This window comes from Mustelus asterias, chromosome 18, assembly GCF_964213995.1.
Source record: "Mustelus asterias chromosome 18, sMusAst1.hap1.1, whole genome shotgun sequence".
Classification (NCBI taxonomy): Eukaryota; Metazoa; Chordata; class Chondrichthyes; order Carcharhiniformes; family Triakidae; genus Mustelus; species Mustelus asterias.
The window spans coordinates 49,572,054-49,716,232 of NC_135818.1; the positions used below are offsets into that span (position 1 = coordinate 49,572,054).

Consider the following 144,179-nt stretch of genomic DNA (forward strand, 5'->3'; position numbering starts at 1 on the left):
CCAGAGGAACCACCCCCATGTGTGAGAACAAAGGAGCAGGGCTATGTAGCTCCTTCTGCAGAACCAGGTAAGGTGTATGAATAAGCAACATCATGAGATCTGGACACGATGGCACTGCAGCACTTGTCAAGGCTGAGTTCATTCTGGTATCTTTCGTAATACTTATCATATTTCTTAAGTCTGCAGCAGAAGGCCTTTCTATCTGTTCTGCTTAACGTCTTCAGCGACTGAATCTTTGAGACTCTCTTCTTGCCACAGAGCACCAAGTATGCTGACTACTTTTGCAACTTACATTTTTGCCTCACTTCCGTAACTTTATGTTTTCAAAAAAGTATTTGTCTATACAAGGTACAAGTAATTGCATTTTTTTCCCCATGGACCACCGGCAGTACCCTCGCGGACCACAAGTTGGGAACCACTGCTCTATAACATTTGCTTCCTACAGCATTGCATGCTTTCCTTAAATCAATACTACTGCCCTTCCTCTTTTATTTCCTTCCCTCAACATCTTGTATCCCAGAATATTTAGTACCTAGTCCTGCCCTTTGTTGAGCTAGGTCTCCATTATCACCACAACATCATATTTCATAGCTGTCTGTGCCTGCAGCTCACCAATCTTATTTACCACACTCTTGCACATTCACATACATGCACAGTCAATCTAATTTAGACCTTACTACATTCCCTCTCATTCTGACTTCAATTAAAACCTCCTCATTTCCTACTCTACTGCCATCTGCCACTCCCAATTCTCCCAAAACCTTGGTTTTGCTCTCTAATATTACCTCCTGGTCCCCAGACCCCTGCCAAATCAGTTTAAGCCCTCCCCAATAGCACTAGAAAATTGCCTGCAAGAACATTGGTCCTGGCTCTGTTCAAGTGCAACATGTCCAGCCTATACATGCCCTTCTCCCCCAGAACCAGTCCCAAAATCTGAGGAATTTAAAAACCTTCCTCCAGCCAGGCATTTATCTGATTTATTCTTCTATTTCAATACTCACCAGCACAGAGTACTGGGATGATCCAGAGGTTACTACTTTTGTGTTCCTGCTTGCTAGTTTCTTCCAACAGCTCCCTAAAATCTTGACCCTGGCACCAGGGGGGCGATGTAGCGTCCTGGATACACATGTGTAGCCTCAGAAACACTTTCTGCTCCCCTAACTATAGAATCCCCTATCACTATTGCTTTTCCAATCTTTCACCCATCCCTCTGTACAGCCAATTCCATGTACAAGGTTGCGGCTACACACACAGAGGAATTACCACTTTCATCATTATTCAAAACAGAGTACCAGCAAGATGCACTCAGTGGACTCCTGCACTATCTGACTGGTCCTTCTGACAGTCCAGTGGTCGCCCATTCACTCTCTGCCTCTTAAGCTGTGGGGTGACCATATCTAGAAATGTGCTATCCATGAAACTCTGATTCTTGCAGAAGTCCTGCAATGCTGCCAGCTGTTGCTCAAGCTCCAAAACCTGCAGCTAGAGCTCCTCCAACTGACGACATGTCCTGCACACGTGGTTGCCCAGGACACGAGATGTGTCCTGGAGTTCCTACATGGACAGGGTGCGCACTCACAAGTCTAAGCTGCTCTGCCATGCTTCCATTTACTAGACTCTTAAACTTACTACCTAAATAAATAAAGATGTACCATCAATCAGTTGCTTCCCCCAAGTTGATTTTATATTGTAACTGAAATATTTTTGTTTAACTCCTACTACCCAAAAGCCTCAGATTTTAATTGACTAAAATTGCAGTCATCTCCTTCGTTAATCTAATTGATTAAATGAGCACTGATTTTAATTATATGGTAAATTATCAAATGGGTTTTAGTTTTTATTCTAATTAATCAATCAACTCTAACTTTATAGTTGATTCATTTAGATGAAATTAAAAGCTTTCCAGTGTATTCAGACCAAGTGAATCCTTGTCCTTAGAAACTTCTAAAATTCTAACAGGATTAGACAGGGTAGATTCAGAAAGAATGTTCCCAATGGTGGGGCAGTCCAGAACTAGGGGGTCATAGTTTGAGGATAAGGGGTAAACCTTTTAAAAATGAGCTGAGGAGAAATTTCTTCACCCAGAGGGTGGTGAATGTGTGGAATTCACTACCGCTGAATGTATTTAAGGCCAAAACATTGTCTGATTTCAAGAAGAAATTAGATGTCACTCTTAGTGCTAAAGGGATCAAGGGGGAATCAGGATTTATGAATTTGATGATCAGCAATGATCAAAATGAATGGCAGAGCAGGCTTGAAGAGCTAAATGGCCTACTCCTGCTTCTAGTTTCTATGTTTGTCTTGCGATGTTACTTTGCGATTATGTTTCTTTTCTCTCCTCTCCTGTTCAGCTCAGACTCACAGATCACAGCCTGATTTACAGTGCTCCCGGTCTGCTTCAGTGCACTACATGTCAAGAGGGCTGGAATACAAAGAGGTAGAAGTTGTACTTGCAACTGAGCAGAGTTCCGATTCTATCACATTTAACGTAGTGTTCAGTCTCGGCACCACACCTGAAGAAATTTAAATTGGCTTTGCAGGATACAGTGCAGATTCACCAGAATGATATTGGGGTAACAGCAACAAGTTATGAAGATGCATAGAGGTGGTTAAGATGATGAAAGGAGTAGGTCCAGTAGATAGAGGGGAATTATTTTCTCCTATCGGGTAGTTGAAAGCAAAGGAATATAGCTGTAAAAATAGGGCTAGGCTTTTCAGATGTGATGCTAGCACTTCTTCAAAGAAAAACATAGTGGAAATCTAGAACTCCATCCCCCAATGGGTAATGGCTAATCCATCTAATTTAGACATCTTGGGACATTAAGGGGCAATTTAACATGGCCAATCCACCTAACTTGCACATCTCTGGATTGTGCGAGGAAACCGGAGCACCCAGAGGAAACCCACACAGACACGGGGAGAACGTGCAAACTCCACATTGACAGTCACCCAAAGCCGGAATTGAATCCGGGTCCGTGGTGCTGTGAGGCAGCTGTGCTAACCACTGTGCCTTCATGCCGCCCCAGGGTGGCCACACATGTGCCAACATATCAATTTTAAAATTCTCATCCTGTTTTCAAATCTCTTCCTGCTCCCACACCATTGCCTCTGATAAGCCCCAGGATTGACTCTTGGCTCCCTCCCATTTCTAAGCTAGATGCTGCCCCTTGGCAACATCATCCAAAAGTGCAACATTAGTTCACACACATTCAGAACATCCAGCTCTGCCCCACCACCATCTCTCTTGACTCCTCCACTGTTGCTAAATTATCAGACTGCTTATTTGACATCCAGTACTGGATGAGCAGAAATTACCTCCAATTAAATATTGAGCAAACTGGTGCCATAGTTTCCAGTTCCAACTCCAAACTCTGTTCCCAGCTCCCGACTCCATCCTTCCCCATGACAGCATTCTAAAACTAAAGAGCATTCGCAATATTGGTGTTGTACTGGATTTCAAGATGAGCTTCTGACTACATATCCAAAGACAGTCTGCTTCCACCTCAGTAACTGCCCAGGCTCTGCCCTTCCCTTAGCTTACCCACTATTGAAACACCCATCCTAATTTTTGTTACCTCTATACCCGACTACTCCAGTGCTCAGCAAGCCATCCTCCCATCTTCTACATTTCATTAACTTAGTGTCATCCAGAACTCGGTTGCTGGATCCTAACAAGCACAAAATCTCATTCATCCGGTCACCCCTGGACTTGCTAACTGACATTGTAGAATAGATAGAATCCTACAGTGCAGAAGGAGGCCATTTGGCCCATCGAGCCTGCACCAACTCTTTGACAGAGTATCTTACCCAGGCCTCTGCCCACCCCCCTCCCCTAACCCCACACATTTACCATGGCTAATCCATCTAATTTAGACATCTTGGGACACTAAACAGCAATTTAGCATGGCCAATCCACCTAACTTGCATATCTCTGGATTGTGCAAGGAAACCGGAGCACCCGGAGGAAACCCACGCAGACACGGGAGAATGTGCAAACTCCACATAAACAGTCACCCAAAGCTGGAATTGAACCCGGGTCCCTAGCGCTGTGAGGCAGCTGTGCTATCCACTGTGCCTCCGCCCCAATGCAGCCACAAGTGTGGCAACACATCAATTTTAAAATTCTCATCCTGTTTTCAAATCCCTCTATGGCCATTTTCCTCCCTATCTCTGTAACCTCCTTTGGCCCCATAACCCTTCATGGTCTCTAGACTCCTTAAATTCTGGCCTCTTGCGTATCCCCAATTTTAATATTGCACCAAAGCTGCTGTGCTTTCAGCTATCTAGGTTCCAAGCTCTGGAATTCCCACCTAAACCTCCCTTCCTCTCCTGTGTCTCCTTCATTACAACAACACTCTTTAAAACCTACCTTTCTGCATACCTCTCGTTCAGAGACTATTTCCTCGGGTGGATGTAGCTGTTACTAGGGGGCATAACTATAAGATTCATGGTGGGAGATATAGGAGGGATGTCCGAGTTAGGTTCTTTACTCAGAGAGTGGTTGGGGTGTGGAATGGACTGCCTGCTGTGATAGTGGAGTCGGACACTTTAGGACCTTTCAAACGGTTATTGGATAGGCACATGGAGCACACCAGAATGATAGCGAGTGGGATAGCTTGATCTTGGTTTCGGACTAAGCTCGGCACAACATCGAGGGCCGAAGTGCCTGTACTGTGCTGTACTGTTCTATGTTCTATAAGCCTTTGGTCACCTGTCCTAATATCTCCTATGTGGCTCAGGGTCAGTTTTAATGCTGAGAATGCTTTGGGACATTTTGGTACAGAAATGCAAGTTGCTGTGTCATTCAAAGTATTTAATTAGAATACATAATTTTAAACTCACAGGATTTGTGAATTTTGGCAATTGCTTGTATTGTTCTCTGTTGATATTCAACAAACTCCAATGCCCGCACCTAAAAAACAAACACATTTATGTAAACTAAAATCAAACTCTCATTCAGAGAGAGGCTGCCTGCTCCTTCCTTTGCTTTTTAGCTGTATGGTGCTCTTTTTTCTCCCTAATCTGTCTTCCACTGATGCTCTACATTTTCTGGCAAAATAAATAAACCTATGACAAATGTCAGGCTGAACATTGGTAAATTAATCTCGGTCTTCATAAGGTAATTAAATAAGCTGCATGCAATGCATTACTAAACAAACTTCACTAACCCACACACCTCCAATAAACCCATCTTTCTTACTTAAGGACCTTCTCAAAAAGACAGTAACGTCCTCATGTTTTCCAGTTCCAGCCATAACCTGTTCCAGAACAATCAGAAAAAAGAAATAGATGCTTTGCCTATGTATGTCATCCAAGTCCATCCCTATCCATATACAAATATACTGTCAATTCACATTTATTCAATCCAAGGACATATAATAGAAGTCTAGCACATCCATCATACATTGAAGTAGCACATATGCCAAATATGTGTTATACGTCCACCTTGTGCACTCAATTAAAAAAAGTTTATTTAATAGTCACAAGTAGGCTGACATTCACACTGCAATGAAGTTACTGTGAAAATCCCCTAGTCGCTACACTTCGGCACCTGTTTGAATGCACTGAGGGAGAATTTAGCATGGCCAATTCACCTAACCTGCACATCTTTGGAGTGTGGGAGGAAACCGGAGCACCCGGAGGAAACCCAGGCAAACACGGGGAGAACATGCAGACTCTGCACAGACAGTGACCCAAGCCGGAATTAAACCCAGGTCTTTGGCGCTGTGAGGCAGCAGTGCTAACCACTGTGCCACCAATAATCATATTCAGAAAATCATGATCAGACAGTCTTTTAAAAAGAAATAATTGTTTTCTGCTAAACTTGGGATGTCCCCAAAGGGAGTAAACAAGTGCCAATTTAAGAGCATCAATAAGCCAATTCCCCTCTCCTCCTCAGGAAGCAGGATAGTATTGCTGCCTAAGACTACTTTATTGTGTCAAAATAAATTTCTTAAATATTGCTCTATACATTAAAAAAAACACATTTGTTGTAATTCAATTTACCTTTAATTGACCATGCAGCACACCCGTTAGGACTCCAAATACAGTTCAGAAGTAACAGAGTGATTCAATATTTATAATTTCAAAGAGACAGGTTAGTTTACGTTCCTCTCCATTTGGGATGAAATTGAATTTGGATCCTTGGATATAGAATTTGATGAAGTATTTCACCCACTTTCATTTTTCAGTGCTGAGGAAACCTCTTGGCTTCATCTGGCTAATTGTCCTTTTCTCATCAATAGAGAGTACAGATATACAATTGTCATTTTTAAGTCGTAATTTGTATTAGACTTGTGTTGCAACGTGCTTCTTCGCACTGCCCAAAACTTTAAAAAAATACATTTTCCTTGCCATTCTGTACCCATAATGAAACCCCATTTTCGAGCTATACCCGAGGCTGCAATTCCCATTGCTCTACCAGAGGGAGCTGCTACTCGGCTTTTGACTGCGTTTTCTCCCACATTTGATTTTTAATCACTCATTGCATAAAGTAAATAGACTAGAGGACCTGCTGATCGATATAAATTGTGAATATGATTAGAAAGGGGGCGCATTAACTCTTGCGCACAATCAGTTACTAGTTTATATCAGGGTGGCTATGAATTGCCACAACACAATATCCAGTGATCTGACCCTCTGCCATTATTAACTTTGAAATGATCATTTAAGTGATGCGCATTTAAATAGCAGGCACATCATTGTATTGAACAGACCGCCCTTTTTATGCTTCCCCACCCAGATTAATGATCGCCTTGTCCAGGAGAACAGTATAATGTCCCTCACATTATTGAACTGAATTGAGCCAAACCAGTACTCACAATTATGCAATCAATCCTTAGCGTCGGGAAAATATATATTTCGACCCACGTATGCCCAAGACAGGCCAAAAAAGATTGATACACCAAAGACATGGAAAGCAAGATGAAACTGCGAAGATTAAAGAGACGTGAATCGAATATTGCGAGGAAGAAAGGGACTAGTGCCCAGATTTGATTATAACGATGTTTAATTGTCAATTACTTGCTTGTAGGGGAAGAAATTGTATATTCCAGCTTTGAGTGCGCTGTATTTAATGGATACTTATTTACTTGGAAATAGTATTTGATTTAAACAATATAAATACCAAGTCGCTATAACTCAAAAGCTAACCTTTATAGACGATGACAATATATGAGATCCAAATGTCTGTAAACTGCAATTTAAATGTTTTATGTGTAATTGAGGACCACGTGGGGATTGGGATGAACAGCTTCTGGAATTGCCAAGGCGCAACCGCGGATAGAAACGTTGCTTCTTACCTACCGCACTTATTTAAACACCAGTATGGAATCATCACTGGAAAGTTATTTTGACCAATCTATTGAAAATGTAAGTGTAACTTCTCCTTTAGGAATAAAAATAATAGTTGTAAGAAAGTGTGTCAAGTGAGGGAGAAACTTAAGTTGTTTTGTTACAGTTCTGAATGTAAATGTTGGTGAAGCTACACCGAGTTTTTCAAAGCCAGTTGATGTGACTAATATAGGGAAGATGGATTACTAAAAGTAAGATATTTAACTTGTACTTGTTGGGTTAGCAAAGAGATTGAGCACTTTATTGTATGATATTTAGGTCATGGCCTTACTACACCCTCTTTAAAGTAGGTGGTTCAAATATATCCGCACTTACAAAAAGTAAATCTGCTCCATGTATTTCTGTTTAACTCTGTTTATTAAATAGTAACTGAAACACACCTTTGACCACATGGCTATCAAGCAGTGGTCAGCACGTAATGTCCTTGAGGCCCTGAGAGAAAAGGAGACGGCAGATCCTGTCGGATGGTTCCCTGAACGGACTGTCAATGTCATTTGGCAGAATGCCTCATCACCAGAACTCACAAACAAGCACCAAGACCTGGCTTGGCTGGTGGTGAGAAGGGCACTCCCCGTCAGATCCTTTATGCACGCCCGAGGTCTCAACACCACCGCACGCTGCCCTCGAAGCGGCTGCGGGGCTGATGAGACGGTCGCACACCTCCTTGTGGAATGTGCCTTTGCAAAGAAGGTCTGGAACGAGATGCAGTGGTATTTGTCGCGGTTCGTCCCGGGCAGCTCGGTGACGCAGGACTCTGTGCTCTACGGGCTGTTTCCGGGGACGCACACCGAGACAAATATCAACTGCTGCTGGAGGGTCATCAACTCGGTGAAGGACGTGCTTTGGTCCGCCCAAAACTTGCTGATCTTCCAGCTGAAAGAATTGTCCTCGACCGAGTGTTGCAGACTGGCACATTCCAAGGTCCAGGACTACGTGCTCAGGGACGTGCTCAAGCTTGGGGCAGCCGCCGCCAAGGCACAATGGGGAAAGGCCACCATGTAAAGCGTCTCAACCGAGGCAGACCGAGGGCTGGGTAACTGCAGAATACCCTCGGCCTGCGTAACTGTGTGCCAACCTGAAAAATAACGGCACACAGTAAACTCTGACACATGTATATAGTTTTAAGAAATGAAATGTAATGTTTTTTGTAAATAAACACTGTATTGTACTGTAAAAATGATTCTTTTTTTGCACTGTTTATGACTTTTGGATCTGTCATTTTGCACTGTTTTATTGGAGAGTTTTGTTTTGTGAATAAAGTATATTTTTGAAATTAAAAAAAAAACTGCAATTGTATAGAATGTAGCAACTGGAGGAGTTTCGTAAATCAAATGCAGCAATGTAACAAGAGTATATGAAAATAATGTTGTGGCCTTTGATCACAACTTGAGTTCCCAGAATACTTAATTTCCAAGGTATGTTTAGTATGCCAGGTCTACACTGGAATAAAAACAAACTGTTGGGAAAAAAATTCAGTAGGCCAGCCAGCATTTGTGGCAAGAGGAACAGTTAACATTTTGGGTCAATACGACTTCATCAGAACTAAGGAAAGATAGAAATTAGATTTTTGAGCAACTGAGAAGATAACAGAGGTAAAGGGAGGGTGTATGATAGGGTGATGGGCAGGAAAGATGAAACATTGTCATTCAATAGTACAAAAGGAGTTATAATCAGAATCCCTACAGTGCAGAAGGAGGCCACTCAGCCCATTGAGTCTGCACCGACTCTCTGACAAAGCATTTTGTCCATCCCACGCATTTACCCTGCTAATTTCCTGAGCCTACACATCTTGGGACAAAGGGAGAATTTAGCATGGTCAGTCCATCAAACCTGCACGTCTTTGGACTGTGGGAGGAAACTCCTGCACCTGGAGGTGGAGGACATGTCATCAAGATAGCTGTGGGAATCCATGTATTAGTAGTGAATGTTAATTGATGACCTATCCCTAGAAATGGAGACAGATGTTAAAGAAGGGAAGTGTTAAACCAGGTGAAAGGGAGGGAAATATGGGAATTGGAAGCGCAGAGTCAATTAAATTTTTCTTGCGCTCAAAATAGCCTATAAGGTGGTTCTTTGCAATAGCTGTACCTCCATAGTTGGAAGGGTGGTGTTGGGAGTATTAGATTAGATGCTTGGATCTCCTCATGATTGGTTTGAGTAAGTTTTCATGTTCATATTATAATAAATGCCTTGTATTTGAATTTTTAAACCTCTGTAGCTTACACTGATGTGTGGTATAATTGAGATTAATTCCCAGCTGTTCTGATGGATATCTTCAACTGTAACAAACCTTGTCAAGAAGCATTCATTTTATTTAAAGGTCTTTGCTCTGTTCAGTGCGTACTGAGATACTGCCAACGGGTTTTTTTAAATGTTTCAATGCAAAAGGATGTTAACTATTTTCCATGTCTGTTATATCCTTTCAATGAGGCTGACTCTAGTATTAGGAAAGCAGTCTGCAGCCAGGAGTAAGCATGAGGCTATCTGGAATGGCAGTGTTAATGTGTGCGGAGTCTTTCACGACTGGACAGCCTGGAGTGTCCCTATATTTCAAAAGAGTAAACATCACCCAGTACTGGAATTCCATGAAGACTTCATGCTCACTTCAGGGAGATTTATCAGTAATTGTATTAAAAGACTCACCTGAGTGATTAGTAACAATGAACACACATTATTCTCTGCGTAGTCAAACTCATTCTTTGACATTACAAACTTTACAAGGAAGGCCTTTTGTATCCACTGAAATAAGACATAGGAGCAGAATTAGGCCACTCGGCCCATCAAGTTTGCTCCGCCATTCAATCATGGTTGATATTTTTCTCATCCCCATTTTCCTGTCTTTTCCCCATAACCCCTGATTCCCCCTTATTAATCAAGAACCTATCTATCTCTGTCTTAAAGACACTCAATACCTGGTCTCCACAGCCTTCTGCAGCAAAGAGATTCACCACTCTCTGGTTGAAGAAATACCTCATCTCTGTTTTAAAGGATTGTCCCTTTAGCCTGAGGTTGTGCCCTCTGGTTCTAGTTTTTCCTACTAGTGGAAACATCCCCTCCACATCCACTCTATCCAGGCCTCGCAGTATCCTGTAAGTTTTTCAATAGGATCTCCCCTCATCCTTCTAAACTCCGAGTATAGACCCAGAGTCCTCAGCAGTTCCTCATACGACAAGCTCTTCTTTCCAGGGATCATTCTTGTGAATCTCCTCTGGACCTTTTCCAAAGCCAGCAATGGGGCCCAAAACTGTTCACAAAACTCCAAATGGGGTCTGACCAGAGCCTCAGAAGTACATCCCTGCTCTTGTATTCTAGCCCTCTCGACATGAATGCTAACATTGCATTTGCCTTCCTAACTGCCGACTGAGCCTGCACATTAACCTTAAGAGAATCTTGAACAATGACTCCCAAGACCGTTGTGTTTCTGATTTCCTGAGCATTTTCCCCATGTAGAAAATAGTCTATGGATTTTAGTAAGGCGTTTGATAAGGTCCCCCATGGTCGGCTTATGATGAAAGTGAGGAGGTGTGGGATAGAGGGAAAGTTGGCCGATTGGATAGGTAACTGGCTGTCTGACCGAAGACAGAGGGTGGTGGTCGATGGAAAATTTTCGGATTGGAGGCAGGTTGCTAGCGGTGTGCCGCAGGGATCAGTGCTTGGTCCTCTGCTCTTTGTGATTTTTATTAATGACTTAGAGGAGGGGGCTGAAGGGTGGATCAGTAAATTTGCTGATGACACCAAGATTGGTGGAGTAGTGGATGAGGTGGAGGGCTGTTGTAGGCTGCAAAGAGACATAGATAGGATGCAAAGCTGGGCTGAAAAATGGCAAATGGAGTTTAACCCTGATAAATGGGAGGTGATTCATTTTGGTAGGACAAATTTAAATGTGGATTACAGGGTCAAAGGTAGGGTTCTGAAGACTGTGGAGGAACAGAGAGATCTTGGGGTCCATATCCACAGATCTCTAAAGGTTGCCAGTCAAGTGGATAGAGCTGTGAAGAAGGCCTATAGTGTGTTAGCTTTTATTAACAGGGGGTTGGAGTTTAAGAGCCGTGGGGTTATGCTGCAACTGTACAGGACCTTGGTGAGACCACATTTGGAATATTGTGTGCAGTTCTGGTCACCTCACTATAAGAAGGATGTGGAAGCGCTGGAAAGAGTGCAGAGGAGATTTACCAGGATGCTGCCTGGTTTGGAGGGTAGGTCATATGAGGAAAGGTTGAGGGAGCTAGGGCTGTTCTCTCTGGAGCGGAGGAGGCTGAGGGGAGACTTAATAGAGGTGTATAAAATGATAAAGGGGATAGATAGAGTGAACGTTCAAAGACTATTTCCTCGGGTGGATGGAGCTATTACAAGGGGGCATAACTATAGGGTTCGTGGTGGGAGATACAGGACGGATATCAGAGGTAGGTTCTTTACGCAGAGAGTGGTTGGGGTGTGGAATGGACTGCCTGCAGTGATAGTGGAGTCAGACACTTTAGAAACATTTAAGCGGTTATTGGATAGGCACATGGAGCACACCAGGATGATAGGGAGTGGGATAGCTTGATCTTGGTTTCAGATAAAGCTCGGCACAACATCGTGGGCCGAAGGGCCTGTTCTGTGCTGTACTGTTCTATGTTCTATGCCTCCATTCCTCCTTCCAAAGTGCATAACCTCACACTTTTCCACATTGTATTCCACGTGTCATTTCTTCGCCCACTCTCCTAACCTGTCCAAGTCCTTCTGCAGCTCCCCGCTTCCTCAATACTACCTGTCCCTCTACATATCTTTATATATAGAACATGCCACATGGAAATAGTGTGTTCTCCCCATTATAACAAAATCGTTGTAATCATGTTTGTGCTCATTATTTCTCCACCTCTCCAATCTGATGTTCAGTGTTGACATTGTTTCTGTTTCCATCACAAACCCTGAAGGTGAATTCCACAGCCACACCTTTTGTATGAAAAAGTTACCACTGCTTTGTTTTTTTTTAACTATCACCTGTTGTATTTGATGCTTAACTATCAAAAACAGTCTATTTTTATCCACCCTGCCCCATCTTTCCATTATTTAAACAATTCCTTCATACTGTTCTTATTGGACAAGATGCATCTTAAATATTTTTTTCTTCACACCTACCTGATGCAGGAAATCTAGCAGCTTGGCACTATCTTTGGGATGTCATATCTACTTTGAAACTGGTATCTCCATACCAATGCCTTCTCACACTTGATCGTCTTGAAGGATACCACTTGACCAGCCTATTGAGTGCCACGTGCTACAGATATCTAGGCACAATGATGGATCTAGACCCTCCAACCAAATGCTATTATCTTCTTTGCTGAACTCTGCCCTTTCGCAGTCAAAGTGCATCCTACATTTGAGTGTTACTAGCAACACCAGCTTTTGTTACTTGTTCCTAATTGTCCTCGAGAGTGGTGGTGCATTGCTTTCTCATACTGTTGCAGTCCATCTTCAAGTTGGGGCCAAATTTTCACTTGGGAGCTGGGACTTTTTTCAGGACTGCATTCTACCTGTGAGGGGGAAATGATCACTGAGCTGGGATTTTCACATGGAGGTTCACTTAAGGGTGACAGCCAGAGGGCCAACCAAAAACACCAGCTTGAGCAGAGAAACGAGTAAAGGGTAAGTAAATGAGAAGGTACTTCAATTCACCAACTTTTTTAAATGCTTAAGAGAGAAAAAAACAGACCAATGCAGACAGGCCTTCGCTGGGGGAGGGTAGGTGGTGGGAATCCTTCATGCAGGCAGCCTTTGGCTGCATCTGCACAGAGGCAGGGAAGGCCAAAGGCCTGCATGGAATACAAGGACCCAGCCTGCTGCTGAAGGACCCCTTTCAGGCAGTTAAACTGCACCGCCCCCCCCCGCCCCCAACACAATGGGAAATGGAGGCTGACTGAGTTGGCCTTCATTAATTGCTTTTACAGAGCCTTGCTGGCTGCCTACCTTAAAATTAGACCACAAATTACCACAGCATAAATGGCCAGGAATGGGTCAGGAAATTGGAACACCAGCTGGTGCCAGTATTTTCAGACCCTGTCTGTCTCTATTCCTGATCTTGGTGCAGCCAGAAAATTCTGCCCTTGGTCTCTAAATTTCATCTTTCAAACAAGAAGAAAAATTCTTCTTTACGATCTCACTCTCGGAGTAGATATTCTTCCCACCATGCAAGTGTAAAATGTGTTTTAACTATCTGTGGTTAAGGATTCAGTAGTTTTTTTTCTTGTACAAAATCTTCAGTCACTTGAGAGATTGGGTCATGGAATGGATTTTCGCATACTTGTTTTGTGTGGAGGAGCTATGAACCTTTGTCATTGATAAGTGTCTTTAAGTCTGAATGCTATGGGTACAAGCACCACTTCAGGACTTTAGCATGTAATCCAGAATGATACTTCAGTGTCTTACTGTGGAGTGCTGCTTTGTGGAAGTGTAATCCTTCAGTCAAGATGTTAAATCAAGATGTTCGATCTCATTGCAGATAATGTTGAAGTTCCCTTGTACTGTTTGAAGAATAATACCAGGTTCTCCTACTCTGTTCTTCCCTCAACTCGACAACAACAAAAATAGTCTTGTCTTATTGCTGGTTATTAGTATCTGCAGTGTGAAATGGTGATCCTGTTAATCCTCGCAACAGTCTGTGTACTGATTTAAAATAATACAGAATGGGCATTTTGTTTTTTCCCCCAGCGAACTTCCCACAGCCTAAGGATGCTGATGCCTTCATTAGTACAAGAGCAAAGTAATTCAGATGCTGGCATTCTGAAATAAAACCTGACAATGCTCTGCTAGTCTGGCAGCATCTCTGGAGAAAGAAACCGATAAATGATCTTTTATCAGGACACTGTTAATTCCTTGTTGGGATGTCGGTTGCCTTCTGGTACTTCAACAGTATCGATCTGCAAAATTTCTGAGTCTTGCAAGACCTTTTAACGCAGCCAATACAAGACATAAATCCACTCTTATCCTTGCCCGCTAGCCATGTCACAAACTTTTTGTATGGATAACCAAACCGGGTTGAACCAGAACCATTGTGAACTTGTCCCTCTCCTGAACCTTGGGTACTGAGGGAAAACTCCCATACATCTACCACCATCCCAGCTAGTCACTGAAATCTGGAATACAATGATCAGTATTGTTTAGCAGCCAGCTCAATGATCAGGGGATTCACAGGCAAGCACTTGTACTTGGTGGAAAGGGATGAATTTTAAGAAATGTTATGATACTTTTGACCACTCGTTCATGCTCCGTGTTGTGCACAGGATGTGGTGTGAATTATGACTTGTGTCCTTTTTTTTTCAGGATGATCTCTCAGCGAATGATTCCCATGTCTACAATCCTATGATTCCTTATGACTCGGACTTAATAATTGACGACTCCTGCTACGCTCCTCAGCTTCTTCAACCTCCAGAACCTACTACAGAGCTTACTTCAGCAGATCTTAGTTTTCTCAGTGACCAAGAGGAAAATGATGATACAAGTCAAGAACCAAAAGTGGAGCAGAGCCAACTGCTGTCAGAAACCCAGAGGAACAGTGGTGTTGCTACACCTGGAAATGCTACCCAGTTGTACCAGTCAACAAATGACCCAATTAACAATGAATCACCTTCAATTTTGCCAATGACACCTATGACTCCAGTAACACCAATGACCCCAGTAGAAAGTTCTGGAATATGCCCTCAGTTACAGTAAGTACATTTATTGCCATAGTTATTTCCTTTCAAGATAATACCCCTGTAATGTATTAAACATTTTTGAATATGTGAATTACCTGTAACAGCCATTTGTCATGCTGTTGCCAGTATGCTTTTCTGTCATGGTTGAACTTGCCCATTTAATTTTTCTTACCTTGACTTGAGCCATCCAGCTTTTGTTTCCAAGGTAGATAATTCTGTATACAGTTATCCTAATCCATGTCTCCAAGCTAAATGATGTTGTGGTGAGGCTGGTTCCACTTTGGAGCCCCTGTCAGCAGGAAATGGGTACAAATTCAAGTAGCTTAAATCCTAACGAGCAGTTTTAAATTAATTTTAAAATCATAAGTTCCTGCTGTCACTGGGTTTGTACGTGGAGGGGCAGGATTCCCTATTTGAGGATCGAATAGTTTTGTGAAAGTACTATTACCGTACAAAAACCTACATTCTCATTGGTCTGAGTCTGGATTCGTGTGTCCCACAACGTAAAACATGGTTCCTGCTGTAAACAAAAACATTTGTTACTTGAGCTGTTTTTAAAGCACTTAATTACATGAAAGGTATATTACCTAAGGCGGGGATCCATTTTAGTACTTGGATTTTCCGCATGTAAAATCATGGGGCTATTTTTGCTGTTTAAATAAAGTAGAACTTGCAGATTTTTTAGCAAGCCATTTTCCCTTGCCATGCTCAATTCTGAACCCTCAACTATAAAATCTTGCTGCTCCCATCCTAAGCATGAGTATCTTCTCCATCTCCTCCTCCAGTTTTACTCACTGGAAATACACCCACAATTTAATTCGATGCTAATGGCCCTCCACCCCCCAGTGGAGTTTTACTTTCCTTTTCCAGGATTCTCCAGCATTTCTTCTAAGCCGATTGATCACAACCCTTCTCCAATTATGTGACAAAACCTAATGCTACAACAGTCCATGATCCCCATCCTCCTGATGTACTCCCAGAGCTGCATATTGCCCTTGCTATAGCATGCTGGAACTATATTCCACTGGGGCCACCACAATTTTCATACCCCACAGCTCAGCTTGGTCTTCCAGCACCTCAGGATTTCATTCCTTATCAAACACTAACAGACAAGTCAAGAAGCCTGAAATAATTGAGGCTCTACAATGACTTGGCAGATAAAAATAATTGAATCACTTATTCAAAGCAAACTATATACAAAGGAAGTCAACTAAGACCTCCATACTCTCCAACTCCCAATAGCCAACTGTCAGAGCTCAACTGCTGTCCTTTAACCACTGCAACATGAGCTTGGACTTGCGCTGCAGGTCCACAGAACATTAACTGCCGCCCCATCCTCAGCCACATGTTCCACTGCTCCCAAACTTATGCTTGACTGTCATACTCCCTCCCCCTTTAAATTCTTTGCAAACTAATTTGTGAACGGATAACTATTTACAGGAATGGACAAAATTATTTTTTTTAAAGTTTGGGTCATAGACAAACTTTGAGACTATCAGGAGATTTCCCAATTCTCTGAGAACGTCTCTGCTTTTTGGCCAACACTGCCTCCGTTGAAGTAGCTGTTGAAGGGGTGGCATGGTAGCACAGTGGTTAGCACTTCACAGCTCCAGGGACCTGGGTTCAATTCTGGGCTTGGATCACTCTGATGTCTGCATGTTCTCCGTGTCCTCGTGGGTTTCCTCCCACATTCTGAAAGATGTGTTGGTTAGGTGCATTGACCTGAACAGGCGCCGGACCATGGCGACTAGGGGAATTTCACAGTAACTTCATTGCGGTGTTAATGTAAGCCTTACTTGTGACTAAACGTTATAACTTTTTAGAAATGTCTTTAGTGGTCGGTTACTTTGCAATTTCAGTTCCAATTCCCATGGGAACAACCCTAGTGTCTTCCACTGAACTTAGCACTATTGAAGGAATGTTGATGGATGCTTCTGTATTATCCTGCTCTATTTTAATTCGCTAGCTTTTTTTCCTTGCCATGTGAATCCGATAGGACACCAGGCCTTTCTTTAGGATTTTTACCAGGGACCCAGGCTGGACCAAATTGAAAGTTCTTAACGAATACATTTAGCTCAAATGACCTTTCACTCTTAACAGGATCTTGATTTATACCTTGTTTCATTTCCACCTTCCCAGCTAAATGTGGAAACACCAGGGTCAAGTCTAATCCAGATGCACCTCCTCTTCAATCGTAATGGTGTGCCCTTTTTTTAAAATTGCTGCCTTAAGTCCGGACAACTCTTTCTGCTAAGGCTGGGTAATAAGGTGCCATGCACACGTGTTTTATTCCGTTATTTTTCATAAACTGCTGAAACTCTGTTCATATAAAGGCAGTGCCATTATCAGAGGAGAAAACTTGTGGCAGGCCATGGGTAGCAAAGGTTTGTCGCAGTTTTCCGATCGTTGTGGATGATGTTGTGTATTTGAGGCTAGGATTACACTGATGTCTTCCACAGTTAAATAGTCTGGCAGGGCTAGCACTCATGCAATTGGCCCATCCTGCCTGTTAGCAACATTGTGCTGGATGAGTTCAGCACATGATGAGTAAAGTACAAGGATATTTATTTTTTTAAATGGAAAAGAGTCTTGCAAGACACTTGATACCATAACTTATTATACTTGTCTGCCATATTGGAAGCTTTGGTGGCCATTCAGTGCCAGATCCTGCTCTTCGTATCTATAAATATACTAAAAATGAATAACCTTCCAAATGTGTTCTTGACTATCAAGTATATCTATTAAAACTGGTGATGCACATGACATTTCCTTTTCCAGAAATATTGTTTCCACTGTTAATTTGGCCTGCAGATTGGACCTGAAGAGAATAGCTTTATGTGCAAGAAATGCAGAATATAATCCAAAGGTAATTCTTTTAAACAAGATATACTTGTATAATAAAGTGAGTTGATTTTTCTATCACAGTTTCAATCTTGCAACCGTTTTACTTGGGGAAATAGTGGAATTTATGTAAAAGGTTTTTTTTTCTGGTCCACTGAGCTGACGATACACAATTTCTCCTGCAGCACTTTATTTTTTTACTATAAAGCTTACAGATATGTAGTTGTGAATGTTTGTCTGATTATGCAAATTAGTGGTCTTGGCTGGGTCATTGAAGGTGGAGGCTTCTTAGCGTGGAGAAACTGGTCCCTTTCATGTGGCCATCTTGTATGTCGTTTACAGCAATTTGGGTTCATTCTTCTGTTCATCAGACAAATAGGTATGATACAAGGAATATCAGACATTGAAATAAAGTAATTAAGTGAAAAAATTAAATGTGAAGTTAATACTCTCCATTTCTATTTAAACATAAGATCATAAGATATAGGAACAGAATTAGGCCATTCAGTCTGCTCTGCCATTTGATCATGGCTGATATGCTCCTTCTCCCCATAACCCTTCAACCCATTACCAATTTAAAAATCTGTCTAACTCAAATTTACTCACTGTCCCAGCATCCACTGCACTTTGGGGTAGCGAATTCCACAGATTCACAACACTTTGGGAGAAGTAGTTTCTCCTCAACTGTTTTAAATTTGCTACCCCTTATCCTAAGACTATCACCTCCCATCCTAGAATGCCCCACAAGAGGAAGCATCCGCTCCACCTCTACTTTTATCCATACCTTCTATCATCTTGTATACCTCAATTTGATCTTCCCTCATTTTTCTAAATTCCAGACAGTATAGGCCTAAACTGTTCAATCTCTCTTCTTACGGCAAACCCCTCATCTCTGGGATCAATCTAGTGAACCTCCTCTGAATTGCCTCCAATGCCACTACATCTTTCTTCAAATAAGGGGACCAAAACTGTGCACAATACTCCAGGTGCGGTCTCACTAATGCCTTGTATAGTTGCAAACATTACAGTTAATCTCCCATGATGGAGTTGTGGTCCTTTGTGATTAGAAGGCAAAGGATCAGTAGGACATTGTTCTTTATTTCTATACTTCCATATATTCCTATGTCTATATTTAAAATGAAAACTGTCAATGGAATTGCACCCTACTTCTAGTGATGGCACTAGTGTCTTTGGTATAAAAAAATATATAATTGATATGATTAGTTTCCATGAGAAATTTCCATTTATAGTGAAAAAATGACTGGGCATTGTTTTTATGTAATATTTTTTTTACTGGAGCTTTCAGAAGAGGCTATTTTGCACCAAATCAATACGTAAAGGCTTGGTAAAATCTCACTTCGAGGCAGACAGAAACAAAAGGTCCCAGATCATGATTTACTTAACCCAAAGAGGAAATGGGTAGATGGGAGGAAGGGTTATCACAGGAACTCCCCACCTCCAGAACATAGGAAAAGAAAATATTAGTCAGAGTTCCCACCCAAATCATAGTAAACAGCTTTATTGAATGAGAAAATATCCACATTATTTGAGGCTAGGATTGCTCTGATGTCTTTCACAGTTAAGTAGCCTGGCAGGACTAGCAGTCAGGACTCTCAAATAATGGTAACTTGGATGTGCTGTGAAATGGCAAGTGTTGCCCATGGAATTGCCCTAGTGAAGGAATTTGGGAATAGAGAGAAAACATTGGAACAGAAGATTTGGATTTTTTTCACCTCATAGAAATTTGGTGCCAGTGGAGGAGTGTATAGTTATATAATGCACAGCAATGATGTTGAACCAAAATTGTGTGTGTGCAGCATTTGCAACTTACTTTACACAATATTGCTATTCGACTAGATTTTTATGACTTTGACCCCAGGTTTTTTTCTGACTTGTGCTTAATAGCGGTTTGCTGCAGTGATAATGCGAATAAGAGAACCCAGAACTACGGCACTGATCTTCAGTTCGGGCAAGATGGTTTGCACTGGAGCCAAAAGGTATAATATCCTATTTCTATTTTGAAATCATTAAAAAATATAACAAATTTGGGAAGATTACTCATTCATGTACAGGATTTTAATTAACGTGGATTTTTTTTCAACTTGACAGTGAGGAACAGTCTCGATTAGCAGCTAGGAAATATGCACGTGTTGTTCAGAAACTTGGATTTCCAGCAAAGTTTCTTGATTTTAAAATCCAGAACATGGTTGGAAGTTGTGATGTGAAATTTCCCATCAGATTAGAGGGTTTGGTTCTTACGCACCAACAGTTCAGCAGGTACAGAACCCTCCAGGACTGGCTTTCTTGTAAATCATCTTGGGCCTAAATTGATTTGTTTTGCATCATTTTAACTTATTTTTTGTTTTGCACAAGATATTATGATGGACGTGTCGCTGTTGTAATGTTCTGTAAGTCTAAAGTTTAAAATGGCCAAAGAATGTATCGATTTGAAAAAATAGGCTACAGACCTTTGGGTGATTCCGGCATGCTTTAACAACTTGCAGTTATAGTGCTTTTTTACTGCAATAAAATGTCCTAGTGTACTGCTTGAAAGGGGTAGGTAGGAACTAGACATGAAGCAGAGGAGAGTAGATGTTGGGAAGATTGTAAACATGATCAAAGGTAAATTTTGAAGAAGAAATAGCAAGGCTGAAGAATGGAAGCCTTTCGTCAAAAGGTTTATGCTCTGGCGCTTTTAGTTTTACTGTTTAAATATATTGCTGTGCAAATTCTGTTACTGTGGTGTTAGCCTCTTGGCCAGCTCATTTTGTAAATGAGAACTGGTTCTCAATTGACTTATCTGGCAAAATAAAAGTTCAACCAAATAAATTTGAGATAGTATGGAGTCGTGTTGACTACTGAAGACCAATTCAAATTGAGGATGCAAGAGTGAAGGGTGCAGGGGATGGAGGGTAGTTTTAGAAATGGGAGGATGATCCCTTAAATTACATAAAGAATTTTGATGGACTGGGGGAAATAGGACTAATGAAGGTTAGCAAGATGATAGTGGTAGGAAAGTTGGATTTACTCAGAATTTTGACATTTCATACAATCTCGATTTATAATTGGATTTTATTTCATCTATACACCTTAAAATGTCATGCATGAATATCCCAATTCAGCTGGATTGACAATCTCATTAGATAATTAACATTTAATGAGAGTTGATCGGAAAGTAATTTACAAATTAAAAATCCATGTGTATCACTTGTCTATTTTTCCTCCTCGCGCCTTCTTGTCATACAATCTCCACATTCCAAAAACAAAAATGTATGTTCGATACAACTCCATCCTTGTTTGTTTTGAACAACGAATTGTTCTGTTTTGGTGAGGGAAAAAAAAATCTATTCTGGATTGTCACAAGTATTAATTTCCATGCCAAGTTGTTTCTTCTGCTTAAAAGAAGTTGATCAGAAGGTGACCTAGCTATTCTGCTGGGTGTTTGGGGGGGGGGGGGGGGGGGTGCTTTAAATTGGTATTTCAAATTAACTTGATACTTCTATATAATTTCTGAGCAGCAAACTTAGAATCTGGATTATACCACCCAAGTATGATTTAGGAATCTTGAAGCTCCTTTTTATGCTCCATCCTATGCATTTATAACCAAGACTACATATTGTTGCCTTCACCTTTTTTGGGTACATGAGTTTCTGTGGTCGAAGGATCCTGAAGTCTTCAGATTTCTGTTTTTGATAGACTTGTTATAGCTCCCCTCCTTTGGATCATTAGTGTCTTTCTGTAACAACAGTTTGTTAAGCTATTCCTAATTAGTGAATCAATTTTTGTAAGGCCTTTCCCTATCTATCAATACACGTATCCAAGATTCACAACTGTATATAAATCTTAGAATAGTGATGTGAGCATATATGTCTTGGAACAATTGATGCTACATTTTTTGATCCTCCCCTAACTTCTGAATAGTCTCTGCCTTTGGCTTGGTAGAGCTGAAAATATCTCCACGAAACGCTCCAATAATTCCAATGCACATCATGAAATTGCTGAATTTATAAAGTTAGATGAGATTAATTTGTTCCAAGTCTGCCCTGCCATTCAGTGAGATCATAGCTGAATTTCTACATAAACGGCACTAATCTCCATATTTCTTGATTCCCTTAGTAACCAAAAATCTACTGACTTTCTGTCTTGAAGTATATTTGTCTCCTGAACATCCACAATCTTCTTGGGTGAAGGATTCCAAAGGTTCACAACCCTTTGACTAAAGAAATTTCTCTCCATCTTGGTCCTAAATGACCAACCCCTTATTTTAAATCTCTAACTCGCCAGGTAGGGAAACAGCCTCCCAGCATTTATCCTGTCAAACCCTTAGAATTGACCTTTTTTGTTTTGCTAAACTTTGGGGAATCTGGACCTAGTGTACTCTACCACTCCTTTAGAACAATCCCTTCATGCCAGGAATCCATCGAGTGAACCATTGTTGCCTATCTATCCCTACACTCAAAGTGTATCTTTCCTCTGTAAGGAAATGAAAGCTACACAGTATTCCAAATGTGGACTCTACAAGCCCCAATGTAGTTGCACAAAACTGTTTTACTCTTGAGACAACAATCCTTTTGTAATAAAGACTAACATACCATTTGCTTTCATAATTGCTTGCTGTACCTGCATGTCCACTTTGATTCATATAGGACACCTGGATCCCTCTAAATACCAATACTTTTGTGGCCTCACATCATAATTCTCCATCTTGTATACTGGTCATGTTTATGCACACTCACTTAACTTGCCAACATTCCTTTGTCTCTGAGTCCTCTGTACAACTTACTGTCCTACCTGTGTATCATTGGCTAACTTGGACACCGTCCCTCATCCAAGTCATTGATATATACATTGGTTCTTGAGTCATTCTGTAAATGGCCTGTCTATCCCAACTCTCTGAATTCTGTGTAAGGAATCATCATTCCATGCTAATGACCATAATCTTATTTAATAACCTCTGTATGACACCTTTTATGGAGTGCCTTTTGAAAATCCAAGGGCACAACATCCACTGGCTCCCCCTATCTAAGCTGCTACTTACAACCTTAAGTCTAAGATTTATTGAGCATGATTTCCATTTCATAAACCCATACTGACTCTGCCCAGTCAGAGCCCCCTGCTGTCCTGTTCATAATAATAGATCCTATCAGTTTCTCTGCTTATGATGTCCAGATACCTGGCCTATAGTTTGGTGTTTTTCACTCTCCTTTCTTGAAAATCCAGGTTATAATTTCAATCTGGAGACCGTTTGAAACTGAAGAAATCTGGAAGATCAAGATTCACTATTTCTAACCACCTATTTTAAAACCCCAAAGATCTAGGTTGTCAGCTTTTAGGCCTCTTCCTGGTACTACTCTTGCGTTTCTCATTCTCGGACCCATAGTTCTTCACTATTTCCAGAAGGTTTCTTGAAGTGTTTGTTTAATGTACCTGCCATTTCTATAGTATAATTTCTCCTGTTTCTGCCTCCCACATTTATTTTCATCAATTTCTTGTAATCATTAAATGTATCATGCTAAGTTTGCTAATTCAGGGATGGTAATCAGTGTGGTTAGTACCCTGTTTAGGATCCTAATGTGGCGTGCAAGATTGGAGGCCCAAATATGAATCCGTGAAGCTCTGGAGTCTAATTGCAGTCACTTTACTGAAAAGAAAAGCATGTTATCAAAGCTTTTCAACTTGCACTCATCAGGACAAACACTCTGCCAAATTTCAAATTATCACAGTTTGTACTACAGGAGAAAAGGATTATGATTGGCTGAGATACTGCCATGGGATTGTCTATGGAAAGTGTTATGATCCCGGTTGGTGTTATAACTGGATGGCAAAATCCCTGAATAGAACCCTGGCTCAAAGACCATAATGTTTTAAAAAATCAAACCTGGGAAGAGTCACAGGACTGCTAATTAGTTTTTACCAAGAAAAGAAAACATTTCTAAACATGAACAGATTATAATACAATAATCCTTTACTCTCCCCTTGGTTTAGCAAGGACACAGGTTTTAAGATTAACATGGGTGACCAAGTACATTAGAAGCTACAATGGTCTCATTAGCGCACAAGTTTGTGATTGAACATAGAACATAGAACATAGAACATTACAGCGCAGAACAGGCCCTTCGGCCCACGATGTTGCACCGACCAGTTAAAAAAAAACTGTGACCCTCCAACCTAAACCAATTTCTTTTCGTCCATGAACCTATCTACGGATCTCTTAAACGCCCCCAAACTAGGCGCATTTACTACTGATGCTGGCAGGGCATTCCAATCCCTCACCACCCTCTGGGTAAAGAACCTACCCCTGACATCGGTTCTATAACTACCCCCCCTCAATTTAAAGCCATGCCCCCTCGTGCTGGATTTCTCCATCAGAGGAAAAAGGCTATCACTATCCACCCTATCTAAACCTCTAATCATCTTATATGTTTCAATAAGATCCCCTCTTAGCCGCCGCCTTTCCAGCGAAAACAATCCCAAATCCCTCAGCCTCTCCTCATAGGATCTCCCCTCCATACCAGGCAACATCCTGGTAAACCTCCTCTGCACCCTCTCCAAAGCCTCCACATCCTTCCTGTAATGTGGGGACCAGAACTGCACACAGTACTCCAAGTGCGGCCGCACCAGAGTTGTGTACAGTTGCAACATAACGCTACGACTCCTAAATTCAATCCCCCTACCAATAAACGCCAAGACACCATATGCCTTCTTAACAACCTTATCTACTTGATTCCCAACTTTCAGGGATCTATGCACACATACACCTAGATCCCTCTGCTCCTCCACACTATTCAAAGTCCTCCCGTTAGCCCTATACTCAACACATCTGTTATTCCTACCAAAGTGAATTACCTCACACTTCTCCGCATTAAACTCCATCCGCCACCTCTCGGCCCAACTTTGCAACCTGTCTAAGTCTTCCTGCAAACTACGACACCCTTCCTCACTGTCTACCACACCACCGACTTTGGTGTCATCAGCAAATTTGCTAATCCACCCAACTATACCCTCATCCAGATCATTAATAAATATTACAAACAGCAGTGGCCCCAAAACAGATCCCTGAGGTACACCACTTGTAACCGCACTCCATGATGAATATTTACTATCAACCACCACCCTCTGTTTCCTATCCGCTAGCCAATTCCTGATCCAATTTCCTAGATCACCCCCAATCCCATACATCTGCATTTTCTGCAGAAGCCTACCATGGTGAACCTTATCAAACGCCTTACTAAAATCCATATATACCACGTCCACTGCCTTGCCCCCATCCACCTCCTTGGTCACTTTCTCAAAAAACTCAATAAGGTTAGTAAGGCACGACCTACCTGCCACAAAACCATGCTGACTATCACCTATCAATTCATTACTCTCCAAATAACTATAAATCCTATCCCTTATAATTTTTTCCAACATCTTGCCGACAACAGAAGTGAGACTCACCGGTCTATAATTCCCGGGGAAGTCTCTGTTCCCCTTCTTAAACAATGGGACAACATTCGCTAACCTCCAATCTTCTGGTACTATACCAGAGGCCAACGACGACCTGAAGATCAGAGCCAGAGGCTCTGCAATCACTTCTCTTGCCTCCCAGAGAATCCTTGGATAAATCCCATCCGGACCAGGGGATTTATCTATTTTCAGACCCTCCAGAATATCCTGCACATCCTCCTTATCAACTGTAATACTGTCTATTCTACTCCCTTGCAACCCAGTGTCCTCCTCAGCTATATTCATGTCCCCTTGCGTGAACACCGAAGAGAAATATTGGTTCAATGCTTCACCAATCTCCTCCGGTTCCACACATAACTTCCCTCTGCCATCTATAACTGGCCCTAAACTTGCCCTAACCAACCTTCTGTTCTTGACATACCTATAGAACGCCTTAGGATTCTCTTTAACCCTATCCGCCAAAGTCTTCTCATGTCCCCTTTTAGCCCTTCTAAGCTCGCTCTTCAACTCCCTCTTAGCCAATCTAAAGCTTTCTAGTGCACTACCCGAGTGCTCACGTCTCATCCGAACATAAGCCTCCTTTTTCTTTTTAACCAACAAAGAAACTTTTTTGGTGCACCACGGTTCCCTAGCCCTACCAATTCCTCCTTGCCTGACAGGGACATACCTATCACAGACTCGCAGTAGCTGCTCCTTGAAAAAACTCCACATGTCGGACGTTCCCAGTCCCTGTAATCTCCTAGTCCAACCTATGTTTCCTAATTCTCTCCTAATAGCCTCATAATTACCCTTCCCCCAGCTAAAACCACTGGCCCGAGGTTCATGCCTATCCCTTTCCATCACTAAGGTGAACGTAACCGAATTGTGGTCACTATCACCAAAATGCACACCAACTTCCAAGTCTAGCACCTGGTCTGGCTCATTTCCCAGCACCAGATCCAATATAGCCTCACCTCTAGTTGGCCTGTCTACATACTGAGTCAAAAAACCTTCCTGCACGCTTTGAACAAAAACTGACCCCTCTAACGAGCTAGAGCTATAACAATTCCAGTCAATATTAGTCAAGTTAAAATCCCCCATAACAATTGCCCTATTACTTTCACTCCTAAGCAGGATTGACTCCGCAATCCTTTCCTCAACCTCTCTAGAACTTTTAGGAGGTCTATAAAAGACTCCCAACAGGGTGACCTCTCCTCTCTTTCTAATCTCCGCCCATACTACCTCAACAGATAAGTCCTCATCAAACCTCCTCTCTGACACTGTGATACAATCTCTGACCAATAATGCTACCCCTCCCCCTCTTCTACCTCCTTCCCTACTTCGACTAAAACATTCTTCCTCAGAATTTCCCCAAATAATTTTCATAGGTGAGTTTTCACTTCACTTTTTAGCAGTAATTCCTGTCAGGATTTTGAACCAACCCTTTTCAGTTTTCCCTGCCTCAGTTGACTTACTGTTTCCTCTCTCAGTCAATTGCTTTAACTTGAGTCCCAGCTTCTTTGTCAAATGACTTCAAAACTTCAGTTGCGTCTGAAAGTCTTCTAACTATAAATTGAATGACTTCTTTAACTCTGCTCTTGTTTCTCTTCCTTGATTTCTTCTGCAGCATGCCTTATTCTCTATCCATCTAGCTTCGGTATTCTGAAGTCTATTTTTCTGTCACTACCTCTGTTGAACTACCACATTTAGCTTCAGTTTACTCCATTGTTACAGCTTTTCTCAACCATGAGCAGAACTGAGACCCCGACCTTTTTCCCCCAGCTCCTTTATCAACTCTTGACACACACTTGCTACACATGGTGCTCCGGCCCTACCCCTTCTCTCTCATTTCTAAACTTGTTGCTGGGGCAGATCCTGTTGGATTTAGTTAACCCCTAAATAGCCAAATGTATTTTTCAACATGAAATCTATCTGCAGCTCCTTTCCAGGCACAGAAATATTAAATTAAACCTACTTAAATCTTTACCTTCTAACATTTTACCCATCAAAATATAAATCCCCTAAATCCATCATTTGGTTTCTTAACTAAAGAAAGGATGATATATAAACAAACAGTTTCTATAGTTTGTGTGGATATGTTTAGTCATTGCCAGAGGGCACCAGGTACTTGTTTCTGTCATTCACCACCAGTCCATTCCATTGAACATGGTCTTTCCAGGGTAATTTGAGATAGACACGCACTTTTCGGGTCCAAGATGGTGGTCTTTATCCCATTTGTGTGAAACACAGTGAACAATAAGGTTAGCCTTTATCCTGCAGAATAGCTTTGTACTCTTTCTCTGTCGAGCTTGAATTGTGAGCAAATAGCTAGGGCCCTATTTATAAGATTGCTGATAAGGTCAATGTTCTAACACAGCTATACAAATCCCAACACATTTTGACCATGGAAGGTAGATTTGTGGGAGACAAGAGTGGAGAAACTATTATTGCATTTCTCAACTAGCATGTTGAGCAAAGGAAGCAAGTTAGATTGCTCCAAGGTGAATTTTGGCGTGGAGGAAAGCGCATAAGTGTGTAAGCAAATCCTTGCAGCTACAGATTCAAAGGTGGATTATCAGCATATAAAAATATGCATGGAGTAGGAATGAACCTTAATCTCCATCAGAAACCAGCTTCTCTCCAAACAGACAGTTAGTGAGCACTTCATCAAGAGGGAATCACATGGCTACTTGTTTTTTTTGAATACTTGGATGCATGGGGACCTATCGTGCCCTGTGGCTTTCCTTGTCCCAGTGCCTCAGCCATGCCGAGTCAACTTGCACTTCCTCCTGTAGTATAAATTGTGATTGTTTGAAATTTTGGCATTCTTGTATTTGTCATGTTTTTGAATGCAAGACAAAAGCTTCAGCAATATTCAAGGTAGTAAATGATTCCTGGAGGTTTTTGAAATGTTTTTTTTTAACACCAGTGGTGTCATCCATACTCGTGCCATAATGCAAAATTTTTAACATTCCAAATTGGTCATGACAGTAAGTGTAGTATAGAAGCAAAAATGTGACTTATGGACCTAGCTCCTGCTCTCTTTCCCCCCCCCCCCCCCCCCCCCCAAAAGGTTTTCCTCATCTCTACATTTGTTGTACAATAATTAGCCATTAATTGACATTAACTCTATTATCATTGTATCTTGTGTGTTCCAGGATGGTAGGTGAACTAGATGGACCCCATTTTTTAAGTTCTATGATACGTCATGGGTCATAGTCCTAGTAGTTTATAGCATGGAAACAGGCACTTCGGCCCAATTTGTCCATGCTGTCTTTTTTATACCCCTAAGCTAGTCCCAATTACCCACATTTGGCCCATATCCCTCTATACCCATCTTACCCATGTAACTGTCTAAATACTTTTTAAAAGATAAAATTGTACCCGCCTCTACTACTACCTCTGGCAGTTCATTCCAGACACTCGCCACGCTCTGTGTGGGGGGGGGGGGAGAAAACTTCCCCTCTGGACACTTTTTTGTATCTCTCCCCTCACCTTAAACCTATGCGCTCTAGTTTTAGACTCCCCTACCTTTAGAAAAAGATATTGACTATCTAGCTGGTCTATGCCCCTCACTATTTTATAGACCTCTAAGATCACCCCACAGCCTCCTACGCTCCAGAGAAAAGAATTCCAGCCTCTCCTTAACTCAATCCATCAAGTCCCGGTAGCATCCTAGTAAATCTTTTCTGCACTCTTTCTAGTTTAATAATATCCTTTCTATAATAGTGACCAGAATTGCACACAGTATTCCAAGTGTGGCCTTACCAATGTCTTGTACAACTTCAACAAGACGTCCCAACTCCTGTATTCAATGTTCTGACCAATGAAACCAAGCATGCTGAATGCCACCTTCACCACTCTGTCCACTTGTGACTCCACTTCAAGGAGCTATGAACCTGTACCCCTAGATCTCTTTGCTCTGTAACTCTCCCCAACGCTCTACCATTAACTGAGTAAGTCCTGCCCTGGTTCAATCTACCAAAATACATCACCTCACATTTATTGAAGAAAGTTTGCACACCATTCAGTCATTAACTTCTCCAGGATCCATGCAACAATCCCCAAACACAATGGGGTCACAATGTTATCTTTCTTAACCTTTCAGAGTAAACTTTAATTCTATTACCATCTGCTGGTGAGCTTTTTCCCACAATTCGCTGTGTTCTACGGAGGCGGCTCACTATTGGCCAGTAGTGGGATCTTCTGGTCCTGCCATTGTCAACAGGGTTTCCCATTGAATGTCCTTTCACCACTGGGAATCCTATGGTGGGAGTGTGGCGTCAACAGGATCAGAAGATCCCACTGGTGTGAACAGCCGGAAAATTCTGGCTATTGATTGCTCTTCAGAAATAAAGGTTAGGCATGATGTTTGAGATCTAAAATGTAATATTTGCATCACTGCACTTGCTGTTTCAGCAATTTGTGGCATTTGTATGAGGCAAAATCCAACTAACGTTGCTCACTGCACAATGCATCATTGTAAAAAAAAATCTTTGGCCTACCAATGCACAAAAATAAATCACAATTGAAAACCTCCAGTTAAACTGACTGCCAAGCTGAAGTAATCATTGTTCCCTCCCAAGGGGGCAAATGATTTGACTGTTGTTATCCAAAGTTTGTCTATTTTAAAATACCTCCCAACTTCTGTTGTGGCCAAGAACTGAATTGAAGCAAATTTTACAATCATCATTCCATGTAAAATATAACAAACCCTTTTTTTGTATGAATCAGAACTTTTAACTAGTTGAGCTAGAAATTAAATTTAGAAACCTTTGAAAGCTTTTACATTTTAAGGGATTCTTGTTTTAATTTGCACAGGCCCAATAACTTCAGCTTTGATCATAACAAAGGAACTTCCCTTCTATTTCCATAACTGGACTAATTGTCTCTCTACTTCTGTGACAGATTTGTTTCCCTAATTTTTGATTACATTAGTGAGTTATATTTTTAATATATTCCTTGAAACATGCTCCTTGGGCTTGTGTAGTGCATTTGACAAAATATCCTAAGGCACTTTACAAAGCATAATTGGACACATCAACACTGACTCAGAAATATTAGGAAGTGTGACTAAAAGCTTGTCAGTAGTTTGGGTTTTATGGAGGGAAATGGAAAGAGAGAGACCTTGGGGAATAGGTGGCTGAGAACATGATTGTCAGTGATATGAAGAGAATGGAGCTTGGTGAGTTGGAGAAATGCAGAAGCTTGAGAAGACTGGGCTAGAGGAGGCTATCATAGGTAGGGTCAAGGCCACAGTGAATTTGAGCATAAAAATGAGTAGGCTCCTGGTACCTCTGTAAATCTTGCATTCCTAAGGCTTATTTCCAATGTGTCAAATTTGATGTTTCTTGTGTGTTTTGAGGGTAGATGCAACATTGCTTAATGTGAAAAATGCACCTTGCTCATGTCTCCTCAAATTCTCCTTTTTATAATGCAGAGCTAGAAAATATGCTGTTGCATCCATCAAACCACCAAGCATCTGAATTTTGAACATGCTGATGGGAAAACATCCAAAGATGAGAGAAAATTGAGAACCAGGCAGGAAGTAACCAAAATAACTAGGTTATTCAGTCAAAATTTTGTTTGCCCAGGTAACAACTGAAATCTTTCAGTATAACGGGGAATTTAGGGCTGAAAAGGGGGCCATTTTGCCTCCTGTGTCTAATTTTTCAATTAAAGATATCAAACTTCTTACACTTTCCAATGTCTTTTTGTTTGAAATATGTATAACTATATCCACTATTGACTATATCTATAGTCGTCCGCTACGACTCTCCAACTTTTATAGATGCCCCATAGAAAGCATTCTTTCTGGTTGTATCATAGTTTGGTATGGCTCCTGCTCTGCCCAAGGCCACAAGGAGCTACAAAAGGTCGTGAACATAGCCTAATCCATCACGTAAACCAGCCTCCCATCCATTGACTCTGTCTACACTTCCCACTCCCTCAGCAAAGCAGCCAGCATAATTAAAGACTCCACGCACCCCGGCCATTCTCTCTTCCACCTTCTTCCATCGGAAAAAAGATACAGAAGTCTGAGGTCACATACCAACCGACTCGAGAACAGCTTCTTCTCTGCTGCTGTCAGACTTTTGAATGGACCTACCTTGCATTAAGTTGATCGTTCTCTACACTCTAGCTATAACTGTAACACATTCTGCACTCTCTGCTTTCCTTCTTTATGAACGGTATGCTTTGTCCATATAGCACGCAAGAAACAACACTTTTCACTGTATGCTAATACATGTGACAATAAATCAAGTCACTTTTTACTTCATAAGGCTTGGAACCATGGTGAGAATAGTGTAAGTCATGGTGTTTAAATTGACCTGGCCTTATTCTGACCCAAAAATAATGTTCTATAGGTATACTTGGCATGCAAGTCGATCTTTTCGACCATGACATGTTACACTCGCACTAGTAGTCAACCTTAATTTTTCACCCCTCAAATGCATGTTTTATTTGCTGTTGCCTTATCTGGTGGAGGAGGGATCAAATGGGCAATACAAGCTGCATTGCGAAGAAGCATGGGGGTTTAAGATGTCCACCACTTTCATTGGATGCTGATGAGATTGCAAAATAGTGACTGCCTACAACAGTCGTTCACTTTTTTTATATTTTGCTTATGTTGCCCCTGTTTTCTGGGGGGAAAAAAATTTGAGGCTTCAAAAGTTGGCTTGTTGATATCTATGGTAGGTAATATAATTTTATGCTTACTACTGAGCAAATTGTATTCTGTGTTTGCCCTCTGCCCCCTTGGTGCTGTTTTGATGGATCATAGCCGCTTCAGTCCTCAAAGCTCGGCCCGTGTCCCAGAAATTATTGTTCAACTCATTTTTACTCCACAATGATTCACCAATGTGGGTACATCTGTATTCATGTGAAATCAACAGGGAAATTTTTGCTATCTTCCTTGTTTGACCAATATAAGCATTGTGAGTCCAATATTTAGTTCCTGTTAGTACATTGTTTAAAGCCATTGTGTAGTATCAGAAATGTCTGTGTGCACTCACATGTGGGATTGGTTAGTGCTGTTTAATGAAAGAAGGGTGTCTATATTTCAACTAAATCAAGCTACTGAAAGGCTTTGCGGCAGTTGGCAACAGGATGAGCTTTAAAAGCCCCAAATGGCTGTTGGAATAGTACTGCATTTCAAGCGGATAAAACTGCAATTTACCAAATAATTTTGACACTAGTTCAACTGGAACCTCCTACACAGGACACTCTTTTTTTGGGGGGGCGGGGGGATGAAATCTGGAGCTATGTAAAAAGAAACCAGATCCTACACCTCAGTCTTTTGAGCCAGGCAGGTCAATTGCAGCAATGCCAGTGAACCAGTCTGGGTTAGCTTGTTGGTTTACAGTACTTAGTACAGGTAGTTGATTTGGTTCCAACTTTGCACTACACTGGCATCTCATCTGAATGACGTCAAGAGACATCTCTCCTCCTGTGGACAAAATGTGTCTGCCATAAGGCTGACTCCTGTCCAGGATGCTGAGTGACAGACTAGCATAGGCCACAGTTGTTGTCATGTTTTCAATTTCTGTATGATGAACTTATTTTAGATAAAGGACCAAAGCTGAACTTGACATTTGTTGTTTGGTAGAAATTATTTACCTTGCAACAAATGAGAATTTAAATTTGCATTGTGTTCTACAGAATCCCTGCAGTGCAAAAGGAGGCCATTCAGCCTATCAAGCATGCATCGATGATAATCCCATCCAGGCCCTATACCTGTAACCGCACACATTTACCCCACTGATCCCCCTGACCCTAAGGAGCAATTTAGCATGGCCAATCCACCTAACCTGCACATCTTTGGACTGTATACTTTTGGACTGTATATTCTTTGTCTGTATAATTTTGAATTTGGTGAATGGTTTGAACATAATTCTACCATTACCTTTGACTGAAAATATAGGCAAAACCTGATTTTTTTTACATAGAATCCCTACAGTGCAGAAGGAGGCCATTGAGCCTGCACTGACGACTGCTCCACTCGGGCCCTATCCCTGTAACCCCATGTATTTATCCTGCTAATCCACCTAACCTGCACATCTCTGGACTGTGCGTAGAAACTGGAGCACCCGGAGGAAACCCACACAGACACTGGGAGAATGTGCAGACTCCACACAGACAGTGACCCAAGCTATGAATCGAACCTGGGTCCCTGACAGAGGCAGCAGTGCCAACCACTGTGCCATAGTGCCATCATGAGAACCCTCAAGTGTTAATGTTCTATACAACCACAGCATAAAGTTTATTTTTGATATGTTCATGTTTGTGCTTCCCTAAATACAATTACGTGTTTGTCTTCTCTCAAACAAGCAACCATCTGCTGGAGGAGCAGAGGGATCTAGGTGTATGTGTGCATAGATCCCTGAAAGTTGGGAATCAAGTAGATAAGGTTGTTAAGAAGGCATATGGTGTCTTGGCGTTTATTGGTAGGGGGATTGAATTTAGGAGTCGTAGCGTTATGTTGCAACTGTACACAACTCTGGTGCGGCCGCACTTGGAGTACTGTGTGCAGTTCTGGTCCCCACATTACAGGAAGGATGTGGAGGCTTTGGAGAGGGTGCAGAGGAGGTTTACCAGGATGTTGCCTGGTATGGAGGGGAGATCCTATGAGGAGAGGCTGAGGGATTTGGGATTGTTTTCGCTGGAAAGGCGGCGGCTAAGAGGGGATCTTATTGAAACATATAAGATGATTAGAGGTTTAGATAGGGTGGATAGTGATAGCCTTTTTCCTCTGATGGAGAAATCCAGCACGAGGGGGCATGGCTTTAAATTGAGGGGGGGTAGTTATAGAACCGATGTCAGGGGTAGGTTCTTTACCCAGAGGGTGGTGAGGGATTGGAATGCCCTGCCAGCATCAGTAGTAAATGCGCCTAGTTTGGGGGCGTTTAAGAGATCCGTAGATAGGTTCATGGACGAAAAGAAATTGGTTTAGGTTGGAGGGTCACATTTTTTTTTTTTAACTAGTCGGTGCAACATCGTGGGCCGAAGGGCCTGTTCTGCGCTGTAATGTTCTATGTTCTATGAAACAGCCATTTTCTCATCATAATGATTGCGGCTTCATTCAGATTTAGTTTACATAATCCAGAGTTTTTGAAAGTCTCTTGAGCTGTTTACTTGCACGATCTGGATGAAGCAAACTGCAATTAAATGCTCATCATATTTTATAAGAATCTTGAACAAAACCAATTTGTCTGGATCCCCAACAGACAATAAGCCACTCTTACACTCTGAATTATTAATTTTGAACTGTGTTTTAAGTATCTATGATAATGGCTACCAATCAATCTCTCTGGTTCAAAACAATTTTAAACTGGAGTTTCATTCCTTCAGAATGAATTGTTGGAGATTTTTAAATTGTCATTTTCAAGGTTTACATTTTCTAGTTTTTCTCTCAACCCAATCTTTCTTCCCCCTTTCTGTCCATGATAACTCTAATGACAAGGGGTGCTGAATGACTAACTGTGTTTCACAGTCCTTTAAATCTCATCAGTTAAGGAGATGCACTATTGATCTCCCCATTCATCTGCTTACAGTTCAGCAAATGTGGGAACAAACATTTTTTTGAGATGAAAGGAAAAAATATAACAGTACGCTGTTCCAGCAATTTATGGTCCAAATATTTCAGACCACTGGAATATGAATTACACCTTTTACTTCAGCTAGTCTGAAGGTTCTCTTGTATGAAATAATGAATTCATTTGACTTCTAATTCAGACCAACCAAATCAACTGCTTATTATGTAAATCAACAATCCCCCATGATGTTTCAAGTCTCTCTCAACTAGTAATAGCTGATTTTGTATTAACCTTGCATTGCTGTCAATTGAATAGAGCATCTGTATTCCTTGGTATATTTCTACATAAATTATTGAAGGTGGCAGGATGGGTTAAGAGTATGGTTTAATAGGAGCATAGTATACAAAAGCTAGGATGTCTTAGAATCTTAGAAACCCTACAGCACAGAGAGAGGCCATTCAGCCCATCGAGTCTGCACCGACCACAATCCCACCCAGGCCCTATCCCCATATTCCTACATATTTACCCATTAATCCCTCTAACCTACGCATCCCAGGACATTAAGGGCAATTTTTTAGCATAGCCAATCAACCTAACCCACACATCTTTGGACTGTGGGAGGAAACCGGAGCACCCGGAGGAAACCCATGCAGACACGAGGAGAATGTGCAAACTCCACACAGACAGTGACCCAAGCCGGGAATCGAACCCAGGTCCCTGGAGCTGTGAAGCAGCAGTGCTAACCACTGTGCTACCGTGCCGCGATGTGTTATATAACACTGGTTTGGCCTCAACTAGAGTATTGTGCACAGTTCTTCGTATCAACTTCAGTAAATCCAAGTAAATTCCACTTCAGTTCAAAAAAATTATTTTGAATTAAGCAAGCAAAGTGGAAATTTTAGTGCTTTTCTGCATTAGTAACTTGGAATTAAGAGTTGACTGGTGTCATTCTTGTTTTCAGCAGTTTCTCCCTTTTCTAATTAGTTATCAGAAAATCTAGCATGGATTTGTTGAGGACAATTGGTGTTTATCAAAACACTCCAGCAGGTTAGTTAAGAGGGTTGATGAGGGTACATGGACTTTCCAAAAGGTGTTTGATAAAGTACTACACCAAAGACTTGAGTAAAGTTTGAGCTAATGATAGCAAACTTGGTGATGTGGCAAATAGTGAAGATGTTGAAGTTGGTTGGTAACGATGCAGACTATCAGAATGGGCAAATGAGTAGCAGATAGAATTTAATGTCCTTGATTAGAAAGGGAGAGGCAATACAGATGCTATGGCACGGTTCTAAAATGTGCAGAGACAGAAAAATATTGGGGTTTAGTTCCATAGAGGATATCTCAATCTTGGACTTTACAGAGATATTGAGCATAAAAGCATGGGAGATGTGTTGAATCTTTTTTATAAAGCTTTAGTTGTGCCACAAGTAGAATGTTACACCCAGTTCTGGTCACCACAGAAGGATATAAGGCCCTTGCAAGGGTGAAGAGAATTTACCTGAATGGAACCAAAGTGGGAAAAGCTGGAGTAGTTCTCCTTTTGACAAAGGAATCAAGAGGAAATTTGATAAGTGTGTGATTATGACTGATTTTTGATAAGGTTGACAAAGAAAAACTGTTCCCATAGCTTATCATACAGGGGCTAGCTGGATTGCTCAACAGAGCAGTTTGGAGTCAATGGACTGAATAGATGCTGTAAAGACTAATTTGTGTCCGGTTTTCCCACAACTTTGCTATATTAGCAATGACTTTTTTTAAAAAAAATGTTAGAAATCTTCTTTTGGTGTTTTAGACACTTTGAACTAGCAAGAGCAGCAGCAAATAGTCTAATGGTCAGTATTAATCAAGACATTTAAAATGTTACTAATCTTATTAAATAGCTATTTTGGTGGTCTTCGGTTGAATTAAACCTCCAGGTTGTTTATTTAAACAAAAATGACAGGCACTTTAGTTTCACTTGCACTATTGCTTAATTTCAACTTGTGTGGTTCTGGCTTTATTGAATTCTGTGGTCGCCTTGGCTCATGATGTGGTGCTATTACTATGGAGTCTAGAAGAATGTGGGTTCAAATTTCATGCAAGAAACTTTGCATAATCTAAGTTGGATGTACTTCTGTTTAGTTCTAAGGAAGTGATTAAACCCAGGTATGCCCAGGTAAATATAGCATTAATTGCTGATTGGGTATCCTCTCCTTGTCTCTGGTCAACATTTGTCCCACAACAAGCATGACCTAAATAATATAACTCATTTTGTTTCATTACTCCCTGTGGGCAATGTAGTTCAAATCAAATATTAGTTATGAAGCATTTTGGGGTATCCTAAGGATGTATAAGGCACTATATAAATGCCAGTTTGTTCCTTGTCAGCATTCACCTTGTCACATACAGAAAATACGTATTTGAATGCTGGGTCATTATCAGTGAGATGGGAAGTAGAAGTATGTTTAAATAGCTTTTCTCCAGTTGTATTTAAATCTCCATTAAATACCTAAATATCTCAGTTATAACTGTACAAGTGCATATGTATCATTTAATCCATTCTGGACTCTTGCATGCTCATTATTCTTGTAAAATCAAGCCAATCCTAATTTTGTTTTATTTGGGAGCAGAGTCAACTAACAGCATAACCATTGGTTGTATAGCAATATACAGGTTTGTTGGCATTCGTGCTGGCCTCGACAAATTGCATGCATGAATACAAATGTAGGTCAAAGTGTTTTTACAAAGCATTTGATTGTTCTGGCAATGTGCATATGAACTTGTGTTCAAAGTATTAATGATTGCAATCTTACATGGGTCATTCTGGTCAGTTAATGGACTGTGGTTACTTATTTCGATCCACTTATACTGTTAAATCAATGATTTTTGTTCCTTTTTTATTATTTTTGCCATATTTTCTTCCAATTGGCCACTAACTTTTGGGACATGGACTACATTTAACTACTTAGTTTCAGGTCGTCTGTCCCACATTCTTTACAACTGAAGGTTTTCTCACATCTGTTAACAACCATGAATTTCTTCATCCCAATTTTAAACATTGTTTCTTAAGACAATGTATGTTATTCACCGCTTGGTCAACTGAATGAACACTCTGAGCTCAAGAACTCATGATGTGGAGATGCTGGCGTTGGACTGGGGTAAACACAGTAAGAAGTCTAACAACACCAGGTTAAAGTCCAACAGGTTTATTTGATAGCAAAAGCCACGAGCTTTCGGAACAGGCTGTCCCTTTGTCAGGTGGGTGGGAGCGAACGTGGGTGGGGGCGTTCGCTCCCACCCACCTGACAAAGGGACAGCCTGTTCCGAAAGCTCGTGGCTTTTGCTATCAAATAAACCTGTTGGACTTTAACCTGGTGTTGTTAGACTTCTTACTCAAGGACTCAGCCAGAAGTAGTCAACAAGCATTGTATAAATGTGACAAGGTTTGTCCTTCAATTTTTTTGATAAGGTCACAGTTGTTATGCATCCCACTGATAGGTGCAAGGGCATCCCAAATCCCAGAACAGAAACCTGGAACACCGGTTCCTAACTTTTCTTTTGCAAAAATGTGAGGAAAGGGGTCAGTCTTGATGTAAATTATTCAAATTATACATTTTATTAAACTTTAAAACACAAGGCAACAGTAAAGAACAATATTTGCAATTAACCATAATAATGGTTACTCAGATAGTATACTTACAAGCCCCCCCCCCCCCATCTAAATCTGTCTACTAACCTCCTGAGAATACAACATCCCATAGGTTTTAACACTCGGAGCCAAATCCAGAAAATAATTACCACACAGGATCTGTAGCTTTCTTTTGGGAACATTTCTTCTAGTTTAAGGAAGAATTTATGGGAGGTCTGACACAGACTAAGACCAAAAGCTATGAGAAGAATTAGGTCATTCAGCCCATCAAGTCTGCTCTGTCATTCAACCATGGCTGATAGGATTCTCATCCCCATTCTCCTGCCTGCTCCCCATAATCCTTACTCCCCATAATCCTTACTCCCCTGATTGATCAAGAACCTATTTATCTGTCTTAAAGACACTCAATGACCTGACTTCCTCTGTGGCAATGGGTTCCACAGATTCACTACCCTCTGGCTGAAGAAATTCCTCCTCAGTTTTAAAGGAGAGTCCCTTCACTCTGAGGTTGTGCCCTCGAGTTCTAGTCTCTCCCACTAGTGGAAACATCCTCTCCACGTCCACTCTATCTAGACCCCTCCATATTCTGTAAGTTTCAATTAAATCCTCCCTCATCCTTAACTCCGAGTATAGACCCCAGACTCATCAACCACTCATGTGACAAGCCCTTCATTTCGCGATCATTCTTGTGAACCTCCTGGACTCCCTCCAAGGTCAACACATCCTTCCTTGGGTATGAGGCCCAAAACTGCTTACAATATTCCAAATGGGGTCTGACCAGAGCCTTATACAGCCTCAGCAGTACATCCGTGCTCTTGTATTCTAGCCCTCCAGAAATGAATGCGAACATTGAATTTGCCTTTCTAATTGCCAAATGAATCTGCATGTTCGTCCTGAACCATGACTCCCAAGTCCCTCTGTGCTTCAGATTTCCAAAGCCTTTCCCCATTTTAGAAAACAGTCTATGCCTTTTCTTCCTATCAAAGTGCATAACCTCTCACTTTCCCACATTGTATTCCATCTGCCACCTCTTTGCCCACTCTCCTAGTCTGTCTGTCATTCTGCAGCCTTCCCACTTCCTCAACACCACCTGTCCCTTTACGTATCTTTGTATCATCTGCAAATTTACCATGCCCTCCATTCCATCTTCTAGTTCATTAATGTATATAGTGAAAAGTTGTGGTCCCAATACTGACCCCTGTGGAACACTACTAGTCACAGGTTGCCACCCTGAAAAGGATGCCCTTATCCCCCATTCTCTGCCTTCTGTCTGTCAGCCAATCTTCTATCCATGCTAGTACCCTGCCTCTAACACCATTGGCTCTTAGCTTATTTAGCAGCCTGCTGTAAGCCACCTTGTCAAAGGCTTTCTGGAAATCCAAATAAATCATGTCCACTGGCTCTCCTTTCGTCTAACTTTGTTACCACCTCAAAGAATTCTAACACATTTGTCAGACATGATGTCCCTTTGATGAAGCTGTACTGACTCGGCCCTATTTTACCATGCATTTCCAAGTACTCCGCAATTTCAATCTTACCCACTACCGAGGTCAGGCTAACTGGCCTATAGTTTCCCATCTTCTGCCTCCCTCCGTCCCTTAAACATTCTTTTTCCAGTCCTCTGGGACCTTCCCTGACTCCAGTGATTCCTGAAAGATCACCACCAATGCCTCCGCTATTTCCTTCTGAACCCTGGGGTGTAGTCCATCCGGTCTGGGTGATTTATCCACCTTCAGACCTTTCAGCTTCCCTGGCACTATCTCCTTAGCGATAGCCACTACATTTAGCTCTGCCCCCTCACTCTCGAAGTTCTGGCATGTTACTGATGTCTTCCACCGTGAAGACTGATACAAAGTACCCATTCAGTTCCTCTGCTATTTCTTTGTCCCCCATTACTACTCCTCCAGCCTCATTTTCCAGCGGTCCAATATCCATTCTTGCCTCATCTTTTAATATATCTTTTAAAAATCTCTTGCAATCTTTCCTTATTGCTAGCTTACTTTCATGTTTCATCTTTTTTTTTTAGTTATCCTCTACTTTTAAAGGATTTCCAATTCTCTGGCTTTCCACTATTCCTCTCCTCACGGTATGCTCTTTCCTTGCTTTTATGCTATCCCTGACTTCCCTTGTCAACCATGATTGCCTTGTCCTCCCCTTTACATGATTTCTTTTCCATGAATTTGTGTGCCTTCTGAATTATCCCCAAAAATTCCTGCCACTGTTGTTCCACAGTTTTTCCTGCTAGGCTCCCTTTCTAATCAAATCTGGCCAGCTCCTCCCTCATGGCCTTGTTTCCTTTAACTCAATTGTAGCATTGTTGTATCCAATTCCAACATCTCCCCCTCAAACTGCAAGGTGAATTCTATCATATTGTGGTCACTGCCCCCAGGGGTTCCTTCACCTTAAGTTCTCTGATCAAGTCCGCCTCATTATACATCAGATCAGAAGTGCCTGTTCCCTAGTGGGCTCTAGCGCAAGCTGCCCCAAAAAAACCATCCTATAGACATTCCACAAATTCTTATCTTGGGGTCTGCTCCAACTTGATTTTCCCAGTCCACCTGCATATTGAAATCTCCCCATGGTTACTGTAATATTGCCTTCCTTACATGCCTTTGTATCTCCTGATTTATTTTCTGTCTGACATCCTGACTACTGCTAGGGGGCCTGTACATAACTCCCACCACGGTCTTTTTCTCTGCGATTCCTCAGCTCTACCCACACAGATTCTACATCATCCAACCCTATATCACTTCTTGCTAATGATTTAATTTCATTTCTTACCAACAAGGCAACCCCGCCTCCTACCTGACCTTTCAATAGGACACATCATTGGATATTCAGATCCCACCTCTGATCCCCTTGCAGCCACATCTGTGATGCACACATGGTACCCTCCAATTACAATGTGTGCTTCCAGCTCACTTACCTTGTTCTGTATACTTCATGCATTTGGGTGCAGCACTCAGTTCTGCGTTGCCCCCCCCCCCGTTGTCTCTATCTGCTGTGCCTGAAGTTTTATTCCTGCCAATTTCCATAATCTCTACTGACTAGTTTTGGAAAATTTACTAACTTCTTCTGAGCCCTACCCCCTATTAATGAACTAGTTTAATGTCCTTGTGATGACTTCCCTATTTAGGGACTAACCTCTTCTGCTTTTTTCTGCACAACAGCTTGATTCTAAGAGCTCTGCTTTGCAACTGGGTATGGCTATGATCTAGGTCCCTAGACTGTTGCTCTCCACTTAGCTTAATAAAGTAGCTAAAAGAGTTAATCATACAATAAGCTGCTATGAGAAAATTCTGAGGTCTTTATAAAAGTCGACACAGATAAAGCATCAAGGCATTTAATCTGAGAATTCATTAAATCAAACATCTGGACGTGGGAGGACGGTGTGATATCCACAAATTGGGACATCAATGATGAATTAGGTCAGCTAATATGATTAAGTCTTCATGCTAATTGGATATTATAATTAAGCATATGTACAATGATTGTGATTTGGTTTTAATATCTGCATCTTATCCATGATGTAGCCTTAATTGCTATGAATGGATAAAAACTCTTATGTATTAATTACTTGTAATCAAATTTGAAACTATAACTGCTCGTGTATTCCTGAATTCTGTGACTTTGCAGGGTCTTCATTATAGTTCGAAATTAAAACAGCTAAGAGAACTAAAAAACACAACATGCTGGAAAATCTCAGCAGATATGATAGCATCTCTGGGAAGAGGATAGAGCCAGCATTTTCTGTTTTTGTTTGATTCCAGCATCTGCATATTTTGCTTTTATCTTTGTTTGAGAACTCCGTGACTTGGTCTGGTTACTTAAAGGAAAAAAAGTTGTGCTCAATTAAAAAGCTGAACATCAAAACCCACAACACTATCCATTTCACCCAGTTACTAGGTTGATCTACATCTCCAGTCCTCTGTGCAGCTAACTCCCTATCAGTTTATTTATCCAATTCTTTACTTTTCATTCCAACTTTCTAACATAGTACAAAATTCATATTTTTATTCCCAATATGTTTGAGAATAAAACCATAGTAAGATGATCAAATTACCATGTATCAATGCTGGAATGTGTTCAAACTATTAACTTGAATGTATGGGTCTCAGTTTGGACCCAAGAAGTGTTAAATTTAAGATCTCCCTATATTTACAATTTTTATTAACACAGCTACTTTTCACTTCCAGTTATGAACCAGAACTGTTCCCAGGTCTTATTTACAGAATGGTCAAACCAAGAATTGTTCTGCTTATATTTGTTTCTGGCAAGGTGGTTTTGACAGGTAAAACAAATCTGGTTCATTTTCATATTGATCTATTGCATTGTTGGGACACTCTAATTGAATTTCGGTGCTAATTATCAAAATATTTTTGATCAAACTCATTTGCTCTCTAATGTGGCTAAGACTTTAAATAGCTGTAACCAAATAATACACGTACCTTTTATGGCCTTGTACTTGCTAACAATGGTCAATGATTTTTTATTTTTTATTGATCCATTTCAATTTATATCAATCAATCAATTTCATTTTAAGTTCTGTAATTTTTTTTGTTACTCTATTCCTTGCTGATTAAATCAGTGTATAAAAATCAGTTTTACATTAATTTGTATTGAGCTATTGTAGACCTCGTGTTCTAAATTCTATATAATGGTGATTGAGAGAGAAAATACAAGACTAATTTAGGATTATAGGAGATCATTCATTTTACACTAATTTGGTGAATAATTATGCAGTTATGAAATGACTATAATATTTCAGTAGCATTTTCAGTAATTTATACAAAGAAAAGAATCTCCCCACATCTAATTTGAGCTCTGTAAATGTTTAATTCCTAAGCAGACCACTTCAATGAACTGAAATACTATTTTAAAAGTAATAATGAGACAACCAAATCATACGTATAATGAAAAGTAGCTGATATTTATGTATTTTGTTTGAGTCAATGTTTCCACGTATCCCTTTGCTGTGACTGCCACACAGTCTGTACAAAGTATTGAGAGTAGACTTCTTGTTAGTACAACAATATTTATTTGAGAACACCATCAATAATCACCCAACCAACCAACAATAAGTTACCTTACAGAAATACTAAAGTTAAAGTCCAATACGAGACCTTGACTTGATTTTTGCATGACTGGCAAGTTCCCAGGCAGATATTGGCCTTTATCTGTGTGCTGGTCTCTGTAGTCCTCTGCGTAGTCTGGTCTGACACTCTGGCTCTGGTCTTCCTTCCTTCTTGGGTATGGTGGCTTTCCTCGTGCTGGTCATTGCTGGTGGTGGTCACCATTGTTGTAGCTCGTTCATGGGGTCAGAGAGAGAGAGCTTCTTCTGTTGTGCAGCACCTTTTTATACCCCGTTAGTTTTTGCGCCTCTTGGCCATTGCCAATCAATCGATCAGGACTTGATCACCCTGATCGATAAAGTCCAATCGGGTGCTGCCACACCAATCTCTGGTTGTGTTCCCAACAGCCATGTCTGTAGGTGCTGGGGTTAAGGCATCCCTACGTCTAGTAAACAACCCAGTTTGACCAGAAAGTCCTCTTTGTCCTGGAGATGACCCATATCCTGTGTATTCAGTCGTCTGAGCTGCAGCCTGTTTGTCTTTTAGGCTGCAGCCTGCTGTTTTAGTTCTTGCCCAATTGTCCCAGAGTGCTTTATAATTTGCCATTTTAGGTGGCCTGTTTGGCCACACCTTTCCCTCTTTTTACATACAAATTAGGAGTAGGCTGCTCAACCATTCAATCAGACCATGACTGACCTGATTGTAACTACAACACCGCATTCCTGCTTGTCCCCAATTTTAACCTTTCACCATCATTTATGATGATCTACGTTTTAGTTATAATACACTTAATTTCACTTAATAACACTTTGCACAAAAGATGCAAACTGAAGGATCAGTTTTTGGAACCAGGACAGAAATGAATAGAAACATGCCTGTAAAGATGGTATTTTACTGTCATGGATTCAAGTTGTTGTTTTAACATTTGATACCTAACATAACTTTGTAGCACTCAAAAAAAACATTCGTTTATCCTGTAGGTGCCAAAGTCCGTGCAGAGATCTATGAAGCATTTGAGAACATCTATCCCATTTTGAAGGGCTTTAAGAAGGCATAATGGCAAAGCAAGAATGCCTCTACAGCTATTCATATACCTCTACATAAGAACCGATTACAATGTGGATGAGCACATAAGAAAGGAATCATTCCTTGGGACTACACCTGATGTTGCAATTTACAAAATAAATATTGAAGAGGATGGGTCTTTTGGGCAATTTTAATTCATCCAACCAAACTACTCTGCGGTTCTCCCCACCCTAAGTAATTCAATTCCATGTGTTAATCACTCCTTGTTAGAAAAACTTATTGGTGTCAATCTTAGAATTTCTCTTTACTAATTTGAACTTGTCCCCAGCTTTACTCATGTAGTTTAATTTGAATTAACCTTCTAATTGTTACCCTGTATACCTACAATCAGATCAGTGTTCAGTTGCCTCCGTTTGAGTCTGAAAAATCCTAAGTTTCTGCTTTTTCTTTCTCGTATTTCATTTTACCCACTTGTATTCCCTAGGTTTATTTGAGTTGCCCTTCCTCATCAGGTGCCATCTTCAAATGTCAATAATAAGCAGTGAGATTCAACTAACGTAAATCAGAAACAGTAATGATTCCAATATCATTCTCTGAAGCAGCACATAACAGCTTAAACAGACATAAAATGTTCTTGTGAATTGAAAAATCTAATTATGAATCAATGCAATTTTTTGATTTCAATGTGTGGGAAAGTGTATTGTTTTGAATGTGTATTGTACAGTATATGTATGGCTGAGAATTAAGGATAATGTTTGTAATTTGAAAGGGCTCTGCTGCAGAAAATGAGTAAATATTCTAGAATATTTATTTTGTTTCAATTTTTAAAAAATTAATTTAAATTTTTGATGCAGTATTTCCTAGGCCAAATTGCTTGCAAAGTAAGACTTGTTCAATTTTCCAATTAAATAAGTGGAAATTTCTTCTACCTACCTTGTATGCCCTCCCAGTTTACTCTGTCCAGACAAATCCTACTTGCAGCCCAGTCATTTATAAACAATACCTCTATCACTTTATGCAAAGCATGCAGTCTTGTGACTTCAAAAACATGAGCTAAAGAATTTCCCTGATAGCTTTCTGTTGACAGTGAATAACTGAAGTATACTAAACTATAAAGTTCTCAAATTCAATCCCCAGTCTGTGGCAAGTTAAATATCCAAATCGCAACAATTCTCACCTGTCCTAAAAGGGCACCTTATTTTAAAACTGTGCTCCTAGGCCAGGACTTGTCCACAAGAGGAAACATCCATTCCACATCCACCTTAAGACCGCTCAGAATCTTGTACTTCAATCAAGTTGTCCCTTACTCTTCTAAACTCCATTGGAAACGAGCCATCTGAACTTACCTGGAAGCAGTCTTTTTTAAATGAGGAATCAATCTAGTGAACCTCCTCTGAACTGCCTCTAATGCATTTACATCCTATGTGGATTATAATTTAATGCAACACTACTGTCAGTGGAATATCCTATTGACACTTTCTAGCATATGCCCTTTAAGAAGGGCAAGGGAGAAGATCAATAATGAAATGTAAGTGATCACTGCTTTGTTGTGAACTGTATTTTGATTGTATGCCTAGTTCAAATGAGATCTGCTGTACACCCTATGTAACAGACAGGTTAGAATGAGTAATGTTTATAATTGGTAAAAGTGACGAGCTTGCTTTGCCTGCCATTTGCAAGCTTGGAGTTATTGTGAAAGAATAGAAAAAATAAAATGTAATTACATGGAGAGAGGTACGAACCACCTTGAATCATATTCTTTCGGACATCAATCTACCTCGTGTACTTGCAGCATGATGTTTACTTCGACTTCAATTTTAACTTGGCTTTACACTTGCTATGTGCACCCTTCCAAAGTTTTAAATGTCAAAAGCTCCTTCAGTTGGCAGTGTCATCCTTGAGGAGGGGGGGGGAGAGAAGGAGATTATAAACCTATGGTAGAGTGCATTAACTTGTTTGTGCTACAGCAGTACAGGAGCCCACATTGGACTTTGTTGGAGTGTTTGTTGGTATGTGAGGTAGTACTTGTTGGTACCTTGCGGGTGAAAGTCTCCTCTCGCGCTTTGCGCACCCGGGTGGACGATCGCGGAGAGAGGCACGTGACACCAACCGACTGCGCCCACAATGCACCCGAATTAAAACAAAACCCACGTGACGGGGCTCCGCGCGCTGAGCATGGCGTCTCCCACGGAGCGGAGGAGGGCAGCGCGAGCCGGGGTCGGCAAGGCGCGCGATCAACCGCCACCGTCGCTGCTCCCGTTGCCGCTGCTCGATTCGGTGGACGATGCCGAGGGGCTGTACGTGGCCGTGGAGCGCTGCCCGCTCTGCAACACCGCCAGACGGCGCCTCACCTGCGCTAAATGTATCCTGGCCGGAGATTTCGTTTACTTCGACAGCAGGAACTCGGAGAGGTATTGTTTACCAGGAATGAAACGCTGTTTATTGTCAGCGCTGCGAAAGAGCAGGGCGGCCCGCGGCTTAAAGGCCCCACACACCAGCCTCCCCTTCAGCAAAGTTGTCACCGAGTCCGAGAGGCACTGTCTAAACGCAACATTAAGCCACTCACGCTCATGTTTCCTAGGGTTGAGAAAGACTCTCTTATTAAACAGGTATTACACAAATGTTCAACGGGATAAATATTGGCTGACCTTATTAACCAGCGGGATAAATATTGGCTGGTCACCTCTATTAGGCAGTAGCTGTGGGAAAATAGTAGCCATAAAGCCTTCTTTCTCCACTTTTCGCCCTTCCTAATTCCGCCAGTAGCCTGACTGAAGAAAGAATACGACTTTGCTGTTGGGAAATTCCTTGACGCTCCAAGTTGTACAGTCCTCTTACACAACAAAAACAGAAAAATGCTGGAAAATCTCAGCATCTATGGAGAAAGGGTAGAGCCAACGTTTTGAGCCTAGATGTCCCTTGGTCAGAGCTCTCTCAGTCTTCTGATGTGTACATAATTGGGCACGTTTCGGGTCTCTTGTGGGAGAGAAAAAGACTGAAGTACGAAGCATTCTGTGAATCCATGGAACTCATGTTATGCTTTTGGTTTAACGCTGTTCCAATTTGGATACCATGAAATCAAAAGCAGAATTATTGGAGATTGAAACATACTTAAACTGCTGGAAATGAGAGAGGGCCAATTAGTAGAATCACTTTGACCACCCGCCACTGCTCTGTTTAGATATATAGCCACGTTGAGCATTTAGCATACGGCAGGCTATCCTTTTTCATCATGATTATGCTGGGTTGCTGCAGGATTCATAAAAAATACCTTTTAAGTAATGTAACATTACACTAAAAAATTAAATTTACAGTGGAGCCACAGTTAGCATTTTATTATGGCTATCTGGAACATCCTTCAGCACTTGCTCACAATTGAAAGATAATCATTCTGTAGGCAAATGGTGATCATCTTTGATTGAAATTCTTACCTATGCATCAGAACTACTTCAGAGACTTGAGCACATTATTTAGCTTCAGTGCAGTACTAAAGAAGTACAGTACTGTTGGAGGTGCCATCTTTCAGTTAAAATATTAAACCAAAGAGCAGGAATATTCCCTCCATAGTCTGGACTATGTTTGTCCCATTAGCACTAAAAGAGATTATCTCGATGTTCATCTCAGTGCTGTTTGTGGGACTAGAGATGTTATATAAAGAAGGACCATTTCCTTTTGGGGAATCAAGTGGAGAAGAGGAACCATGACTGGTTGAGATCAAGACAATTTGCATTTTTAAGGGACAATTCGTGAATATACTTACAGGGATATAATGAACAATGTTCTTAATTTGGAATTGCTGTGTCAGATTTGGCACAAACTAAATTACTTTCAACTATGATCAATGCTTGAAATTGTCACGAGATGGCCAAAATAACAAACTGTTCCAACAACTAATACCAACAATTCTTATACTTTGATACCTATCATTTGCCAATATATACATATAAATTGGATACATGCAAATTATCATCATCCTAGCATCAGCTGAAGTGATCAGTCTGCACATAAAGTAACAGGTTAAAAATAACATTTCTTAATTTTAATGGTTTCAGCTCTCATATCTTTAGGGTTTGTTCTGGAACCAGACTTAATTTTTGTCTTCTCTATATAGAAATATAATAGGTTTTGGACAATTGAAAAGAGGAGTGTGATGAGAACTACAAAAGAGAAGTTGGTGATGGGGTGGAGGTCAGGAGAGATTAAATGACAAAATGTTTCATTGTAGGGTGAGACAATTGAGTACAATCTGTGCAATACACAGAGTGCTCCAGTTGGCCCTGAAATTTAAACATTTAGTCGTATGTAGCGCAAAACACCATAGACACTAACTATCCCACTCAGGCATATAATCTTCTGGGAGAGATGATAAACCAGATTTTAAAAAAACAACGTAGTGCTTTTAACATATTTAGATGCCGCCAGTTCGATCCAGTTATTTTGTTATCTTTTATCAGTTATAAGGACATTATTACAGTAGCTTTACAGTGCGGTGACTGGATCAGCCACAGCTGGATATTTAGCTAGAAGCAATTATAATTTATGAAAGATAGTTTATTTATTTAGGCTATAGAAAACAGTTATGCATAATTACTTTTAAACAGCTGTGTTCCTTTGCTCTCTCAATTTCAATTATTTGCAAAAATGATAGGGAACCAACTGGTTGTTCTTTGTTTCATGTTTCTGCATGTTCTTTATATTTGTGATATACATCTATCACAACATAGACACAAATACAAAAACAATACTGCTGGAAATTGAAATAAAAAATAAAATGCTGAACTGGCAGCACCTGTGTAAAGAAAGCAAGTTAATGTTTCAGGTCTGTAACCTTTCATCAGAACTGTGAAAAGTTAGAAATATAACAGGTTTTGGGCAAATGAAAAAGGAGAGTGATGAGAACCACAAAAGAGAGGTTGGTGATGAGATGGAGGTCAGGAGAGATTAAATGACAAAATGTTTCATTGTAGGGTGAGACAATTGAGTACAATCTGTGCAATACAGTGTGCCCTAGTTGGCCCTGAAATTTAAACATTTAGTCATATGTAGAGCAAAACACCATAGACACTACCTATGCCACTCGGGCATTTAATCTGGGAGAGATGATAAACCAGATAAAAACAACAACTTAGTGCTTTTAACATATTTAGATGTCTCCAGCACTTCACAAATCTAGACCTACTGGTTGGTTGGTTGGGGGGAGGGGAGGGGAGGGGGGGGGGAGAGAATTAAACATTGATAGCTTCTCTCTGACTCCATTATGCAATTAAAACTGTTCTAGATCATATTGGCCCTGATGTATGTTATGGGAGATCAATTTCTTGGCGGAGTAATCTCTACCTTAACCAGAAACAAGTCCCTTTTATTTTGAAGGAAGATAGCAAATCAGTGTTCTCCATGATAACCCGTTCCATGGATTTTCTATTTGATTGATAAAGAAAAAGTGCCTAATATTCAACCCGGTTCTACCCTTAAATAACCTACCAGCATGATCCCAGTTTTCCTTAGGCTATTCAGTTGAAATAATTAGTCAACTTGAAGATGATCTTGTCCCTTCATTGCATTAGAAACCTCGATCAAATTACCACTGATTTTGCACATTCATTTGATCCTATCTGGGTGACCTCCATATGCTTTGAAATCCCTTTACACCTATTGTCAATGATTTCGACTGTTTAGAACAAGAGACAATTACATAGATAGAAACTAGAAGCAGGAGTAGGCCACTCGGCCCTTCGAGCCTGCTCCGCCATTCATTTTGATCATGGCTGATCATCGAATTCAATATTCTGATCCCCTTCCCCCCCACCCCCCCCACATACCTTGATCCCTTTACTCCTAAAGCTATATCTAATTTCTTCTTAAAATCAGACAATATTTTGGCCTCATTCTGTGGTAGTGAATTCCACACATTCACCATCTTCTGGTCTCCTCACCACCATTCCAAAAGGTTTACCCCTGATCCTCAAACTATGATCCTTAGTTCTGGACTCTCCCATCATTGGAAACATTCTTTCTGAATCTACCCTGTCTAATCCTGCTAGAATTTTATACATTTTTATGAGATCCCTTCTCTAAACTCCAGTGAATATAATCCTAACCGACTTAGTCTGTCCTCATATGACAGATCTGCCATTCCCAGGAATCAGCCTGGTAAATCTTTGTTGTACTCCCTCTATAGCAAGGACATCTTCCTCAGATAAGGACATCAAAACTGCACATAATACTCCAGGCGTGGCCTCACCACCCTATACAATTGCAGCATAACATCCCTATTCCTGTACTCAAATCCTCTCGCTATGAAGGTCAACATACCATTTGCCTTCTTTACTGCCTGCTGTACCTGTGCGTTTACTTTCAGCGACTGATGCACAAGGGCACCAAGGTCTCGCTGAGTATCCACCTCTTTCAATTTACACCCATTCAAGTAATAATCTGTCTGCCTATTATTGCTACCAAAGTGGATAAGCTCACATTTATCCACATTATACTGCATCTGCCATGCACATGCCCATACACACAGCCTGTCCAAATCACACTGAAGCATCTCTGCATCCTCCTCACAGCTCATCCACCCAAGTTGTGGAGTTGCCGGCGTTGGACTGGGATAGGCACACTAGGTAGTCTCACAACACCAGATTAAAGTCCAACAGGTTTATTTGGTGACAAAATAAATTTGGTAGACCAAATAAACCTGTTGGACTTTAACCTGGTGTTGTGAGATTACTTACTGTGCCCACCCAAGTTTGTATCATCTGCAAATTTGGAGATAATACATTTAGTTCCCTCTTCCAAATCATTAATATATAATGTGAACAGTTGGGTCCTAGCACAGATCCCTATGGAACCCCACTAGTCACTGACTGCCAACAACCCATTTATGCCAACTCTTTGCTACCTATCTGCTAACCAGTTTTCAATCCATCTCAAGACATTACTTGCAATCCCATGTGCTTTAATTTTACATAGTAGTCTATTATGTGAGACCTTGTCGAAAGCCTTCTGAAAATCTCAATAAACCACACCCACTGGTTCTCCTCAGTCAACTCTACTAGTTACATCCTCAAATAATTCCAATAGTTTGTCAAGCATGATTTCCCTTTTATAAATCCATTTGACTTTATCTGATTATACCAGTGCTTTCCAAATGCTGAGTTATGAAATCCTTGATAATGGACTCTAGCAACTTCCCCAGTACCAACGTTAGGCTCGCTGTCTATAGTTCCCCGTTTTCTCTCTGCCTCCCTTTTTGAATAGTAAGAAGTCTCACAACAGGTTTATTTGGTAGCAAATACCATAAGCTTTCGGAGCACAGCTCCTTCGTCAGATGTTGTGGATATCTGTTCGCAAACAGTGCAAACAGACACAGAAATCAAATTACAGAATACTGATTAGAATGCAAATCTCTACAGCCAGCCAGGTCTTAAATGTACAGACAATGTGGGTGGAGGGAGCATTCAACATAGGTTAAAGAGATGTGTATTGTCTCCAGACAGAACAGCTAGTGAAATTCTGCAAGTCCACGAGGCAAGCTGTGGGGGTTACTGATAATGTGACATAAATCCAACATCCCGGTTTAGGCCGTCCTCATGTGTGCGGAACTTGGCTATCAGTTCTGCTCACCGACTCTGCGCTGTCGTGTGTCGTGAAGGCCGCCTTGGAGAACGCTTACCTGAAGATCCAAGACTGAATGCCCGTGACTGCTGAAGTGCTCCCCCACAGGAAGAGAACAGTCTTGCCTGGTGATTGTCGAGCGGTGTTCATCCATCCGTTGTCGTAGTGTCTGCATGGTTTCCCCAATGTACCATGCCTCGGGACATCCTTTCTTACAGCGTATCAGGTAGACAATGTTGGCCAAGTTGCAAGAGTAGGTACCGTGTACCTGGTAGATGGTGTTCTCACGTGAGATGATGGCATCCGTGCCGATGATCCGGCACGTCTTGCAGAGGTTGCTGTGGCAGGGTTGTGTGGTGTCGTGGTCACTGTTCTCCTGAAGGCTGGGTAGTTTGCTGCGGACAATGGTCTGTTTGAGGTTGCGTGGTTGTTTGGAGGCAAGAAGTGGGGGTGTGGGGATGGCCTTGGCGAGATGTTCGTCTTCATCAATGACATGTTGAAGGCTCCGGAGGAGATGCCGTAGCTTCTCCGCTCCGGGGAAGTACTGGACGACAAAGGGTACTCTGTCCACCGTGTCCCGTGTTTGTCTTCTGAGGAGGTCGGTGCGGTTTTTCGCTGTGGCGCGTCGGAACTGTTGATCGATGAGTCGAGCGCCATATCCTGTTCTTATGAGGGCATCTTTCAGCGTCTGGAGGTGTCTGTTGCGATCCTCCTCATCCGAGCAGATCCTGTGTATTCGGAGGGCTTGTCCGTAGGGGATGGCTTCTTTTACGTGTTTAGGGTGGAAGCTGGAGAAGTGGAGCATCATGAGGTTATCCGTGGGCTTGCGGTACAGTGAGGTGCTGAGGTGACCGTCCTTAATGGAGATGCGTGTGTCCAAGAATGCAACCGATTCCGGAGAGCAGTCCATGGTGAGTCTGATGGTGGGATGGAACTTGTTGATGTCATCATATAGTTGTTTCAGTGATTGCTCACCATGACTCCAAAGGAAGAAAATGTCATCGACGTATCTAGTGTATAGCATCGGTTGAAGGTCCTGTGCGGTGAAGAAGTCTTGTTCGAACCTGTACATGAAGATGTTGGCATATTGAGGTGCGGATTTTGTCTCCATGGCTATTCCGTGTGTCTGGATGAAGAACTGGTTGTTGAAGGTGAAGATATTGTGGTCCAGGATGAAGCGGATGAATTGTAAAATTGCATCTGGAAACTGGCAGTTGACGGCATTGAGTACTGAGGCCGTTGCAGCAATGCCATCATCGTGGGGGATGCTGGTGTAGAGTGCCGAGACATCCATTGTGACGAGGAGTGCTCCTGGTTCAACTGCTCCATGTGTGTTGAGTTTCTGTAGGAAGTCCGTAGTGTCGCGACAAAAGTTGGGGGTTCTTTGTACAATGGGTTTCAAGATGCACTGCTGCTTCACAGCTCCAGGGACCTGGGTTCGATTCCCGGCTTGGGTCACTGTCTGTGTGGAGTTTGCACATTCTCCTCGTGTCTGCGTGGGTTTCCTCCGGGTGCTCCGGTTTCCTCCCACAGTCCAAAGATGTGCGGGTTAGGTTGATTGGCCGTGCTAAAATTGCCCCTTAGTGTCTTGAGATGGGTAGGTTAGAGGGATTAGCGGGTAAATATGTAGGGATATGGGGGTAGGGCCTGGGTGGGATTGTGGTCGGTGTAGACTCGATGGGCTGAATGGCCTCTTTCTACACTGTAGGATTTCTATGATAGCCGGAGAGGTTCTCGCACAGGGTTCCGTTTCCTGAAACGATGGGACGGCCGGGTGTGTTTGCCTTGTGTATTTTTGGGAGGCAGTAGAGATCTCCAACGCATGGAGTACGTGGGATGAGAGCACTGAGGGTGCTCTGAAGGTCCGGATCAAAGGTTTTGATCAGAGTGTTGAGTTGACGGGTGTGTTCTTTGGTCGGATTTGTGGGTAACTGTCTGTAGTGTTCCTCGTTGTTCAGTTGTCGGTACACTTCTTTGCAGTACCCTTCGTCGACCTTTTGTCGTCCAGTACTTCCCCGGAGCGGAGAAGCTACGGCATCTCCTCCGGAGCCTTCAACATGTCGTTGATGAAGACGAACATCTCGCCAAGGCCATCCCTACACCCCCACTTCTTGCCTTCAAACAACCACGCAACCTCAAACAGACCATTGTCCGCAGCAAACTACCCAGCCTTCAGGAGAACAGTGACCACGACACCACACAACCCTGCCACAGCAACCTCTGCAAGACGTGCCGGATCATCGGCACGGATGCCATCATCTCACGTGAGAACACCATCTACCAGGTACACGGTACCTACTCTTGCAACTCGGCCAACATTGTCTACCTGATACGCTGCAAGAAAGGATGTCCCGAGGCATGGTACATTGGGGAAACCATGCAGACACTACGACAACGGATGGATGAACACCGCTCGACAATCACCAGGCAAGACTGTTCTCTTCCTGTGGGGGAGCACTTCAGCAGTCACGGGCATTCAGCCTTGGATCTTCAGGTAAGCGTTCTCCAAGGCGGCCTTCACGACACACGACAGCGCAGAGTCGTTGAGCAGAAACTGATAGCCAAGTTCCGCACACATGAGGATGGCCTAAACCGGGATGTTGGATTTATGTCACATTATCAGTAACCCCCACAGCTTGCCTCATGGTCTTGCAGAATTTCACTAGCTGTTCTGTCTGGAGACAATACACATCTCTTTAACCTGTGTTGAATGCTCCCTCCACCCACATTGTCTGTACATTTAAGACCTGGCTGGCTGTAGAGATTTGCATTCTAATCAGTATTCTGTAATTTGATTTCTGTGTCTGTTTGCACTGTTTGCGAACAGATATCCACTCCATCTGACGAAGGAGCTGTGCTCCGAAAGCTTATGGTATTTGCTACCAAATAAACCTGTTGGACTTCAACCTGGTGTTGTGAGACTTCTTACTGTGCTTACCCCAGTCCAACGCCGGCATCTCCACATCATGACTCCCTTTTTGAATAGCAGGCTTACATTAGCTGCCCTCCAATCTGTAGGAACCAGTCCAGAGTCCAAAGAATTTTAGAAAATAACTACCAATGGATCTACTATTTCCAAGGCCACTTCCTTAAGTGCTCTGGGATGAAGATTATCAGGACCTGGAGATTTATACACCTTCAATTTCCCGAAAACTATTTCTCTACTAATGCTGATTTCCTTCAGCTCCTCACTAAAACTTGTTTCTCTCAGAACTTCTGGTACATTATTCATGTCTTCCTTTGTGAAGACTAAAGCAAATTACAAATTTAATTCCTCAGCTATTTCTTTATTCCCCATTATGAATTCTCCTGTTTCTGACTGTAAGGGGCCTAAATTCATTTGTAGAATCATAGAATCCCTACAGTGCAGAATTGTCAATCTTTTTCTCTTTACATACGTATAGAAACTTTTGCAGTCAGCTTTTAGGTTCCCACTAGCTTACTTTGATACTCTATTTTTCCCTTCTTAATCAATCCCTTGGTCCTTCCTTGCTGAATTTTAAACTGCTCCCAATCCTCAGGCCGATTGCTTTTCTTGCCAATTTGTATGCTTCTTCCTTGAATCTGATACTATCTTTAATTTCCCTTGTAAGCCATGGTTTGGCCACAATTCCCGTACCACTCTTGCGCCAACAGGAATAAACAATTCCTGGAGTTCACCTATTCATTCTTTAAATGTCTGCCATTGTCTGTCCACTGTCTTTCCTTTCAGTAATGCTTTCCAGTCCATCATAGCCAATTCATGCCTCATACCATCATAGTTATCTTTATTGAGATTCAGGACCTCGGTCTCAGAATCAACTACATCACTATCCATCTTGACAAAGAATTCTACCATATTATGGTCACTCGTCCCCAATGGTGCTCTCTCAACTAGATTGCCACTAATCCTTTCTCATTGCATAACACCCAGTCCAAGATGGCCTGTTCCCATGTTGGTTCCTCAATTGAGTGCAATCGGTGTAATACATTGAATGCTTTAGTTTGTCCCAAAATTTATATATTCAGATATGTGTATCGTGCAAGGTGCCAGAGAAGTCTCCATATAGAATGGTGCTCTGACTTTTATAAACAGCTAAAATGTACCACCAGGGTGAGTTATTTCACAAGACCAAATGTGCAATAAAAGTTGGGTTAGCAATAAGTATAATGATAATTGTTCTTAAGTACAAGGTTCTTGTACACAAATCACAATTGATTCATGTTGTAATTATTTTCATTACGTTTTGGCAAAGGTTAAGTCTAATTTCAAAATGTTGTAAAAACTTGTGTGCGCAGTATTATGCACAACATGTGCAAGGATACAAAGCATATCATTAAAATGCCAGGAAAATGCATATTTTCAAATCTCTGCCTTACAGAATATTATACAAGTATAATATGGAATTGTTTCAGGCTACCTTAGGTTTAATGATTTGTGGTTAAATCGACCTAATATAGCTTTTAAAAATGACATATTAATATCCAAGAGATTTACTGTGGAAAACTGTCACCTGGCAGTTTTCATTATTGATTTGTTATAAAATTTTGCACCATCTGTAATTTGTTATCTTTTAAGAACATTTTGAATTTGGTCTATTACAGCTGTAAATTCATTGTGCATTTCTGAGCAGTCAGTCATTAGAATCAAAGATTTGATTTTTCACAGGTATGCTGACAAGATGGAACGGTTAAAACATTTGAGAAGTAAGAAGGAAAAGTATCAGCAACAGTAAGAATTGATGTTTTAGTTCGAACACTTTCTTTTGCTTCAATATGTGGCTGAAATTTTACTATTAACATTTAGTTCATTATCTTCAAGAGTAAGTAAAATACATTTGGCATGGCATTAATGCTTTTGGTGTGTACATATGTATGATGAGTCTGGTTTTCAATTTTGTTCATTTTAATTTTACAGCGTGATAAAAGCTATTGAAGGCAAGTGGAAAACGGATCAATTGGTGAGTTGTTTATACAATACATTCTGATACTTGGTAACATGTGTAGCTTGATGTGTGAGTCATTCAGGTTGCTGAATGAAAGTTCAGGGCCGGGATTCTCCCAAAACAATTCTTAGTCCCCAATTTGCATGAAAACTCACATCAATTTTTTTTTAATAGCATGATTTCCAGAATGAATCTCCGACACTCTGACCCCCCCCCCCAACCAGCCCCGATCACTGTCCTCTCTCCATCTGCCTGCAATTCCTATGCGGAATGGCAGTGGGGACCCCCCACCCCGCCATTGTCTCCATAGACCCCACCTCCTTGGCATTGCCTGATTCCTGGTAAGCAGTGCCAAGATGCTCCTTGGGCATTGCCAGTTTGTCCCTTGAGCAGTGCCAGGAGGCCAGGGGGAACCTCAATGACCTCTCTTCACTTAATGGTGACTCTCTCACCCCATCCCACCCCAGGTGGGTAACTTGTAGAAGTTGGAGCTATTGAAGGTCACTGGAAGTGGTTTGGTTTTCTTTTGTTGGAGGTGAACATTACCTGGCATTTGCATGGTGTGAATCTTATTTACCATGTGTCAGCCTGATGTTGGATGTTGTTAATGCTCCAGGTAGCATGGATTTCTTCATTATAGAGGTGTTAAGAATGCAACTGAACACTTAGAGACACATCATTCAGCAAATCTACCCATGACCTAATGATAGAGGAAAGGCCCTTCATGGCTGAACAGAGGATGCTACAGTAGTGACTACGTGGGGCTACAATGATCAGCTCTCACGTCTGTCCTACTGCACAAACACCTTCAGTGCTCTTACTTTGAACAATCATTACATATTGTTTGTTCTCTGTTCAGTTGTAGTTTTTAGTAGCTTCAGTAGCACCCTCGCCCATTTCAAAATTCTGCAATTTATACTCCCTGACCCACAATTGATTGTTACCATAAAAAGACCTTGAAACATTTTACTGTTGTCACTCCTTCGATTCCTTTCAAAGTATTTTCATACAGACCTTCCCCAAAATTGTAACGACTGTCATTACCCAGTGTTTCTATAGCCAAAAGTCATTCTATTATCAATGCTATTTATATCCTTTTCCCACTATTTCTGAACTCGCAGCAGCATTTCCAGACAATTGAACTTTATTGTGATTCTTCCAAGGCCTAAGGAATCTCTCTCAAAATACACCCACAAGCCACTATCTATGAGATGCCACTTTCAAACCAGCTTCCAGATTTTTGAATCGTTCTCTCAATACCTTGAAATTGCATCACTAGCAACTTGAATTCTAAGTGAATCTGTCATTCATTTCAGGAAAGTAGATTGCACTCTATCTTAAGAACAAAGAACAGTGCAGCACAGGAACAAGCCATTCGGCCCACCAAGTCTGTGCCGACACAGATGCCTCTCTAATCTGATACTTTCTTGCCACTTGTGGTCCATATCCCTCTATTCTCTGCCTATTCATATATCTGTCCAGATGCCTCTTGAATGTTGTTATAGAATCTGCTTTCAGCACCTCCTCCGGCTGCGCATTCCAGGCATTCACCACCCTGTGTGTGAAAAACTTGCCCCTTAAATCTCTTTTAAAATTACCCCCTCTCGCTTTCAATCTATGTCCCTGAGTAATTGACCCTGGGAAAAAGACTCTGACTATCCAGTCTATATCCAAGCCTGTTATAATCTTGTAATCCTCTATCAGGTCCCCCCCCATATCCTCTGATGCTCAAATAAAAACAAACCAAGTTTGTTCAACCTTTCTTCATAGTCCATATCCTCCAAACCAGGCAACATCCTGGTAAATCTCTTCTGCACCCTTTCCAATGCATCAACATCCTTCTGGTAGTGTGGCAACCAGAATTGTACACACTACTCCAAATGCGGCCTAACCAAAGTCTTCTACAGCTGCAACATGATTTTCCAATTCTTATACTCAACGCCCCGACTAATGAAGGCCAGCGTACCATACGCCTTCTTGACCACCTTGTCTACCTGAGTTGCCATCTACAGGGAACTGTGGATCTGCACGCCGAGATCCCTCTGTATGCTAATATTTCTAAGCACTCTGCATACTTTCCTTCTGCAGTAGACCTTCCAAATCACATCACCTCACATTTGTCTGGGTTAAATTCCATCTGCCATCTTCCAGCCCAAGTCTCCAGCTGATTTATATCCTGCCCTACCCTCTGACAATCCTCCTCACTATCTGCTACTCCCCCAATTTTTGTATCATCTGCAAATTTACTAATCAGACCACCGACACTTTCCTCCAAATTATTTATATATATTGCAAACAACAGAGGCCCCAGCACTGAGCCTGGTGGAACACCACTTGTCACAAACCTCCAGTTCGAAAAGTATCCTTCCACTGCTACTGTCTGCTTTCTATGCCCAAACCAGTTTTGTATCCATCTTACCAGCTCACCTCAGATCCCATATGACTTCACCTTCTGTATCAACCTGCCATGAGTAACCTTATCAAAGGCTTTACTAAAGTCCATGTATACAACATCCACTACCCTGGTCAATTTTTTCCGTCACTTCCTCAAAGAACTCCATCAAGATTGTGAGACACGACCTCCCCTTCACAAAACCATGCTGCCTATTGCTAATAAGCCTATTCTCTTCCAGATGTGAGTACATCCTGTCCCTAAGAATCTTCTCCAATAAATTCCCCACCACTGATGTAAGGTTCACAGACCTGTAATTTCCCAGATTGTCTCCCCTGCCCTTCTTAAACAGGAACAATGTTAACGACTCTCCAATCCTCTGATACCTTGCCGTGATTAAAGAGGATACAAAGATTGTGGCCAAGGCCTCAGCAATTTCTTCCCTCGCCTCTTTCAGTATTCTGAGATATACCCTATCCAGCCCTGGGGACTTGTCCACCTTAATGTTTTTCAAAACCTCCAATACCTCCTCCCTTTTTATATTAACATGTCCTAGAATGTCAACATCCTCCTTTCTATACTCACCATCCATCACATCCTTGTCCTTTGTGAATACTGATGCAAAGTACTTGTTAAGGACCTCACCCACCTCATCTGTCTCCAAACACAAATTCCCTCCACTGTCCTTGGGTGTACCTCCCCTTTCTTTAGCTACCCTTTTCCTCCTTACATACGCATAAAAGGCCTTGGCATTCTCCTTAATCCTGACTGCCAAGGACATTTCATGGTCCCTTTTTGCCCCCATAAGTCTCCTGTTTAAGCTCTTTCCTGCTATCTTTGTATTCCTCAAGAGCCTTATCCGTTTTCAATTTCCTGAAGTTTATGTATGCCTCCCTTTTCTTTTTCACTAAGCTCACAATCTCTCTTGTCATCCAGGGTTCCCAAATCTGGCCACCTTTATCCTTCATTTTTATAGGGACATACTTGTTCTGAATTATTAACAACTGACTTTTAAAAGACTCCCACATATCGGATGTGGATTTACCTCAAACAGCTGCCCCCAGTCTACATTCCCGAGCTCCTGCCTAATACCGTCGTAGTTAGCCTTCCCCAGTTTAGTACTTTTGCTCTGGGATAACTTCTATCCTTTTCTACAAGTATCTTGAAACTTTTAGAATTGTGATCATTGTTCCCAAAATGGTTCCCCCACTGAGACATCAATCACCTGTCCGGGCTTGTTTCCCAGAACCAGGTCTAAGATAGCCTCTTCCTAAGTTGGATTATCTACATATTGCCTCACTAAACACTCTTGGTCACATTGATCAAACTCTGCCCCGCCCAAGCCCCTGGCACACAAGAAAAATAGAGTGGTAATAGTCGGAGATTTTAACTTTCCCAACATTGACTGGGACAGCCATAGTATTAGAGGGTTGGATGGAGAGAAATTTGTTGAGTGTATTCAGGAGGAATTTCTCATTCAGTATGTGGATGGCCCGACTAGAGAGGGGGCAAAACATGACCTCCTCTTGGGAAATAAGGAAGGGCAGGTGACAGAAGTGTTAGTGAGGGATCACTTTGGGACCAGTGGCCATAATTCTATTGGTTTTAAGATAGCTATGGAGAATGATAGGTCTGGCCCAAAAGGTAAAATTCTAAATTGGGGCAAGGCCAATTTTGATGGTATCAGGCAGGAACTTTCAAAAGTTAATTGGGGGAGTCTGTGGGAAGGCAAAGGGACGTCTGGTAAGTGGGAGGCTTTCAAAAGTGTGTTAACCAGGGTTCAGGGTAAACACATTCCTCTTAGAGTGAAGGGGAAGGCTGGTAGAAGTAGGGAACCCTGGATGACTCGGGATAGAGGCCCTGGTCAAGAAGAAGAAAGAGGCACATGACATGCATAGGCAGCTGGGATCAAGTGAATCCCTTGAAGAGTATAGGGGGTATAGGAGTAGAGTTAAGAGATAAATCAGGAGGGCAAAAAGGGGACAAGATTGTTTTGGCAGATAAGGCAAAGGAGAATCCAAAGAGCTTCTACAAATACATAAAGGGCAAAAGAGTAACAAGGCAGAGAGTAGGGCCTCTTAAGGATCAACAAGGTCATCTATGTGCAGATCCACAAGAGATGGGTGAGATCCTAAATGAATATTTCTCATCAGTATTTACTGTTGAGAAAAGCATGGATGTTAGGGAACTTGGGGAAATAAATAGTGATGTCTTGAGGAGTGTACATATTACAGAGAAGGAGCTGCTGGAAGTCTTAAAGCGCATCAAGGTAGATAAATCCCCGGGACCTGATGAAATGTATCCCAGGACATTGTGGGAGGCTAGGGAGGAAATTGTGTGTCCCCTAGCTGAGATATTTGAATCATCGATAGTTACGGGTGAGGTGCCTGAGGATTGGAGAGTAGCAAATGTTGTGCCTTTGTTTAAAAAGGGCTACAGGGAAAAGTCTGGGAACTACAGGCCAGTGAGCCTCACATCTGTGGTGGGTAAGTTGTTGGAAGGTATTTTGAGAAACAGGATCTTCAGGCAATTAGAGACGCAAGGACTGATTAGTGACAGTCAGCATGGCTTTGTGAGTGGGAAATCATGTCTCACAAATTTGATTGAGTTTTTTGAAGGGGTAACCAAGAAGGTAGTGGAGGGCAGTGCAGTTGATGTTGTCTACATGGACTTTAGCAAAGCCTTTGACAAGGTACCGCATAGTAAGTTGTTGCATAAGGTTAAATCTCACGGGATCCAGGGTGAGGTATCTAAATGGATACAAAATTGGCTTCTTGACAGAAGCCAGAGGGTGGTTGTAGAGGGTTGTTTTTCAAACTGGAGGCCTGTGACCAGCGGTGTGCCTCAGGGATCAGTGCTGGGTCCACTGTTATTTGTCATTTATATTAATGATTTGGATGAGAATATAGGAGGCATGGTTAGTAAGTTTGCAGATGACACCAAGATTGGTGGCATAGTGGACAGTGAAGAAAGTTATCTCCAATTGCAACGGGATCTTGATCAATTGGGCCAGTGGGCTGACGAATGGCAGATGGAGTTTAATTTAGACAAATGCGAGGTGATGCATTTTGGTAGATTGAACCAGGGCAGGACTTACTCAGTTAATGGTAGGGCATTGAGGAGAGTTACAGAACAAAGAGATCATGGGGTACGTGTCCAAAGCTCTTTGAAAGTGGAGTCACAGGTGGACAGAGTGGTGAAGAAGGCATTCGGCATGCTTGATTTCATCGGTCAGAACATTGAATACAGGAGTTGGAACCTCTTGTTGAAGTTGTATAAGACATTGGTAAGGCCACACTTGGAATATTGTGTGCAATTCTGGTCACCCTATTATAGAAAGGATATTATTAAACTAGAAAGAGTGCAGAAAAGATTTACTAGGATGCTACCTGGACTTGGTGGATTGAGTTATAAGGAGAGGCTGGATAGACTGGGACTTTTTTCTCTGGAGCGTAGGAGGCTGAGGGGTGATCTTATAGAGGTCTATAAAATAATGAGGGGCACAGGTCAGCTAGATAGTCAATATCTTTTCCCAAAGGTAGGGGAGTCTAAAACTAGAGGGCATAGGTTTAAGGTGAGAAGGGAAAGATACGAAAGTGTCCAGAGGAGCAATTTTTTCACACACAGGGTGATGAGTATCTGGATCAAGCGGCCAGAGGTAGTAGTAGAGGCGGGTACAATATTGTCTTTTCAAAAGCATTTAGATAGCTACATGGGTACGATGGGTATAGAGGGATATGGGCCAAATGCAGGCAATTGGGATTAGCTTAGGGGTTTAAAAAAAGAAAGGGTGGCATGGACAAGTTGGGCCAAAGGGCCTGTTTCCATACTGTAAACCTCTATGACTCTATGAATCCCAGTCTATATTGGGGAAGTTAAAATCGGCCATCACAACAACCACCTCTTCCCAAGTTGGATTATCTCCAGTTTGCCTTAATAAGTACTCTTGGACACACTGAACAAACCCTGCCCCATCCAAGCCCCTGGCACTAAAGGAATTCCAGTCTACATTGGGGAAGTTAAAATCGGCCATCACAACAACCCTGTTGTTTTCACATCTTCCCATAATCCGTTGACAAATCAATTCCTCCACTTCACGCTGGCTGTTAGGAGGTCTGTAGTACAACCCCAACAGTTTGATTGCATCATTCCTGTTCCTGAGTTCTACCCATATGATCCCACTAAGATGTCCTCCCTCGGTATAACTGTGACATTCTCCCTGATCTGTAAAGCAACACCCCCACCGCTTTTGTCACCCACTTACCACGCTTGAAGCATCTAAATCCTGGAATGTTAGGTTTATATCCTTAGAGGCTTACAAACCCACGGTAGCACAGTGGTTAGCACTGCTGCTTCACAGCTCCAGGGTCCTGGGTTCGATTCCCGGCTCGGGTCGCTGTCTGTGTGGAGTTTGCACATTCTCCTCGTGTCTGCGTGGGTTTCCTCCGGGTGCTCCGGTTTCCTCCCACAGTCCAAAGATGTGCGGGTTAGGTTGATTGGCCAGGTTAAAAATTGCCCCTTAGCGTCCTGAGATGCGTAGGTTAGAGGGATTAGCAGGTAAATATGTGGGGGTAGGGCCTGGGTGGGATTGTGGCCGGTGCAGACTCGATGGGCCGAATGGCCTCCTTCTGCACTGTAGGGTTTCTATGATTCTGTACTTGTAAAAAACTATGCACTTTCTGATTCACCACTGATAATATTATAAAAATAAGTCAATCATGCACTTCTTATTATACATAACAGAAAAACACTTTAACAAGAAAACTGTACCAGAACACACAATACTGAATCATAGAATCCCTACAGTGCAGAAGGAGGCCACTCGGCCCATCGACTCTGCACCAACCACAATCCCACCCAGCCCTATCCCCAGAACCCCCACATATTTACCCCGCTAATCCCTCTAACCTATGCATCCTGGACACTAAGGAGCAATTTAGTATGGCCAATCAACCTAACCTGCACATTTTTGGACTGTGGGAGGAAACCCACGCAGACACGGGAAGAATGTGCAAACTCCACACACACAGTGACCTAAGCTGGGAATTGAACCCGGGTCCCTGGAGCTGAGAGGCAGCAGTGCTAACCACTGTGCCACCCTTACGCCCACTGTATAGTTACAGTAAAATAAAGAAAATGCAGATCAGAGAGCATCAGTGAAGGGAACAAAGTAAAGTTAATGTTACCAGTCAATGACCAAGAATAGCTTCAGACTCTAAGTCTAATTTTAGTTAATAAATACTGAGTTATTAAGAAACCGCATTTATACAGCAAAAAGCTGTCCTGTCAATTTCATCATCTCTACAGCATCCATTACCAAAAGTTGTTAAAATTTTGAGGGGGGGGGGGGCGGTAGTGCCTAATTTGTTAATCACTCAGTTACAGTAGATATTAATCTGTGTAACATTGCCAGGGCAAGTATTCAAGTAAGCCCCACATATTTGACCCAAGTCTCCAGCACTGTCTTTTGCACAGTGTCCGGGGCAGTGCAAATCAATCCATCGAAAGTTGAAACTTTGCGGGCAATTACAAATATACATGTGTCAGGACCTAAAACAAACAAGTCCATATTTCACATTTCTGGGCAGCGGAAGATTCAGGCCATTTTGTTTAAAAAATAAATAAGCACAATCATTTCTGATATACGCAGAAACTTCTTCAGCAACAGAAAATATATTCTAATTCACTTCCGAAGTAAAAAGCCAGTCAGAATTTGAACAATTGATCTCCAGAATGTTGAACAGTTACACCTTATGTTTGATTTGATCTGTCACTTTTAAGTCCACAACTGTACTTTAGCAGTGGAATAATAAATTCTATAATTTTCAGAAATGGAAGATTATGTCATGCCAAATAAGGATTGAACAGTTGAAAGACGCAATTTGTTGTGGAAATGAGGAAGCACAAAGAGGTACAGAAGCTTAGTGAAATTCTCTTCTTAAATTATGAAGATAATTGTGAATAAATTAATGTTTTGCTGATGTATTAATCTTGAATCTAGTATATTTTTTCTACTTGCTGCTTCACTGTGCACTTTACTAACTGAAGCACTGCTCCACACCTGCTCATAGATGTTTCTCAGTTATGTCTATAATCGATCACGTGTGGGTTCAAGAAAGGAGCCAAGTTAACATGCTTCTAATTTACCCTTCCTGCTGATACTCAGGATGTCCTTGTATTAAAATATGACCAGGTGCTTGATGTGACATGGTTGGATAACCCAAAATGGGAAATTACGAACGGAAGTTTGCATCTTGTCTTTCTGCAGTGCATTTTTGATACAACCATGCAAAAGGTGTTATTCTCAAAGTGGCCTGTAAGCTAAGAATTTGTGTGTTTGTATGTAGCCCCTTTTTAATGTGTGAGTGACTCAATTTAAAAATAAACCAGCAGCAAAGATTTAGTCTTAAACCAGAAAAGCTTAGCATATTACAAAATGCTGTTGTAAGTAGAAATAATAAAGTTATTAACAAAAAACATAAAGATTAAATGCAAATAAGGATAAAGGATACTTAGATGAAATTCACTTTAGTCCTTTAAGATATTTCTGCAGCTGCCGAACCGCTTAGCCACTTTTGATGTCCAAGTCTTCATTAATCATATCATACTCATCATGATTATTCTCCACGGTATGACCATCATCTCTGCCCCCGATACAGACTTGAAAAGATATGGTGGGCAACTGTTTTACTTTGTTAGTGATTATGTTACTGAAGTGGTAATCCAGCTCTGAAAAAGTCATACAGACTTGAAACATTAATGCTGTTTCTCCCTCCACATATGCTGCTATCAGCATTTTCTGTTTTTATATAAGTAATCCAGGACTAATGATACAGTGACATGAATTCAAATCCCACCAGGGCAGCTGAGGAATTTATGTTCATTTAATTAAATAAATCTGGAATAAAATTTGCTTTAAGTTTGCTGTGGTAAGTGCTACCCTGTTTGTGTCACAGATGTCTGGTTCTTCACGGGGGAACCTGAGAGTAATTTGGACATCAGATAAAGAATAAGAATAACACTGGATGGACCACCCAGCTGACTTGGGCACCAGATACGACAAAGAGGCTTGCAACTCCGTCAAAGTCCTCCTCACTAATATCTGCGGGTGCCAAAATTGAGAGAGCTGGTCCACAGATTAGTCAAGCAACCAAAAGAGAAAACGCTGGAAAATCTCAGCAGGTCTGGCAGCATCTGTCAGGAGAGAAAAGAGCTGACGCTTCGAGTCCAGATGACCCTTTGTTAAAGCTTAGTCAAGCAACAGTCTGACATCATTCTGTCAGAAAAATACTTTTCAGCCATCTTTGCAGACTTTCACTTATTGTTCCATCACTATCCCTCGATATGTCCTGTCCCACAGACAGGACTGATCCACCAGAGGTGGCAGTACACTGGGATAGGGAGTGGCTCTGGGTGTCCTCAAAATTGACTCCGAATCATGGCATAAGGCTAGACATGGACAGGGAAACCTCCTGCTGGTTACTCCAGAGAGGTTTGTGGAGCCAATGAGGAGCCAACCTCATTTGTGGTTTGTTGAAACCACAACACAAGAACACTGCTTGCCAGACAGCAGGAGCAACATTATGGACAGGATTAAGCAATCCCACAACCAACTGCAGTCCTGGCACAACTGGTCTTGAATGATAGTGGACAATTAAACAGCTAATGTTAGGAGGTTCCATGAACATCCCCATCCTCCATGATGGCCGAACTCCAATGTAAGGACAGAAGACAAACCTGAAACATTTGTAACCACCGTCAGCCAGAAATGCCAAACATTGATACATTTGAGGTCCCCAGCATCATTTTTATTTTTCCTGTACTAGTTGCTAATGACCAGATTTATTTCATCACATGCATTGAACTAAAAACCTCTAGGTTTATAGTCTAGTTATATAATCATGGTCTGCTGTACCAGAATAAACCTTGTGCCTACTTTTTTCCAGCACATTATCTGTCATGTTTTCTGCCACTGGTGCACCAATTAATTTTACTTGCATCAATTGAGTTCTCCATGCTTAGTCTCAATGGTCGGTAGTATTGTATCATGTCTAACTCTGCAATCTCCGAGCTGTTTAATTTAGGTACTGAATTTAGTGACTTAGTTCCACGATCCGTAAGAAAGTGTTAAGAAAGATGTTTTGAGTAGGTGGGAGGTATGTGGAAATCTTGGGGAATAGGAATGTAGACCATCTTTTGAGTCTCTCAATAATAGGAAGATTAATATGAGATTCGGGAGTACTTTTTTGGGGATTTTGGAAGAAGTGAAAGGGGAACTACAGTGTTGCATGGTGGAAAGTTGATTGAGGGGTCAAGGCAATTGGGAGCTATGGCATACTGTGCCAGCTGTTATGGAAGTGGAGCTGGTAGGACGTGAAGTATAGTACAGGGAATTCTGACATACAAAATACTTAATATGGATTTTGAGAGATAAAAAGATATCACCATGGTAGCAAAATTAAAAAGGGAGCTATAAAATAAAATCTTAAGACATTAAAGAACAAGAAAAAGTCATTTTACTAACTAATTTTATTTTTGACATGCCCTTATCCATTTTCCAAAAGAGCGGCAGAAAATATGATAGATAATCCCTTGTCTTGAATATTATTTGATTAAATAACCTGATGGCTCTGAGTGTCTCTTACCTTTTTGAATGTTCCCTAATTTTTTTAACATCTTGAATCTCTACAGTGCAGATGGACTCCATCTGCCCATTGAGTCTGCACCGACTTTCCAAAAAAACATCTTTACCCACACCTGCACCCCTGCCTTATCCCCTTAGCCCCACGCATTTACAATGGCTAATCTATCTAACCTACACATCTTTGGACACTAAGTGGGTAATTTAGCATGGCCATCTCATCTAGCCTGCACATCTATGGACTATGGGAAGGAACCCACGCAGACATGGGGAGAAAGTGCAAACTCCAGTCACCCAAGGCTGGAATGAAACTCTGGTCCCTGGCGCTGAGAGGCACCAGTGCTAACCACTGTGCCACCAAGCAATGTAAGAATTTTGTCTAGTTTAACTGAAATAATTTACTTAATTTTTAACATTTGTATTGGTTGTTTTGTTTTACTTAAACAGAAAGTATGTTCCATATACTTGCTGTCAGATTTACCTGGTGACTAAAGTCACCTGGGGCGCAGACATTTACAGCAGATAAGTAGGAAAGCTAAAAAGTTATAATTTGTTGTGGGGGGAGTTATAAAAGTTGGGGAGTTATGCTTCAGTTGTACGGTAAGAGTTTTAACAACACCAGGTTAAAGTCCAACAGGTTTATTTGGTAGCAAATACCAATGGTATTTGCTACCAAATAAACCTGTTGGACTTTAACCTGGTATTTTAACCAATGGTATTTAACCAATGGACTTTAACCAATGGTATTTGCTACCAAATAAACCTGTTGGACTTTAACCTGGTGTTGTTAAAACTCTTCGTGTGTTTACCCCAGTCCAACGCCGGCATCTCCACATCAGTTGTACGGGGCATTGATGGGATCAAATCTGGGGTATTGTTGTACGGTATTGGTCTCCTTATAAGGAAGGATGTAAATGTGTTTGAAACAGTTCGGAGAAGGTTTACTCACTAATACCATGAATGGGTGAGTTGTCATATGAGGAAAGGTTGGACAGGTTAGGTTCATATCCACTAGAACTTAGAAGATTAAGAGGCAACTGGATCAAAATCTTTTAAGATCCTGATGGGTGTTGACAGGGTCAATATGGAGAGGGTGTTTCCTCTTGTCGGAAATCTAGGAGCCACTGTTTAAAAATAAGGAGTTGCTCATTTAAGACAGATGAGGAGAATTTTTTTCTCTGAGGGATGTGAGTCTTTGGAACTCTCTACCTCAAAAGGCAATGGAAGCAGAGTCTTTGAAGAGTTTTAAGCCATAGCTAGATAGATTCTTGATAAACAGGGGTTGCAAGGTTATTGGGGGGTTGGCAGGAATGTGGGGTTGAGGTTACACTCAGATCAGCCATAATCTAATTGAATGGCAAAGCAGGCTCAAAGGGCTGAGTGTCCTACTCCTGCTCTTAATTCGTATGTTCATTCTAAACAAGGTGCCTAAACAGTGACAAAGACTGAATGATGGTAGATATTTCCCTTTGTTATACATCAGATAATGGAGCAGTTCTGTGGAATATACCCTTTAAGTTTGGAAAAAGTTCCTGAAAAAGTGTATACATGTTTTTGCTGTGCAACAATAAGCAGAGCTTTCATTGTTCTTTTCCCAAGTTTAAAAAAGAATTAAGTTTACCACAATAAGAACAAATACATAATACTTAATAGACAGTGGTAAGTAATAGTATTCATTGTGGAACACCAGTCTTTGACCTATTCACTTCTTAATTGAAATCCATCTTTTCTTCTACTTGATGTGCATTTTGTGTCTCACAAATTCTTATTTTATACACTTTACATCAGCATGGCTTTGTGCCATATGAGGTGAAACTCCTTTCTGACTATCTGATTGGTTCGTAATTATAAAATTAATTGTTCTACGAGATTATACCTTGAGCTGGAATGAATTTAAAGACCCCCAGTACCATATGATTCGTCTCTATAGTTTGCAGGGCCTCAGGCTCACCTTCTTGATACTATTAGCACTATGCAACTCATGCTTTTTGTCCTTAACAGCAATAAGACCAAAAGGTCACACCACACCTCTAGCTGCTGTGCTCACGTGTCAATCACCTAAAATGGCAGCTTAAAAAGGCTAATTTGTGCAGACTCTTTGCACTCTACAGCTCTTTGCCAGATACAGTACACAACCTTTTATTGAAAGAAAGGTCAGAAGTTTCCCTGAAGCTGCTCACAGTTTAAAGCATTTCCAGTAAAGTTTTACAATAAATTAACCATTTTACGTCGCTTCTCAGCATTTCGTGTCACTTGTACAAAACTAGCTAGCTAACATTCAGCTGAGGTTGCCCATCATACTTTGTGATTATTTTACCTACAGAATACATTCTTAACAGATATATTTAAAGATAGTACAGTACAATAATACAAAAAAATCCCTAATCTTACAGAAGGAAAATAACCTGAACTGCTGTTGCACATCTCCTAGTTTAAAATAACATTGTCTGAGGTCAGGAACTATGCCTCAAACATTGAGAAGGGAAATATTAAAATATACTTTTTATTTAATAGAAGTTTAGTAAAATTGGATGATGAGGAGAATGTAGTGCTATTAACTTTTAACTTTGTTGCTAAATTCAGAGAAAGAATTGGTATTTAAAAATCAGGAAAACAACCAAAAGTTACAACGCCGGGCCCAACGACATCAAGAAAAAAAGGACAAAATTCAGAGACTCATCCGTAAACTTAATGATTTGGTTGAGAAGAAAAATATTGAGTTCTGGAATCGACAAGAGCACCTAGCCCGCAACCGTTGGACACACATCCTGGAACTAACACGTGTGATTTTCCCTCTACAGGAGGTGAAAATAGGAATGAGGTAGGGAGGATTAAAACAAGAATCGGAAATGCTTTTATGTTACTTTACCTTTAAGAGAACTATAGGCCTGTTGCAAATTTTAAGGTTACTTATGGTTTCTGATGGTTAATACCCACATATATAGTTTTAATATGCATTTTAAATCATTTGATGAAAATATTGCAGCAGCCTTCTCCAGACTTTCAAAATGGAAGAGAATAACACTGATTGAATGATTAGGTAGAGACTATTTTGCATCCTCAAGGAGAACATAATGCTCTTTTGAGACTTAAATGTGACTGGACTAAATTACAGCAGAATCTGAACACTGTAAAGAGCAAATATTTTTCTTCTCTTTTCTTTTGATTCCACACATCAGTATTAGTTGTTAGCTGTTTTCCCAGTGCCTTTTTCATTTCCTCTATCTAATTGGTCATTAGGATATGCATGAATCTGGTTTTGGATAACTATGCAACTAATTTTTATCCCGACATGGAGAAGTACCAGGGCCCCATGCATTTTCTGCTCACAGTTAACAATTGATAACTCAATAGGGTTAATTATACTGTAAATGTTGGATTAAATACCATTTATGAATTTTTGGGAATAGGTTTGTTAAAGTTAATTCATTAAGTGGTCATAACTTAATATTTGATTTAAATAACAACTATCCTTCCAATTGACGCTCAAAGCAGCTGTGCAGGTTGAGGCTGTGGTTAAGGCGGCATATGGTGTACTGGCCTTCATCAATCGAGGAATTGAGTTTAGGAGTCATGAGATAATGTTGCAGCTATATAAGACCCTGGTCAGACCCTACTTGGAGTACTGTGCTCAGTTCTGGTCGCCTCATTACAGGAAGGATGTGGAAGCCATAGAAAGGGTGCAGAGGAGATTTACAAGGATGTTGCCTGGGTTGGGGAGCATGCCTTATGAGGATAGGTTGAATGAGCTCGGCCTTTTCTCCTTGGAAAGACGAAGGATGAGGGGTGACCTGATAGAGGTGTATAAGATGTTGAGAGGTATTGATCGAGTGGATAGTCAGAGGCTTTTTCCCAGGGCTGAAATGGTTGCCACAAGAGGACACAGGTTTAAGGTGCTGGGGAGTAGGTACAGAGGAGATGTCAGGGGTAAGTTTTTCACTCGGAGGGTGGTGGGTGTGTGGAATGGGCTGCCAGCAACAGTGGTGGAGGCGGATTCGATAGGGTCTTTTAAGAGACTTTTAGATAAGTACATGGAACTTAGTAAGATAGAGGGTTATAGGTAAGCCTAGTAATCGCTAAGGGACATGTTCGGCACAACTTTGTGGGCTGAAGGGCCTGTATTGTGCTGTAGTTTTTCTCTGTTTCTATGAAAGGGATCTCTAACAACTAAATAAATTGATTAAAAGTGATATTATTAATGCAAAATCTTAATTTCTATTATCACATTTTATGTTTTGTATGCATATATATCCTGCTTAAATGTGATTTTATATTGAAACTTCAGTTTTTCTGATGCACCAGAGTGATTCATATTCATTAATTAGGGATTGTAATATATTCCATTCACTATGAAATACGCATTATCATTAATTTTTTTTGTTGGTTCTGCTAGGGATCCAGCAGATGCAACATTTGAATCAGACAGTGGCATGACCTCCAGTACCGTCAGTGAGCTGGCAGAGGCAAGGAGAACTACTTATCTCTCTGGAAGATGGATTTGTGATGATAACAATGGAGAAACCAACATAGGGATTGTAGGCCGCTGGATATATCTGCCCAGCAATGGGGATTATTCAGCTTATTATAACTGGGTGGAAGAGAAAAAAACTGCACAAGGGCCAGGTGAGCTTCTTAAGTGTGCTTTTGTGTATTTAAGGCTGTATATTCTACTAAAACCAATATTTTCAAGTCTGTTAGTAACTTTCGTTATAACAATCTTAAGGCAGTAAATTGTTGTGTTGGTTCTATATGTTCAATGTGCACAGTAAGAAGTCTCACAATACCAGGTTAAAGTCCAACAGGTTTATTTGGTAGCACAAGCTTTCGGAGTGTCGTTCCTCCTTCAGGTGAGTGAGGAGTTGTGTTCACAAACAGGGCATATATAGACACAAACTCAATTTACAAGATAATGGTTGGAACGTGAGTCTTTACAGGCAATCAAGTCTTAAAGGTACAGACAATGTGAGTGGAGAGAGGGTTAAGCACAGGTTAAAGAGGTGTGTATTGTCTCCAGCCGGGACAGTTAGAGAGATTTTGCAAGCCCAGGCAAGTCGTGGAGATTACAGATAGTGTGACTTGAACCGAAGATCCCAGTTGAGGCCGCCCTCATGTGTGCGGAACTTATCAGTTTCTGCTCAGCAATTCTGCATTGTCGTGGAGGCTGCCTTGGAGAACGTTTACCCGAAGATCAGAGGCTGAATGCCCGTGATGCTGAAGTGTTCTCCAACAGGAAGAGAACACTCCTGTCTGGGGATTGTCGAGCGGTGTTCATTCACCCGTTGTTGTAGCATCTGCATGGTCTCCCCAATGAAACATGCCTCGGGACATCCTTTCCTGCAGCGTATCAGGTAGACAACATTGGCCAAGTCGAAAGAGTATGTACCGTGTACCTGGTGGATGATGTCCTCGTGAGATGATGGCATCCGTGTCGATGATCCGGCATGGCTTGCAAAGGTTGCTGTGGCAGGGTTGTGTGGTATCATGGTCACTGTTCTCCTGAAGGCTGGGTAGTTTGCTGCGGACAATTGTTTGTTTGAGGTTGTGCGGTTGTTAGAAGGCAAGAAGTAGGGGTGTGGGGATGGCCTTGGCGAGATGTTAATCTTCATCGATGGCATGTTGAAAGCTCCGGAGAAGATGTTGTAGCTTCTCTGTTCCGGGGAAGTACTGGACGACGAAGGGTACTCTGTCCGCTGTGTCCCGTGTTTGTCTTCTGAGGAGTTCGGTGCGGCTTTCTGCTGTGGTGCGTCGGAACTGTTGATTGATGAGTCGAGCGCCATATCCTGTTCTTATGATGGTGTCTTTCAGCGTCTGTAGGTGTCTGTTGCGATCCTCCTCATCTGAGCAGATCCTGTGTATATGGAGGGCTTGTCCGTAGGGGATGGCTTCTTTAATGTGTTTAGGGTGGAAGCTGGAGAAGTGGAGCATTGTGAAGTTATCTGTGGGCTTGCGGTACAGTGAATTGGACTCCTCCGGAAGGCCACTGCCCTCGACTCGATATGTATGCCCAAGCCGCCAGGAGGTGCGTCAATGCCAGATTCATCAGTCGCACTCACAAGACAGCCCCGAACGTCACCCAAGCACAACGCAATGCCATCCGCGCTCTCAAGACCAACTGCAACATTGTCATCAAACCAGCAAAGGAGGGGCCACTGTCATACTGAACAGAACGAATTACTGCAAAGAAGTGTACTGACAACTGAACAACGAGGGACACTACAGACAGTTACCCGCAGATCCGACCAAAGAACACACCCATCAACTCAACGGACTGATTAAGACCTTTGATCCGGACCTTCAGAGCGCCTTCCGTGCTCTCATCCCACATACTCCCCGCATTAGAGATCTCTACTGCCTCCCGAAGATACACAAGACCAACACACCCAGCCGTCCCATCGTATCAGGCAATGGGATCCTGTGTGAGAACCTCTCCAGCTACGTCGAGGGCATCCTGAAATCCATTGTACAAAGAACCCCCAGCTCCTGTCGCGACACTACAGACTTCCTACAGAAACTCAGCACACATGGAGCAGTTGAACCAGGAGCACTCCTCGTCACAATGGATGTCTCGGCATTCTACACCTGCATCCCCCACAACGATGGCATTGGTGCAACTGCCTCAGTACTCAACGCCGAAAACTGCCAATCTCCAGATGCAATTCTACAACTCATCAGCTTCATCCTGGACCACAACGCCTTCACCTTCAACAACCAGTTCTTCATCCAGATACATGGAACAGCCATGGGGACCAAATTTGCACCTCAATATGCCAACATCTTCATGCACAGGTTCAAACAAGACCTCTTCACCGCACAGGACCTTCAACCGACGCTATACACGTTTAGGGGGATGCTGGTGTAGAGTGCCGAGACATCCATTGCGACGAGGAGTGCTCCTGGTTCAACTGCTCCATGTGTGCTGAGTTTCTGTAGGAAGTCCGTAGTGTCGCGACAGAAGCTGGGGGTTCTTTGTACAATGGATTTCAGGGTGCCCTCGACGTAGCTGGAGAGGTTCTCACACAGGGTCCCATTGCCTGATACGATGGGACGGCTGGGTGTGTTGGTCTCTCCACTCACATTGATGACATTTTCTTGGACTCATAGCGAACAATCACTGAAACAACTATATGATGACATCAACCAGTTACATCTCACTATCAGACTCACCATGGACTATTCTCTGGAATTGGATGCATTCTTGGACACACTCATCTCCATCAAGGATGTTACCTCAGCATTTCACTGTACTACAAGCCCACGGATAACCTCACGATGCTCCACTTCTCCAGCTTCCACCCTTAACACGTTAAAGAAGCCATCCCCTACGAACTAGCCCTCCATATACACAGGATCTGCTCAGATGAGGAGGATCGCAACAGACACCTACAGACGCTGAAAGACACCCTCATAAGAACAGGATATGGTACTTGACTCATCGATCAACAGTTCCGATGCGCCACAGCGAGAAAGCGCACCGACGACCTCAGAAGACTAATATGGGACATGGCAGACAGAGTACCCTTTGTCGTCCAGTACTTCCCCGGAGCGGAGAAGCTACGACATCTTCTCCGGAGCCTTCAACATGTCATCGATGGAGACTAACATCTCGCCAAGGCCAGATCATCGACACGGATGCCATCATCTCACGTGAGAACACCATCTACCAGGTACACGGTACATACTCTTGCAACTCGGCCAATGCTGTCTACCTGATACACTGCAGAAAAGGATGTCCCGAGGCATGGTACCTTGGGGAGACCATGCAGACGCTACGACAACAGGTGAATAAACACTGCTCGACAATCACCAGGCAGGAGTGTTCTCTTCCTATTGGGGAACACTTCAGCAGTCACGGGCATTCAGCCTCTGATCTTCGGGTAAGCATTTTCCAAGGCAGCCTTCACGACACACGACCACGCAGCATCGCTGAGCAGAAACTGATAGCCAAGTTCCGCACACGAGGGCGGCCTCAGCCGGGATCTTGGGTCCATGTCACACTATCTGTAACCCTCACGTCTTGCCTGGGCTTGTAAAATCTCACTAACGATCCTGGCTGGAGACAATACACACCTCTTTAACCTGTGCTTAACCCTCTCTCCACTCACATTGTCTGTACCTTTAAGACTCGATTACCTGTAAAGACTTGTATTTCAACCATTATCTTGTAAATTGAGTTTGTATCGGTGTATGCCCTGTTTGTGAACACAACTCCTCACTCACCTGAAGAAGGAGCGAAACTTCGAAAGTTTGTGCTACCAAATAAACCTGTTGGACTTTAACCTGGTATTGTGAGACTTCTTACTATGTTGTAGGAATTCAGATAATGATGCATTAAAAAGGTTGTGATATCCAAAATGTGTGGTGTCCAATCAAGACTGATTCAGTAATAATCTATCTTTTTTTTCTCTAAGGACCATTAGTGAAGTGCATTTGGCTAATTTAAACTAAAGGATAAGACTGTCCATGATTTAGACCCTCAATCTCATTTGGAGGCCATCGACATTGATAATGTGCAGAATTGAAATAGCGTGCAGCAGTATTGTTGAATCCCATTGTTTTGACAGAGTGTAACCTCCATCGTACTAGGCATCCCCTGCTTATTGGATTGCTACCAACCCAAAGCACAGCAGCATTAACTGCACTCCCTCCTCCATGAAGCTCCTACTGTGACAATCCCTTAGCACAGGGTGACACTGCCAGGGTGACATGTTGCCAACAAGGCAGTGCTAACCTATGCCAAGGAGCATTGCCAGGACACTGCCCGAGCATGTTTCTCCTCCTCCCCCCCCCCCCCCCCCTGGCCAAATGTACCTTTGTGCCCCTGGGGAGACCTCCATGACAGGTTCACATTTGTGTGAAGCTGTTGTGAACTGCGTCAATGTGACATCACGTTGGCATGGTATCAGTATATGGAGAGGGGCATTAATAGTAGTGCAAAGCAGGTTCCCACTCACTATGGGCATGAACCTGATGACATTGCCAGCTAGGGGTGGGGAAAATCTGAAGTCGCATTCTCGCCAGCAAGAACTGCAGCTTCCAGATCGTGAGCCCTCACCACCAACCTCGCAGACGGTGAACGTGGGCTTAAGATTTAGTCTATTGTCTCTAAATCTGCCTATGTTTAGTTAACTTCTAGTTGTTATGTACATGTAAATTGTGTAAACAAATGGTTCATGGCTACCCCATGATGCTGCTCATAGATGGAATAAATGTGCACGTATAGATCCATATCAATCACTTGCCTTAATTATGTAAAGAAAGAAACCTTTGCCCTGTGCACCTGAGTTCAAAGTTGAATATTGTCCTGGTTACAAACATGCACGATAATTCAGATCTTGGTTTGTTACAGGCTGTAAAGAACAGATTTGGATAGCTAATACAGAAGTAATTATCAAAAACTTTTGCAATAAGTTTTTTTTTTAAACTTAAATTTTGAGTGTTACACTCCAGAACAAAAATTATCGCTGTTTTATACCTTTGAAAGTGTATGTTATATTGATGTTTTACTCCATTTTATCTAGACAAATAGGACCTGTAGAGAGTATTGAAGAAGATTCTCTTCCCCTCTCTGTATCCTCCTCCACCCCTACAACCTTCTGATATTTGTGCTCCTCTAATTTTGGCCACCATTGCAGCCATCCTTCAGCTGCCTACTCCATAAACTCTGGAATTTCTTCCTAAATCTCTCCATTTTACTATTTCTCTTTCCTCCTTTTAAGATGTTTCCTACAAGGGTTAAAAAGTTCTGACATTTGACCATGGAATTGCACCTTTTAATTTGTTTCTGAAACCCCTCCCAAAACCCCGCTCGCATGGCCCAGCTGCCACCACCTTCTCCAAAGCAGTCAGAGCTGGGGAGAGTATCTAAAGGCCAGTTACAGGGCTGGAAGCTAGGCCTGAGGGAGCCACCACTCAGCTCCCCTCCCAGACCTGGCTGCTGCTATTCAGCCTCTCAAGCCTGGAACAAGTTGCCATCTGTTTCCACAAACTGCCCAAACCACTTCTGGGCTATCTGAAGGCACTAATTTGATCCCCTTCGCTTCCAGTGATACTACATTAAGCCACTGGTGAGTTATTTGTTCATCAGGTTTGGCGATATTGAGCAGGGTGATTACTACGTCACTTTGTGGGACTTTGCCTGCTCAGGTATAGGGTCAGTTATGCAAACTCTTGGTGAGGTTGGGTGGATTAATGAGGGACGGAAGAAGGAGGGTGTTTGTTCCTACCTTCTTTACTCCCAAAATCCCAAATCTGGTTGTTCTCTCACACAGGACTGGAAACAGCATTCATTTGGAGACATGCTGAGTGCTCACACTTTAGTTAATGTGCAGCGACCCCAGGGGACTCCTTCCCACTTCTCCCTCTCTTCCCTTCCTCCATTTCCTCTCACCCACTTTCTCTCTACTCCCCCCTCTTCAAGTACCACTGATACTTGATAGGGTGTGTGTTCTGTTCCTTTATAATGAAGTAACTCAAAAGTCACCATCCCAGCTAGATGAGATGGTTGGTTGTTAGATTTAGAGTCAAAACATTAGTCCTAATGCAATCATCTCATGGTACTTTTACAATTCCTTATGCGTCAGGGGTTGCTTTCAGTGATGTTCCAAGGTTTATTGATCAAAAGATACCAGTTTACAGTAGTTAATAGTTAAACAAAAACAGTCGTTAAATAACTAGCAACTGCAGTGGTCATTAAATGGTTGCTACCAGTATTTAGAGCAGACCAGCCAGTTACCCTTGTGTGGAATGTGGTCAGATACAAATATTTCCCATGATTTTGCTGATTATTCATTTGACTTCAAGTTATTTGTAAAATACTTTGTCCTCATGAGCAGCTGTATGTTGAGAAAACATATTTGAACAATTTTTCTAGAAATTGTCTTTAACCATCAGCAAATATATGGATGAAAATGCCCTCATAATAAAAATAGCTTTACTCTCAATGCAGAGAAAATGTGTTCTCAGATGATTTGTTGGGGACTGTAATTTTTCCTTTTGTCCTTTCAATTGTTCACATTCAGGTTAATATTCACAAATTGCAATATACAAGTTATGTTTACAATTGTCAAGATATCTCTGACCTAGGATTTAAATGTGCACAATTATCTGACAAGTGCCTCCTGTGATGTCTACTTGTTTGCTCCACCAATAGAAACGGAGCTTGACGAAGCCTATAAAGCATTTGCATTTAACTACAGATCATTAAAAGTGCTATAATCTTTGGGCCGCTCACGCAGTAAACTTGTTGCTTTGTGTTATGATGTGTACATGATTGCTTATCACAAAAACATTTCAGATCTTTTTGTCTTTGGCCACTAATGTTCAAACCTTTTTTGTCTTCAGCCACTATCATCCCTGTTCCTTAAAACATCTTCTTTGACCAAGCTTTTGGTCAGTCTCTGTTTGATAACTCTTTGTTGAATTACCTTGGGGCATTTTATTATGTTAAAGGTACTATATAAATGCTTTTTGGTTATGCTCCTGCTAAAATGCTTGGGATGTTTTACAATGTTAAAGACACTATAAATGTGCAAGTTGTTGCTCTCTAAGTATTTTTGTGATATTAAAGATTTGGAAATGCATGTTTGTGGATCTTTTTCAACCTATATCTTGCCCTGTGTTGTTTATATACAGATATGGAGCAAAGTAACCCAGCCTATACCATCAGTGCAGCATTGTGCTATGCTACACAACTAGCAAATATACTTTCTCACATTCTTGATGTAAATCTTCCCAAAAGACTTTGCAACAGGCGAGTATCCTAAAATCAAATAATTATAATAGTAAATCTTCAGAAGCATGCGAATTAAATTCTCCACTGGGTAAGAAGAAGTTTTGTTTTATTATTTTAAGACTAATCCATTGGCAGTTGGACCACTAGAAATGCCTTGGCCCTGATTTTCAAAATCAAGAAGTTGTTAAAGGGTGACTAAAAAGAAATACCACAAGAAACTTCCTCTGACAAGAAGAAAACGCATTCTAAGAGAGATTCTGCCTTTTCTGTTTTAATTACTTAGTGGAATTGGCTAAAGATTATAAAAGTGCTAAATCAAATACCAGAAATGGTATTCTCTAATATATTCTCCTTTACACTTCCTCTGCTGCAGGTGATCCCTTATGGTTAGGATGTGATTCAACAAGCACTGGCACCCGCCACAACATTAGTGAAATTTCCATTTTTGAAAAGAGATTGGACAGTGAGAACTATTAGGCTATCCTACAGCCAACTGAATCCTGCTCTCAAAATAAATGCAAAATGCTGATAATTATCGAGTCAAGTAGCGTCTGTAAAGAGAAACAGTTAAATGTCTCAGCTCTGCTTCATCCACAGATGCTGCCTGACCTGTTGAATGTTACCAGCATTTTCTGTTTTTATTTTAGATTTCCAACACCAGCAGTATTTTTCTTTTGTATCATCATGTTGTTCCTAATACTCACGCAGAGACAGGATACTTGATTCCAATAGAAGTTGGCATTCAAGCTCAGTTTCCTATTTCTGGGTTTGGATTACTGACGTGTAATTGCTGTCAAACCTATCAACCCTTACAATCTTTGTGTACATGGGTCAACCCAGTATTTATTGGGAATTAAACCGAGAATCTCTGGTATAAACAGCTTAGTTCCACATTATGTGGTGCCCTTACTCATTGAATCCTCTGCAAAGGAATTCAGATTTTGACCTGTCAAGATAATACAGGCCTGTGAGCAGGTTTTCTGTCTATTGTCCTGATGAAATCTGACTTCCATATCTCGAGCTTAAAAAAAATTTTTTCACTTCAACAGTGCAGAGCTTGTGACTGACACTAGTCTAAATGAAAGCAAAATTTACAGGTGGTTGGACCTAGACCAAATCCCAGAGATGGCTTGAAAATAATTACGATTTTACTTTCTTCTTTTAAATGTCAGTACCTCATACCTACGAAAAATAACAACCATCAAACCTGACATGAACAAAATATAAATTGCTTGTAATTGTTCTTCCCAGTTTTTTTCCAACCTAACTCTAGGTGACTGCCTTTAAGCATATAGGATTGAACTAATTTAACTGCAAAAAGGCAGTGCCTGGTCGATGACCTATTATTTATGATTGCTGAATTGAAATAGTTTTGCCCAGAATGCCGTTGTTTACTTGGTTTTTATCATTCATTCTGAAAATTCTCAAAGCTTTTAAATGCTATTGTGCCAATATATTTTGTTCCAAAACACCTACATAACGATGTTGCTAATATATTGAACTAATTCTATTTTGATCAGTATAAAAAACATTTCTAGTTTATCATAGTTTCGCAAAAATTGAATGAATTTTGTATTCCTAAGGTGCTTTGTCTTCTGCAGTGAGTTTTGTGAAGAGAATATGAGCAGAAAGAAGTTCATTCGAGCAGTGAATAAGCTAAACACAAACATCCTGCATCTCTGCTTTTCCCAGGTATCACAGACGCCAATTACATTTAAATTTTGAATTTCAGTTTTTTTAAACTGCTTGACTGCCTTTGTACCTAGTAATTTTGTTACTCTTAAATACCTCGGCACAGTTTTAAGTTACTAGAAGCTGAAAAATGCGGCAATGTGGTAGTCCAGGTTTTTTAAAAACCACGTTTACAATTTATCGTAACAAAATCGACAAAATTCTTAGTTCACACTAACTTAATTTCTAATATTGTTAATATTTTGTAACATTTTCTTATCACACAGCATGTTAACCCAGAACTGTTGCATCCCTTGCACACACTCCGAAATATTATGCACTTGGTCAGTCCTGAAAATAAAAACCTGGGCAGGTAAGTTGGATCTTTAGTAAGTTTGAGAACAGTCTTTGTAATTTCAGGTAAATTACTCTTCAAAGTTTAATTCTGATTAATTTGTTTCTCCTCCAACTACGATGCTTTAAGCATATATTGACATTTTAAAAAGGTGGTTAATTAATGATGTTAAATGTTTTCCATGTAAAGGGCAATGGTTATGCAACATGCGTTAGGGGAGGGCATTAGGTGAGCCTAGAATAAATCTTTCCTGCATGACTCATTGGGGTGACACAGTGGTTAGCCCTGCTGCTTCACATTGCCAGGGACCTGGGTTTGATTCCAGCCTTGGGTGACTGTATGGAGTTTGCACGTTCCCATGCCTGTGGGTTTCCTCTGGGTGCTCCGGTTTCTTCCGGTGGATTGGCCATACTAAATTGCCCCTTTGTGTCCAAAGATGTGTAGGTTAGGGGGATTAGTAGAGTAAATATGTGGGGTTATGGGGATAGAACCTGGATAAGATGTTCTGTCGAAAAGTTAGTGCAGATTCTGAGCCGAATGACCTCTTGCACTGTAGGGATTCTAGGCATATCTGTTTGATAATAGTGGTCAGCAGCAGTAGGAAAAGTGGTGTATACGCATGAGTTGATATACATGCTATATCTTCACTCTTATCCTTCCTAATCCAAGTTGAATTTTGGTTAGCAGTCTTCACCCATAATATATTCCAATCAAGTTCCATGATGATTGGCTTTCCATTTTCATACTTTGTAACTTGTGTAAACAAGTTGTGCTGATTAGGTTGTGTGTCAGTGACAGTTCGAGTACAGACTATTTTTATACTCTTCTATGTAATTATTTTACTGGCATGTTCAGGGTTCTGAGCATGTGCAGGCTTTGGTGGGCTTTTCAGTCTGCAAGAGTGTGTTCTGCAGGCAAGACCAGTTTTACTTATGCTTCCGTTTTTATTACTGTTCTGCTGGGTTACTGTGACTGTTAAACTTCGGTATTTATTTACATGAAGAAGTTCCTTCTCTTAAACAACACATTTGACATATTGTGGTCTCAAGCTACTGCATATTTTTGACATTGAAGAAAAAATGGAAAGTGAAGAGAAAGCAAAAATGTTTCGATGTTCGGTGTGACAACATGAGGTTTGCATACCGTGAGTAGCTAGTTTACATCATGAATTTATTTGCCGGAATTTCAAGTTAGCCATGGCTATGTTTGGGCCAATCGGAGAGTTTGATGAAAGAGAGGACTGGGCTGAATATATGGAGAGGGTACTGCATTTCGTTTTAACAAATAGAATAGATGATGAGGAGAAGCAGTGCTCAATTCTGCTTTGTGTATGTGGGGCGAAGACTTATAAGTTGATGAATCAGGCTATGCCATGGAAACCAGGGAAGATTTCATTTGCTGTGGTCCAGACTCACCATAATCCAAAGCCCTCGGTGATTGTGCAAAGATTCAAATTTCATAACCATTTTTGAAAAGCAGCTCAATTGATAACTCATTATAAAGAATTATGTCAGCTTTCAGAACACTGCTTTTAGAGCAGTTTTAGATTATATGCTCAGCAATAGGCTGGCCTGCGGCATTAACAAGGATAGCATTCAGCATCGATTGTTGGGGGAAGCCACACTGTTTTAAGAAGGCTCTAGAAATTTCTCAGGGCATAGAAATGGCTGCCAGAAATACTAGACATGTTCAGCAGGCAAATGGTAGGGCATTGTACCGAGGACAGAAAAAAGCTGCAAGTAGAAAGGTGAAAGCACTGGAGTGTTTTGGGTGTGATGGACCACACTCTGCCAATCATTGCAAGTTTATGGATGCTGTTTGTCACCAATGCAGCAAGAAAGGACATTTACTGAAGAAATGCAGGGCTGCGAAGAGTAAGCTGAGGGCTGAACAAAAGTTTTAATTCAAAGAAGTCTCGATCAACTACACACCACGTAGAAAGCTCAGAGCAGGCAGACACGCAAGCTTACGACATGTTCAAAATCGATGAGATGCTAGCAGAGAATATTTTTGCCACAGTTGTAGTCAATGGTAAACAGATCAAGATGCCCCTGGAGCCTCCGCATCTGTAATTAGTGAGGAAAACTACAGGTTGACATAGGATTCTAACCAAGAGCCAGCACTTTCCAGCAAAGATTAATCTTTGGACGTACACCGGAGAGTACATATCTTTGCTTGGGGTGTTGGAAGTCGATATTACACATAATAGTCAAGAAGCAAGGTATCAAAGCAAGGTCAAAGGTAAGGGTCGACTTCGCTAGGGTGTGACTGGCTCAGCAAAATTTCATTGAATTGGGGCAAGATCAAGCACACAAAGGTGACCGAGGATGTGAAGTAGTATCCGGACATGTTCAAGTCAGTTACCACAGTGATGAAGTGGGTTGATCTACAAACTACATATTCTGTTTGTTATTTTGATCTGCAAAAGCTTGTTTAATTTGGGTGGATTATGATTTTCTGATCTGGTAGAAATGAGGTCTGCTGTTTTCCACCAGGGAGTACCTAACTCTCCCAGAATAAAATCCCAGTAACCAAATGAATACTTGAAAATACGAGGGTAGAATAGCATGATTCTGGCAGCATTTACTTTCTACTCTGAGTAAAGGTGGTACAAGATTTGAAAATACTTAATGTCATAATTAGTATTAACTGCATTCTTTATCAAGAAAAATATTAAAATTATGCCCCTGGGAAGCTGGACCTAGAGAGGGGGAAATACTGGATTCTACTATAAAGGAACCTGTGTTGCTCACATTCATCTGATGGATGACAGTCATATACACAAAGTCCTGTGCAGTGAATTAGTCTTTGAGTCACGAAGATGCCTGCAAATGAGATATAAAGATGGCAGATATTAACAGAGAAAAAGTCACTGATGGCTCTAATCTCCAGTGGCTGTTTGGAAAAGCAAACTAAAACAGAAAATGCTGGAAAAACTCTGAAGCTTTTCACTTAGATGAGTTCTTCACAGCCTGAAAAGAGGGCTATATAGGTTGCATCCTCTCCCTCCTCATACTTCTGATGCTGAGCTACTTGTCTCCGGCAACAGAAAATGAAATGTTGTTAGCTATATTTGAATGGACAGCTGAGGAGCAGGATGATGTTGAAAAGAAGAGGCAAAAGTCAGAAAACGGAGTGTCGACAGAACTTGAGCAGTAGCTTAAGCATTCCTTTTAAATTTTTATTTAACTGTAAGGCATTGCAAGTATCTCCAGCACCTGCCTGGAAGGAGCAGTTCACATTGAAGTTCATCGCCATGTTCACCTTCACAAATACTGGCAGTGGCAATTTTAGGTTGCAGCAGGTGGCAAGTTCCTGTGCAGCCATCCTTGCACACTGTTTTCCCTGGGTTCATGTAGGAGAGTTCTCCCAAGAGCCTCTCCCATTTGCAGCAGTCTGTCCTGCTCTCTGTTTCCGCAGTTAGTTCTGTTAAGTCATACAGTATTCCCTGGGAAATGCCTAGTATTGCACCCATGTTCAGGAGGAACTAGTTTCTGTAGAAGCCTTGAACTCAGCAATAGTCCTTCAGCACATTTCGCACCACTCTATGTAAACTCTTGCAACTTTGAGCAGTTAAAGAAAGCACTAAACACTTATCAAAATTATTGCAACAGTCAGAAGAAATCAACCAGAAACTAATCTGTACATTGTTGATCTTTTTAAATGGTGCTGGTGTGGTCAGTAAGGTGAATGGCAAGGGGAGTCTTCCTGTTATTGAATATGTTTTCATATGTGCAAGGTGAAAAAGCCTGTTGGTTAGAATATTAAGCTCCAAAATGGCCTCACTTATGTTAAATCAGCATTGCATGCTGATTGATGTCATGATCTGCCTACTTTCAGATGTTTACTGCAAGTGCATTCACATCTGCTCCAATGTGGTGTCCAGAGTGATTTGTCCACAAGTGGAATGTGCACCACCGGTGTCATTTTGGAACTTAAGGTATTCGTAGCACCAACCACCCCACTTCCTCACCACACTTTTCCATGAAGGACATCACAACAAAGCAGTGGGAACAAAAGTCTGAAATCACTTTTGCTCTTAGTTTTCACTCTTGTTTCACTTTTTCCTGCTCTTCAGTTTATTCCATTAATTTATTTGTCTCCTTTTGAGTTTTGTAGGCAGGAACAGTTAGGAGCAACCTATTCACTTATGGTTGGTGAGGGGGTGTATAGCTCAAGAGTTGGATGAGTAGGGAGAAGTAGCATGGGGCAAAGCATCTGAAGCCAGATAGGCAGGAAGAGGCAAAGAATTGGGACTCCATCAGGTTGTAGTGAGAAGCAGCTGCAATATGGAAACTTTATCTGGCAGTAATATAAAAGCAACTGTTTGAAGATGGGTGTTCATGAAATGCAACAGATGTGGACTGCAGGCAGCCAGTCAGTAAAAACTATTGTATTACTTGCCATACTTGTATTTAATTTAAAACTTACCTTGTAGTGACAAAGTCACTCCCACTTGGTATTGTGAATCATTAAAAATATAGCCATGATTCCTATCCAATCTTTGGAGAGGAAGTGGAAGAAAAGAATTGAAAGAAAAGTATTGCCCACTAAATGGTGAATTCTGAAAATTTCTACTTTGCATTATCCCTTAAGTTAACCATTCTCAAGTCTCAATTTGAATATGCTGTATTGGTCATGACTTGCTGTCATCTATAGTTCATGAATATTGGTAGTTCCAGATATTTTAAGTCTGCTTTGGTTCTATCTGTATCTGAACATAATTACATTAAAACATTATCTTCCTTTAGCTGTTGAGCAAGTCGGAATAAAGAAATGTAAACTTCACACCCTGTATCATTGCACTGTTTTTTTTTCCTTTGGCACAGATTGGATATACGCAAAAAGATGTATCATGATTTCTACTTGCCGACAGATGAAATGTATTTTAGACATGTGAACAGAGCTTCAATATTTCAAAATGTGATTTTCATCCATTGGCAAGTAGGAGTAATGACTATTTTAAAACTATACTGCCTTAGATAATTTGAACTAATTGTACATTCAAATGTAAGAATTTGCAACATTCTTTAGGGGTGAAAATCAATATTTGAGAATCTGTACATTAATATATGTGCATAAAATGTAATGTTTTTGAATTTAGGTCCGGGCCTTTCGAAATCAGTGCTGATCTTGAAGATTCAATGGAGTTGGTAGACCCTAATATTGCTGCTCAGACGGATGAGAGTGGCGATGAATATGTAACTGATGAAGAGACTGATTTGGGAACAGATTGGGAGACGGTACCCAGTCCTAAATTTTATGATATCCCTTCTCAGCCAGTGGAAGTACTGCAAAGCCAAGCCATGCAAGCATCTCAGCCAATCAGCAATAGCAACAGCACGGGTGGTATGATCTCTTCTGCAGCAGCTTCTGTTACATCATGGTGGAAACAGTACTATGGACACCGCTGATGATTTGCTGAACTAGAACACAAACATGTGAAAACAACACTTGAATAGTGCCTATAAAACACAATAACAAAACTAGACAATTGTGTTTATATGCATCAGAAGCATAAAGCCACTGAAAGCTGCAACTGGCCAAATTCAGTATAATGGAACTATCTTCTCTGAGTAAATTAGTGTGTGATTGAAATTGAGACTGGCATTGCTTGGAGCACTTTTTGGTCAAGTATTACTCATTTTTATAGAAAAGTAGTAAATTTTGTTTTTAGACAAATCAATTTTATTACTGACATTGTGATCCATAAGTCAGACCTTCTCTGATAGACTGCATTGGTGGAAGGAGGGTGTTGAGGAGGTTTACTGGGCAGTGTGTAACTTCATAAATCAACTTGAAAGTCACTTTGTTCAAGGGGAATCCAGATTAGAATGTAGTTTTATCAAATTAGATACAATCAAATTACCTCTTGGACTGTTTTCATTGGCACTTGACGACCCCCCCCCCCCCCCGCCAAAGTTAACTTACCCCGATATGCTTCCTATAATTACCATCACAACAGACACCTGCAAGGTTGTATCTGAGGCAACAGGTCAGTGATAAAATTTACCTTTTATAAATAAAACTATGAAGAAGCATGTGCCATTGCCATTATTTTCTTGTATGAAAGGGAATTAGAATCAAACAGAAGGGCATTTGCCCATTAGGCTCTTCAATTAATTTTCATTATCTGCTCTTCTATATCCCATCAATTTTTTCCTTTCCAAATATTTGAACATTTATTGAATTGCTTCCACTCAGTGCAGATCATAAGGGGAAAAAATATGCTGTTATGTGAAAGATTCTCCTTATTTAACGTATCAAACCTTTCAAGATTTTGACCATCTGCCAAATCTCACTTTACCCTATTTCCTTAAAGGAGAACAATCCCAATTTCTATAGTTTCTCCACATAACTAAAGTCTTTCATCCCTAGTTCCATGCTATTAAATCTCTGCACCCTCTTTGTGCCATTGCATTTCTAAAGTGCAGTGTTCAAAAATGGTTTAGTATCCCAGCTGGGAGCTAAGCATGTCTTAAAATTTAAACAGAACGTCCTTGCTTTTGTAACCAATTCTTCTATTTATATAAAGCCAAGGATCATATCTGCTTCTTAACAACTGTCTCAGCTTGTGATGCCCCCTTGAAAAAGACTTGTGTACATACACCACGGTCTCTGTTCCTGTAGCCCTTTAAAATTGTGCCATCTTGTTGGTATTGCCTCTCCTCCTTCTTCCTACCAAAATTAATCGTTTAGCACTTGTGTTAGTATGCTTCTCATTTTCACTGCATTTGCATTTTGTGTTATTTGTAAACTTTGAAATTCTACCCTCTCAACCTAAGTCAGGATTCAGTAGTTACAACACTGAACTCTGGCCAAAGTTTGTATAAATAGATTTTATTCTTTCCTCTGATCTGAGAGCACACATTAACCATACTGAAACTTCTTCCTCAGCTAATTTTGTATCTAATAAATTCCATGGGCTTTAATTTTGACAATCTTTTGAGGCACTGTATCAAATGTATTTTGGAAGTCCATATGTACATCAGCTGTACCATGCTAATCCACCCTCTGTCACCTCAACTAACTCAAATTTGGCAAATAGGATTTGTCAGCAACAAATTACTGCTGACTTTCATTTATTCACCCATTTATTTCCAAGTGCCAATTAATTGTGTCCCAGATTAATGTTCAAAGTATCTCCAAACTTATATCCATCTCTAAGCTTATTGACCTGTAATCACTTGGTTTTCTTTGAACAGCAGTATAATATTTGCTTTCCTCTCCAATAACACTGCTTCCAAATTTGAGGATTGAAAAATTGTGGCCAAAGCCTTGGCAATTTTCCATCCTTAGTTTTCTAGGAAACCCAAGATGAATCTAATTGTGACCAGGTGATTCTTCAATTAGAGTAATGCCAGCTTAAGTATCTATTTTTGTGCATATTTTTAAAATTTCTCGACCTACTCCTTTACTGACATTGGCAACATCTATTTCTTTAATGAAGACATGAAAAGTGATCATTTGTTGCCATGGGCATGCTCTCTGATCTCCACAAGATAATCTCATATTTGAACCCTAGTTGACCCCACCCTTGGACTATTTTTATCCATGTTTATAAACCAGTTTTAGATGCCCTTTTATATTACCTACGAATCTATTTTTTTGTATACTATTTTTGTCATTTCCTTTTTCAGTTCACTCCTATACTAGTATTCTTTACTTAGTTATGAACCTGACATCAAAAGCTTCTTCATCTGTTTAATTTTAATCTTTTTATCTTGTCATCCAGGAAACTGTACCTTTGAAGTGCCCTTCTACTTCCCCTTGTGGAAGTGTGCCTAGATGTACCCAATCCATCTCCTCTTTGAAGGGTTCCCATTGCTGAATTACTGTTTTAGATGCCAATCTTTGATTCTAATCCACCTGGGTAACTTTTAAATTCACTTAAACTAGCCCTCCTCTTGTTGAAAGAATCATACTTCGCATAAAAATTACTACACCTCCAGTTTCCTTCTCTTTTCAATAATCAAACCCAATGTAAAATTGTACATATTTTCCATCAAAACTGAATGTGAAACATTTTAAAGAATAGTCCTAGTCTGATGAAGAAGGGTTATATTTTACCATCATCAGTTTTACTGCGTCAATATAGTTAGACTGCTGTGGGCAATGAAACATGTTGAGTAACAAGGCAATGGAATAGCAATTATTTGTTTCTTTTAAACATTTGCTAGTTAAGTTGAAACAATTGCATGGGCTGATCAACATTTAACTTCGCTACCTTTTGATCAGATGGCATGAAGATAAAGGTTCAGAGTTTTGATTGACTTAAATTTCAAATAATTAATTTCACTTTACAATTTTTACAAGGCTCTTTATAAAATCACTTGTAATGTTAAATAATGACAAAACCATTTAAAGTTATTAAGTTAGCAGTGTTCACTAAAATTACATAGTTATGGCAGGTTAAAAGGGACTGACTAGTCTATTCTTGAATTACATATTTTAGATTTTTGGCATAGTTGACAGAATATTATAAACCAATTGTTCTTAATGTTCACATTTTCATTTTTAGTTAAATGGTTTGATAGGAAGTTTTTTTATTCATTGGCTAGGCTAGTATTTCTTGCCCATTTCTAATTGCCCTCGAGATGTTTTACATCAAAATTGTAAATCCTGAATCTAAGATTAGCATAACTGTTAAGTGTTCAATCAGATACAGATTACTTATTCACAAGATCTAAAGAGTGGTCAGTAAGAAAAGAGAATGGAGTATTGATCCAACTTGCCAAAGCAATAAAAAGATCGGTCCTTTAGAATTGATCTTGCATTTAAAAAATTTAATTTTAATTTTGTGATTTGAATTTTTTTTTGTCTCAGGGAATTAAGGGATATGGGGAGTGGGCAAGAAGGTAGAGTTGAAGGCTACAATCATATTGAATGGTGGAGTAGGCACGTTGGGCCAAATGGTCAACTCCTGCTTTTATTTCTCATGTTCATTTCACCTTTCGCTAATAGCAATGGTTGCTAAAAGAAAGATCCTTTTATATTTATAATTTAATATGCTATATAAAAATAAATTGATAATTTATAATTTTAAAAATGCCAAATCGTTTGTTAAACATCAAGATGAGAATTTACTTACCTTAATTCTTGGAGCAAGAATGATCCTCGACAATCTTACAAGTTCATGCTGAATGAGAGTTATTTTCCCTTCATCTACTTCAGCTTGATGGAAACTCTGTCCCAGAGCAACAAAGAAAATAATTTGCAACAATTCTAGTAATAACTATATGCTGATTTCAAATGAAGAACAGAACGGTGGCACTGTGGTTAGCACTGCTGCCTCTCAGTGCCAGGGATCCGGGTTCCAAAACGGGCTTGCATCACTGTGCAGAGTCTGCACATTCTCCCCATGTCTGTGGGTTTCTCCGGGTGCTCTGGTTTCCCCCCTCAGTCTGAAAGATGTGCTGGTTAGCTGTATTGGCCGTGTTAAATTTTCCCTCATGTACCCAAACAGACGCCGGAATGTGGCGACTCTGGGATTTTCATAGTATTTCATTGCACAAGTAAATAAACTTTAAAAGCAGATAGTACGGAAGGAATTAGGGCTCTTGGGAATGTGGGAATTATTGAATGACAAAGATCTAGTTATACTTTTGGTAGTTGTATGACACAATGCTAATGGTATTGTTGAGTAATCACAACAATCAATCTCCATCCTTCAATGAAGAATGGACCCAGAAATGATGCAATGAAAAGCTAAGTGAAGGAGAGCTTTTGCCTGCAGAATATACTATTTAACACATGCTGGATCCCAAATTGTTATTTTCTGAATGAAATCCAATTTGCATTTGAATGAATCAATACAAAATCTTTCCATCATTTCCTGAAGAAGACATTTCTATAAATTTCTACAGATTATTTTTGAATTTACCCCAGATCCTGAATTTTAGGATTGGTTGATTTTTATTGTGCCTTATTTGATTAGGTTACCTTAATGATTTTCTAATATTTTTTATTTGTGCAACCCACAAGTGACTTCAGTTCTGATTTGCTGTAGTTTTACTTGGAGTCGGTCAACAAAATGTGATGGGAGTATATGGCTAAGTAAATGACACTTGGGAAATGAGTGTTATGACATTTATTTCCATTATGTGTGACTTTCATGCTTTAAAGAATGCAGCCTTCTACTTCTCTAAGATTGGCTGATGCCTTGCCTGTGACACACACTCATCCTTGGTGTCCTCAGATATTTATCTGTGGGTGAGATGGACAAAGAACAAAGAAAATTACAGCACAGGAACAGGCCCTTTGGCCCTCCAAGCCTGCACCGACCGTGCTGCCTAAAACCCCCTACGCTTCCGGGGACCATATCCCTCTATTCCCATCTCATTCATGTACTTGTCAAGACGCCCCTTAAAAGCCACTACCGTATCTGCTTCCACTACTTCCCCCGGCAACAAGTTCCAGGCACCCACCACTCTCTGTGTAAAAAATCTGCCTCGTACAGTCTCTTTTAAAACTTGCCCCTTGCACCTTAAACCTATGCCCCCTAGTAATTGACTCTTCCACCCTGGGAAAAAGCTTTGACTATCCACTCTGTCCATGCCTCTCATAATCTTGTAGACTTCTTTCCGGTCTCCCCTCAACCTCCGTCGCTCCAGTGAGAACAAACCAAGTTTCTCCAACCTCTCCTTGTAGCTAATGCCCTCCGTACCAGGCAACATCCTGGTAAATCTTTTCTGTACCCTCTCCAAAGCCTCCACATCCTTCTGGTAGTGTGGCAACCAGAATTGAACACTATATTCCAAGTGTGGCCTCACTAAGGTTCTATAAAGCATCAACATGACTTGCCAATTTTTAAACTTAATACCCCGGCCGATGAAGACAAGCATGCCTTCTTGACTACCTTCTCCACCTGCATTGCCACTTTCAGTGACTTGTGTACCTGTACACCCAGATCCCTTTGCCTATCAATACTCCTAAGGGTTCTGCCATTTACTGTATATTTCCTATCTGTATTAGACCTTCCAAAAATGCATTACCTCACATTTGTCCGGATTAAACTCCATCTGCCATCTCTCCGCCCAAGTCTCCAACTGATCTATATCCTGCTGTATCCTCTGATGGTCCTCATCACTATCCGCAAATCCACCAACCTTTGTGACTGACAGTTGGTTATATACTGCACTTATTGGATAGAAGAACATATGGTGATATAGTACATAGGGTTGGGTGAAAACAACAATGCTGGTTTATTAATAAACTGTTGACTCTACAGAAGCTTGATCTAGACTAGCAGCTGATGTCATGAACTATACATGTGACTAGAGTCAGTGACAACACAACACAACAGCAGCCTTATATATATCACATCCCTCCACCTTCTAAGGTCCCATAGCAACAAATAATCTGTGTGTATATAGGGCAGGCAATACACTATAACATCGTAATAGTACAATTAATAGGAAAGACGAACAGACAGGCATTTATTTCACACTGGTTGCCTGCACACCAGGGATTTGGTTGTTCTTGACCTTTGAAATACTCTCTGGTTCTTCAGAGGGTGTCTCTACCCTGGAAGGTGTAACAATTTATCTTGCAGAAGGAAGATTAGTAGCAGCAAGGGATTCTTTAGCAATCTAAGTTTCTGCTGATTGATCCAAAGTCACAATTACTGCATCCAATGGTATGGACAGCAGTTCATCCAGAGGTAGTTCTGGCATAGACAGTACTGGTACATTGGCATGTGTAGCCAACAACTGGTCCGAATGTCATTTCCACACTAGTTCATCTTCAGTTTGTACTATATAGGAGATTTGAGCCAATACACTTGCATGAACTCACTTCTTACTAGTGGTATAGCTGCGCGCCAAAACCGGCTCACCTCGAAGCAAGCATCTTTTGGAATTACCTTACGATTTGTGACTTCTGATTGTGTTCTACCATCTCCGATGTCTCCTGTGGTAAGAGTAGATCCAAGGTAGTTCTCAGCTTCCTCTTCAGTAATAGCAAAGCTGGGGAACTCAAGTGGTTGAGTGTGTGGTGTTGCGATATGTTGTCAAGAAACTATTTAGATGGTAATTTAATGAACCTTGGTCCTCAGAGGCTTTCAGTGAACGATGCAAGGACTGGACAAATCTTTCACCTAATCCATTTGTTGATGGGTGGTAAAGTGCTGATTTTTATTGGATGCCACTCATCTTCAGATAGTTTTCAAACTCTTGAGACGTGAATTGTGATCCATTATTACTTGCAATTTGTGGTTTCCCAAATCTGGTGAAAATCTGAGCTTTGATGGTTTGTTCCACAGTTGTTAACTTAATTAGCACAACCTCCAACCATTTGGAATATGCATCAATGACAACCGTGAATATGTGCTCCTTATATGGACCAGCAAGGTCAATGTGTAAATATTGTCAAGGCATTATAGACCATTCCCATGGATGTAATAGGGACAACAGGGGTGCATTCCTTACCTGCGCAAATGACTGGCACAATCCTGCTTTTTCTTCAATCTGGAGATCTAGTCCAGGCCACCAGAAGTAGTTGGGCGGCACGGCAGCACAGTGGTTAGCACTGCTGCTTCACAGCTCCAGGGATCTGGGTTCGATTCCTGGCTTGGGTCACTGTCTGTGTGGAGTTTGCACATTCTCCTCGTGTCTGCGTGGGTTTCCCTCCGGGTGCTCTGGTTTCCTCCCACAGTTCAAAGATGTGCGGGTTAGGTTGATTGGCTATGCTAAAAATTGCCCCTTAGAGTCCTGAGATGCGTAGATTAGAGGGATTAGTGGGTAAATATGTAGGGATATGGGAGTAGGGCCTAGGTGGGATCATGGTCGGTGCAGACTCGATGGGCCAAATGGCCTCTTTCTGCACTGTAGGGTTTCTATGATTAGTTCCTCACAAGTTCTTTCATTCAAACTATACCTGGATGTCCTTCATGTAATTGATCCAATACTGTCGCAAGTTAAGGAATTATTACCCTCACTTCTCAAAACAGGCATCCACTTTGTACTGTCAACTCGAGTTTTCTGGAAACATGGCTTTAATTCAGGATGGGCTGATTCCCACTGTCCTTTTTAACACCATTTCCAGTACCTTCCCCATCACATGATCATTTCTAGTCTGTCGTTGGGACTTGAGTTGCAATCATTGGGACATATTAAATCTGCAAAAAAAAAAGAAAATATTGGAGGCACGACTAGGTGATCCTTGATCAGTGGTCAAAGGCAACCGCGACAATGCATCAGCACTGTCATGGCTTTCGAACTGATGGTACTTTATCTGATAGTAGTGTGTGGATATATCCACTTGGGGCAAGTGTTGGAACACCTTTATAGTTAAGGGACGATGGTCCATCAGCAATGTGACGTGATGACCATGGAGGTATTGGTGAAATTTTCACACTGTGTTATGACGGTAAGCAGGTGTTGAGATTCAGCGACAACATTCATTTGCAGGTAGGCCTATGATAAGTCAATTTTGTTGAACTTCAGCCAGCAAACAAATCCTCACAAGGTAGCAGGTATTAAAGTTTATTTATTAGTCACAAGTAAGGCTTACATTAACACTGCAATGAAGTTACTGTGAAATTCCCCTAGTCGCCACAGTCTGGCATCTATTCGGGTCAATGCACTTCCTTAGCACGTCTTTCAGAATGTTGGAGGAAACCGGAGCACCCGGAAGAAACCCACACAGACACAGGGAGAGTGTGCAAACTCCACACAGACAGTGACCCAAACCGGGAATTGAACCCGGGTCCCTGGCGCTGTGAAGCAGCAGTGCTAACCACTGTGCTACCGTGCCGGTATTATCTGCACACACAATTGGATTGATCATCATTTTGAAATCTCTGCAAATGTGAATAGTCCTGTCCTGCTTCATTACAGGCAAATAGCAAATGCCCAGTCATTGGTAGTGATGGGTTTGAAGACTCCTGTGTTTACAGGTCTCATTAAGAACATAGAAACCCTACAGTGCAGAAGGAGGCCATTCGGCCCATCGAGTCTGCACCGACCACAATCCCACCCAGGCCCTATCCCCACATATTTTTTACCCGCTAATCCCTCTAACCTACACATCCCAGGACTCTAAGGGGCAATTTTTAACCTGGCCAATCAACCTAACCCGCACATCTTTGGACTGTGGGAGGAAACCGGAGCACCCGGAGGAAACCCACGCAGCTTCTACCTTAGGGCAAGAATAGTATCCTACACCAAATGTCCAGAGATACTTAAGATCAAACAAAAGTCAGTCTAAGTGCCACCTGTACATCTTTCATGGATCTTAGGGTCTCCTCAAATACCCTACTGTATTTCTCCAAGATGTTCTGTAGAATCAACTAAACTGATCACAACACAGTTCAACTTTATCTTCTCCAGCCAAGAGCAGCCAAAGCAAGCTGGAAAACTTCCTCTGACAAGGTGAAGTTGCAACTCTGCCATTTGCCCATTTAATTCTATTTTGACTACAAAATGTATCCTCTCAGAAGCACTATTTCCTTAGTGTAGGTCCTCAGGATGACATCTGGCTTTAACGATAGATAATTCAATTTTTGCTTATAGGTGATCTCAGAAATTAGGGAGATGGCAACCCCTATGTTGACTTTCATTCTGTTAGGCTGTCCATTTAATTTTGGAACCACCCAGAACTGATGTGATTTACCTTGAACTGAAAGTACATTTAGATCAGATTGATGTGCTTTGTTAATATTTTCATTATTTCCTTCCACATTGTAAATCTTATTTGTAAAACTAATTTTATTTTCTTTGTAAAATTCCTTTTAGGTGTGTCCTTCTGTGGACAATCCTTTCTGGGGAAACTGATTTCTGCCAGTATGTTTGTTCAATGTGACTAATTTTGCCATGATTCTTGTTCCAGCACTCAGCCTGTGAATGGCTCATTTTTGCAGAGCAATGACACACCAATTGCTGGGTAGGTTTTCTCTGGGCAGTAGCCATTTAATGGATCCAAGTGCTTGCTCCAAAAGGAGAAACCTCCTTGGTAGCAAGTTCCATCGAAACGACTTTCTCCATAGCTGTTTTCAGACCCAAATTCCATTCAATTAGCAATCTCATGTGTGTAGCCTCATTTTTCAGTCTACAAACCAAATGGTCTCTGATCATATCATCCAGTCACCAAATTAACAATGCTCTGTGAGGCATTTCAGGGTCACAATATTTTCTCCTTCAAGCTGATTACTGTTATGAAACTGAAGATGCTCCGCTACAATTAATGGTTTGAGTGAATAACGGCTCTCTAGTATCTTGGTTAATTCCTGGTATGTTTTGCTGCTAGGTTTCTCAGGCTGGACCGGACTTCGAAGTAAATCAAAAGTTTTACTGTCAATGGTACTGAGAAATGCAGGGACTATTATATACTCAGGAATCTTGTTTGCTAGAATACTGAAATCTTTCTGTACTGTACTTCCAATCCTCGAACTGCCCAGTGGTGCCACATTTCCCTGTCATACTGCAAGGGTGCTGAGTCCTGCTCAGCAACGTTCCTTCAGCAGCTTCCCTTATTCATAATGGTCTAGCTTATTTTGCAGATCATATGAGCCAACTATCGCAGTTTTTCTTAGATTTAAAGCAATGTACAAAATCTCTACCTCCACGCCTCATGTAACTGTGCCCGTGGCGAGCTCTGCAGCCTGAACTCTTTGGGGTGCCAATTTTAATTTTGATATGGACTTCTTTTTCTGCCCAACTGCCTTACCGGTCCATTGCCAGGTTCAATCACTAACCTGCTGTTGATTCTGCCCTAATGTCAAAGTATCAAAGTTTCCAGTTGGTAAGTGCAGCTCCAATTTCCTTTTTCTTCTTTTACTCAAAGAATTTTATCTGCTCCTCATTGCCAGTATTTTTATCCTGTTATATACTGCACTTGTTGGATAAAAGAAAGTAAAGCGATAGCATGTGGAGCTGGGTGAAAACAACAATGTAGGTTTATTACTAAGCTGTTGACTCTAGGGGCTCATTCCAGATTAGGCAAAAGCCCGCAAAGCAGCTGAAGATGTCACAAACTATGCACGTGACTAGACTCTTAAAGTGACAGTGCAACATAACAGCCCCAAATATATAACAGTTAACTGCCAAGCATTGTTCAAAATTTAAACCAGGCACTTGTCTCAAAGCATTGCCCTGGGCATTGAATCAGCAAATGACTGTTATTTATTTTGTTTAGCTGAAACAGGTGCAATGTGTGTATGTTATCTTTGTCTTCCGTACACGCAAATGTGCCACACTGTGACCCCCCCACTGACAATCTTAAATTGGATGTCAGCATAATTAGTGCACCGACGATTATTTAGGAAATGTTGAATTGCAGAAAGTTCTAATGTTGGACATGAAAAAGAGTGCCAGTCACCATCACTTGGTGTATTCTCTGTGGCAATGCCGCTACGAGAGTCCGCTTGCAAACCATTCAGCATTCTCTTCTCACGGTATAAATTGTTGTTTTCCCCTTACATTGGTATTCTTGCAAAACATCCTGATGAGCACAAGACACAAAGCTTCAACAGGTCTCTTTTTCAGCAATACTCAAGTTCTGTATGACCAAATGACTATTTATTAAATAATATAACACTAAGATCTTTTACAGATGCATTCCACCAATGATTCAATAGATGGCTTTGAAATACATTAAAATTTAGTAACTAATATACTATTAATTTTGCATCAACGTATATTATAGTCAAAATCCTTTCACTTACCTTTATGTGGAAAAGTAAACCATGTCATATTGTCCCACATTAATAATGTTTTTCTGGTTCTTATGAGCAAGCTCTCAAGTTAGGCCAGGCTCCATTCTCAAAATTAATTTGACTTACTGACTTGTGGCCTTGGGCTGCGCACTCAATAATTCAGGCATTATTAACCCATAAAATTACAAGTAAACCAGCTACTGCCTGCATGAGTGTGAAGCTCTAGAAACCATTAATGATTTTCAAAACAAATGGAATAGCTTGGTAGCATCAGTTGATTTTTATTTTCCTCAGTTTAAAGTGGTTTATAAACATCCACAAATTGTTCAATGTTGTGTTTGATTAATAAGCAATGTTTGATTTGTTAACAAATAACTTATTTTGATTGCATTAGCTGCATATGGTCTCATGAACACATTGATTTAAAAGATCGTTCAAACTGCAACTCCTATCCAAATTTGAGATATGCCCAAATATCTCAACCTGACACCCCCGTGCCACTTATTCTTCCTACCATTTTAGACATTGTATACTGTTCATGCATTTTTTTAAACATTAAAGGAAAAGTTACTTTTATCAGAGCACAGAATAATCAAAGCTGCAATCAGATCTCCCACAAAGTCTGGTTTCTAGGGGCTTAGAATGTAATAATTTGTGTTGATGTTTCAAATAGATAATGTTTATTGTGATCACAACATATAAAACAGTGTTCCCTAGTACAAGGATCACTGCCAGTTTTCATTAGGTTGGGGGAAATAGGGGAAAATTTGCTAGTTTGTGATTACCATTACTAGCTTTAAGATTATATTAATTAATTGAATTTGAATTCCCCGGCTACTGTGGTGGAATTCAAATTCATATCACTGGGGCATTAGTCCAGACCTCTTGGATTATTCGTCTAGTAACGTAATCAGAAGGTTACCATACCCCTATGGTGGAAAGGTAGAACCGAGTGTCACCAGTATATATGTGGAAGGTGATCTAACATCTTATAATGATGTTACCAATGAGCAGCAAGATGAATAAGGGGCCAAGGATGAATCTTTGTGGGACGCCAGAGGTAGCTAGACAGTGGGAAGATTTATCATTGTTGCAGTGGTTGTTACTTGATTGGCAGGAGTGGCATCAGGACAGGGCACTTCTACTCGACAACAGAGGGGAGGGATTTTGAAGAAGGTCAATTCTGTCAAAGTTGCAGACAGGGCAAGGAGAGAAAATGCACCACAGTCAAAAGATGTAATTTGTGACTTTGTCCTGTCAGTGGTGGAGGGACAGCAGAAATCTAATTGGGGGGATTCAAGCTTGGGTTTGTGGGAAAGAGAAACATGGATTTGGGAGATGATGTTCAACAATTTGGAGGTGGTGGTGAGATTGGAGATGGAACAGTAGATTGCAAAGACTATTTTTAAGAAATAGTGTTATGATGGCAGTTTTTCAACAGGAAGGTGATAATGCTGTTTAAGAGGAAACCATTTTAATTGTCAGAAGGAAGGTACATTTTCAGCAATTTAATGGGAATAGAATCAAGGAAGCAGGAAGCCTCATGGTCGAATGAGAGCTTGGAGGGAAAATGAAGGAGCCAAGAGAAAAGCTAATGAAGAACATGGGATCCAAGTTAGTGGGTGGGGAGGGTCTGAGGGAGGGTTAAATTTGTGCACAAGGGCTAGGAGGGTGGAAACAAAGGTAATGGAACTAGTTGTTTTGATTTTACTGACAAAGATGCCCATGAGCTTCCTGCATTCATTATTGTGTGAAGGTGGAGGGAACTGGCAAGTGGATGAAATAAATTGGGGATTATTTTTGCTCTCCATATTTCTGGAGGGTGATTTTGGCAGATGAACGAGGACCTAGACGTGCTTGATGTGGTCCAGCCAAATCTGATAAAGCATTCTATAATGCGTTTAGACGGTTACATGGATAAGATGGGCATAGAGGGAAATGGGCCAAACGCAGGCAATTGGGACTAGCTTAAAAAAAGGGGGCAGCATGTTCAAGTTGGGACAAAGGGCCTGTTTCCATGCTGTAAACCTCTATGACTGATGGCAGCTGATAACATTCATAGAAACCCTACAGTACAGAAAGAGGCCATTCGGCCCATCGAGTCTGCACCGACCACAATCCCACCCAGGCCCTACCCCCATATCCCTACATATTTTACCCACTAATCCGTCTAACCTACACATCTCAGGACACTAAGGGGCAATTTAATCACGGCCAATCAACCTAACCCGCACATCTTTGGACTGTGGGAGGAAACTGGAGCACCCGGAGGAAACCCACGCAGACACGAGGAGAATGTGCAAACTCCGCACAGACAGTGACCTAAGCCGGGAATCGAACCCAGGTCCCTGGAGCTGTGAAGCAGCAGTGCTAACCACTGTGCTACCGTGCCGCCCCTAACCACTGTACTACCGTGCCACCCATTCAATGGCATTAATATCGCTGAATCCCTCATAACCAACATCATGGGGGTTCCCATTGACCAGTAACTAACTGGATCAGCCATAAAAATACTAAGGCTTACAAGAATAGGTTGGAGGTTGTCAATTCTGAGAGGAATAACTCACTTCCTGACTCCCCAAAGCCTATCCACCTAGATGAGTGCAGGTACAACACCACAAGATTGACTCCATCCAGGGCAAAAGCAGCACACCTGATTGGCATTCCATCCACCACCTTAAACATTTCTGCCCCCCCCCGCCACCACTGACACAGCGGTGTGCACCATCTGCAAGATGCATTGCAGCAACTCACCAAAACTCCTTCAACTGCACCTTCCTGACCCATGGCCTTTACCACCGAGGACAATGGCAGCAGAAGCATAGGAACACCATAATCTACAAGTTCACCTCCCAGTCACATACGATCCTGATCTGGAACTATATTGCCATTCCTTCACTTTTCCAGAGTAAAATCCTGGAACTCCTGAATCCATTTATACTATATGGACTACAGTGGTTCAAGATGAGTGCTCCACCACCTTCTCCAGGGCAATTAGGGATGGGCAATAAATGCTGGCCTAGCCTGTGACGCCCACATCCCGTGAAAGAATGTAAAAAAGCCAAATTAACCCTTTTTGGGTCAGTCATGCTGCACCTCTTGAACTTGAGGGCGCAAAGATGGAACAATTGCTACAATTGGAAGTGGATGAAGGTTTCATTGCAGAAAGGAATAAACTCATTAACGATAGCATGGTTTTGTGAGAGGGAGGTCCTGCCTCACTAACCTGGAGGAGTTTTTTGAAGAAGTGACTAGAATGGTTGACGAGGGAAGGGCCGTGGATGTCGTCTATATGGACTTTAGTAAAGCGTTTGACAAAGTCCCTCATGGTAGGTTGGTGCAAAAGGTTGGATCTCATGGGATAAAGGTGGCTAGATGGGTGGAGAACTGGCTTGGTCACAGAAGACAGAGGGTGGTAGTGGAAGGGTCTTTTTCCGGCTGGATGCCTGTGACTAGTGGTGTTCCGCAGGGCTCTGTATTGGGACCTCTGCTGTTTGTGATTTATATAAACGATCTGGAAGGTGGTGTAACTGGGGTGATCAGTAAGTTTGCGGACGACACGAAAATGGCTGGACTTGCAGATAGTGAGGAACATTGTCAGAGGCTACAGAAGGATATAGATAGGCTGGAAATTTGGGCAAAGAAATGGCAGATGGAGTTCAATCCAGATAAATGTGAAGTGATGCATTTTGGTAGAACTAACGTAGGGGGGAGCTATACGATAAATGGCAGAACCATAAAGGGTGTAGATACGCAGAGGGACCTGGGTGTGCAAGTCCACAGATCCTTGAAGGTGACATCACAGGTGGAGAAGGTAGTGAATAAGGCATATGGCATGCTTGCCTTTATAGGACGGGGAATAGAGTATAAAAGTTGGGGTCTGATGTTGCAGTTGTATAGAACGTTGGTTCGACCGCATTTGGAATACTGCGCCCAGTTCTGGTTGCCACACTACCAGAAAGACGTGGAGGCTTTAGAGAGTGCAGAGGATGTTTACCAGGATGTTGCCTGGTATGGAAGGGCTTAGTTATGAGGAGAGATTGGGTAAACTGGGGTTGTTCTCACTGGAAAGACGGAGGATGAGGGGTGACTTAATAGAGGTGTATAAAATTATGAAAGGCATAGATAGGGTGAACGGTGGGAAGCTTTTTCTCAGATCGGTGGTGACATTCACGAGGGGCCATAGGTTCAAGGTGAGGGCTGGGGGGGTGGGGGAGGTTTAACACGGATATCAGAAGGACGTATTTTACAGAGGGTGGTGGGGGCCTGGAATGCGCTGCCGGGCAAGGTGGTGGAGGCAGACACACTGGGAATGTTTAAGACTTATCTAGATAGCCACATGAACGGAGTGGGAATGGAGGGATACAAAAGAATGGTCTAGTTTGGACCAGGGAGCGGCGTGGGCTTGGAGGGCCGAAGGGCCTGTTCCTGTGCTGTATTGTTCTTTGTTCTAAATATCAACTGCAATACTATTGTTTATGGAAGGTGAAAGCCGAGGCAATTGGGAGTTTGAGTGTAAGGAAATTGAAGATTTTTTTCTCCTCAGGAGCAGACACAGAAGGAAGTCGGGGTGGTAAGAAGCAGGAGGGTACGAATTCGGAGGAGGGAAAGGAGACTTGAGATGGAGATTGAAATGGCAGAACGAGTCGCCCCTCAGTAAAAAGTGCAGGAGGAAAAGAGAAACTCGGGGGGAGTTTTGGGAAGGGCAGTAAGTAAAATGGTTATAACCCCAAAGTAAAAAGCAGACTGCAGATAAGCTTCTGTTGCAGTTACTGCTGAATACATTGATTTATACAGCTAGGTTTGAACAATATACCGTGCAAATTTTTTAATTGCCCAAATATCTTTGGCAGTTGCTGGGATGAAAGAATGCACCGGAGATCCACTAATCACATGATATCACTTCCTCACAATGTGACTGGTTGTCAAAGCTATGGTTGAGTGGGGGTGGGGAGCATCCTAACCGGGCTCTCACTTTTCTTTTGGGGAATTAGTTAAATTAGCTAGAGCGATAGAAACTCACCCAAGAATCTCAGGATCCCTTGCTGAAGACCTGAGGACGAACCTCCCCCGGGAAGGGACATCTAAAAATTTGCCAAAAGCACTTAGAGAACCTTAATGTCCTGCAGTTTTAGTAGTCAGTAAAGCTTGCACACCAGAAATCAACTAGAAGTGATACAGGTAATAACTAAATACTTAAAGGAGCTAAAACTTGTAATTATCTCCAAAAACTCACTGGAAACTGCAAAGACGAGCTAAAAACAACTTGTGATATCCAGGGAACCTTCCAAAGTGTCGGGTGTGGGGGAATAGAGGACAACCAAGATGGTGTACACGTCAGGGCACCAACCTACACATTTAGATGGCTTACCTCGTTGCTGTTCGTGGGATCTTGCCGTGCGCAAATTGGCTGCTGCATTTGCTTGCGAAGCAACAGTGACTAGACGTCAATAACTGAAGTGTTTTGGGAGCTCCCAAGGATGCGAAAGGCTCTGTTAAATATAAAGTTTTAGCCATTTTGCATATCAGAGTGTGCTCAAGTTCCTAAAGATGTGATCAGACTTGCTGGCCAGCATGAGAACAGCTTCGTGTGAAGGGTAGGACATTTTAATTTAGCGCAGTATTAAACCATAATGCACAATTTAATCATACTGTAAACAAAAACAATGAAAAAGGTTGCACACTCAGTTAACATTTGCTGTATTACTCCATACGGGTTTTCAATCAAAAAAGGCAGCCTCTTATGCAAAGAGCCCCGAGTTACATGTAACAAGATGAGTTTCAAGTCCTGATAGTGGCGCCTAGGGAGGTCGCCCACCTATTGGGCCAACTCTGCTGAGCAAGTACTTTCACATTATTTCATGGTCCTCGAGAAAGTCTCGACAGACCCCGGTTTGAGAACCACTGCAATAGGGGTCCAAGTCTTCCACTCTACCTGGCTCTCTGTAAATTTGCTGATGTCTTGGCCGATTTTAGCTCATGAGAATACAATAATTCAATGTTTAACTTAAAAACTGAACTATTTCCCCCAAAGGTCATTCCCCATCACACCCACTCCCAACCTTATAAAGCTGTTCTAATCTTAATGATCAGCTAGCTCCTTCACCTCCCCTTTAACTCTAATGCCTACCTGCTGCCTCTGACCTTCAGTGGCACAGTCTTCTCTTGCTCTGATTTAATTATAGGAACAGGAGGCGGCCATTTAGCTCTTCAAGCCTGTTGCACGATTCAGTTGGAGCTGCTCTCCAACTTAACTTTACACACCTGTCTTTTTCTAAACCCAGGCCTTAAATTCAATAACCTTTGATTTTAAATTTATTATTGTCACATGTATTAACATAGTGAAAAGTATTGTTTCTTGCGCGCTATACAGACTAAACATACCGTTCATAGAGAAGGAAACAAGAGTGCAGAATGTAGTGTTACAGTCATAGCTAGGGTGTAGAGAAAGATCAACTTAATACAAGATAAGTCCATTCAAAAGTCTGACAGCAGCAAGGAAGAAGCTGTTCTTGAGTCAGTTGGTACGTGACCTCAGACTTTTGTATCTTTTTCCCGACGGAAGGAGGTGGAAGAGAGAATGTCCGGGGTGCGTGGGGTCCTTAATTATGCTAGCTGCTTTGCCGAGGCAGCGGGAAGTGTAGACAGAGTCAATGGATGGGAGGCTGGTTTGCGTGATGGACTGGGCTACATTCACAACCTTTTGTAGTTCCTTGCGGTCTTGGGCAGAGCAGGAGCCATACCAAGCTGTGATACAACCAGAAAGAATGCTTCCTACAGTGCATCTGGAAAAGTTGGAGAGAGTTGTAGCTGACATGCCAAATCTCCTTAGTCTTCTGAGAAAGTAGAGGCGTTGGTGGGCTTTCTTAACTATAGTGTCAGCATGGGAGGACCAGGACAGGTTAAGCTCTCAACCCTTTCTACTTCGTCCTAGCATCAGATGTTGCAGAAGAGTTCCAAACTTCTACCATCTTGTGTTTAGAAGCGTTTCTCCTGAAAAACCTGGTTCTATTTTTTAGATTAATTCCCCACTTAACTTTCTCCCCATTTACCCAATCACTTTCCCTTCAATATCTTGAAACGTTCAATCAAATCACCCACTAGCCTCTTAAATTCCAGGAAATATAACACACGTCTTTATAATCTCTCCTCTTCATTTAAACTTTGGCGTCCAGGTAAATCTACACTACACTCCTCCCAGGCCAATATATCCTTCCTTATGTGTGGCACTTGGAATACAGTGAGCAATTCTAAGTGTGATCTAACCAAGACCTTCTATAGTTGTTGTCCATTGGGTACAAAGGCCATTTCATTAGCATGTTTGATTTTCTGTACCTGTTCTGGACCTCTTGTTTGTAACTTATCATTTAAAAAGTATCTTTTTAGGACCAAAGTAAATGATCTTACACCATTTATTCTGTTCATTTAATCTATTATCATCTGTGATTTTGCACTTCCATTTATAATCCTTATAAAGTAACCCTTTTGTCATCAGCAACTTGGACATGTGGCTCTCTATCCCATCATCCAAGACTTTAATCTACATATAGATTGGGCAAACCAAATTAGCAACAATATTGTGGCTGATGGCTGGAGTCTGCACAAGATTTTTTTTTCCAGACCAGTATGTCGAGGAACCAACCAGGGAACATGTGATCCTAGGATTTGGTATTACACAATGAGAAGGGGTTAATTAATAATCTTGTTGTGAGTGGTCATAACATGATAGAATTTGTTAGAGTGGAAAGTGAAGGAGTCCGATTTGAAGCTAGAGTTCTAAATCTAAACAAAGGTATGAGTTGGCTAAGATAGATTGGGGAACTTCATTAAAAGGCATGACGGTGGATGGGCAATGGTTTATATTTAAGGAACTAACGTATGCGTTGCAACAATTGTACATTCCTTTCTGGTGCAAAAATACAACAAGAAAAGCAGCCCAACTATGGCTTACAAAAGAAATTATGGTATTAGATCCAAAGCAGAGCAACACAAGGCTGCTTCAGCAAAGCAGGATCAAGAGATTGAGTACTAGTAAACTTAAACTTGAAGTAACATAAAAACTGAAAGAGGAGGAATTGAAAGAAATGAGTATTATTAAAAAGAGTGCTGGAGAAATTAAAGCGACTGAAAGCCGATAAATCCCCAGGGCTTGATACATCTACGTCCCAGGCTTCTGAAGGAGGCGGCCATGAAAATTGTTAGTTGTCATCTTCTAAAATTCTATGGATTCTGGACGTATCAGCAGATTGGAGGCTGGCAAATGTAACCCCATTATTTAAACAAGGTGGGAGGGAGAAAACAGGTAATTATAAACCAGTGAGCCTAAAGTCAGTAGCAGGAAAGTACTAGCGTCTATCATAAAGGATATGATAACAGGACACTTAAAAAATAACAGGATTAGACAGAGTCAACATGGATTTATGAAAGGGAAATAATGTTCGACAAACTTACTGGAGCTTTATCAGAGTGTAACTAGTGGAGTAGGTATGGGAGAACCAGTGGATGTGGTGCATTTGGATTTTCAGAAAGCTTTTGATGAAGTCCCACATCGGGGGTTAGTATGCAAAATTAAAGCGCACAGGATTGGGGATAATATGTTGGCATAGATTGAGCATTGTTTAGCAGATAGGAAACCGAGAATGGAAATAAATGTCTTTTTCAAAGCAGCAGGTGGTGACTAGTGGGGTCCACAAGGATGAGTGCGTGGGCCCTTATTCACATCAATGATTTGGATCAGGAAACCAAATGTAATATTTCCAAGTTTGTTGATGACAAAACTTGATGGCAACGAGAGTGGTGACCAGGATGTTAAGAGGTTTCAAGGTGATTTAGACAAGTTGAGTGAGCAAATACATGGCAGATGCAGTATTACATGGATAAATGTGAAGTTATACACTTCAGACAGAGAAACAGAGTAGCAGACTATTACTTAAGTGGTGAGATTGGGAAATGTTGATGTACAAAGGAATCTGGCTGTGCTAGTATACCAGTCACTGAAAGCAAGCATGCAGGTACAGCAAGCAGTTAGGAAGACAAATGATATGTTGGCCTTCAAGGAGTGTTTACCTATATGGAGTTCCAGAGGGCTTTTGATAACATCCCTCATAATTAACTATCAGCAAAAGTTGAAAGTCATGGAATTAAGGGAAGATTATTGACCTGGATAGCAAATTGGCTCAACAGGAGGAGACTGAGTGCAAGGATAATGGGTAGATACTCCAATTGGCAGAATGTGATTAATGGTATTGCACGTGGATGTATTAGGACCTTAACTGTTTGCTATCTTTATTAATGACATGGAAACATAGGAGCAGGAGTAGGTCGTTTGGCCCTTTGAGCCAAAGAGGATTTGAGTGCAGGAGCAAGGATGTCTTACTGCAGTTGTACAGGGCCTTGGTGAGGCCACATCTGGAATGTTGTGTGTGGTTTTGATCTCCTCATCTAAGGATGTATACCATAGGGGACTGCATCGAAAGTTTACCAGACTGATTCCTGGGATGTCAGGGCTGTTATAGGAGGAGAGAATGGGTTAACTGTACCTGGCATTTAAATGAATGAATGAGGGGATCTAATTGAAACACATTAAAATTCTGACAAGACTGGACAGACTGGATACTGTTTCCTCTGGCTGGGGGCAGGGGGGTCCTACAAGAGGTCTCAGTCTGAGGATACAGGGAAGGCCATTTAGGACTGAGAGGAGGAGAAACATCTTCACTCAGTGGTAAACCTGTGGAAGCCAATATATTTGAGGAACTAGATAGATTTCTAGACTCAAAGTGTCATGAAGGATGGGAAGAGCGTAGGATTATGGCATTGAGATAAAGGATCAGCCATGATCAGATTGAATGGTGGAGCAGGCTCAAAAGGGCCAAATGGCCTACTCCTGCTCCTATGTTTCCATGTCATTAATAAAGATAGCAAACAGTTAAGGCCCTAATACATCCACATGCAATACCATTAATCACATTCTGCCAATTGGAGCATCTGCCCATTATCCTTGCACTCAGTCTCCTCCTGTTAAGCCAATTTGCTAACCAGGTCAATAATCTTCCTTCAATTCCATGACTTTTGCTGATAGTTAATTATGAGGGATGTTATCAAAAGCCTTCTGGAACTCCATATAGGTAAACACTCCTTGTCCACTACTTCAGTCATCTTTTCAAAAAGATTCACCTACCTTTTACAAATCCATGGTGGCTTTCCCAGATCAGTGAAAACTTTCACAGTGTTCAGTTACTCCATCTAATTAGAGGCTCTAGTAATTTCCCTTTTTTCCTCCAAACCCTTGATGGCAAGACTCCAATTGGTTTTTGGCTATATTTCAGAAGCCATTGAGAAACCTACTCAGTTTTCCAAATGTAAACTTTTCTGGGCAATGCTTTGAATTATGCAGTAGAATCCCAGATTCAATGCAGGTACAAATATTGGAGAATAGTAATTGCAACTGATCAGACTGGAAAGACAATGGCAAAAAGCATTTAACTGAGAAAATATGCATGGTGATAAGAATATCAAATCTAATTATTCACTAAAGGGTATGTATTGTAAAACTGAAGCAGAAAATGATATTTGTGTGTACCCAGTCAGTAGTAATTGCCAAGTAAATAAACGCATTGCACAATGGGTAATGCATTTGCTCCAGCCCTTCCCAAAAGGGACCAAATCATATTGGGTCACTGTTCCACAGGCCTCTGCTACCACATACCAGCCATTCTTCCATTTAAGATTGACCATTTTACCATAGGATGGTTTTTACTTAACAGCTAAACACATGCATTTTTCTCCTACCAACCCACTCCACCTTACAGATTTAAAGTGAACTGCGGTACCGTTTCTCACCCTCCCCCTCCACCCACCCCCAAGCACAGAATTAACAGCACAAATCCGGGATCTTACTGGTCCATATGATTTAATGCCACATTAAGTGGTGCAGTTATCCACCAACTCAACATTGAGAGCCACTCGACCGTCATTAAGTACTTCACATAATTCAGAGAACATTTTCACCTTAAAAACACAAAAAGGCAACAATATCGGTGGAGGACATATAAACACCAACACACACACACACACACACAAACAGATAGAAGGATGATAAAACACGTGGCAGGTGGCTCATAATTATTGCCCAAAAGCTAATTCTGGACAATGAGGCTTCTATACAAAAACTATAGCCAAAAACCAAAATCAAGTCACTTCTATGGTGAAAAGTTGATTAAATTGTCATCAACCCAAATTTGGCTTTATTAACAACTGAAATACTTGGAGTCTGATACAGCTTCCAACATAATATTGATTAACGTTTACAGTAAAGACTATCTTAAAAGTTCTAATCCAGAAATGGGCTTATAAACAAATTTCTATATTAGGTACCAAACATTTACAACCAGTACTTTTTTTTTATTAATGTCCCATTTTATTCATGTTACAACTTGTTTAAAGCTTATAGAAAATTGCAAGTTAATGTACATGACCCACAGAAACAGCAGTGAACAATTGTGTATCTTAACTGCTGAAATGTAAATAGAGATGCTTGCAACGTTGAGCACTCAAGTGAAAGTCTTTCTGGAGCAAGCAGCAAAAAAGTTTGGTTGGGGCAAAATACATTCTGAAAGCAAAGAGTTACAGGTTATGCAGAATTGAGGAGTCAGTAGCAAACAAACAGGCAAACATTTTTAGGCACCATCTGAAAATGTTAAGTGCATTGGTAATCAAAAACTAAATAAAAACTTGTGTCAGATTTATTGCATTTGGGAATACTTTTCTACCTTTATAAAATTCAAAGTAATGCACATTTACAGGACAGCACCAATGTAAAAAATAAATCCTAGTTCTGACTACAATTGGGAACACAAGTTTAAATATGCAATCAAATCATGTATCCCAAGCTCACAAAGGCAGTAAAAGTGCTTTAAAAGATTTATTTAGAAAAATAAACACATCCATCAGTACTCTGACAACCTAGTTTTGGGAGTGTTAGAGACAGTGATCTTTGAAAAGAGGTGGTATTCTTGAAATGGGGTAAGTAGGCACAATATCTGAGCTCTAAACAAAATACTGCAGTTGCTGGAAATCTGAAAAAAAATGAACAAAGTGCTGTGAACACTCAGCAAGTGAGGCAGCATCCATGGAGAAAGGGAGGGGGTTCATTTTTCAGGTTGATGACCTTTCATTTGAACCCTAACTTCCTCTCTCCACAAATGCAGCCTAACTTGCTGAATGTTTTCAACATTCCCTGTCCCAGCCTTACGTTCACCACTGTTTCACAATGCTGAACATTTCTGATGTAGGAGAAAAGTACAATATTAAAAATAACATTGATCTCCAGGGTTGAGAAACTAAACAACTACTCACACAGGGGGTATGAACTGAGATGAATTTTGTTAGTTGTTTCTTTCTCGAGAAACCTCAGAAGCCAGATTTTAAAAAATATATATATGTACACACATACACTCACTCACCGACACAAGTAAAAATGTCCACCTCTGATTCACACTGTGTCGAAGAGATGAGAGGATGCTTTTATATTGCTTTCCATTTTTCTGAGATAAGGAAAGAGGAAGGAGGAGGAAAATTAAAAATGAATAATTTTAAAGTCAAGCTGGAATAGAGCTTTCGACTGAAACTCAAAATATAAAACCACAGGGGCATTGGGGCTGAAGTGGTTATTATTAAATCATGGCAATTTAATATGTTGCTTAGATTTAAACATGACCTCTTTTTCATATATTTTGAGGATGAGGTTTATATTTTTCCCCACACTATGATGCCAAAATGAAATTTATGGCTTTAATTTTGTAGAAAGTTGTGTTTAAAAATAGATTTTTTATTGCTCATCAATAAACAAGATTTTAAATATGACAAACTGATATCAGTTAGATCAGAACATGGCAAAATGAATTTTGTTTTTGATATAAAGTTGAGTTATATCTTATTTCAACACAGTAACTGGTTAATCTTACTAAAACACCTACTTCACTAAAATGACTGCTTTATACAAGGGTTTATATAACTCTCCACTTGCGGCATCAACAGTTCCAACCTTAACTTAGTTTAAAAGAGATGTGTTCATTTATTGACTAAATAGCAAAATATGTACAGAGTGCTTTCAGAAACCAAAGGATGCATGACTCTATATCAAGTAGGCGAGAAAAAAAATCATATTTTGCACTGTCCAGGGTATCTTTACCTGTTGAAAGCACTTGGTGAACAGCTTTACATTTTATAATTATCCGAATAAGGTTTGCAAAAACAAAGCAAAAAAAAAAACTTCCACTTAATTTCCTTTTAAGACCAGAAAAAGGCTCCCAGAAATCACTGCAACTCGTCAATTGAAAGCACTCATACGGAAATTAGAACGGAAGATCCAAGCAATATTACTGACAAAAAAAAAACAAGCCATTTTAAATCTTGCATAACCTGTAATTTTGCAATGCCAAAATAACATTTTTTCCATGTATTTGCCCCAACGTCATATAGCAACACTTGACTATCATAATTCTAACTATGTCTTAGGTGACCAATTTTGTTAAGATGTGTTGAGTTCATTCCCACGCCAATGTTTTGCATTTTCACTTAAATGTAATTTTAGGTAGAATATACAAACTATTCAAAAGAAAGACCAAAATTTAAAACAGATTAACTGCAACATTGACATAGCTGCATTGTAGTGGTTTGTTGCTGTGCCAGCTACATTAACAGTACAATACTATCATTGATCAAACACATGATAGAGCAAATACTGCACTTTTCGCACAGTTAACAGCTGCTGCAGTTCTGTACATGCAGATTCATATAAGCCAATATGATCATACTGTACAATGTAAACAGTGCAGGACTGACAAAATATTCCAATTTCTACAGGAAGCAGACCATCCATCAGGACTTTCCTTAAATCTCTAGTCAGGCGAAACCAAATCCACCATGTGTTTTCTTTAAAAAGTTACATTCCTTCTCCATTCTTCTTTGCTTTTTCACATATTTGTTGGATGCGATTAGAAGACTGCACCCAGTTATTATCATGAAGCCCAATTTTACAGCCCAGTGAATCTTTTTCCGTCTGCCAACAGCACATCCAGTATGAGCGCCCATAGGGTAAAACTTTGTAATAAGGTTTCGAGTGCCATCGACATGGTGACACATCCCCTTTTGAGTAATGCTTTTTGCACTGCTTGCATGGATCATCTTTGTATCGTGGGTCACAAACCCAGCGTGAATCTGTTGCTCTAATGTCATAGTTTTCTATAATGAACTTGAAATAATGGCACGTGCATTTCAGAGCTGCCAGGGTTTTGGTAGGGAGGAACATGAAAATCTTCACCATAATGTGGTGTGGTAAAAAGGCCATGTACTGCCGAGGCTCAAGAAGCTGTTGAATTTTGAAGCGTGTTTCTAGGAATTCATGAGATACTTGTCTCCTTAGAGGAAAGAGCTCAGTTAATGAAGGGCATGTGGTTTTGAAAGATAGAAGAGAATTGTCCTGATTTGCTTCTAAGCAACTTCTGTCAAATGTTTTGCTTTTAGCAGTCACTAAGTCATCCTTGAATTGTGCAACATCCTGGAGTTCCTCAGTAGTATTTTCATTTGAATCCAAGTTTTCCATATGGGACTGTTCAAGTGTGAAAAATAATTCTCCAGGAAGTGGTTCCTCACAAGGATTAGAGTCTTCCCGATTAGATCTAGTTACTGGTGTACATTCTGTTGCTCCATTCACTCTACTAACCAGATTCCCATCCACCATACACGACACCAGCTCCTTATCAACAGTAAAATTATTTGCATACTCGCGCTTACCATTCCCTGGTAAATTAAAGTTTGATACAAACTTATTGTCCGTTTCCCAACATAGAGATGGGGTAATACAGGACTCCACCGGCATCCCAACATCACTGCTGAAAACTTCTCTGGTACTGTTTGGCAATGATGTTGCTGCTTTGCAGGTTAATGAAGACTCATTACCTGAAAGGTTAATAGCTAGAGATGGATCACATGTAGCATCCTCCTGTGATTCAGTGCATGGTTTAGTACAGCTTGTGCTTATATGGCTGTACTGTCCATTGTCCCCAATATTATCAGCTGTTTTGGATACCCCCATGGATGTTGCAATGCCCTCCACACTCTTGGTGCTTTGCTCCGATTGGTGCGGACTAGTCAGCAAAACCCTCCCCACCCCTCTCCGAAAACTATTATTCCTGGACAAACTCTCTCCGTTTCTGTCATGCTGATTCTTCAAGCACTCTGATTCAAGCTTTGCTATAACTTCTATAACACGGACATACTCACCCTGTAGTTTGTTTTCAGTGGACTTTTTGTGGCTTAAACCAAACTCGGGTCCTGTAGCAGAAATGGCTTCTGGTGATGGGGACCCTCCCTTTGAATGCACAATACCTGGTATGTTAGCACTGGCATTTGTAAATGTTTTGCTACAGTCTGGGAGCAGTGAATTTGCCCTTTGTTCTAGAAAAGCCACCATTTCTGCCACAGAAAGGGAGCTACTATGACATAGTCCATCACCATTTTGTTTCTCATTATTGACAGATGAATTCTCCTCACTGTTACTGGTTGTTGGGGGATCAGCATGTAAACACCTTCTGTCAACATCCTTCACATTATCTTTTATTCTCATTGGTTGAATTTTTACTCTCTCTAGATCAGCAGATTTCTTTCTGCGTTTAGCAGTTGTGACTTCAGTATCCCAGCTGCTTTTTATTTTCATGGAACCAGTCCTATTATTGCACTGATGTGCTGCAAAGAAGGCTATTTTCTCCTTTGTGTTACCAGGTTTTATGACTGCCCAGATATCCAGTGGTGCCTCCCCTTCTTCCTGATGAATAGAAGGAGGCAGAATATTTTCAGACACATGTTTCTTTCTTCCCTTAAAGGCAAGATTATCAGTTGGATTCCTCATATTGCACATTTTATTTTGAGAAATGAAACCAAAAGGCCTTGGACACCATAAGCTGATGTGAGATGCCACTGTACTAACTGTGATGGCTTTACAGCATGACTGATTATTGTAGGTGGATTGGCATCTTTCAACTCTTACAGTTGCATGCTGGCTGGAGCAAAGCTCTCCAAGTGCCTCTTGGCTTGATTCAAGAGATGCATCTTTCTTTTGAAGCTTTGGGTATGGCTTAAGGTGCATAATGGCCAACCTGCAAACAAAGATCAAAATGGTCACAGTATAACTAAAGAATTCTGATTTTTATTTCTAGAAAGACTAAGGGAGAGATATTATGCTAAATCTTACATACTACGATCAGTACTTACCAAAAAGTATTTGAGCTTGCCTTGATGGGATAGAAGGTACATCAGTTTAACATACAATGCTAATTTGTGAAAAAGTTTGAGATATAAGAGCCCATGGGCAACATTCCCCTAAGTTTTATTTTGGAGTGCACAGCTGATGTAATTGTGTGACTTTTTTTTAAAAACTTAAAGGAAGTGACTTGTACACAGAGAATTTCCCAGTTGCAGCACCACTGTGCAATTTACACGGAATATATCCCCTGATGCCACCTCCTGTGCCGTATGCTTCTATGGCTCTCTACAAGTAACCTTGGCATACCTTAATCAGTGGTCATCACCCTTAGCAAGCATCAGCACCAAGCACAATTACAACCCTATGTACACAGGCATTGAATGCAGGAGTAGGCCACTCGATCCTGCTTCGCTATTCAATAAGATCGTGGCTAATCTAACTTTAACCTCAACTTCATATTCTTGCCTACCCTGGTTAATCTTTCACCATTTTGCTTATCCAGGATCTATTTACTTCTGCTTTAAAGATATTCAAAGACTGTGCCTCAACCACCTTTTGAGGAAGAGAATTCCAAAGTCTCTCAACCGCCCCCCCAGAGAAAATGGTTTTCCCGATCTCGGTCTTAAATGGGCGACTTTTATTTTTAAACAGCAAGCCAACCTCTTTATTCGAGTGAAATCAAATTTATCTCCCAAATGTCAACAGTTTACATCGTCAGAAAGAAAATTTATCTTCACTTAAGCAGGAAGTCATTGTGGTATTGCTGCCACAGACCTACCTCAACCTTTCCGAGCATATTGAATTCATTAGAGTCTGGTTGAGTAAACAGTGGATGCTACATCTTTCCTTAACTTTGGAGACAACTGGCCCCCAAGAGGACAGCCACTCTACTGAGATAATAGGTCAAATAGAAAGATAATACATCATAAAACCTTTAATGTGACCTCCCTCACATTCTCCACTGAAACATACCCCTCTCAATTTCAACAGCATATCCCCAACCCCAAATTCTCATATGATCCTGTAAGGAGACTGAAAAATAGCATTCTTCATTCCCACCTTCCATCTCACACAAGGCACCATGGTTGATGTCTCTTGGCAAAAGAGTTTTTCTTGTTCTTAAGGGAATTCAGTGACAAGTCTAAAATAAGTACCTTGCGTAAAAATGCATTCCCCATTTTACATTTCTTAGCTGTTAGTTACAGCTGCAGAATTGTGTAAGTGGTTGCTGGATGTTAGTCCAAACACAAGCAGCTAAATGTTAATTGGTGATCGCACAACAATGCTGACTGACACAGGGGAAACAAATGCTCAGTTCCAACAAGCATATAAAACACCACAGAGTCAGCAGAAAGAATTGAACTTGTTAGATTACAAGTATTTTGGTTCTTGAGGAGATTGATGCTGAAAGGAAGCATGGACACTGCCTGGACCTGCCTGATAAGATGTAATTTAGTTATATTCAGATGGGACCAGAATAGGAAGATATCATAGTCACATGGACAGCACGTGTGCTAAATGCAAAACAAATGAACCACCCTGGGTCTGTAAGGGTGTGAAGTGTTAGTGGACTGCAATTCTCAAACATAACATTGCGAGGTTTACATACAGAGTACATACATACATACTAAAACGTGCATTATACAAACTGAGAGTCAGTGTTTGATAATGAAGCAAGGTGAGGAAATGGCTCACTGCCCCCAAAGGGAAAGGAGATAAAGCTGACACCAAGGAGAAAAGGGCTATAGGTAGGAAGGAGGAAATTGATTATCATTTATTCTTTCATGCGATGTGGGCATCATTGGCATTTGTTGCCCTTCCTTAAGTGCTGTTGAACTAAGTGGCTTGCTAAGTCTTTTCAGAGCAGTTGAGAGTCAAGCATATTGCCAGACTAAGCAAGGATAGCAGATTTCCTTTCCTAAAAGGATATTAGTGAACCAGCGGGATGTTATAAAAATCGATGATGGTTTCATGGTCACCAATAGTGAGATGGCTATCATGAAGTTCTCAATAATAAAAGGTGTGTGTTTTCAGTAGTTGTGACTAGGAGTCTCATGTTACGTTGCCTCCCAATTGCAGCTGTAGGGAACATAGGCCATTGGGCTTACACTGGAAATTACACCGCCATTTTCAACAGCTGGACTAGATTGAGGTTCAAGATTTCCAAAACAGTAATCTCAGATTGTATCCAGTTCTAGCTGCTTCCATCTCATTTTCCAGTTGAGACACGTGAACTATGTTGCTTGAAGGGTGGCACATGGAAGGAGATTTCCGATGTCTTGGATCTTGGGAATATATCTGGGAAACAGGGAAACCATACAGGAGGGGTGGATTTCACTTCAAACAAAATGGTGCCAAACCTCTTACTAAAGGGTTAAAATTGAGCAGTCTCGGATTACTTAAACTTGCAAGGGAAGAACTTTTAAAGGCTTTATCGGGGTCAGATTTGTAGAGATTGGAGCAAGAAAGACCAGAATAAGGTATGTTGAGCTAGAATGTGTAGGGAATACAGGAGCTACAGAAGAGATGAGAAACACTGAAGCACTATACAAGTGTATACCTAGTGACAATGTACAGTAGATTTGATACAGAAAAAGATAATAGCACAAAAAGACATAGAAGTCTCAAGATTAAGAGATAATAAAGCCCTCAGCTTTCTGTGTGCAAATCACAAATCTCGAAAATAAAATGGGAGATATCAAACTTTATACTAATGAAATATATACAGTTATTATGGACATGAGATTTAGCTAACTAACAACAGGGTTAGTATTAACTTTATAGGTGTACGGACTTACAGAAAGAATAAATTAGGAAGGGTGGCTCTTTTTGTTTAGTATTGAGAAAGCCCTTGGACTGATTGGAATTGGGTACAAATGTAATGGAAGCATTGTGCACCAAATTAAATAACATTAAGGTAAAGAAACTAATGACTGGAATGAAACTAGCCACTAGATCAATAAAAAACCCCAAAACACGACAAACAAGAGGTGTAAATGAGGAAAAAATAATCATTTGTCCTCTACAGTTTCAATTTATCAGGAATAAATCAGGACCTCAACAGGTGTAATTGAAAAATGTGTGTTTCTGGGTGTGATAATGAACTGCTCACATGACCCAAATGATTAAGTAATCTACAATACAGGAAGTAACACTGAACTTGTGGCTGTGTAACAACAGGTAATGCTGGAGCAGTAGGTTACAGTGACAGTGCATGTTGGAAGTAAAATATGGTTCAATTTAACATCCATATTACGTTAGACAACAAAAGGAACACAACAAACTATTTTCCAAAAGTTTACACATTTTCAAACAGGATTTCCCTTTCATAAAACTAGCTGATTTGTTCTAATTGTACTAACTTTTTCTAATTGCATTGTTCAGACTTCCTTAATATTGGATTCCAGCACTGTCCCAACACCTGATGTCAGGCTAACTGGCCTGTGGATCCCCCTTGTATCTGTTCCTCATTTCTTGAATAGTGGCGTTACATTCGTCAGCTTTCAACCTGCTGGGACCATTCAGAATCTAGGGGATTTTAGAAAATCGTAACCAGCTCATTCGCTATCTCTGCGGTCATCCCTTTTAAAACCCTAGGACGTAGACTATCAAGTCCCAGAGATTAGTCGGATTTTAGTATCTTGAATTTCTCAAGTACTTTTTCCCTGCTGATATTAATTACCTTAATTTTATCACTCCTATTATAGGTTACCCTCTATTTCTGGCATGTAACTTGTGCTTTCTACTGTGATGACAGTCACAAAACAATGGCTCTGTCAATTCCTCATTCCTCATGATAAATTCTTCTGTTTCTGCTTCTAAGGGACCAATGTTTGCTTTAGTGACTGTCTTCCTTTATATATACACTTGTAAAAGCTCTTGCAATCTGTTTTTATATTCCTGGCTAGTTCACTCATATTCTATTTCTTCCCCTTTTTGACATTCAATGGCATGACAAGCAAGCTATGGGCAGTAGATCAGATTATTATTTTAGAAGGGATAAGTACAGTAGAACAATTTCATGAATACATATTTGTTAACTCAAGATGGAAGGTAATGGTAAACTCAACACTGTGATAACTAAGACAGACATACCCGAGAGAAAAAGGGCAAAAGGCAAAAAATTGCTTCCTTCAGATATAAAAACCCGAAGTGGACCAAAAACAGCAGTTACAAGAATTAAAGTAAGGGAGCTTATAAAAAACCTAATCGGGACAGTCAAAACTGATGGGATGGGGAGTATAAAACAAGTTGGCCTGGAATTTGTGATCAGCAGAAAACAAATGGCACTCATTATTCATTACACCTACAGCTGCCCAGACTTTTGTACAGAAATTTATGGTCATTGGGAATCTGATACAGCGTGGTAACCTCTACAGAGATATGAACGTTGTACGATCAAGCCAACCACATATTTCTTCAATAAATCACATAGAAATATCCTTACTGAGACAAGCAGAATCTAAATCAAGATTACAATGCAGAATAACTGATTCAATGTAAAGTCACAAAATTGAGGGGAAAAGATGGAATTGAAGAGACAAATAGTTAAAATAATAACTGTTATGAAATCTCTATTAATAATTAAGATTTGAAGGAATGAGCCACCATATTTGTGCAAGTATATTTTCAATACTAGAAAGGTTGTTTGACAGTAATTAAAATTTATCACACCATTAAAAATTCACTTGTACCTGAATGGACATGCCCTAACTTTTTCTGACACATTTGTAGGCAAGTGGCACAGCTTCACTCCTTTCATATGCTTGACTGCCGAATCTCTCCGTGAAGAACCGGTGTAGCAAAGTTTGTGGAATCTCTGCATTCAACTGCGGATGGACAGATGCTAGCCACTGCTGTCAAATTTACTCCATAGTAACAGCCAGTGCCATTAGCTTCACTATAACCTGGACAGAAATAGCTTGAATGTCCTTTATTTAGATTTTAGTAAAGCATTTGATATAGTGCAGGAGAGGAGATTGGGCCACAATGTTAGAATGCTTGGTAAGGGCGGAGTACTTCTACAACAGATTGAAAAGCATCTAAAAGCAAAGGAGTTGAAGAGGCATGGAACAATGTAACTTGTGAGGTGCCTCAGGGATCAATACTGTTTATAATGAAGTGGGAAAAGATTTAAAACTGAGTTTGCAAATAATACCAAACTGGGGTGAATAGTAAACACATCAGGAACAGGTTTATCAAATACAGAATTACCAAGTTTGAGGTACATTTATACTTGCTATTGCTACATACCTTGAAATGTGGTCTTTTTACATCACACCTTCATGTCTCTTTTGGAGTCATAAATATATCAAAACCAACTTGCACAAGGGAATAAGAGTTTACCTGATGAAAAGAGTTGAAAGTCAGTAAACAGAAAATAGTGGTAATTTGGTTTAAAAACTTGATGGACAGAACATTTAGAAGGAATGACATAATATATATAAAAATAAAATTACAATATGCATTAATACTAATTTTCATTAGAATAACATTCCTACCTAAGTAAAGGTCTGTACAAGTATCAAAACTTGTACAGACCATTTGATTGACAATGAATAAGAAGTTGCAGCTCAACCGTTACTAATCTTAGCAGACCACGTGATATCTCCAACCTTTCCAATTTCCTCTCCCCCAATCCCTGCCACACCATACTACCAAACAAAATTCTGCTATCCTTGTAAGAGATCATGGAAAAGGGCAAGGATGGAGAGGAGGGAAAAAAAGTGATAAACATTAAAGGAAATATGATTTTTGGAACTGTGGTTCCGTGACCATTCAAAAAGCAACATTTATAGAATGCCTTTCACATAACAAAATATCTGTGGTGACTTTACTGGAGGAAAAGTGGATTCCTAATTAATTTTCTTTTTAAACAGATTGATGTGCATTTCATATTCTCACAAGTTAATATTTAATTAAGTTAACAAACTGTTGAAACCAGATTGATTGATGTATAACATATCCTCAATACTTACATTAGGTCAGTACTACTGTGATTAAAAAAGAAACAAATTCCACAAAGCAATGAAGTTAGGTCATAGACCTAACCAGGAAAGGTTGAGAAATTTGAAAATCCTGAATACAGTGCATGTTAACTGGAACAACAATGCATGGTTGTCAAAAATACCTAATTTAAGCACAAATTCTTTCGATTGAATTCATGGGGTGGGGGGATTGGAGATTACTGACCCCTCTCTTTGTAGCTGTGCTTCACATATCTGGTATGGAAGCCCCTTCACCCCTCCAAAATATTACCACCAATTTATCTCTGAATTAAGCAATAGTATTACTTAAGCAGGTTGGAATAAGCCAAGATAGTCATTTTGTTACAATTATGAGGTTAAGATTACATCTTAAACTGTGTCTTTAAACTCAAATTAAAATAAAGGAGTTCATGAAGCTATTCCAAATTCTCAGACCTGGGAACAAATGACAGTAAATAGACTTGCCAGTTCCAAGAGAGGGAGGAACAGCAGAGAGAGGAGGCTGTTGTTCTTTGTGAGCTACCAAAGCCAAAGGCGGGAGAGGTGGATTCCATAGCCATCTAAGGAATCTGGGAGATTTGTCCGAGTGTGGCAAGTGGGTTGGCGTGAAGAAGTATCATTGGAGTGGGTTTTACAGCTGGAAGTGATTTGGGAAACTCTCCAAAAGCTGAGAGAAGCATCTGGACATTGTTAATACCAAGTGAAATGGGAAAATGTGCACCCATTAGAAACTGGAAGCGACAGTGGATTGTTTGCTACAAGGGCTCTAATTCTGTGGAGTGGGCTATATCTGTTAAGTATAAAAGAATATTCCTTTCTGTAGTTTAAATGTAGGTTGCTTACAAAAACAGTGCTTTGCAAATTTTTGTAATCTGTTATAGTAAAAATCTTAACATGAATTCTTGCTGTGTCATCCTTTTCAGCTGTTAACTAGAAGTTCAAATTTCATTTTAAATGCCATTGGCCTCAATGGGGATCGCAGCAATTTCTTCTCTCCTTTCCTGGCACAGTTAACATATGAAAAAAGTAGAAAAGCAGAAGTTTAAAAAGGAGACACAGCAAATGACAGAGAAGCAAAATGGATAGGAAGAGTGGAAAATATCTGACCAATAATGTACATGGCCCTGCAGCAACTCAAGTCCCCTTTAAGTTAGTGTGTGGTCACGGTTGCTGCCGTGCAAAAGAATTTAAAGGCACCAAGCCTTCAAATGAACAGGCACCAGAAGGGACCTTGGGAATCAGGTTAAACCCTTTTAATTTTGAATGCCCAGGAAATGTGGGAATCTATTGTCACAAAACTGATGTAACACAAAAGACTTTTACAATTGCTGTTGATTTATGCACAGTGTTATATTTCCAATGTTGTTCTCGCTTGAACTTTCAATTTACTTATTGTTGGGTTCATGAAATATGCACTTTGTTTCTGTAGTATAAGCTGACACTTTTTAATATCCTCACCAGAGGCGATTCCAAAGTAAGGCACGCCGTCACTTCCTTCACTGTTTCCTACATCCTGAGACCTGTCATGACTTCTTACCACAAGGCCTTACCACATCATCTTCAGAAACAAACTGAAAAAGAGAAAACAGGAAACAATGCTGAAAACAACATGAAAATACCAAAACCAATTCAGTTTTGTTGCACATAAACTTCAGCTCTCTCACACCATTCTATGTCAATCAACTATGTAGAAACGATAATAGACTGCCAAGGCATGAATGAAATTTTCATTACCTCTATTAATTTATTTATACTAGAAGGAAACAAGATGCTACTTTTTCAGTCCATGGAAAGTTGAGAGAGTAATTTGGAAATGAGTTCACCGTTACAACATATAAATGAAACCAGCTAGGAAACCAATTGCTTAATGGTTAAAATAACTAGAATTCAAAATTAATCTTCAAAGAACATTCATCACCCCTTCTCACAACCACCAAGCTCATGGGATAGACACATACATGCAGCACAAGAAAGCGGCAATAGTTAACAGCGCAAAGCATGAGCTCAGGGAGAAGGGTTCGATTGCTGAAGTACAGGCTGCCAGCAGATTGCTTTACTTTGCACTCTAGAGACCTGCAGGAACAAGACAGTATTTCACAACTAAAACAAAGGAATGTCACACCATATTACTCAAGAAATCTAGTCCCGATTAAACATCCAGTGCAAACTCTCTTTACCCCAGAAATATAGATCTAACAATTTTCACTACCAGCTACAGGCACATTTCTGTAGTACAATGCTCATCAGTTTACAGCAATGTAAAAACTTACTATACAACTACCTTACAGGTTCCCATTAAAAATTAACAGAAAAGCCCAGGCAAGATCGACAGGCACGTACCTGAAAGTATCTGGTAGAACTGATATGTCTATATATGGCTCAGTTGGTCAATACTTAATTTGCTGCACAAAGTAACTCCCTCCCAGCAAGCTGATTACATTCTTGTTACTCCACCCACAGCTCCACAAAAATAGGCAAGCCTTCTTGGGCCTGGAATTTTTCGGCAGCAGCAACAAACTGATAAATGAAGGCCCAAACCTACAAGATGTTGACTAATGGCTGAGTTTTTAGGCGTAACCCTTAGCTGGAGACAAAGATTAATTTGCTCTGTCAGCCGGTTCTTATAGCAGGGCACCATTAAACGTTCACTCATCCAGCCAATTTACCAAAATACTATGAACTATTAGAGCAGATCGTGAACCAGCAAACATTTTCTACCCATGAACTCATATTCTCAGAGAGAGACTGAGACAAATGCAAAAGTATTAACAGTCTGTTAATACTTTCGCATTTGTCTCAGTCTCTCTCTGAGAGACTGAGTTGCTTTGAGCCCAATGAAAAGATTAGCACAAGTATAATGTAATTTAACTGGGCTGTCTTCTTTCCTGAAGGCAATATAATTCCACGCATTCCAGAAAAACTGTTCCCTTATCCATTGTAGTATTTTTTCATTTATGAACATTGACAGCAAGTGTCTGCAGAGTATTAAATCATTGGTGAGGAGATAGAATGGCATCACAGCAGAGTTCAATTCTATTCTTATAAAACATTAATTAATTCGTGTGCACTTCCAACAAGAGATAGTTAAATATCGGGAAGAGTAACATTTACATCTTGAGCAGAGATGTTGAGGGTCAAACTACAGCACCATCAGCACAGCAGGCTGAACAGTGTTAAAAACTGCATAACATCCACTCAGAGAAATAAAAGATGCTACTCCAATTTAAAAGGGACTTACAATAAAAGCATTTCAACACTCGTCACTTCGGAGAACTGACTACAATTTTGAAAATTCTCTAAACAAAGCTATATTCATACTTGAGACAGGATAATTAATATGAAATATTTCAATAAATTCAACACCAACTCCTGTGTACAAAAAAGGCTTGCCTTGTTTTAATTCTGTTGAACAGTGTGTGTGTTAATGGAATTTACCTGAAAATGCATGTACTCTAAGTATCGCTGATTACATCAATTAATACATTTTATTCAACACACCTTATATGTTATAAGTTACAAGATGGAAGTAAGCCATTTGCCCAACCAGCCAATATACACTGCATTTCCCACCATTTACCAGATCTTACACTCCAAGGACTCAAAAGATTTGTCAAGTATGACCATCTCTTTGGAAATCTGTGCCAGCAGCGATTCTCTTTTTGTCCAGCTACATAGTAATTTCACCATTAATGGAAAACTTTGAAATTATCCCAACCACAAACATCAAGATAAGTGTCCCGAAATTATCAGCATTACCTCAGGTTGTCAATTTAATTTGGCCACCCTCCAGTCTCCTGACATACATCCACAATCAATAGAGTCCTGAAACATACTATCTCGACAATTTCTTTCCGCACGAGGATGCATCCCATCTAGCTGATTTTTTAATATTCCAGCAGCCTAACCAACATCTACATTATTTTATCCATTATAATATTGCTCAGCTCGTTCTCCCTTTTCAAAATTCACCTCTTTTCCAAAATCCTTCTCCGGAGTAAAGACTGATGCTCGGTATTTGTTAAATGCCCAACAGTTTTTTATCATCTACAAACTTACAATCCTTTCCTTTCAGGGCATGTTCCATTTCATGTGTTTTTCTCCCATACCTTTTATTTCCTCAGATCTTCAGTTTTTTCATGATTATTATAGTCCACAATAGCCATCTTCAATTCTAATCAATTCTCGTCTTTAGTTATCTCCAAGGCATACTAAAACTACCAATAGTTTCCTTCACTTCTAATGCAACATTGTTATTTGGTATCTTTGAAACATCTTTTAGAAACATCCAATTGTCCTATACAGTTGTGGGTGCCAATTTCTCCTCCACTGGCCACCACTCACCTTCCTAAAATCTGTCCCAATTAAATCTTGGGCTCCATTTTTCATAAGGATTTTCCCCCCTTTCAAGTTGGCTCTTAAATCATTTCATACTGTGGTCATTACTCCCAAGTTGCTCATCCACGTTTAGTTAAATCAACTTCCATCTATTTGTATATCAACCAGATGCAGCAGCCACTCCAGCCTTGTAAGCACATTTTAGGAACTCCATATCCTCCCTCACTGTCCCTGTCGATAAGTGGATAATTCAAATCGCTCTCAACAATTGCCGTGCCTACTCATTTCACTAATCTGACAGAAAATTGCTTCAATCTCTTTCCCAGAATTTAGAGGTTTGTAATATACCTTTTTCAATACAACTAGCTCTTTATCCTTGAGTCCCAATCATATTCACAATCAATAAGCATTTCTTGCCTATATCAACCTCTCAACAGCGTGTACTATTGTTTTACCAATACTGCTACTCCACTTTCTTTTCTATTTCTCTTACATTTATTATATGCCAATTGTTTTATTTTCCATTTTTGTCCAGTTTGCAGCCAGGTTCCAGTAACGCTTTAAGTCTAGATCATCCTACAAAGTATTTGCTCAGTTTACTTTTTCCACAATCCACATATTACAATACATGCAGTTTCCTTAAACACTACTCGCTCCTTTCTCTCATGCTATTTTTCTCTCTACTTACATGTTGCACCAATTTATGGTTAGTTATTTGATTCTATTCAGCTCCATACCACTTTTGCTAAAACAATTTTATGCATTATGATAGTGTTGTATTGATATGGATAATATATATATATTTTTATGCTTATGGGGAATGTTTAAAAATTCAGCTTTATGCTACAGTCAGAATGTCTGTGGGTAATTCAGCTCAGGTGCTGAGGAAGCAAAATAATTACTCATTTCGGCCTTGTAAGTGGTTATGCTTAGTAGAGTTAATGGACTTTTATTTTCGTAAGTTCTCCTGAGATTTCAGATTAGTGATTGACAAGGTTACGTGATGATGTGGGTTATGTGCAGTCTTGGGTCTGTAGCAGAGGAAAAAGGCTTTCGCAGAAGTGAGTTGGAGTTTTCAGTTGAAGCGAGAAGGATTTTACAGGCTTCTGAAACTAATTTTCTTTCGGAAAGCTTCAATACTGTCTACACTATTTGTGATTGCTAACTATATTTGAAATGGCCTTTAAGTCTGTGAGAATGTTGTATATTTGGAACTGAAACAGTGATAAATTAGAAATTAAAGTTGTTCTCTTTCATTTTTAAATATTGTTCAACTGTTAATGGTTAAGCTGCTTCATTTGTTAGAATTATATTTATATTTAAACTGTGTTATTAAATAAAGTTTGTTTTACTATAAAAGATCCCTAATTTGTCGGTGGAATTACTCCTGAAGCAAAATATCCTTTCCTCACATTTATGTGAAAATAGAAAAATTGTTAGGGTCTAATCTGGCATCCTAATGTAACTTGGGGTTCTGGTCCTGGGCCCTAACAGCACGAATATTCTCTTTTTTTTCACATCTCAGGTGATCCCACAACCATCTGTTCTTTGACCAATGTGCTTATAATACATCATATTCTTTAAAAGCACACTGCCTCTTGGAGATGTAACTGATGTATGTCAGATCAATGAGCTATTGATCAATTTGTGCCACAGTGTAAAAATAATTATGGGAATGTTAATGAATCTAAGACAAAGGGTTAAACCAAAATTGCAGAAAATGCACACCAGGTAAATCAGCATCTCCAGAGGAAAGACAAGTCAGCATTTTGGTAGTGTACCTTTCACCACAAACCAAACTCTTCACTTGGTGGGGGCGGCACGGTGGCAGGCACTGCTACCTCACAGCACCAGGGACCCGGGTTTGATTCCCAGCTTGGGTCACTGTCTGTGTGGGAGCTTCCTCCGGGTGCTCCGATTTCCTCCCAGTCCAAAGATGTGCAGGTTAGATGGATTGGCTATGCTAAATTGCCCCTTAGAGTCAGGGGGACTAGCTAGGGTAAATGCATGAGGTTGTGGTGATATGGCCTGGATGGGATTGCGGCCGGTGCAGACTCGATAGGCTGAATGGCCTCCTTCTGCATTGTAGGATTCTATATATAGAAATTTCTACAACTTTGTTTTTAATTGCAGGTTTCCATTTTATTTTTTAAAACGTCTGGGTTTCTTTCAGAGCTACAACAGGTCTAACTGAATAAGTGAAATTTTCATTTATTTTTAAAAATTGAATATGTTAATGTTCAAAATCCAACATGAAAACATCAATTCACTGATTAATGAAAAATACTAACTCACTACTGCTGGCTTAATTCCAACCAGTTTTATGTCCAACATCAGCAGGCCAATTTTTGAGAGCTCCATGATAATACAGTTGCATTATCAGCATCAGAAAGTATTTACTGGACTTCAGTTCAAACACAGGTGAAAACTGCACAACAAAATTCACTCCACAAGACGTGCTTTGAGAGACTTAAAACGCTATATTCGGAAGAGCTTTCTTTCTTTGATATGTGCATAACATAAAAAGCACAAAATTAATTTTTACAAATTGTTGATCTCACTGAATACAAACAATAATTGTAACAAACCTACAGACAGTGTTCAAGATAGAAGTGGTGCCCCCCCCCCCCCTCCCCCTCTCCCTCTCCCCTCTCAGACAACAGAATGTGAAAATTGATCAGATATCTTCACTGGGTTATCAATCTCAGGTACGTTGGTGTGAGGCTATTATTAGAACACAAGTTACCCAAGGCTACCAATGGAGACCAAACATAATTTTAATCTTCCAATGCTAAACATTCCACCTTTAAACCAATTGAACCACAAAGACTCAATTTATCTCCACCTCCAACAAGCAGGATAGTCACTAATTGGTCATTAGATAGCTGACAAGTATAGGTTTATGCTCTGCCTAAGAATACGATGGTAAGCAACACATTTTAATATAAAATACAGGTGCACTGTAGCCATCCTTGTGACTACAGCTTGAACATAATATATATATTATACCCCAAAGAGCAACAGTTCAACTACATAGCAATGTAGAGCTTCAACAACTAATATTTTTATGGTGCCTTTATGGTAATAAAATGGTGCAAAATAGGTCACCGAATCACACGAGATGATTAGGTCACATTACCCAAAAGCTTGGTCAAAGAGGCAGGTTTTAAGGAGTGCCTTAAAGGAGGAAAGCGAGGTGAAAAAGGTATTCCAAAGTTTAGGGCCTAAGCAACCACCAACAATGGTGCAATTAAAATCAGAGTTGCCAAGAGACCCCAAATTAGAAGAGTGCAAGTATCTGTGAACATTGTGGGCTAGAAGAGATTACAAAGATAAGGAGGAGTGAGGCCATCGAATGAAAACAAGAATGAGATTTTTAAAATTAAAACACTGAGTGACCAGGAACCAATTTACGTCAGTGAGCACAAGGGTGATAGGACCTGGGGCTGGTTAAGACATGGACAGCAGAGTTTTCAATGACTTCCAAGTTTATGGATTGTAGAACATGGAAGATCAGTCATGGGGTACATTGGAATAGTAAGAAGTCTCACAACACCAGGTTAAAGTCCAACAGGTTTATTTGGCAGCACAAGCTTTCAGAGCACTGCTCCTTCATCAGGTGAGTGAGGACTCGTGTTCACAAACAGGGCATACACCGATACAAACTCAATTTACAAGATAATGGTTGGAATGCAAGTCTTTACAGGTAATCAAGTCTTAAAGGTACAGACAATGTTTTTGGAGAGAGGGTTAAACACAGGCTAAAGAAATGTGTATTGTCTCCAGCCAGGACAGTTAGAGAGATTCTGCAAGCCCAGGCAAATCGTGGGGGCTACAGATAGTGTGACATGAACCCAAGATCCCGGTTGAGACCGTCCTCATGTGTGCGGAACTTGGCTATCAGTTTCTGCTCAGCGATTCTGCGTTGTCATGTGTCATGAAGGCCGCCTTGGAGAACGCTTACCCAAAGATCAGAGGTTGAATGCCCGTGACTGCTGAAGTATTCCCCGACTGGAAGGGAACACTCTTGCCTGGTGATTGTCGAGCGGTGTTCATTCATCCATTGTCGTAGCGTCTGCATGGTCTCCCCAATATACCATGCCTCGGGACATCCTTTCCTGCAGCATATCAGATAGTTGGCCGAGTTGCAAGATTATGTATCGTGTACCTGGTGGATGGTGTTCTTACGTGATATGATGGCATCCGTGTTGATGATCCGGCACGTCTTGCAGTGGTTGCTGTGGCAGGGTTGTGTGGTGTCGTGGTCACTGTTCTCCTGAAGGCTGGGTAGTTTGCTGCGGACAATGGTCTGTTTGAGGTTGTGCGGTTTTTTGAAGGCAAGAAGTGGGGGTGTGGGGATGGCCTTGGCGTGATGGCCACATCATGGCACATTGGAATAGTCATGTCTGTGGGTAACAGTGGCACAAATAAGGGAATCAGCAACAGAAGAGCTGAGACAGGGAGATTGATGGAGGTGGAAATAGGTGGCCATAAGTGATGGGGCAAAAATGAGCTCAGAAGGTCACCTAGGGATCAGATGTGACACCAAGGTTGCAAACAAACTGGTCTATACTCAGACTGCTGCTAGGGAAAGGGATAGAGTTACTATAGGGGAATTTGCAGCAATTTGCAGTGAAGAAAAGTTATCTTTGCATTCCAGGATGATCTTGGAATAGTTTTAGCAGGTGACAGCAATAGCAGAGTTTCCAGTTCAATTAACTAACAGCTGCTTTCAATTTGAACACAGAATGTACACAGGACAACGCAAGACACACTTGTGTCCTGAATATCCAAAGCCAATGCTCTGTTCCAGTCTCAAGTTCCAATATGATCTTGTTAGGTCTTCATTTCTCCTCATTTAAGACTCACTTTACTACCTCCCATCAATTCATCCTTTCTCAGAATGTCACAAATAGAAATCCTTAAGCTCTTTAGTCTTACTTTCTCACGGTTATCATCATGCTTTTGAAATCCAAGCCTATTGGCATCACATCGTGACTTGGGCTTCATCATCTCTCCTATTCCTTCCAACATGAATGGCGTCCTGAACTATGGCCTAGCCTTTTACTCAGACTTCCTTAATTAAATTTTTTTCTGAATTAGACTTTTTTTTAAAAAGGTGATGCACATAACAATTCGTATTGTATTCTGATAAAACAAGTATTCTTTTCCAGTGCCTTTAGGATAGACTTTGTGTATTCAAGCCACCATATAAATATGTTAACTGTTCAATCAGTACATGATTGTAAAACAAAAGGTATTCCAATCAAACGAATCACTTCATTGGTCAAATGATGTCTTCAATAATTTATAAGTCATCTGATGATCCCTATCAAAGTTCATATGCAACTCCAGTTCCAAACTTAGGTGGATATCTAGCATTGCCCAATAAATGCATTGTACGATGTACTCTTTGTTAATAAATTGATGTATTTTACAAATTTGGTATATTGTTGCATATATTTTATACAACCATAATTATTTTAAATGTGATAATTGGAGTGACAGACACAAATTAGATAACTACAGCAATCTACATTTATTTATTCGTGCAACTATTATGCAAGGAGGTTTAAATTCATTAATGGGATTGGGCGTCTCCAACACCGCCAGCATTTAATGCCCATCCCAATTGCCCTCAAGGCGGTGGTAATGAATTGTCTTTCTGAACTGCTGCATTCCAGTGGTAAAGATACTCCCACAGTGCTTCCAATTTTTGAGCCAGCTACAATCAAGGGAAGCAATAAGTTTCTGGTCAGGATGGTGTGCAACTTGGAGGCGAACTTGTCTGGGGTGGTCTTCGCATGTGCACCCTGACTGATATTCTTTAGTTACTCATGGGAGTTAAAAGCACTCTATCTGTATTCTTTATCTTTTAAATTTATGAGCAATGACACCCTGAAAATAAAACTAATTTAATTGGTTAGAGCTCACTGCTACAACGTAAGAAATAGGAACAGGAATGGGCTATTTGGCCCCTGAAGACTGCTCCACCATTTAATAAGATCGTGACTCATCAGACTGCAACCTTACCTCGACTTTCCTGCCTGCCTCCCCATAACCCCGATTCCCTTGTAGATTAAAAAAATCTGTCTAATGCTGCCTTGAATACATTCAAATGATCCAGCCTCCAGTACTCCCTGTGGAAGAGAATCCCAAAGATTAATGACCCTCTGAAAGAAGAAATCCCTCCTCATCTCCATCTTGAATGGTTCTAGATACCCCCATAAGGGGGAAACATCCTCAACATCTATCTATTCTGGTCACCATATTTTTAAAAAAGGATAGAGGTACTGGATAGGGTGCACGGTTGTAATTCTCAGGAAAGGATGCATAGGATGGATCTCTGTTCCCTTGAAAGGCTATGGGGTGGGCCTAATGGAGGGCTTTAAAATAACGAATGGTTTTTGATGGAGTAAAGACAGTGTTTCCACTCATGGGGAAGAGCAAACCAGAGGTCAGCAAAATAAAATAGTCACCAAGGAATCAAAGAGTGAATTCAGAAAGGATTTATTTGCCCAGAGAGTGGTGAGAATGTGGAACTTGCCACCACAGGGAGTGGTTCAGCAAATAGTCCAGATTCATTTAAGGGCAGGTTAGATAAGATAATGATGATAGAGTTAGATGAGAAAGGCGGCTTGAGTGAAGAATAAACACTGCATGGATTGCTTAGGACAAATGATCCTTTTCTCAGTTGTGTATTTTACACAATCTATGTAAAATATACAAAGTCTTATCCGAATTTTCACCAAGAGCAGATTCACGAAATCCTTGAAAATTTGTATTAGAACGTAGAAATAATTACACAGAACAACAAAATTGCAGCTAGTAATAAGACATTTCAAACAGAAAATCTGTGAAAAGACACGAGGTAAAGAAGCTCTCTTAAAATGGAGTGGGAGCTCATCCACTGGTAAAAGATGACAATTAAGCACTGCAGCACAATGACTAACCACTTGCAATATATAATACAGGCTTAAGAAAAGCTGCTTATTCATGATTTATTGAAAATCTAGAAAAGTATTAACTTCATTATAATGCCAAAATAGAAACTGCTTTGGGTTGACAGCTATACATTTTTAAAAATACATTATTTTGCCTCTCCCGTGGCTCAGTGGATCAATGCCCTAACCTGGTACAGTATAAGACCACACAAACACCCGATTTGTACTCATTTGATTTCATCCAGGGTAGTCCTCGGAGAACAATAGCAAGTAGCTTACGCCCTCAAAATTGGGATGGTGGTGAAAAAAGTCTGGCAGAATTTCTTTACATGATTAGACTTCAATAATACGTGTTGGAAAGTAGGTAATAGTTGGGCAAGAATAAGTTTGGCTATAATGAAACTTATAGCCAGTTAGCAAAGATGTCTGCATCCATGAAACATAACAATATGGACCCAGTATTGGAGGGCTGATTGCATCTGCGAAATTGTATCTCAAAAGCAAATCACTGATTTCAAGAAAGCAATGGAGATATAAAAATATAAATCTGAAACTTATATCCATAAGTTAATTTCAGCTATGAACAACAAACTTGCATTTCAGCTACAAACAATTAGAAGCTTAATGTCTTTAATGTAGAAAAATATGACAAAAGAATTTCACAATAAGCAACAATGGGCAAGAGAGGAACATAGGAACTTCTAGATAAAGACGACCAAGGTTTACTTTTAGAATACCTGTACTTGCTATGATAGAGCAAAGGCATGGTTAAATAAATAAGATTTGAAAACATATTGAAAAAAAGGGAGGAATTATGGCAAGCGGCTGAAGGTGGGTGCTCCAGAAAATAGGGCCAAGTTATTTGAAAGATCTGTCTCTGATAATGACAAAGGAGCATCTTTGGAGAGTGCAGAAATATTAAGGAATGTTAGATGTACATTCCAACACCACAAAAGGTTCCAGTGCAAATTTTGAAAGGATGGGGTGGTCAGAGGTGAGAACTGGTGTATGAGAGCTCACAATGCTATCAACTCACAACTTCTACCTTTTGTATACACAATGCTCCTCAAAATAAATGACAAAACCCAAGTAGGAACCACATTCTGATACATTTACACAGCTAATCTGCCGACTGGGATTTGGTGATTGAAATTAGACATTTATTCAACAACTTACTTCAAATCCAAATTAAATGTAGTGTGTCTTCTGTATGTAAAACATACCTATATCGGATCAACCAGATAACGAGCAAAATCAGCATCGACACCAGGGATAGATGTGACATGACTCCAAAACCCTGAAGTCACTTTCTCACCCCTCAAACTGAGAAGTCCCTGAAATACCAATTAAACATCTGATCTCAAATCAGCAAAGGTCAACTAATGAACCAAAACCTGCCAGTTTTTTCCCCATTAGCTACCCTTTCTATACAGGTAAGTGAGATTTATTTGATAATGATATGCCAAGTATATGAGAAGTTTCAAATGTGAAGATCATTCCAAAATTAAACTTATGCCAGATTTAAAATCAAGCTTTATGGTTCAGACAGGATTCTGGAGACAACACTTGACTGAAACATTGTTCGGATTTTGGGTGAAAATGATGGAAAGGAATTCTATGTACTTCTCTGATCACGTTAAAGCTAATAGAAGCTTAATTTCTAGTCTTTTACCATATCAGCCTCTATACCTGACGTACTTAGTGCATTAACATCTAACTTAGCCAAATTCATTAAAACATTATTTCTGCAAAACGCCAAGTTATTTAGCATTTACAGCCAAGTCCCTCAACTGAAAGGGGGCAAACTTTTCTTCAACCAATTACATTTAACAGATACAAATGAGTAGGAACAGAATGTGTGACTGGTTCAACAAGCAACCTCAGTAGGATAGGTCTGAGTCCAACAATTAATTGATGGTACTGCACAGAAAGATGCTAAATTAAATGCTTAATGTGAAAACATACCAAAACTGAGCTAACAATCTCAGAATTTTGAAATGGCCATCTAATTAGTCCCATTCCCTTGCTCCTTTTCAATAAAGGCACTATAAGAGTTGTTTTTAAGTCTCATTTGATTTCAATCTACTCAATCTGTGTCGACTTGAAGTTGCTTAGTATTTTCACAATTATTGATCACAATTACTTTTGTAAACAATACACAAGGAACAGTAGATGCTGAAAACATTCAGAGGTCTGTCATCTCTGTTGAGAAAATAGATGAGTTAACATTTCAAACTTTGGCCCTTCATCTCTCTATTCCTTATTGCCTTAAAATGTTGACAGTCTCCCTAAAGGCCTGTCCAGATCAAATATAATTATTTTGCAGTTGTAATGATAGCAAAACATTATCATTACTCTACTAAAACTGACAACATCTAGAATACACACAAGCATATTAATCCAAAGGTCACACTGTGTTCCTCGAGAGAGTGTGCTGTTTAGGCATCCCCAAACTGCAATCAATGGAGATCAGTTGAATTGATGAGAATTTATACTCTTATTCTGTTCATTTTGCTGAATAAACCCTTGAACAAGATGGACCTTGTTAGATGAGGTGCAACTGGAATTTTCAACTACATACTCACTTCATAATTACTGCTAAACACATTCACTGTCCCTGAAAAGCTATTCGCTGCAATGATTAAAAATTCCACATAAACTTGTGTATCTTTTAATCTAATCATATTTATTTATTTTGCATCTGAAAATTAAAAAGTGACAGGCATTGAAGGTGTTTTACTTGTATGTTAACATTTCAATGTGATTGCCTGCCTACCTCCTTGCTGACATCACTGTTGCTGCATGTAAAGATATCACAGGATCCCGATGGTGCAGAAGAGGCCATTGAGCTTGCATCAACTCTGACAGATCGTCTTACCCAAGCCCTATCCCTGTAACTCTGTATATTTACCCTGCTAATCCCCAAAACCTGCACATCTTGTGATACTAAGGTTTAACGTTTATTTATTAGTGTCACAAACAGGCTTACATTAACCCTGCAATGAAGTTACTGTGAAAATCCCCTAGTCGTCACTCCAACACCTGTTCAGGTACACCGAGGAAAGATTTAGCATGGCCAATGCACCTAACCAGCATGTCTTTTGGAGTGAGGGAGGAAACCGGAGCACCCGGAGGAAAACACGCAGACATGAAGAGAGTGTGCAAACTCCACACAGTCACCCAAGGCCAGAATCAAACCTGGGTCCCTGGCGCTGAGGCAGAAATGCTAGCCACTGTGCCGCCCATCTGGCCCTAGTTTTCCCGATCAGAATCGCACGAGCACTCCAGTGCCCTGGAGATTAATCTTCAGTTCCTGAAAAAAAAACCTGCAAAAAGTTGGCAACCCTACAAAACCAGTGAAGTGTCTGCTTCAGTAAAGAGCTGCAAACTTGCTCAGAAAGAAGCTGTGGCTATTAGTTTAGCCAATTCAGATCTAATCAAAATGCATTCTTATTGCTATCGCTTCACATTTGGTTCAGGTAACCACCGCACAAAGCCACTGAAATAAAGAATGTTTACATCAATCCAGTGGACTGGCCACAGTCAGTCAAGCTCATAGTCTCACTATATTAATCGAAGGCAATTTGAATTCTCAACACGTATCATTTGTACTGAATTTGCAGACTGCCCTGAGTTACGTTTAAAATTACAGCTATTATTTAAGTCAAATGCTTCTTTTTTTTTTTAAAAAGAAACCTTTATACTCTGTGCGAAGGTGAGGGAGGAGGAGAGGGTGGATGGTTTTTGCACTCGATGCTGTTCCTCTTCACCCTGCATAGTCAGGTTACGTTGGAAGAGCGTCCAGGTCACTGAGTGTTATCTGGGTTGGTGATATATCCCCCTCGACTTGGTGCCAGAAAAGAGGAAAACCACGCCACAGAGATTGCCAGATCTTTGTGGACAGCTTTCTTTGAGGTAATTGGCAGCAGCCATGCTTTGCCACTGACCACAAAATCTGGGCCATTGGGAAGAGCCACATTCTGAACACTTATTTCTGAAGAATGGTGTTGTTGATATTTCTACAGTCCAAAAAAGACTAACCACTACTGTTTTCTGTCCATTAAACAGTTCAATTCTTGCGTCCCTTTTGGGTCATGCGTTAGTTTTCAACTAGTCCCTTATGCAAACTTTATTACGGAACTTTTGAAAATCCTTATACATTTAATAGTGACTTCTCTTTTCAAAGGTGTGCTAATATTCTGATTACTATTCAACTTTGTTCTTCAAATAGCAACTGAACTACCATTGATTAAAGCAAATTTTCAGTGCACTTGTATCTAGCATTTGGACAAATCGTGGCTACAGCTTGATACATCACTTCCCATCAACCGTTCCTTGTGATATTACTTGAGTCATTACAGAATACAATTTAAAACCCTTGATTGGGTGAAAATCTTGCAGTTCACTCCAAGATATTGTTTTGTACAAAAAGAGATTTTAGTGCAATTTTAATTCACAATCATTGTTTCATGCAAGCCATTGAAAGATGAGTTTTATTGTCAGCATAACACTCGTCTTTCACTAATTCGATATGATGAACACCTGCCAGTTGCAAATATCTTAAGCGAAATAAGATTTTGGGCTGTACCATACTCAAGGGGAATTCATGACCTACTTTTTGGAAACAATAAACAAGGGACAATAGGTGCTGAAAATACTTACATGAATTCCCATTGTGTATGGACCCCACAACACAAAACTGCTCTCAATTCAACATTAGGATAATGGAAAAGCACTTCTGAGCTTCCCATCCATACTGTTGGGCAATGTAGAGGAAACTTTACTATGTATCTAACTAAGCTATATCTAATTTGAGAATACTTGTAGTTGACATTAATGTTCCCTATTTTTAGAATAACATTTACAACATTTTTTAAAGAAAACAGTTATCTGGCAGCAGATGAGCTATCTAAAATGGATATTTTTTAAATTCATTTGTGGGGCATGGGTGTCGCTGGCTGGCCAGCATTTATTGCCCATCCCTAGTTGCCCTTGTTCAGAGGGCAGTTGAACGTCAACCATATTGCTGTGGCTCTGGAGTCACATGTAGGCCAGACCAAGTAAGGACAGCAGATATCCTTCCCTAAAGGATATTAGTGAACCAGGTGGGTTTTTCTAACAAACAACAATGGTCATCAGTAGACTGTTAATTCCAGATTTTTTTTTGTATTGAATTCAAATCCCACATCTGCCGTGGCGGGATTTGAACCGGGGTCCCCAGAATATTAGCTGAGTTTCTGGATTAATAGTCTAGCGATAATACCACTAGGCCATCGCCTCCCCTAAAGAGCTATTAACAGAATACAGAATTTTTTGACAACAGATTGTAGAGCTATTTAGTGCACCAAGTAGTTTTACTTGCTAAACTATTAAACTTAGAAATATAATTAAGCAAAATTTGGTGCACTCTGTGATCGATAAGAAAGTTTCTATAATGCAATTCAAAAGGAGACTCAGTTACAATTATTAAGCAGCTTTAACATAGAAAAAACAAGCCATAGTAACAGAAAAAAAAGCCAACGATACTGAAAGTAAGGATGGAAATTGCAGGGGAGCTGGCCATAATCTTCCAATTCTTCTCACAGGGGTGGTGTCAGAGAACAGGAGAATTGTTAGATCCTTCTTCAAAAATAGTGCAAGGATAAAACCACACTGCTGGCCAGGCAGTTTAGCCACAATGGTAGGAAAGATTATTGAAATGATAATTCAGAACAAAACTGTCTCATGAACATTGTGGATTAATTTTAAAATCCTAACATAGGTTTGTTACAGGTAAATCGTGGTTAAATAACTTGCTTTGAGCTTTTTGATGAGGTAACGGGGGGGGTTGATGAACAATGTATAATTTTTAAGTTCAATATGTATATTTGTGTGTGAAGTAAGGCAAAAAAGGTTCAATTTCATTTACCTTTTGTGAACCTCGGTGTGGGGAGGTCTGAATGCACTCCTGACTGAAAGGACAGGTCTTTTGGGTTTGTTTGTATTTATACACATTTTAATAAGATATTTACAACTGCTGAAGATAGAAACTCGTGAAAAGTTTAGTGATCGTGGGGAAGAAAGCACAAAGTAGGAAAAAAAACTTTACTGTTACCTAGCAACAGTGGAATACAGAGAAAAGACAGGAGAGAATTCAGGGAGTGTCAGAAAGGAGACAGGAATTTTTAGTTCTCTGATAAAAGCTAGAAGGCTACTGGGGGTAGTTGTTACTTGAATAGAAAGTGATCAGTTTGGCAGAGGTACTACTGAAAACTGAATTTAGACAGCAGTGTTTGGGTGTCCCAGGGAGAGTTACATGTTGGGTGAAAGGCATAGAGTAAATATTCAGGAATTCATTGGAAGAAAACAGTTTGCAACGGTGCCAGTCACAAGCAACTGTAAAGTTATTGCTGGGGTAAAGCAATAGTGTGAATCTGAAATACTTTCACATGTTTGTATTGAGATCTTTCCAATCTTTTTTATCTGATATAATATAGTTCATTTTCCTTGTTTAATAAATATTTTATTCCGTTAAAAGTTCAGCAGCAGACTCCTGTGAATTTGTTCAGTAACTTTCCTCCACGGTTTCAAAAGAAAAAGTTGGGATCTATCAAGCCAGGTCTCACTCAGACCTAATTTTTACCCAGTAATATCAGCTGGGATCATAACAAGGGTAATGTGGTTCGCATACATGGACTTCAAAAGGAATTCGATAAAGTGCCACATAACAGACTTGTCTGCAAAGTTACAGTCCATAGCATAAGAGACAGTAGTAGCATGAATGCAAAGCTGGCATAGTGAGTGGAAACAGAGCAGTGGTGAATGGCTATTTTTCCAGACTGAAGGAAGACATATAGTGGGGTTCCCCAGGGATCAGTGTTTCAACCTCTGCTTTACTCATATATTAATGACAAAGAGTTGAGTGTACCGGGCACAACTTCAAAATTTGCAGATGACACAAAACTTAAAAGGTGAGGAGGATAGTGATACACTTCCAAGACAAAATATATAGGCTGGTGGAATGGGTAGATAAGTAGCCGATGAAATTTAATGCAGAGAAGTGCAAAGTGATTCATTTTAGTAGGAAGAATGGTGAAAGGCAATATGAAATAAAGGGTACAATTCTAAAAGCATTGCAAGAAAAGAGGGACCTGGTGGGTATATATGCACAAATCTTTAAAAGGTAGCGGGGCAGGCAGATAATAAAGCATATGGGATTCTAAGCTTTTTAACTAATCATGGAGCACAAAAACAACAAAGTTATGCACTGCCTCAACAATGCTGTACAAATATGTTTTAAGAAGGACATGACAGCATTAGAGTGAATGCAGAAAAGATTCACCAGGAATGATTCCAGGGATGAGTCAGAGCAACAACAGCGTGGAAACAGGCCCTTTGGCCCAACTGGTCCATGCCAACCATGGTGCCCTCCCAGCTCATCCCAATTGCCCATGATTTGGCCCATATCCCTCTATTCCTTTCCCATCCAAATGCTTTTTAAATGTCGCTTCAGTTATATGGATAGTTGGAGAAACAAAGATTGAGATTCGATAGAGATGGTCAAAATGATATAAGGGATCAGGATTGAATAGATAGGGAGAAACGGTTCCTGTTGGCAGAGATGTCAAGAGCCAGAGGACACCAATTTAAGACAATTGACAAATGAAGCAATGGTCACATGAAACCCTTTTTTAATGTGGCAAGTGGTTAGGATTTGGAATGCACTGGCTGAGAGGCAGATTCAAAAGACTGTCAGAAGGGAATTGGATAATTATCTGGAGAGAATAAAATTACATGGCTTTAAAGAAGGCAAGTGAATGGGACAAGCACAATGGGCCAAATGGCTTTCTCCTTGGGATCCAGCCATTCTATGATCTAGTCTGTTTAAAAAAAACTATTGTGAGACCCACAAAAGAGAAAAGTCATATTTCTGGTGAAACATAATACTCCATGGGTTACAGTTGCCCTGAACAATTTTCATAAATTAGTTCTCATTACTTTTGGAATTGACATTGTTATGATCCTTGATCTGTCACCAGAACATGGGGAAAGATCCAGTTAGGTACCGATAACTTTTTGTTTAAAGTAGATAAAGATCGAGATTAAAGACACCTGCTTTTGGAATAAGGCCACAAGATTCCACATGTTTGAACAAACAAAACCAACTATACAAGTTCAGAAAACTAAAACCATTTACAATATGTACCTTCGTATGCCAACATTCAGAGTAAGTTTGAGATGCATATGAATTATCAGACAAAGAGTGGTCGGACACATCATGCTACAGAGTAAATAACAGGTGCAACCAAAAGATTTCTCAAAAAATCACCCAGACATTTGTCCCACTGCGAGTCAACCAATCTCACTGAAACTTCATCTTTTGCACAAGGGTCTCCAATCTTGACCTTTGAAGATCCTCCTTGATGTTCTCTTAAAGTCACTCCCACTTGGACAGCTTTAAGAATGGTCCCCTCACAGGGTTTCAATTTTGCTCTCCAAAGTTCCTCCTCTCTGGATTCCCGAGTACACTCAAACAAACACTTGGCTCTGCCAAGCAGAATATCATTTCTCCAAAGGGCTATCTTTGCCCCAATGGCCCTCTTCACTTAAAGTCTGCTGCCTGCAGCTCTTTCTTCACGTTGGAGTCTGTTTCTCTGCTCCTTTCTGTTAACTGGGAATTGTCTGTCCATTTTGCCTTGGTGACACTTGTTGGCTGGCAGAATTCCCGAAACTGACTACCTCAAGAGGAGCTGTTCACTGAACCCTGAACTGATCTGGAGACCCATCAAAACACTCCCAGAGAGTCCCACCCTTGTTACTAGGCAGGAATCAGTGCATGGGAACATCCTGTACCTTAAACATTGCAATCTCCACAGACTTCTAATTTAGCATCTACTGATAGAAGGATCAATGGATTCCATGACAATATTGTTAGTTTTCAACATGCAACTTATTATGCCCTGCAAGTAGAAAGAAATGTGCAAGTGGCATAGCCAAAACTAATCTGTGTAAATAGTTACGGAATTGGACCTGAAACGTAGAGGTTGCAAGTTGAAATCTCACCACCACAAATTGTGAAACTGACGTCAATGAAACTGTTAATTTGGGCCTGGACCAGGAAAACAAATGACAAATCTGTCAGATTGTGATAAAAATCTAAATGACTCACTCCTATCCTTCAGGGATCATGCTACTTCTATATACTCTGACCTGCAAACACCTCCAGGCACTGTACCTCCCAAAATGCAAATCAGCAAAGAAAAAAGAATAAGAATGTAGGATGAGTCAATTGCCAATAATTGTTCTTCATCATCACTGGGTAAAAAACCTTGGAATTTCTTACGAGCATTGTCATCATAAAGACTGCTTCACTTCACCACAATTTCAGGGCAGTTAGGGAAGGGCAATAAGATGTTGCCTTCTCTGCATCTCAAGAATGCTTTTAAAAAATGCAATAAATGACATGCCTAATTTTAGTGTGTTCCACTTACTACATACTGCCCCAATAAGTGATTATAACTCATGGTATTCACGCTGAATCCTATAGAACAGTGCATTTTTATTTGCAAATATTCCCCGTCCTAACATAAACACGGCAATTTTAAAGAATGCATTTAAACTGCCAAAATTGTGAATATAATTACTAGTTTGTGGTTTCAATGCTAACAATTCCTCAGGAATCATAGCAACCCTACAGTACAGAAGGAGGCCATTCGGCCCATCGAGTCTGCACCGACCACAATCCCACTCAGGCCCTACCCCCACATATTTACCCGCTAATCCCTCTAACCTACGCATCTCAGGATTCTAAGGGGCAATTTTTAACCTGGCCAATCAACCTAACCCGCACATTTTTGGACTGTGGGCGGAAACCGGAGCACCCGGAGGGAACCCACGCAGTCACGAGGAGAATGTGCAAACTCCACACTGCCAGTGACCCAAGCTGGGAATCAAACCCAGGTCCCTGGAGCTGTGAAGCAGCAGTGCTAACCACTGTGCTACTGTGCCGCACAGGAAGAATTGTTCAAAAGAATTAAATGCAGACTTTACTTATGGAGTAGAGCAAATGCATAAATGCTGAGATACAAGAAAACAGAAAAATGCTCTTGCACATTCCCACTGTAACAAGCTGTTTCACCGCCCCCACACTGCTTCGCCCAGGCAGGGCTATTCAATGACTGGCAAACTCAAATGCAATATCACTACTGTTATGGTTCAGGTCAGAAACTCCAAAGTGTTTTATGGAGCCCGCCTGGATCATAGGTTTTGCACCTTGATTTTGGCTAGGATAAGCATGATGCGTTTCACTTCAGGTATGATTCAAATGACCCAGCAGAGAGGTTATTAATATAGTTAACATGTATGAAAAGAAAATTAGCAATATCTTTTATCAATTACAAACAAAAAAAACAAATGAATGTATAATCCTTAACGAATATATCTAAGATGTTCCAATCAACCAAAACTGTTGCCAAAGACAAAACCCTACTGGAATTGAGTCCTTTGGTTGGAGAATTGAAAACTTTCCGCTTTGTAAGTTCTAGCAGTCCTCTTGACACACCCAGAACAATTTGAATTCAGAACAGCTTCCCAGAACCCCAAGTAGACTCTGGTCAATCCACCAACCTGTTGGACTTTAACCTGGTGTTGTGAGACTTCTTACTGTGCTTACCCCAGTCCAACACCAGCATCCCCACATCATGGCAATCCACCAACAGCAGATTTTCTACTCCAGGAAGGCAAGACGATGTTTTCAGATAACCAAACAAAATAGGGAGCGAGAATTTTTTTTTGGTTTATATATCCAATTCAATCCAATCAAAGTCCAATTCAAAGTCTCAGCAAGTGAGACATTCCAGATCCAAGCTGACAAGACAGGCCTCTCACTTCTTGTCTTGGGCTTGATCTACATGATCCAAGCTGATTGGAGCAGGCACTGCATCTCCTCCAAGGCTTGATCTTATTTGCATCTTAGCCAAAAGGCCGAGATGCCGCTTTAAAAAATTGCTTTAAATGAAGCCTCAGTGTAACCTCACGACTTCAACCAAGTGCAGAATGTTGATACTACACTTGATCTTAGCCAAAAGGCCGAGAAGCGATCGAGAAATACTTCTTTTCAGCTTGATGTCCCTTCTAAAACTCAAACCTGCAGCTCCAAACTGAAAAATAAAAGAGCTCCTGTCACCTGACTGCCAACCAGTTTTCCTCCTAACAATGCAGGGTCGTAAAAGCTAATCTCATAAACACTTCCCATTTAAACCACTTAAGGAGCAATAAAAGGAGCCCTTGCCCAGCAACAATGACATCAGCTAAGGCTTTGAGCTACAGAGAACAGGATTTAAGAAACTCAAAGATACACTGACGTCACACTACAAAAATAAACTGTTAATTCACTCTTACTAAACAGTTAAACTTAGCACTGTAAAGCCTCTCATTCATTAGCTTGGAAATTATGCAATTACCTACCTGCTGACATTTATGTATATGTTTACTGTACGGGCGGGATGTAGTGAAACAAGTAATACCATGAATACACTGATGGCTGCTGCATTTGAGGATTCCCAAACAACATACCATACTCTACATTTTGTTTCCAAATGATGGAGGTAGAAAGATCTTTACTGAATATCAAGAAAAAGCAAAAAGCTTAGATTGGCCAAATTCTGAGGCATGGGAACTTGCTGAAGGAGGACTAGAACGATGCAGACCAAGAGGGAAAAAGGGAATAACGTTAGAAAACTTGAAAATGGAGGAAAAAGTGCAGGACCATACAGTAGAGAAAGGAGCCGAGGACTGATTATTAGCTAGATCATGGCTATTCCATTGTAAAATCCAACGGCACCAGTTAGATCATGAATCTTCAAAAATGAAGAACTTTAAAAGATGCCACTCTTAAACAAATGTCTTTACGGTGCTCTTCTCCCAATAATTTGCTAAAGGACCAAAGGAAATTCTCAAAAATTGATTTTTTTTCCAATAAGGCCACCAGCAGCAAAAAGTTATTCAGAAGGTTTTCAGATATTTACTACTGAAAAATCTTGATTGTTAATTATAAACCCAGTAGAACACACCAGTGACTAAAGCTGGCAAAAAGAAATATTCACTGCAACTCTGCACCCAGGCTTAGAAATAA

The 144,179-nt window shown here is 40.7% G+C and overlaps 3 protein-coding genes and 1 non-coding gene across 5 annotated transcripts in view; 2 read left to right on the plus strand and 2 right to left on the minus strand.

Moving 5' to 3' along the window:
• The first annotated feature begins 14,661 nt into the window (after nucleotides 1–14,661).
• Nucleotides 14,662–46,288, plus strand: LOC144507119 (uncharacterized). The gene is made up of 6 exons (XM_078233883.1): nucleotides 14,662–15,041; nucleotides 17,808–17,895; nucleotides 19,776–19,867; nucleotides 19,980–20,147; nucleotides 42,659–42,753; nucleotides 44,515–46,288. The coding sequence occupies exons 1-6, from the start codon at nucleotides 14,695–14,697 to the stop codon at nucleotides 44,589–44,591; spliced, it is 867 nt and encodes a 288-aa protein (XP_078090009.1). The 5' UTR covers nucleotides 14,662–14,694; the 3' UTR covers nucleotides 44,592–46,288.
• A 349-nt stretch (nucleotides 46,289–46,637) lies between these two features.
• On the plus strand, nucleotides 46,638–90,676 carry atg14 (autophagy related 14). The gene is made up of 10 exons (XM_078233882.1): nucleotides 46,638–46,971; nucleotides 56,820–56,882; nucleotides 57,069–57,111; nucleotides 65,318–65,399; nucleotides 70,713–70,950; nucleotides 72,523–72,752; nucleotides 79,761–79,878; nucleotides 81,462–81,552; nucleotides 81,819–81,904; nucleotides 86,991–90,676. The coding sequence occupies exons 1-10, from the start codon at nucleotides 46,736–46,738 to the stop codon at nucleotides 87,298–87,300; spliced, it is 1,497 nt and encodes a 498-aa protein (XP_078090008.1). The 5' UTR covers nucleotides 46,638–46,735; the 3' UTR covers nucleotides 87,301–90,676.
• Nucleotides 90,677–109,440: 18,764 nt separating this feature from the next.
• The window catches only part of fbxo34 (F-box protein 34), a 38,345-nt gene continuing 3,606 nt past the window's right edge, over nucleotides 109,441–144,179 (minus strand). For both annotated transcript variants that reach the window (XM_078233880.1, XM_078233881.1), the window contains 3 exons: nucleotides 122,247–122,359; nucleotides 120,055–120,147; nucleotides 109,441–114,694 (listed from right to left, as the gene is read on the minus strand). In XM_078233880.1, the coding sequence (XP_078090006.1) occupies nucleotides 112,483–114,684 (2,202 nt within the window). In that variant the 5' untranslated portion in view covers nucleotides 114,685–114,694; nucleotides 120,055–120,147; nucleotides 122,247–122,359 and the 3' untranslated portion in view covers nucleotides 109,441–112,482. The remainder of the gene's footprint in view (nucleotides 114,695–120,054; nucleotides 120,148–122,246; nucleotides 122,360–144,179) is intronic.
• LOC144507401 (U2 spliceosomal RNA) lies at nucleotides 142,948–143,146 on the minus strand. Its single transcript, XR_013500092.1, has one exon. It is a non-coding gene; the product is annotated as a U2 spliceosomal RNA (small nuclear RNA).

Excerpts from the sequence above, each read along its gene's own strand:
- LOC144507119 (XM_078233883.1), top strand. The coding sequence starts at position 14,695 with ATGATTCCTTATGACTCGGACTTAATAATTGACGACTCCTGCTACGCT. Across the intron at positions 17,896-19,775 it reads ATGCAGAATATAATCCAAAG|CGGTTTGCTGCAGTGATAAT; the intron begins GTAATTCTTTTA and ends TGTGCTTAATAG. Across the intron at positions 19,868-19,979 it reads GTTTGCACTGGAGCCAAAAG|TGAGGAACAGTCTCGATTAG; the intron begins GTATAATATCCT and ends TCAACTTGACAG.
- atg14 (XM_078233882.1), top strand. The coding sequence starts at position 46,736 with ATGGCGTCTCCCACGGAGCGGAGGAGGGCAGCGCGAGCCGGGGTCGGC. Across the intron at positions 46,972-56,819 it reads GACAGCAGGAACTCGGAGAG|GTATGCTGACAAGATGGAAC; the intron begins GTATTGTTTACC and ends GATTTTTCACAG. Across the intron at positions 57,112-65,317 it reads AGTGGAAAACGGATCAATTG|AAATGGAAGATTATGTCATG; the intron begins GTGAGTTGTTTA and ends TATAATTTTCAG.